This window comes from Larimichthys crocea, chromosome XV, assembly GCF_000972845.2.
Source record: "Larimichthys crocea isolate SSNF chromosome XV, L_crocea_2.0, whole genome shotgun sequence".
In the NCBI taxonomy this organism is placed as follows: domain Eukaryota; kingdom Metazoa; phylum Chordata; class Actinopteri; family Sciaenidae; genus Larimichthys; species Larimichthys crocea.
The window spans coordinates 3,256,549-3,377,286 of NC_040025.1; the positions used below are offsets into that span (position 1 = coordinate 3,256,549).

General features: G+C 40.5%; 5 protein-coding genes and 1 long non-coding RNA gene across 12 annotated transcripts in view; 2 read left to right on the forward strand and 4 right to left on the reverse strand.

Moving 5' to 3' along the window:
* The first annotated feature begins 39,579 nt into the window (after positions 1-39,579).
* On the forward strand, positions 39,580-95,359 carry hdac7a (histone deacetylase 7a). 5 transcript variants are annotated; one of them, XM_019272558.2, is made up of 26 exons: positions 39,580-39,789; positions 54,860-54,928; positions 74,097-74,287; positions 74,437-74,527; positions 75,149-75,269; positions 75,418-75,518; positions 75,884-76,006; positions 76,221-76,330; positions 77,094-77,270; positions 77,665-77,836; positions 78,442-78,647; positions 79,430-79,633; positions 80,467-80,683; positions 81,556-81,689; positions 82,076-82,196; positions 82,674-82,723; positions 83,332-83,439; positions 84,707-84,762; positions 85,235-85,322; positions 85,461-85,580; positions 85,719-85,816; positions 90,720-90,838; positions 91,223-91,356; positions 91,528-91,609; positions 91,733-91,871; positions 91,994-95,359. In XM_019272558.2, exons 1-26 carry the CDS (start codon positions 39,771-39,773, stop codon positions 92,031-92,033), a joined length of 3,090 nt encoding a protein of 1,029 aa, XP_019128103.2. In that variant the 5' UTR covers positions 39,580-39,770; the 3' UTR covers positions 92,034-95,359. The 5 variants fall into 5 exon arrangements, with proteins under 5 accessions (XP_019128103.2, XP_019128104.2, XP_019128106.1 ...); XM_019272559.2 differs by having other exon boundaries at positions 39,581-39,789; positions 77,094-77,195; XM_019272561.2 differs by lacking the exon at positions 39,580-39,789 and adding an exon at positions 45,840-45,992.
* Positions 95,360-96,568: 1,209 nt separating this feature from the next.
* LOC104929895 (twist-related protein 2) lies at positions 96,569-100,322 on the reverse strand. Of its 2 annotated transcripts, none has more exons than XR_002042787.2 (2): positions 98,078-100,322; positions 96,569-97,173 (listed from the first exon to the last, which is right to left on the reverse strand). XR_002042787.2 is itself a non-coding variant. In XM_010744534.3 (2 exons), the coding sequence occupies exon 1, from the start codon at positions 99,849-99,851 to the stop codon at positions 99,213-99,215; it is 639 nt and encodes a 212-aa protein (XP_010742836.1). In that variant the 5' UTR covers positions 99,852-100,322; the 3' UTR covers positions 96,585-97,173; positions 99,196-99,212. The 2 variants fall into 2 exon arrangements, 1 of the variants encoding a protein (XP_010742836.1); XM_010744534.3 differs by having other exon boundaries at positions 96,585-97,173; positions 99,196-100,322.
* Positions 100,323-107,819: 7,497 nt separating this feature from the next.
* LOC104929896 (uncharacterized) lies at positions 107,820-112,111 on the reverse strand. Its single transcript, XM_019272553.2, has 4 exons — positions 112,030-112,111; positions 110,810-110,864; positions 110,551-110,582; positions 107,820-109,165 (listed from the first exon to the last, which is right to left on the reverse strand). Exons 1-4 carry the CDS (start codon positions 112,046-112,048, stop codon positions 107,829-107,831), a joined length of 1,443 nt encoding a protein of 480 aa, XP_019128098.2. The 5' UTR covers positions 112,049-112,111; the 3' UTR covers positions 107,820-107,828.
* LOC113747689 (uncharacterized) lies at positions 109,128-117,970 on the forward strand. Its single transcript, XR_003463787.1, has 3 exons — positions 109,128-109,215; positions 112,183-112,273; positions 117,889-117,970. It is a non-coding gene; the product is annotated as an uncharacterized LOC113747689 (long non-coding RNA).
* On the reverse strand, positions 113,808-117,944 carry LOC109141601 (uncharacterized). 2 transcript variants are annotated; one of them, XM_027288279.1, is made up of 4 exons: positions 117,796-117,944; positions 117,342-117,391; positions 116,981-117,012; positions 113,808-115,267 (listed from the first exon to the last, which is right to left on the reverse strand). In XM_027288279.1, the coding sequence occupies exons 2-4, from the start codon at positions 117,377-117,379 to the stop codon at positions 113,883-113,885; spliced, it is 1,455 nt and encodes a 484-aa protein (XP_027144080.1). In that variant the 5' UTR covers positions 117,380-117,391; positions 117,796-117,944; the 3' UTR covers positions 113,808-113,882. The 2 variants fall into 2 exon arrangements, with proteins under 2 accessions (XP_027144080.1, XP_019128100.2); XM_019272555.2 differs by having other exon boundaries at positions 117,342-117,396.
* A 158-nt stretch (positions 117,971-118,128) lies between the features above and the next one.
* LOC113747714 (uncharacterized) overlaps positions 118,129-120,738 on the reverse strand; it is a 5,015-nt gene continuing 2,405 nt past the window's right edge. The window contains exons 4-6 of the mRNA XM_027288535.1: positions 120,085-120,558; positions 119,432-119,574; positions 118,129-118,140 (exon numbers count right to left, since the gene is read on the reverse strand). Coding sequence (XP_027144336.1) covers positions 118,129-118,140; positions 119,432-119,574; positions 120,085-120,558 — 629 coding nt within the window. The remainder of the gene's footprint in view (positions 118,141-119,431; positions 119,575-120,084; positions 120,559-120,738) is intronic.

Consider the following 120,738-nt stretch of genomic DNA (forward strand, 5'->3'; position numbering starts at 1 on the left):
CTCTCTTCTTCTCTCTCTCTCTCTCTCTCTCTCTCTTCTGTTCTTCTGCTTTACTCATTTGATCCTCTTCTCTGCCTCATTCTGTTTTCTGCCATTGCTGTCTCTACAAACAGATGACGTGCCGCTAAGCTTTGGCGCTGCGTTTAACCAAACATACTACCTCTCCCTTCCGCACACACCACACACACACACACACACACACACACACACACAATATACTAATATATATATCATATATATATATTATATATATATATATATATATTATATATATATATATATCTACACACACACAGTATATATATTTTTGTCGCAGGCAATTGATTGTGTTATGAAAGCATCCCATTCTTATTTAACACTAATTTCGAAGGTTTTGTGTATATGTACAGTATAATCCTTTTTTTTTAAAAATCTTGTTCTCTTTCAAATGCGGATGAATTTTTTTATTTTATTATTTTTTTTACCTCAAATCTCAATATAAGCCTACAATCTTTAGAAAGTCAGTACATCAGAGGCCTCTAAACATCTCATCATCACTGAAGTGTGTCAAATGCTGTTAGAAACTCTGCTGGGAGTAAGGCTACTTACATAGCAGCTGTGAAGTGCCCGATTCCTTTCACTCATTCATATGCGGACACAGATTGAATCCAATTTGTTCAATTTCCATCTGGAAAAGTCGGATCTGCGGGCCAAGACCACCTGCTGTTACTTTATCACTTAGACCCACCAGTAGCTGGGCTGAGTTCGCAGAGTGAGTTAGCTGACTTGATCAGTGTTTTGGTTGTTTTTATGGATCAAGACACATCTGTAACTAAAAAGTAGAAATAAGTGAAGGTCTTTTTTAACCTTTTTTTTTTTTTTGTCAGAATAGACAAATGCTCAAAGCCAGACTGTCTTTGAACAGGGAGGAGGAAAACAATTGGCTTAGCTTGCTAACCTGCCTCTGTCCTAAGGTTAAAAAGTTTTCACAAAAATAATAACTATTAATAGTGAAACTTTAGAGGATTGTAGGCAGATGTTTTTACTTCAGGACAAAGTCAGGCGAGCAGTTTACAGTTCCAACTATCTAGCATCTTATGCAAGTACCTTTGAATGAGTAAATATACCAAATATGCAAAAGCATTTAAAACAAAAAACAAAAAATTGACAAAGCAAAATCTGAATCATGTCACTCAGACAAGAAAAGAACTATGGAGAGTGGTCAAGCAGGCTATAATTAAAAAGTCACATAGATCCACACTTTTCATGATCACTTTCATGAGCCTGGAAGCCTGCTGTGTGATGTAGCATAAAACCATGTCTGCTCATCAGCACACACTTCAAGGCGAAGAGATTTTGCATCTGCGGAAAACAGGCAGCCTTTTACACTTTTTAAATACTTTGATGCTACTAAACTACAGGCGTCAGTAAAAAACCCCACCTGATTGGACGAAGATTTGTTGTCATGTGTTGATGGGACTCCACAGAGCTGCCAGTTATCTCTGGGCTTTCTTTTTTTCGCTCTCTTCTTTTTTTCTAGTAAAATTTGCTGGATCCAGTGCAGCACGCCGTCTCAAGCAGGCCTGTGCAAGGCATCAGCTTCACACAGCTGTTCAGAGGAGGTCTTGATTCATTATACCGACTCAGATAAGGGGAGTCGTTAAGACTTTAATAACCGTTTGCTCTTTGATAATGTCTAAATATTAAAAGTATGGCCTGAACTAAACACCCAAACACATTGGTGTCCCGCCGTCTGCACACTTTGGTATTTCAGGTCTCCCTGTGTGTTTGTCTTAGCTGTAGCTTCCTCAAATGTTGAAAAAGGGTTTGTAACATTGGGATTCTGTTTTAAGATATATAGATGCAAATAGTTCTTGTGTTTTTATTTTATATTTTTTTTTTTTTACTCAGCAGCCAGCCAAGTCTCAACACACCCGCTCCAGCCCAACCTCAACACCTTGCCTTCTTCTAACTCCCACCAACTCTGGTCTTGAATAGTAGTTTTGTTGCTGCTTTCACTCAGCTTCCAGAAAACCAGGCCTTCAAAACGTATGCTGTAAATGACACACCAAGCCTTAGTGATCACTCTTGTATTGACTAACGAGTCTCAGCTCACCGATGTGGAAGTTAACACCATTTAAGTTTGGTTTATGACCACCACTGGTGTTGATGAAAGCTTTGGCAGATAATGTGTCACAGTTTTTACCTAGGGATACAATTGTGCATCAGCATATTATCTGTTCTGGCCTTTTGGGAAAAAAAGTGACACACAATCCAACTGTATATCAAAATGAGATGAAAATCGCAGACTGAATATTGATGCTTTTTTCGACATTTATTTTGTGTAGATTCTCAGCTTGGAGCGCGGCTCAGTTAAGGTCTGTGGCTGTGCTGAGATAATGTCGCCTGTGTTTGGACCTGAGGTAGCAGGATATAGAAAGTTGTCTTTTCTACTGTCGTGACAGATGGATGGTTGTCACTGAGACGGATTGTCTCTGTTGCTCTGATCGCATTTTCCGCTACCTCTTTCAAATATGCGCTTACTCTACACACACACGCACGTAAATGACAGTGCTCACAGGCGAAAAAAAGACACTGAACGCAGCGCAAACACACACACACACACACACACACACACATCCACGACGCACACTTCATGTGCACTTCTTTCTCCCTCACCAGCCGTTTTTGCCAATGATGCACTTGTGTTTTGTCTCTCAAATGCTCTGCAAAAGTGTGTGACGTCTAAAAATGATTGTTGTTCATCATCTTTGTTTTTCTTTCTTTTAAAAAACAACTCTAATCTCTGTAGAAAGGCCTGGACTAGCCAGGTGGTTTAGAAATAATTTGAATATAATTTCATCCAGTACATACAGAAAGTTTCATCTCTTTTTAACAAAAACAAAAACAAACAACAACGAGGAAAAAAACAATGCACACATATGCTCTCTCAGTTGTACCTTGGTGTGCCTATAACCCACAGCCTTATTTTGGGACAGGACCAAGGGGAGGAAAAAACACCCACAAACCAGTCTCACCTTCAGTTTTAAGATCTCAGCTCACATTTTTGTTCTTTATAGCAATTTGTAAAACTTTTGGCATCAGCGAAAAGATCACCATGCACGCAGCAGTGTACTACGTCTCCACCACTCTGCTGTCTGTTGCAGTAGGTAAGAGAAACACCACGCATATGCTTATTGTCATTTCAACCATATACATAGTATATATATATATACACACACACACACAGTATATATATTTTTGTCGCAGGCATGATTGTGTTTATGATAAAGCATCCATTCTTATTTTAACACTAATTTCGAAGGTTATTTGTGTATATGTACAGTATAATCCTTTTTTTAAAAATCTTGTTTCTCTTTTCAAATGCTGGATGAATTTTTTTATTTTATTATTTTTTTTTACCTCAAATCTCAATATAAGCCTACAAATCTTTAGAAGTCAGTACATCAGAGGCCTCTTTAACATCTCATCATCACTGAAGTGTGTAAAAAATGCATGTTAGAAACTCTGCATGGGAGTAAGGCGAGCTTCACATAGCAGCTGAAAGTGCCCGAATTCCTTTCACTCATTCATATGCGACACAGATTTGAATCCAATTTGTTCAATTTCCATCTGGAAAAGTCGGATCTGCGGAGCCAAGACACATGCTGTTACTTTATCACTTAGACGCCACAGTAGCTTGGCTGAGTTAGCAGAGTGAGTTAGCTGACTTGATCAGTGTTTTGGGTTGGTTTTTATGATCAAGACACATCCTGTAACTAAAAAGTGGAAATAAGTGAAGTGCTTTTAACCTTCTTCTTTTTCTTTTTTTTCATGAATTAGACAAATGCTAAAGCCAGACTGTCTTTAAATATGATACAGGGAGGAAACAATTGGCTTAGCTTAGCTAACCTGCCTCTGTCCTAAGGTTAAAAAGTTTTTCACAAAATAACATATTAATTAGTGAACTTTAGAGGACTGTAGGCAGATGTTTTTACTTCAGGACAAAGTCAGGTGAGCAGTTTCACCCTGATTCCAATCTTTATGCTAAGCTGACCTCTTTGAATGAGTAAATATGCCAAAATGCAAACTATAGCAAAGCTATTAAAACAAAAACAAAAAATTGACAAAGCAAAATCTGAATCATGTCATCTCAGACAACTATTTACTAACTAATTTAGAAAGTCACATATGATCCACACTTTTTCATGATCACTTCATCATGAGCCTGGAAGCCTGCTGTGTGAATGTAGCATAAAACCATGTCTGCTCATCAGCACACACTTCAAAGCCGAAGAGAATTTTGCATCTGCGGAATAACAGGCAGCCTTTTACACATTTTTAAATACTTTGATGCTACTAAACTAACAGGCGTCAGTAAAACACCACCTGATTTGGACCGAAGATTTGTTTGTCATGATTGTCTGATGGGACTCCACAGAGCTGCCAGTTATTCTCTGGGCTTTCTTTTTTTCTCTCTTCTTTTTTTTCTAGTAAAATTTGCTGGATCAGTGCAGCACGCTGTCTCAAGCAGGCCTGTGCAAAGGCATTCAGCTTCACACAGCTGTTCAGAGGAGGTCTCTGAATTGATGCATACCGACTCAGATAAGGGGAGTAGTTAAGACTTTAATAACCGTTCTGCTCTTTGATAATGTCTAAAATATAAAAAGTAGTGGCCTGAACTAAACACCCGACACATTGGTGTCCCGCAGTCTGCAACACTTTGGTATTTCAGGTCTCCTGTGTGTTTGTCTCTAGCTGTAGCTTTCCTCAAATGTCTGAAAAGGGTTTGTAACATTGGGATCCTGTTTTAAGATAATCTAGATGCAAATAGTCTGTGTTTTTATTTTATATTTTTGTTTTTTTTTTACTCAGCAGCCAGCCAAGTCTCACACACCCGCTCCAGCCCAACCTCAACACTCTGCCTTCTTCTAACTCCCACCAACTCTGGTTCTGAATAGTTAGTTTATGTTGCTGCTTTCACTCAGCTTCCAGAAAACCAGGCCTTCAAAACGTATGCTGTAAATGACACACCAAGCCTTTAGTGATCACTCTTGTATTCGACTAACAAGTCTCAGCTCACAGCATGTGGAAGTTAACACCATTCTAAGTTTGGTTTATGACCACCATCTGGTGTTGATGGAAAGCTTTGGGCAGATAATGGGTCACAGTTTTTACATATTTAGGGATACAATTGTGCATCAGCATATTATCTGTTTCATGGCCTTTTGGGAAAAAAAAGTGACACACAACCCAACTGTATCCTGAAAAATGAGATGAAAATCAGCAGACTGAATATTGATGCTTATTTTCGACATTTATTTTGTGTAGATCTCAGCTTGGAGCGGCCTCAGTTAAGGTCTGTGGCTCGTGCTGAGATAATGTCGCCTGTGTTTTGGACCTGAGGATAGCAGGTAGATAGAAAGTTGTCTTTTCTACTGTCGTGACAGATGGATGGTTGTCACTCGAGACGGATTGTCATCTGTTGCTCTGATCGCATTTCTCCGCTACCTCTTTCAAATATGCGCTTACTCTTACACACACACACACGCACGTAAATGACAGTGCTTACAGGCAAAAAAAAAGACACTGAACGCAGCGCGAACACACACACACACACACACACACATCCACGACGCACACTTCATGTGCACTTCTTTCTCCCTCACCAGCAGTTTTTGCCAATGATGCACTTGTGTTTTTGTCTCTAAATGCTCTGCAAAATGTGTGACGTCTAAAAATGATTTGTTGTCATCATCTTTGTTTTTCTCTCTTTTAAAAAAACAACTCTAATCTCTGTAGAAAGGCCTGGACTAGCCAGGTGGTTAGAAATAAATTTGAATATTAATTCATCCAGTACATACAGAAAGTTTCATCTCTTTTTAACAAAAAACAAAAACAAAACAACAACGAGGAAAAAAACATAAATGCACATATTGCTCAGCTCAGTTGTACCTTGGTGTGCCTATAACCCACAGCCTTATTTTGGGACAGTATCAGGGGATTAAAACCAGAATACAGGACAGGATCTGTCTTTGTATTTCTGATGTTAAGACAGTTTCATTTAGTTTCAGTAGCTGTTTGTTCCTCTTCATATCCACACATTTGTTAGTTTCTGCAGGTGTATTGGTGTTATGAGTCAACAGTAGCTTGCTCGTGGGAGGTGCATGTCAGCGTTTATTCTGCTGGTTGTTCATTCAGTACTTCTATTTATTTTCCTCCGCTTTAATTTAGGAACAGTTGGTTCTTACAACGCCTACCTGGTTTGAAATAAAAAGTTGTCAAGTAAAAACTTTACATATGCAGATGTTGAGTCTAATCGGTTCTGTTTAATTTGACTTTAAATTTAAGGTTGTTGTTTTTTTTTTCAAGAATATCCAGCTGATTGTGACCTCCCCCATACTCTCAACTATTCATCATTAGCAGAACAAAAGGAAGAAGCAAGTTTAACAACTTAGCTGATCTCAGCAGAGTCCCAAGATAAGAACCTTTACCTTCACACATGCACACCACCATGCAGTGAAACTCACCAGACCTCAGTGCTACTAGCAGAAACTTGTCCTTTCAACATAAACAGTTGCCATGGCATCGCTCATGATGGCCCTATACAGTATATAAAATGAATAGTGTTATACATACAGTACCTTAACCAATGTCTCTCTTCATGGTCAAAATCACCGCCTGTTTTTTGTGTTGCTCTCTTTGTTTTTGCTCTTCTCGTCTTTGAAGTTGATCCATTGTACTTTGATTACATGCATTGTATGTAGTAAAATACTGATAATGTTTTGGGGAAATCACAAATAAAACAGCTGTATATAATCAAATCAAGTCAAGTTTATTTGTATAGCCCTTTACAATAGCCGAACGGTACCCAAAGTGCTTTACCTCAAAGCCATAAAACAATACATAACAGATATATAACGAACAAATACAATTAAAAGTGCTGTAGTGCTGCAGTGCTGCAGGGTATTAAAAGCCTTCCAGAAATGCAGAGAAAGGAGCAGACAGAATGAGTACACCTAAGAAACGGTACTGCCCTAGTCAGAATTGAACACCAATCTCAAAGTGGGTCTTATGCTTCAATTTAAAAAGGCTGAGATCAGCAGTGGTATGAATGTCAGGGGGGAAGTTTGTTCCACAGTCTGGGAGCAGCGACGGCAAAAGAACGATCGCCTCACTGTTTAAATCTCGACCTAGGGACCTCTAACAGAAGCTGACCCAAAGAGTGCAGGGCTCTGCGACAATTGTATAAAAAAGTTAAAATCTCTGACAAGTAAGAGGGGGCCAAGCCATTAATGGCGTTAAAAACAGACAACAGAAGTTTAAAATCAATTCTAAAATGGAGGTTAAAACATTCAACATAGATGGTGAACCAAACAAAATGCATTCAGCCACTGCTTTATATCTGTAATGCAGTCCAGCAGCTTAGTAAGTGCAGTGTTTTCGTTTGGTCTTATGGGCAAATATATCTGCAAATCATCGGCATAAAAGTGAAAAGACAGGTTGTTTTTTTATAATTGATCCCAGAGGTAGTATGTACAATGAAAACAGAATAGGGCCGAGAATAGATCCCTGTGGCACCCCACAGGGCAGGGATGCACTTGAGGAGCAGTGGTCACCAATCACGAAAGACAAACTCCTGTTTGCCAGGTAAACCTAAACCACTGGAGAACGGTGCCACGGATGCCAACGTGCTGCTCCAGGCAAGAGAAGGACTGCATGGTCGACTGTGTCAAAGGCCGCTGTGAGGTCCAGCAGCACCAGCACAGCAGGATTCCCAGCATCCACAGACAAGGCAATATCATTGTGCACCTTTTTTAACAGTGCTGACTCGGTGCTATGTCGGGATCTAAAACCAGACTGAAATTTATCAAGAATAGATTTGATCTCCAAAAATGTCTGTAATTGAATAAAAACTTTTTCTAAGACCTTAGAAAGAAAAGGCAAGTGGGAGACAGGTCTAAAATTGGACAGCACAGAGGGGTCAAGATGTGTTTTTATTAAAAGTAAGCAGACTTGACCCAACAGAACTCAAAACTTCCTTCAAAAACTTGGCTGGAATGATATCTAAGGGACAGTTTGTGGGTTTCATGCCACTAACCACCTTTAGTAAAAGACGACAGAGAAATGCTCTCGGTCTTGGTTTTGGTAGTTTTTTGCCGAAAAGGGGCAACAGAGTCAAGAATCGCAGAACATTGGCAGGTGGGGTGGCAGCAAAGTCGAAAACAACAGGGAGGTCATCCAAGATAGCAGTGTCGACTATTTCTCTGAGGGAAACTGAAAGCCCATGAGAAATGACCAGGTCAAGAGTGTGCCCATGCTCATGTGTTGGTGCATTGACAGATTGAGTGAGATCAAAAGAATCTAAAAAGTCTTTGAATTCGTAGGCCAGTTGTTTTGCTGCACAACAAACATGAATATTAAAGTCTCCACAAATAAACTTTGGGATAAACTCAGACAGAAACTCAGAACTCTTGAAGAGTTCTTATTATAAGTCCTTATTAAATCCGGGTGGGCGCTAAACTGTGGCACACAGCACAGGGCAGGTGAGGTCGATCACGAACAGCTGCAGTTCAAAGCTGGAGTAATTATTAGCAGTTATCTGAAGCATCTTCTTAAATATAGCAGCCAGACCGGCCCCACGACCGGCAGCTCGCAGGATGCTGAAGAAGGAACAGCCGGGAGGCAGGAGGGAGGAAAAGTCACTGTTCTCACCTGGATTCAACCAGGTCTCTGTCAACAGGAGGAAATCCAGATCATGTGTTGTAAAAAAAGTCGTTTAAAATAAATGTCTTATTTGTAAGAGATCTGGTATTTATTTCTGACTGGAATATATCTAGTGGTTTGGAATTTAAGACCGCTAGAGCAAACAAAGGGCTGGCTGTGAGCAGATGTGGGTGTAAGTGGCAGTAGAGACCTGAAGGGGGCGCCCTTCAATACAATAGTACGTTGTGGTTCAGTCTTCGAGGGAGAGGGGGGATCCAGAGTGGGGGTGGGAGATGCAGACAGTCAGTCACATGGAAAGGTGTGCAACGCATGCTGCAGGTAAGCAGACAGCATTTGGCTACCCCTCTTATTTGGATGGGTCCAAAAAATCCATTTAAAAAGAGAGTCACGATCCCAGAACAAGTTAAAATTGTCAATAAAACCAAAGTTGTAGATCCTGCTGGTGGACTGGAGCCAAGTGTGAAGGCTGAGGAGTCTACTGAAATGGCCAGCTCCACGACCCACAATCGGGATGAGGCCAGATATATAAACGGACTTTCCACAGCTCTTTAGAACGTCAAAAAGGAGTTTAAAATCATTTTTGGTGGTGTCATTCGCTCCCACATGAACAATGACCCTCTTAATCGACGTCGGGAGCGAGTGCATCATTTCCAGAAGTTTATCCAAAATGTGGGGGACTGTGGCTCCAGGAAAACAGTGTGTGGCTGCATTAATGAAACCAATGTCCCAGGTCATGGAGTCACCAATGAGCAACGTGGTGGGAGGAAAGAGGGACGAGATGTAATGTGATAATGATGCATAATATCCCTCGTGTTCCTCCTTCTGTTCTTCTTTTAAGGTTTGCTAACGTTTTATTTGTCAGTTTTCTTTCCATTGGTTTTGAGATTAAAGACATTTCTGTTGTGATGTTTTTGGAAAAATAGTCTACATTGAAAAATCAGCAAAATCGCCTTCCAGAAAGAATGTCCCGTTCTTAAGTTTGAATCCACAGAACACACTGCAAACACTTTATGGGACCCTTCTTTGGTAGCAGTTCCAATAAAAATAGTTATTCAGAATAACTGAGGACAGTTTTTCCAGGAAGGACACATTGTTGTTCAGATATTTAAATATTATTTTCAACACTGTGAACACCACAAGTGAAATTCTTTCCACCTCAATTGTGCTTTTCTATTGTTAAAATATTTAAAAACCCAAACACTCAAAACAAAAACAAAAAAAAGTTTTTAAAAAGAAAAAAAAGACACAGCACACACGCAGCAGAATCTATCTTCAGTTGAGTTCATCATGGACAGTGTTGATCACGCAGACTTTCCATTTGTTTTTCATTTTATACTTCATTATAGTGAGTATACCTTTACACGCAGCGTCATGATGCACATACAAGTGTTTGGTCAGTAGATGGCGCTAAGATGCTGTTATAGTCATGAACAGCTGATAGACTTATAGAATAGGTCAGTGTGTTTGTGTGTGCATGAACATACAAAAAATATATTTTAAGGGATTTTTTTGTTTCTTTTTTAAACTGATTTTTAAAAAAAGATTTCTAAAAAAAAAAAAAATTACATATTTGGTGTAAAGTAATAGACTTTTCTCCTCCCATTGGCATCTTTTTCTCTGAAACAGTGGATATGGTAACCACTTCAGGCCTCTGAGATGTTTATAACCCAAATCTATGTTGAAGCTGTCACATTTTTTTGAGGGGTGATGACATTCATCGAGTTCATTTTGGGAATCATCCAAGAGCTCCCCTCTCTGTGTTACCACACACTCTTTGGTGAAGCCTTCTTTCACTGTTTTCAGTTGCAAATTTGAAGGAAACCTACAGTTTGTCTATTTTTACATCAACATTTCATTACTCTACTCTGCGAAACGCATCATTGAGGAGCGTTATAGGGCAATTCTGTTCTCATCAAGCCAACTACCTCTCTCTTTAAATTAAAAAATGTCATTGGAAATACAGTTTCTCTGACCGCTAACCAAACTGACGCCGTCTTAATTATCTTGTAAAGTTCACATCCTCATTCCTCATTTCAAACTCTGCAGGGCTTCAGTTGTACTGTACAAATCACTGATGAATCTTCATCAAACAGAAAGTGACGTACACTTTCTTCCTGATGGTTTGTTGGTTTTCTTGCCCTTCTAACTTAAGACAGCAGCTGCAGTGTGATGAAAGTGAAGAGAAAAGATGTACACTGCAAGATCAACGGGTCTTAATATAGAATAATTCAACAAGGGCTGGGAAAGTCGAGACATCTGAACGTTACTAATCATTTCAGAGTTCTCTTTGATTGCAGACATTTTCCTGATTTGCACGTGTTTTTAAAAACCCCACCCGAACCAGCCCTTCAAGCTGGATGAAACAAATGCCTAAGAGTTATTTGCAGACCCTGACATGACCCAAGGGTTGGTCAGCAGGAGGATGACAGAGTACTTGGCCTTGTCTGTGATAGGAGTCATCCAAGCAACATTAAGACAATTTCCTCCATGTGACCCTGCAGGAGACGCCTCACACCCAGCAAGAGAGAGGAGGAGGGATGGTAAGAGACACAGAGGAGGAGGAGGAGGAGACCAGTGATTGATTAACAGAGTTTTTAGAAGCTTATATTTGACCTCTCATAACAAAAAACATGTCTTGACTCAGGTTAGTGAGTGTTTTCCTTTGTTTACGTTAATCACAGTTCCTCGTGGTTGGATGACTCTGTTCTCAGGCTTGAAGTAAACTACAGCGAAGCTGCCATCAACACTTCCACTATATTGCACTCATTGCGGTTACCATAATAACTCCTTCTCCCATATTAAGTTCTCCTCCGAACCGCCAAACCAGATGCTAATGGCTCACGCTGCACTCTGTTGATTGACTATTATCTCACTGGCATTCGTGGCTCGTATAAAGAGAGAGTTACAGTTACTGATGAGACAGAGGTCTCAAGTGGTTCTAGTCACATTCCTGCTTAATTACAGCACAGACAGCGGTGTCGGGAAACGGCTCTGACGATGGTGTTACAGTATGTCGTAACACTCCAACAGATCAGGACTTGATGATCATGAACTAGAAATCCAGCTTACGCAGCTGATTGTGAGAAGCATGAGAAACATGAGTTGTGTTTTATTCAAGCAATTAGTGTAGAGGTGGTTTTTCCATTTACACATGTTGATTTTTGAATGCCATGTTTTTGGAACGAGGCTATTGATATCGTATCCTGACATCCGGGATCTTTGATTTTTACCGTATTTACACCAAACCACTGTATTTCCTCTCAAATCTGTGGCCATATTAGGATTTATAAGCCCATGCAGCCCTAAAGAGACAAAAAAACATCCAACTGAGTTATTCTGTGTTTTCCTTATTGTCAGTAGTCTGTCTCAATACTTTTTGACTTCCCTATCATTTAGCCCTAAGCAATAATTCCTAAAAGTCCCAAATGTAAAGTTCCATTTTTAGAAAATGCTCAGTAATTTCCTAAAACCAGCTGTCCATTACAGTTTGAAGCCAACGTCACTCAGTCTAGAGCAAATAGTGCTTTTCTTGTGGACTATTTTCAGCAGCGTATTAAGACACATTTGTACGTTTGACCCAAGGATGGTGTATGCAGAACTGTCCAACGCCAGAAGGGAGTCGCCTCCAGTATTTCTTACTTGTCTCATTTTCACATCACCATTTCCCAGTGCTGTGCAGCTTTTCCCAGTGGAGGAGGAGTGTTTCAGTGAATAAGATTCTTGTTTCTCCGGCCAAGTGTCCGACATCCACAGCTGTGGCGGCAGACAAATGTGGAAGGGTTGAGCTTTCAATATTACACATATATATTTAAGCCTCCTGTTTCTCACAGTTAATCAGGGTCGCACTCACATCGCCTGACATCTTTATATAATAAATGTGACACGGTGCAGCATGCGGCGACCACCCTGCTCCAAACACATACACATGCTGTTTATGTTTTTCATATATATATATATATATATATTTGGATTTGGATATATATATATGGATATATATGGATATGTGTATATATATATATATGAATAACACTGGGTACTCTTTGACTTTGACTAAATTAATGCACAGGGACCATTTCTTCAGTGTAGCATGAATACTTTAATATCCATCTCAATAACTCACCTATAATACATTATATCACTCCACAAATATTAAAAATCACCCATTAAATGCATGGTGTATCCTAAATATAGTTCCTGTTCTGAATTAAGGAATAGAATTCTACTAGAATGCTAGTGACAAAAACATAACGGATCCTATTTTCAGGTGATTATATACTAGAAATAGAAATATACTGGATTAAAATTTTGCCAATTAATCCACCTAAATCTTACACACTGGACCTCTTAAAGTTTCTCCTCACAGCTGCCTTACATTTGTTTTAGGCCACGCGGAACAGCAGAACAATCTGTAAACACAAGCCTGACATTTGATCACCTTTTCCTGCTTAGTCATGAAGCAACATTAACTTTCATTTGGAGTAGTGTTTGTGGTCAAATGTAATATTAACTCAATTTTAGCTCTGTTTTTTATTTATTTATTTATTAGTTAACATTTTCTGTCTGTTGTTTGGTGCTCAGCAGGTGGCAGGGACACTAACTGTTTGTCAAGCAGAGAGCAAACATGAATGCCAACATGTACACTGTATGTCAAAGCAGCCATAGCAACTGCACATAAAATTACAAGGAGATGAATCAGGTGTGAGGCAGCACCTGGACACGCAGTGTATTTGAGGATGGATGCTTATTTAAGCTGTCACACTCTCACACAGCTGTAAAGATAGGCCGCAGTGAGGTTTATACACTTCACTGGTAAACCTGAGAATTACAGAGTTACATCAGGTGTCTCTGCATCTGTCCTCTCTCACTCTGCCAAACCTCAAAGAATTAGAGCAAGCTCTAGTTACCAGATATATATGATAATCTAGATCTCTGACCACACATCACACATCCTGTTGCACTAATACACTCATTAATAATAGGTCATTTGATTCAATGGTGAACTCCCTAATGGGGAACTCTGACCTGCCTCGTCTTAATCTGGGTTGGAAATATAAAAAGTCAAACCTCAGCTCAAAAAGTCATTATAATTTTAACTGACGATTTTAAGCACGTCTCTGTTTTTCTTGCTGCATCTGTCAGGATTGTAGAGAGTGGTGAAAAATGAGCTGAAAGACTCTAAAATGCTCTGTGCCGTCTGTCAGTGACCCATTATTAACATAAAAACATAGGACGCTGCAGCTTTAAGTAGTTATTTATTTATTATTTATTTACAATGTTATTATGACCACACCACTGCGTCAAAAAGAAAATTTCCAGCTGTCCTGGCGGTATGTATACAGTGTTTCCTCATTCAGCATGACAGCATGATAGATTTGGTACTTTTGGAAACTCAAATAAAGTTCTGTGGGTTTGGACAGTTGTTGACCGTGCAACACGTGCTTGGTTTTGATGGACGCAGTGGTGGGTTTGTGATGATTTAGCATCTTATATGTGTGATTTCTGTTCAGCGTTCACAGACAGTTTGTCATCAGAGAGACTCTTTCATTCTCTTTTTGTTTCTTTTCTTCTTTTCTACATGCCGGTTGACAGTTGTTCCTCTTCTGAGATCCTGCCTTCCTTCAAGTCTGAGTAAGAGCTTCAGCAAAATGTTCTGAATATGAAACTGAAAGTTATTCAGGGGGTGGATGACAGGCTGTGTTTTGACCCAATTGACTTTCTTTTTCTTTCTTTTTTTTCTTTCTTTTTTGGAACTGAAGAGGGGAATAAGGGATTCTTCTACACAACAGAAGCAGAGGAAGAGAAAGAAAACAAGATGGAAGGAGAGAAAAAAGTGAAAAAGGAAGTGTCCCGAGGGAGAGAGGAAGGGTCGAGGAAGCTGTCAAAAAAAAAAAAGAGGGGGATCATGGAGGGGAAAAGGAGGGGGACTGGGGAGGTGTTGGGAGAGAACAGGAGGGTGGGGTGCTTAAAATGAAGAGGATCATGGGGTTACACAGAGAGAGAGAGAGGTTGCGGTAACATTGCTGACGCACATGTGAAACATGGAGGGGAGGGAGGGAGGGATGGAAAGGAATCTCTGGCAGGGAACACCAAACCTCGAGACGAGGTCAGAAAGCCACTGGCGACATGACGAACACACACACACACACACACACATACACACACATACTAGAGTAATAATAACAGTAAATAGTATTTTAATAGGTGATAATCATCGATGGGGTTATGATCATGAAAGCCAAGAGGAGAGGGAACAGAGTCGTGAATCCAAAACCCCTCTCTCTCTCTCACACACACACACACACACACACACACACACACACACACACCTTTCCTCTTCAACAGCCATCATTTTTTATTATTAGCACATTATTCAATAAAGATAGAGTGTGACGGTTTCTTTCCCTGGGACAGCCCTCCGTCATCACTCCTCTGTGCCTGCTGCTCTCCCTGATGTGTTTGTGTGTGTTTATGTGTAAATGCATTTTGACATTAGCCAGTGTGTTGAATGGTTTATGTTTTAGCTGTTTGTGCGGCCGTGTTTGACAGTTTCGCCGAGCGTTCCTGTTGTGAGTTTCACTATAAATGTCATACATACACACACACACACACACACACACACGCACTGTTTTATGTTGTATATGTTTTCTGATTTGTCAAACAGCATGTGCACACATGTGTAACGGCATGTGAGTGTGTGTGTGTGTGTGAGTGAGTGTGCAGAGGTGGGTGTGCCTTCAAGTGTGTTTTTAATTTTGCACGAGAATGTGAATAAATGCACGTGTGTGTTTGTGCAAGAGAGACGGATAGACAGTCTGTGTCGGTATGTATACAGGGTACACATATGTGTGTGTGCGTGTGTGTGTGTGTGTGTGAGTGTGGTTGCATGCTTATGTGAACATGTGTGTGTGTGTTCTGGCCAGTCAGAGCGTGGGAATGTGGTGAAGGATTTCTGTGGTATTTTTAATGTTTGTTATTAAATATTACCACAAGGGACCATGACCAAACCCCAGACACTCCTCCTCTGTTCCTCCTCCTCCTCCCCCTTCTTCGTTTTCTCCACCTCCTCCTCAAATAACAATGAAACCAAAAAGAATCACCAGTCGGTTTAAATAAATCTGACACTTAAGGAAAAAAAAGGCCAAACAAACTTAAGTCGGTACCAAACAAGTCAGAATAACACAAGAGAAGCAAAGCAAGGCGACGGAGGACAGAGTGACACAGAGCAGCAGCAGGTGGAGACATTAGTGTGGGAGTGATGAACAACAGGTCTGTTCCATCACAGGCTATAAAGGAGAGATGGAGGGAGCCATGTCACTACAGGTGTCTTATCAGCACTCACTGAGACTGTTGGTGGAAGTGAACAAATCACGCAACGTGAAGCAGGAGGAGGTGTTTCAGGGGCCTCAATTTATTTTCCCCATAATGTTACATAACTTACAGTTAAAGTACGTGTTTGGCCTGCATGGGTTCTTTGGTTAAAAAGTCAGAGGTACAAACCTGTTGATAAGTTGTTGGTCAGCAGAGATTTGAATGCTGCTGTGTGTGCTGCGGGTGGAAGCACGCTGCTGACAACATTGATTTTATGTGCAGCAGAATAATTGTGAGTTTGCACCTCTGATTAGCCTCTTCTTTATATTTACAGTTTTTTTTCTTTTTTATCAACAATTGAGGTACAGTACAACAAAGACATGTCAGTGCAGCAATAAGTACTACTTGCATAGAGAAGAAGACAGTTGTAGCCGGGGATAGATTTAGCATGTCCAGTCGTTGGTGGTACGAGGAGAGGAGGTACTCTCTGAAGAGCTGGGTCTTTGGGAGGTTTTAAAACCTCCTGAAGACCCAGCTAAAGTCAGTGTCAGTCAGGTATTTGCGTGGTGTCGTCAAATGTAAAGCCTGTGAGACGAGCAGGAATGTGATGTGGACTGCACAACAGAAGCAAACCTGGGCACCGTCTTTCTGTTCAGTTATGTTGCATTATCCAAGAGAGTTTCCATTTCTAAGTAATGCTGAAGATATTTTTAAAAGAAATACTCATTTGTCACTGTGGGCGTGTCAGTCTATCAATATGTCATGTCAGCAAGTAGCTTGTTATATATAAATAAGCAACCAGCAATTTATGAGTTTGAGCCCAGTAGCACTTTTGAAGATGATGAGCAAACAGAAGATGGATCCCAGAAAATGCAATATGATCTCCTCGTTATTCACACCCGATAAAGACTGAACTTCCTGTCCCATCACCTGTCAGATTTCAACAAATCACAATTTAGATTGGTGAATTTCTCAACTTTCTCTTCCATTTTTCTCATCACTGATCAGTTACATTTTGCACCATGTTCACTGGACCTTCATCATAAAAATTTAGTCCCGTCAAAATTCTCTCCATGTTCATTTCAATGAGGAATGGCATACAGACAGACACTGCCTTCTTTGCCTTGCATGGCGCTCGTGACTCTGCAGGATCTGGTACCAGAACAGACTGTTTACAGAAACTGTAAATCCTTGTTTATATAAGTGCACAAACCTGCTAACACTAATCCTTACTTCAGGTTATATGAACAAACCTTTCCACGTGTTTTTCCTTTTTTGTTTTTCCACCACAGCATGGAAAGACATTTCACCTGGCCAATTCTGGTCCAGCCGCAGCTTAGTGTGCATATAATCTATATTTTTTTTTTAGAAAAGCGATGTTAGATGGAAATGTGAAAGCAATATTATGATCTGAATCTGCAGCAAGCTGTCAGGCCTAGGACTTTACTGCTTCGGTTCACTGTCACCGCTCTCATAGTGTCAGTTTTGGCAGCAAGTAGCTGGTGATTTAGTAGCTAATTAGTTACAGGTGGACACATTTTTCATTCAGGCTAGTTGCATATATACGTAAACACATTTAGTCTTGTTTTATATAGGCTATCATTTATTTTGAGCACACAGTCCATCTAAACACTATAAAAATACTAAAAAAATGATGTAATCCATGCACTTTTTTAAAAACTTCGTGCTTGCATCATATTTGTCTTGCATGTCACCACATGCCGGTGTCCCAGCTTCAGTTCCGTGAATCACAGAGGGGAGTTAAAGTCATCTGAGAAACCAGACAGTCTGATGTTGTGTGCACTTGTAGTCATAAAAACGGGAGTACTGAGAAAGTCAGAGCTGTTTTTACAGCGATAAGCAGAGTAAGCAGCATGAGTGTTTATCTGATCCTCCCCGATCTACACTGTTAATGTCTCTACAAGATACTAACCATAAAATTAGATAGTTGAGTCACTCCAGCTGAGAAGATCATCTCCACATTTTTGTCTTTGTCTATCTATCCCAAATGTGATTCCAGTGTCCCACAGGGGATCCTAATATTTTAACAAAAATATTAGACATATTGTTCGACTGAAAATGAGGAATATTCCCATTTGCATGCCGTCGATTCTTACAGTATGTCCCACCTACTCTGGAGTCGATCCTAAAAACACAAAAACCTTCTTCATGAGGGTCAACTTCTGAGCAGCTTGTCTTATTTGTGCAATTATTTGATATTTCTAAAGTTTGCATCAGTTTCAAAGTATAACACTTCTGCAGCTTGAGGCATCTGGCTTTAAGTTCGTCTTGTCAGGGAAGAGAAGTTCAAGTTTTGGGTGGAGCTGACAGATGGTGGGATTCATACCATACAGTAAACATCTTTTTTTACTTACCAAATTCAGGACTCGTTATTTTCTCTTTTCCTGCAGAGTGCTTCCATCCTGAAACTCTCACACCATCTAAATTCAGTTTCCACAGGGTTTTTTCTCCTGTTGTTGTTTCTTTCTATGGTTGTATCTACATTTTAAATCACAACCCAGCTCTTCCTCTTGTCCTGTTGTGTGTCTCTGCGGTAAAACACGAGGTTGATTTCCTGCCAAGGCAAACATATACAGCAGATCAGAGGTCATATAAACAGGAATTCAGACATACACTGCAGGATAGGAGGGACTATTTTTAGTTGAGTATGAGCACTTACATTTTTCTTCTGTTTTCCCGAAACAGGTGATGGAAATCATCCAGTGTCATGAGGTAAGCTTTCTTCTTTTGGCACTTTATGAGGCATTTTTTGGTAGCTTGGTAGGGGGCTTTCTTTGTCACTGTAGGTTCTTTTCCTTTCTACTTGTTTTTTAGACATTTGAAGATTTGATTTATTGACCCACAAATGATATGGTGCACTGATAACTTTTACATTGCAGTCTTGAATATACTTTCCCAGTGTTTATCCTGTGTGTTTGCGGCGTAGACTCGTGTCACAAACGTTTGACAGGAGTCCTCACACTCCCCCACATCCGCCCTTGTTTTCCTATTTGTCATCCAATTCCATCTGTTCCCAACTTTCTCCATTCCTGTGTTTGTTCCTCTCATCTCCGACTCGCTGCCTTTCAGCTATCTTTCTTTTTTCTTTTTTTTTTGATGAAGAAGTATGTGAGAGCACAATCACGGAGACTCCAAGCTTTTCCGCACAAGCAGCCAAATTTATCCTTGTGGTTTTCCGCATGTTTATTTTGGGTTTTCTTGAGGGACAACATATCTGCGGGAAAACCAAACGGCCCGGAGCGGGTGCTTTCCCTCTGGGGATCATCGCGGCGCAGGGTAAAAATAGGAAAGTCTTTTTTGGGAAATGGAATTGAGGATTGGTGAGTGCCTCCCGGAGGGTCGCGCTCTCTCTCAAAAGCTGGGACATTACAGGATAGATCATCACTCATCTATTCCTTTTGTTTGTTTGTTTTACTCCTTTCTTTTCATTCCGCAGAGCATGTGAAAACAACAATTTGGGTCTTGGTTCAGACACAATAGAAAAGCACCACAGGAGTCATCGGCCATTTTTAATATCACTGTAATTTCTCAGAACAATTAGCACAAAAAACACACATAATAACTTTACACAAAACAAAACTTTTTTTTAACGGATTGAACAAATCACTCCCCGTGTCTCCTCCTCCACTCATTTTATTCTTTGCTCCTTCTGCTGCTGTATGTAAATCTACTCCGGGGGGAGGATTAATCTCTGTCATCCCATTCAAAAACTCTTCTGCACATTCCCTCATGCTCTTCTTTCAGCTGAACTCGATGGCTGTCACTGTAGGATGTGTGTGTGGGTTGGGAGGAATTCTGGGATAGGAAAAAACCTCCTCCGCTCTGACTTCTTGGTTTGACCTGTGTTTAACATGCTGTCTGCTACGGCAATCTACTACTACTACTACTACTGCCGCTGCTGCTCCTGCATTCATGGAAATAGTTCCTGTGCAGGGTGGGCGACCTCCTCAGATTGCATTGAGTGGAGGGTGGGCAAGTAAATTGTTTTGTTCGCCCAGATCTTTACCGCAGCTAACCTGCGGAAGTCTTTATAATGTCTGACTTTGCTGATGTTGGCCTTCATCCAGAGCTGTCAACCATGTGATGGAGGTTCCTCCCTGCAAAACCTTTGACATTTTGATAATTCATTCTTTACCTACAGGCAGTGATGTGAGTTTTCCAAACAGTGAATGAGTATGGAAGCTTGCCTTGCCATGAAGCTGTCAGCACACCGACAAAAAGAATGTTAGTCCTCTGGCTTTCAGTGGAGACTTTTACAGGCTCAGGTTGGTTTAAATGCTTCAGCTAAACGCTGAATATTTGCAATTATTCAACATTAAAATCATCTCTAAATCTTACATTTTATTTCTAATCTTGACCTTCTGTCCTACATGTCTTTATCTCATTTTTATTTGTTTAGCAGAGACAAGCATAACTCTTTATATCCACTGGGCGTCGGCGTCTTTGCTACCAGACAGCACAAAAATAGACGAGGATTAGACTTTATGCATGTGACATTCTGGCTCATCTTTTTGCATTAGGAAAATCCAGAAATGTTGTGAATAAACGGGAAATCATGAGGAGAGGTTTCCAGTAAAAAGAAAAAAAAATCCTCTAATGATGTCATAGTGATGTCATCAGGGTAACCTCAGGTTATCTCAACAGAAAGCCTCTGTGAGAAACTGAGCATTTACTAGGCAGGAACTACAGCCTAACCAATAGCTGCCGTTAAAGTGCATTGTTGGAAATGTAGAATCCGGCATTGCTGGAGTTGAAACCAAACTGAAAGTGGAAGCATGGTCACCTCACAGCAAGAAGGTTCCTGGTTCGAATCCTCCAGCTGACTAGGGTCTTTCCTTGTGGACTTCCTTGTGGGTTCTCCCTGTGTCTGTGTGGGTTCTCTCGGAGTACTCCAGCTTCCTCCCACAGACATGCAGGTTAATTAGTGAATCTAAATTGGTGTGTGAATGGTTGTTTGTCTGTGATGAACTGGCCACTTGTTCAGGGTGTACACAACCTTTTGCCCATTGAAAGCTGGGATAGACTACAGCCTCCACCCTGATAAGTGGTTATTGAAAATGGATGGATGGGGACTAAAAGTCAGGATATCTGCTGCTTTGATTTTGACCATTATTGTCCCTGAACTTCATGGAAGGTCAAACCTAAATTGTTGGAATTCTCCTTTAAACATACGGCATATGTTTAAAGGAGAAGTGGAGATTAAAGGAGAAGTAGCATGAGGTAACATGGGATCATGGGAGTTGATGTCTTCATTGTTAAACAACCACTATTGTTGATGAAAATCTTCCTGACGTGACTCCCAGAAATCACATTCACGAGGCGATGTGTTAAAGTTTTATTCACGTTGTTCGCCAACTTCCTTCCTCACTCTTTGATGTATCCTGCACTGAATAAAATTCTGTATTTCGCTGGGTTTGAATCTCGTTAGAAACATTATGGATAATAAGTAGTATCTAAGTAGTAACTAGTATTTTTAGATATTTAGTGTGAAAAAGTTACATATTATATCTTAAAAACATGTGAAATGGGTTAACTTAAGGTCTATGTACAAAACTTACCAGGAACCAGTCAGTATTTATTGTCAGTATGTCTGTATTGCATAAGAAAAGTGGTAATAAAAGAACTTTTGTTTTTTTCATTGCAAAAGTTGAATCTAAATGGACAGCTTGTCATTGTCATCAAACAGCTAAATTCAGCAATTCAGTGACTATTGAAGTGGTCATTTCCCATTTCCCCCGCCCTGTCCTGTAATTGACGCTCCTAATTGCGTGGGCAGATATGTAACTGTAAACAGAAATTTAGCTGGAAACAAAAAGGGGATGTCTGTGGTCGGCAGCTGCTATTCTGTTGCCATCAGCAGATACTGGTATGATGCAGAGAGGACCTATGTGGTGAACTGAGGGAGAAGTGTTGATGCACTGAAGTCAAGGAGAACTGCAGTTTAAAACTGCAAAAAGTATAAACCCCACACCCTCTCTTGTGGCTTGTCTCTGGGCACGCCAGTCAGATTCAGCTCCCCTTTCTACGTACAAAATTTCTCATTAACATAATCCAGACCCACTTCCTGAACCTTTCAGCTGTGGCCAACACCCAGTCTCCACCTGCCACGCCCTACAGGTGATGAAAGCGCAGAGCTGAGGTGAAGAATGGCTTTCAGTATGACCAGGCTCAGACCTAGGCATGCTCGTTACTCTGCTGTTGGCGGCAGTGACCGCCACAAGTCGCTATACGATGGAAATGTAAGTGTGCTTTGTGTTTCTTTTGTCTGATTACCACGAGCTTGTGATACACACTAGCCAGTAGATTTTTAGTCGGACGTCTGTCTGTAAGACGAACACTTTTTGTTCCTGCTCAGTTTACAGAGATAAAGAAAGACGTGTATAACTCACCCTCTGCTCTCATTGGTCCCACATGCAGCTGTGTGTTGAACGTAGCCCTCATTAGTAATTTTTCTCTCATTCAGCTTTCTGTTAACGGCGCCCCCTCACTTTTATTGTCTGTGGCACCCACTATTACTGTGTCCCCCTCGGTTTGAGAGGAAGAGAGACCCCTTACTATTTTACAGCATAGTCTGAAGCTAGATCCGGTTTTAGGGAGCTGGGTACATAAAGTAAACAAAGCTACAGTACAATAAGGACAGTATCAGTTCAGTGCATGAGCTCCACCTGGATATTGTCCGGTTTTAGTGACATGTCTGTTCACGCAGGCTTCTGGACTGAAAGAATTAACAAGTAGTAACTTTCAGAATCACTTTATTGGCCAGGTGTGTGTACACATAAGGAATTTGACTCTGTTTACATGTTGCTCTCAATGTATATGTATATGTATGGACAGCTTGTGTGTGTGTGTAAATAAAGGTGATTCTGATACTAAGTTCACGTCAATAAGTACATAGTATCTATGCTTCAATATCTGTTAAACATACACGTTATGAGGATTCAGACAGACTGACACTGCCTGCTCTGGCAAAGCTAGCTCCAGTCACCTCATTTGTATCCAACATATTACTTATATAAATAAAATAACTTACTGCTCTATTCCCCTTAGACATGAAGGCCCATAGTCTGCTCTGCCAAATGTCTGGAATAAAGTAATGTGGCTAATAGAGTTCAGACAAAATAATGACTTACTAATAAGTGGCTGGTGAGTGTCGAAAAAAAATAAATTTCTTACCTGTACGGCTGTGGAGAAAACATGCTGGCTGAGCTCGTATGTTACTGGGGAATAGCTGAGTAATGTTGCGTACATTACTTGTAATTAATTACATTTATCTACGTAGCTTTCCGTTAGCCGGTACATAAACACACTACATGTTAGCACCATTAGCCTAGCACTAGCCAGTTAGCCAGAGTTCAAACATATAAAAAGATATAAAAACACATTACTATTAATATTATTGTAATGTGCTATGGTGACAGCCTTCGTTCATGTTTCTATAGCCTGTAAGCAGCTTTATGTCCACGTCAGCACTGACCACAGCTTTCTTCACTCAGCCAGTCACTTGGGTGTGGTTGGGACTGAGCAGGCTGCTGTCACTGTGACTAATAAGGAACGTGCTCGTACGCAAATATAAACACACGTACAGACTGTTAAATATTGCACATGGACGCTCATGCTTCCCCATACACAAGCCCTCTAAGAGGAGGCTGCTCGGTGTGTTTGCAGGAGAAATTCATATTTAAAACATAGTTTGGATTGTGTTTGATATACAAAGTGGCTGCGTGTAGGCTGCAACAGTGATTGGAACCAGAAACCAGGAGCACGTAAAATCAAAACACCTAGAATGAAGAGGCAGAGTTAACCATTAAAGACTTCAAGTGGCGCTTGTGAAGCTTCGTATGGTATAAGAGCAAAATAAGCAAATAGTTTGTTCTTTAAAATGATTCCAGTAGTTGAGTTAAAAAAAAAAAAGTCAAGAAATAGTCTGACACATAAAAATGACAAAACATAAATCAATAAGCATGAACGGTTCTGGTTCAGTAGTTCTGGACATTTTTTAACCGTTGGACCTAGCCAGACAAGCGGCTTTCTTTGTTTTGAGTCTTTATGTCTATGTCTATGATATACATTGAGTGTATATCATAGAGTGATATACGTTTTCTCATCTAAATCAGAGAGAAAGTGAAAAAGCGGATTTCCACAAAAATGTTGAACTATACCTTTAATGCAGAAGTTCAACAAACACGAACCAAAAACTGGAACCATCCAGGCTATTTTATGACATCAAGAAAGAAGTGAAATGTGACATCCAACGTATGACAAAGTTACCAAGAAGGGAGGGAAACCACATGTTAGTAATCTGAATTTTTTATTTTTACACAAGTACAGGAGAAACTAAAAGTGGTGCAGCAAATACTATAAAATGCAATCAAACCAAACAAAGTGGGACTTCCAATAATGTTGTCAGGTGTGTAGTCCAGGTGAAGTGAATCTCCCTGATGACTCTGCTCTACACCAAGAAGTAGAAAAGCGTCACTGCCAAGAGTCATTAGGAAGTGAGATTTCATTCAGAGAAGATGGGTACGGTCGTATAGTCAAAAAAATTAGCTCCTAAGTCCTTTCCTAACCACTTTTCCTTGACCTCAATAGAAAATGTCACAAGGTTACGTTGGTATGGTCGCTTATCCACCTGTCCACTCATGTATAAACATATTAACATTAAGTTATGGCAAAGATATATGATTAAACAGCAATGGTAACTTCATGATGATCTGCAGGAGGCTGGATGTCACAGTTAGAAACAGTTTTTACTCTGTGTGTGAACGCAGCTCCACAGTCAACAACAGAACACACTTCATGTTCAAAGTTTTATATCACGTCAACACGTATGTTCATATTCACACGCTCTCTCTGCTGCAGGCTGCATCACACTGTTTAAATACATAAATGTTTTCTGGTTGTGAATGACTGAATGGTGCGCCAATTTTTTGTTGTGGGGCGACATTACCTCCTTTCTTTTCGTGAAGGATGGTCTGGTGTATCCTATGCTAAAGGAGATAATAAAGGAAGCTTAAAAGTTGGGGAATTCAAACAGCTCTTATCATGGCGGCTATGTTAATACTTCTGGGTTATTTCACTCAGTTAGGAAGGATCCTAAGCAAATTTGACTATTCGACAGCAGCCGATAATTTGACGTGTCGTTGGAGTAGTGGTACAGGTGTGAATCATGATATTAACAATTCAGCTGCTTGACAAAACTTGACAAAATGCCTCAGTGGATTCAGTGCTATAATTCTTATAAATAATAATAAGTAAGTCTTATAATACTGAAATATTACAGAAGTCTATTCAACAGACTCACAAGCTTTATCATCTTGTAACCTTGATTTCTACATCAATATAACGTGTGTTCACAGAGTTCATTTGTTTAGCTGTTTCCATCATCTTTAATTGACTACACGCTTTGATGCTTGAAACAGAGTGGAGTGCATTCTTGGAGTTCCTTCGTTGCAGGTCAGGACATGGTCTCCGGCCTTTGACCAGGTCAGAGGATTAATGTGTTTTTAAAAGCTGCTTGTCACCACAGAGTTGGTAAGAACTACTGCTGGACAGATGTGAGGGGAATTTACTGATCAGCGATGATTTACCAAAAAAAGATCTCTAACTTGGGTTACAACCTTTCAGAGAAAGGGCGGAGTATCAATAAATTCTATGATCGATATGGGGTCGATTTGACCCCATAACATTAATCATCACAACACTTGATGACCAGATGTGACTGTGAGCTCCTGCGGTCTACAGTGGTCTAAAAGTATCCGGATCCCAAGAGTGAGTCCTGGTCTAGAGGTCTGTAATTCTGTGTGTATGTGTGCAGCCACAGAGTCAAGGTCCCCCATCAAAGAGGAAATGACTTCACGAGACTCTGAGGCCTCTGCAGTGCCTGGGGGGGGAGGAGGGCTGGTATGTGTGCAAACACAAACACAAACACACACACACATATGCACACACACCTGCAAACCCATGCAGCCATATACAGCAGGCTACCACACACAAATGCACAATTGCAAGCACACACAAACACAACAGGAACACAAATAAAACAACTTTAAATACACACACACACACACACACACACACACCCAGGTCGGGTGCTGAGTGTGTTATTTATTTTAGCTGGCCCATGTGAGAGTTAAAAATGGAATGTTTCAGCTACATAAAACACTTCCTGTTTTGAAGACTCCCTCACTGAACTGTTCCCTCGGCTAAATAGTCCCAGAGCGCTGCGTAATGACACAGGAAAAATGTGTGTTTGTGTCTAAATAAACTGTGTACACACACTCGAGGCTGTCCTCCCCATGTATGTGGTATCACACATATTCCCACCGGTCCGCTTGCCTGCTTGCTTGCTTGTGTGCACAGCGGTGGACGCTCTCGTTCTTCTTGTTGATGCATGGTTGCTTGCCTCCTCTTTGTGTGTGTTTACATTTGTGTCACCACGAGAACAGGAAGAAAGCACTGCGCTCCATTTGAAGCGTACCTCAGGACGGAGACTTTTATGGTGCTGGACTCTCGTTTACATTCAGCAGATGCTCTTAAGATCATTTTTTAGTACACTATAATTTCTCCAACCACAAGTCATGACACACATTTGGGCTGCAGGTCCCACTCCTGCTCAGTCTCCTGGGTCAATAAAACAACAGTAAGGGGGTGATCACACTGAAACGTACTGTAGACATTTTAGTGAAATGTATAATTGAAGGATCTAAAAATCTTAGCAAGCCCTGGAGGCCCTGTGAGGGAGAATTGAAGCTTTTCATCAGACATGTTGTGTATTTAGTTTTTTGTCTTTGATTTGAGAAAGCTTGATTCTCCTCCTGCTCCAATACAGCTGCAGAGTGGTCAGCTGTAATCGCAGCTCCCAGATGTAAATATCAGTCATGAGTGCTTGAAAGGACAACGATCAATTTTTCCAAAGAGAGTTTAAAGCATAAATTATTATTAGTTCATTCTTGTCCTCAAAAACAGGAGTTAAAAAGAATATTTTGAACAATTTTCAAGCACAAAAGCCAAATAAAAAGAATATTTTGAACAATTTTCAAGCACAAAAGCCAAATGCTTACTGGTCTTCAGCTTCTCCAGTGTGAAGATTTGACGTTTTTATTTGTCCTATATGCTTGTAAATCATGTATTTTTGGATAGTGTAAATAATCATCAGTTAGGTAATTGCACCTCTAATCTCACCACAAGATAGTAGTTGTTTTTATGTTGGCTCTAAAGCTGAGGTTCAAAGTTCAGTCTTAATCTTGGCAACATGAGTTTAAAAACATTTTTACACCGAGCTGCAATGATGAACATCGATTAATCAAAGTTTAATAGTTTTAGTCATTTTTTGCACAAATGCCAAATGTTTCAGCTCTACAGATGTGTTGATTTGCACCCCTTATCTCATATTTAGTAGCTTTTCTGGAACTTTCGATCATATTGCATGACTGCGTACTGCATGATTTCCGTGGAATTGAAGAATTCATATATTTTAAGGCTTTAAAGTTGAGGTTAAAGTTCATTCTTGATCTCGGAAACAGGAGTTGAGAAAACAATCACAGCGCAAGGTCTATTTAGCAGCTGTTCTCGAGCTGTTGAAGATCATATCAAATGATCTTCAACAGCAGGTGAAGCTCTGTTTCCAAGCTAAAATGGACAAAATGTCCTTAAACTGCATCTGCTGGTGATGAACATAAACTATGATATGTTACTATTAATATCAATTAAATCTACAAAGTCTTTACAATGTGTGTCACATTTTGTTTAATGCTACAATCAAAATAAGTTACACCACCAAGACATCATTTCTCCTTTGTAAGGATTTGTAATCAAGCTGTTATCTCCATTCGTTCCAAAGATGTGATTAAAAACAGATAATCATGCAATGGCAGAAATCCCAGATCCAGATGTGGAATCATGTGATTTCTGGTGAAATCCCTGCTGTTCTTTATCCAAACCACAACATCGCAACTTTTCTTTTAGACATTCTGCTGACAAACCAAAGAAAACAGAAACTCCTGCAGAGAGAAGTGAGCCGCTGCAGACAAGATTACATCTCTCCACATGTGACATTGTTGACTTTTGGCTCAGTGAAGTTACAGGTGTTTCCAACAACAAGGCAACACACACACACACACACACACACACACACACACCTCCCACCCACTGCACACCACTAACACGAACCAACATATACATGCACTGTATAGCTGTGGCATGTATAGAGTTTGTGGTGCTGCTGCTGACATTATCTGCATTGTGAATCTGCGCATACGCACAACAATGTGTCACAATGCACATTTTCAGTTTATTTTTTTTCTCTTTCCATCACTTAACGTGTATGTCTCTCTCGCCCACAGCTCTTTCTCTTTATCTTCACAGCCACACACAAAAAAATACAAACACACACCTCGCCTTGCAACGTTCTCTTGGCCCCTACACACCCGCCCACGAGCACAAACACACACGCACTCCCCCTTCCCTTTCCCTCCCTTCTCTCTAATCCCTGCAGCTGTTGCTCTTACTCACACCGCTGCCTCCTCCAGACAAAACCTCATCTGTGTGTACGTGTTTATGTGTGTGTGTGTGTGTGTGTGTGTGTGTGTTTGAGAGAGAGAGAGAGAGAGCTAGGTAGAGTTACAGATAGGAAAAGCTAGATTGTGAATGAAGGAGGTGGGATGTGAATGAGAGGATGGGAGATACAAAAATCCCCCTGTAGTTTCCCCCTGTGGCAGCCTCCGTCCTCCCTTTCTCCCAGACCCATTGTGTTCCCTCTTCACCTCCTTCCTCCGTCTATCCATCTCCACATCCTCGGCAAATATGGGCTCCGCATTTGGATATCACAAATCTATCAGCCCCATCTGGCTTCGTCGGGAGTCTCAAGTGGATAGTTGGCTGTGTGCAAAAAATAGCTAAATATATAACAGGGATATTATGTCCCTGAAAAGGCGGCTGCAGTTTGGACAGAGTTCGCCTCTGTCTTGTTCTAAGTGAACGGTCTGATGGAGTAGATATGTTTCCAAATTAAGATATATGGACAGAGGAAATCTCTTGTTTTTAATTCTCCTTTTCATTTCGGTTTCTTTTCTCTGCTAAATTTAGTTTTTTAGGCTTAAAAACAGGACCGAAAGTAACTGTTTTTATTCAGTTTTGGCTGGTTTGAATGTTTGGTAACACAGTCTGCTGTTCACAGCTCAGGATCTTAATGCGCCAGTATACTCAGAAGAGCTTGTTGGATGATCGAACAGTTCAAGGAAATACCCCCCACCCCCACCTTTCCAAATCCAACAAGCAGACACACACACACACACACACACGCACACACACACACACACTTCTCTCAAGCTCTCTTTTTTCATTTGTTACACAACTTATTCTGCTATTTTTTCGTGTGTGCAACAGTGTAACACTAAGAATGGCTTCCAGGAGAGAAAATGTGCACCATTATACCCATATTTAACGACTATTACGCCACAGGAATACGGACTGTACCTACTTATTTTTCTGTCAGCATTGGGTAAACCCAAATGTTGTCTAATTTTCATGAATAGATGGAGTAAGGAATAAAGAATACTTGCATGTTTTTGTCTCTCCCATCTGTGGGTTTTGGCATTTATTGCAAAATCTGCACCTCTTCTGTGCCTGAAGTCAAGCAACAGCAAAGTGGCAATGTGCAAAAACTACAGGCCCATTTTTAGGCGAGCTAAATATCTGAGAGTAATCTTACAATCTTGATACAGTTCTTCAGACACCACTGACTACACCTCCACCCTCTTTATGACGGCACACTTTTCACCTTCAGATGTACCCACCGCACACTTTTTCCCTCTGACGTGATCAGACAACAGGTCATTTGGACTAGTTCCTCTCTAAAATATCCTGAACCTCACAGTAAGACCTCCAGTACTTTGATAGATAGGATAGTGAGTGCTGCTCATTCTAAGAAACAATGTCCTCTGTCGAGAAAATAAGCAGATAATTGGCTTGCGCTACTTGAAACCACAGATAAAGTCTGCATTAGAAAATGAAGCTTGAAAGATCTGACGATAAGATGGTATTGCGTTGCATTGTGGGAATTGCAGGATCCAGTAATTTTTAGAGCTTGACTGATACTACGGACAAAGATGCCATTTACACCTGGTCTGATGAACATGATTTTTATCTGGATATCTCTGAATAACAGATTAGTCAGACCGTATCAGGAGGGAGTAGAATTCAAATAGCCGTCTCTATGAGACTCTCAAGAGCCACCAGAAGGTGCAGGCTGAGCTAGTACCAGTGCTAGTGAGCTTCTCTGTTAGCTCAGATTCCACTCTTGCTGTATAAGTAGGATAATCCTATTTAACAAGGCTAGAAAAAAAGAAGCCAAGGCTTTACATTGTATCTGATGGTCTCGTGAGAGTTCCCTGCGTCTCCTCCCTTCACATGAGTTGTATTTTGACCGGCTTTTCCTATAATTAATAACACAAAGGAAAGGCTGCACAGCTACACACCACGTGTAAACCAATCAACACCGTCCTTGGTCCTTTCTCCAGTGTTGTTCCAAGCAATGATTCCACAAATCAACATATGCACCAACTACAGTCATTATTTAGCCACCAGGTTCAAGACTCTGGACTTGATCTCCATAGTGCAGTGGTTCTTAACCTGGGTTCGATCGAACCCTAGGGGTTCAGTGAGACGGTCTCAGGGGTTCGGTGGAGCCTCCGCCCTGGAATTTTTTATACCATTTGTTACAACATATCTTTGTGAGCAATCGTTTTCGAGGATGCTGGACATAAAAACTAAGAAAAGGAACAGACTTTGCTGTGAAAATGACATGAGACTGGCACTTGCCAAGGTGAAGCCACGCATATCTGAACTGGTCTCTCAAAGGCAACAGCAGAAGTCACACTGAGGTAAGTTGTTGTGAGTTCATGCACTGTGTTGGTTTAGTTATTTGAACAAGGTGATGTTAATGCACGGTTCATTTTGTGCACCAGTAAAAAAATCATATTTAATTTTATACTAAAGAAGGGTTCGGTGAATGAGCATATGAAACTGGTGGGGTTCGGTACCTCCAACAAGGTTAAGAACCACTGCCATAGTGTCTTTACCACCTCTGTTTCCAGCTGGTTATACATGACCAAAAATCTCCTGTCTCAGTGTGTTTGTATAATTTTCTGCCTGTGTGTAAATCACCCATGGATGCTGTCAATGTATCCACAGAGCTGCTATATAACCCTGTGTCATTTCAGTGGACTATATTAAATGTGCATGTCATATCCAGATGTCTAAATTCACACGTGTTAGACCTTAAATCACACACACACACACATGAGCTGTGCACATGCAGTGACACATTTTTAACGATCATTTCTCATGAAGGGGATTTCAGCGTGTCGCTTGTATATAAATACTCAGCCACCAGTCAGCTGTTGCATGTACTAAATGGGCCATTAGTGGCCTCATTATTCAAACAGCTAACAAGTTTATCTCATCCACTCTTGCTCATTTTGTTCTTTTCTCCGCGGAGCAGTTTTTTTTTTTTTTAATGCTCATTCAGTAATTTCCGACACTGTTTTATGACTGTTATAAACAGCTGTAATGTGCTGGACAGAGTGAACTGTCTCCACTGCGTCCACGAAGCTTGTATACACTGCTGGCAGCATCGTGTACACACTGATGTTTGGATGAAACCAGGGTTTATTTACATTCAAGTTAGAGCCATAACAACAAGCTGTTAAACACGCTGAAATATGACTGTTTGTGCAGCCTGCGCGCTCCTATTGATGTGTTCTCGTTAGGGGGCTGCATCATATCTGTTTTTTATCATTGGTGCTGTTACGCAACTGCTGCACAAGTGGTGATGTTGCTTTAAATGTATGGCATCGTGGCCTTGTTGTATGGCACGTCAGAGACAGCCCTGTCTTCATGTGTGCCCTATACGGTTCACTGGCAGTGAAGAAAAAAGACATGACCCGTGTTGGAAGACTGCTGCCTGAGAGGCCAGAACCACACCACTTAACCTCTGCATCACACACACACACACACATACATATATATATATATACATACACACAGAGTCCTCACCACATCCATTCACCATAAAATCCCCCAACATATGGATGCTATAAATTCAAACAGACCTATAAATTCTCTGGATTTTGTTTTCTTCTGCAGAATTGTTCGGACTCCTTCGGGTTTGATGCTGGTTTTCATAAGAAGTTAAAACCATAATTCTTTAGCCTAAAGACAGCTGGCACGTTAAATCGACCGTGATATTGACGAGCCGTACACTCTGACACTGGGGTTTCAAACAGCGCTGTTACATTTTTGATAAGAAGTGAGAAGCGTGCGCTGAGTTATTATGCTAGCGCTTTGTGAAAGGGGAGAAAATAAGCTGGTGAAATGTTGTTTTTTTTATGGGTGATTACGTTCTCGACTTTTCATTCTTAACAGTGCAGAGGTTGAACCAAGAAGTACTTCATTAAAACTTATTAGAAGGATGAATGTGGACATAATACGAAGAAAAAAAAAAAAAAGTCTGGGAATTCAAAAACAGTTCGCCGAGCCAAACTTTGAGAGGCAAGACATTTTTAAGGCCCTGCTTCCTAAATTATGCAGTCTTTCAGCAACTGCTAATAAAACAAGATGACAAAACAATGTGTGTTGCTGCGTGTTGGGTAGGAAGTGAGTGAGTGAGCGCTGGGAGGCCGGGGAGTATTGCATGTCGTCTAACACTAACATTCTTTAAGTAGGTCAAGTAGAGAAGTGATTCCCAGCCTTTTCCATAAACCTACTGATGTAATGCTGACCTACAAAACAGCAGCAGCTGCTGGGATCAGGGGTCTGGACCCCATCTTATCCCCTCCTTCCTCCTCCTGCTCCTCCTTCTCTTTGTCCTCCTGTTTCTTTCCATCCCTTCCCTCCTGTACTTAGTTTAGATTCGCCCGCATCATTACATCATTGTTGTCAGTATTGCTGTCAGCGTAGTATTACCTTAATCCCAGCGTAAACCAAACAGTTTCCGTTGTCTTATCCACGAGCACAGATGTTGTCTAAACGTTAATTCTACCTGCGTAATTTCCCTGCAGACAAACATGGATTAGTTTCCCTTCGTTATTTCACTCATGCAGAGTGTGTTATTAGACTGGCCTGTGTGTTTTTAGGTTCACGTAACTGTTTACATCTGGGTTTCATTGCATTGGATTGTAGAGGAAGTTCCCACCCCTTTATTTGATCGATGGACTGAGTCACAGGTGACCTTGTGAGGGAGCTGGACTCGCTAGAGAATCCATCTTGCCTCGCCTCAAGCTATGCACTCGTGTCATGAGTTACAGGCATGGTTTAACCAGAGACAGTATGAAACATGGATGTTGTATCTGTGATGTCATCTGAGGTTTCTAAAGAGCCGTCGTCAAGCTCAGTGTGTGGTTGCTCTGGCCGTCGCCATCTTTGCAGACCAGCCTCTGTTAATACAAATATGGGTAAAGACATCGACATCATCGGAAGTTTGACCCCCAAATTCCACCGGGCACGAGACTATTTAACGACGCAGCACATTTACACATTTGGAAGCATATTTAGAAGCATGTAAACCAAGAAAATGACCAAATCTCAGCAAGTAAACAAAGTCTAGCAGGCTAAACGCTCCACTTCTGAAATGCTCCCAGTGGGGTTTGAAGTCGCGTGCAGGACGGACCAAAACAGTGTCGCATCCGCAACGTGACAAAGACGTGTCCGGTGGGGTTTCAGGTTGAGCCTGTCTGCTCAAACAAGCCATCTGTAAGTGGTGATACTTTATGCATAACATTTTGTGTAATTACTTTAAGCCTTAATATAATTTGAATAATGGGGATGTTATGTAAAAATCGTCCTCAGTACAGTACGAGGACATTGGGTTTAACACTGGGTGTGTGTGAGGTTAGTGTCGATGCTGCTACTGTGCCATCAGTTAAAGCACAACTAGAGAGTATTTCGTGATCGAAAGAAGAGCAAGGATACGATACTGAAGACTTTTCTTGATAGAAAAGATGTTTTTGCTCTTCTTCCGACCACATTATATAGTTTGTTGATCTGATTGGTTGAAGTTTGCCCATGACAGACAGTGATAGACAAACGGTTCATCCAATCACCTGCCCAGTATTTTTTGAAGGCAACTACCCTTTTTCCAACTTCCAAAGATGATTTCCCAGATGATTCTGTCTAACAAACCAGGTTAGGTCATATGTGTTCCAGGTGACATCACGCAGCAGGTGAGGAACTCACTGTGAAAGCTGCATTAATGTTGTTTTTTTGCCTTCATTTTGGGATTGATAAAAATACAACATGGACATCCCCTTTCTAAAGTTTGTTGTGGAGCCTGTTTATCCAACAAACACGAAGAAACATTAGCATTTGAGTTGTGTTTCTTGCTGCCGGGTGAATATTAATCCAATGTTTACTCCCTTTAAGCCTCTCTACTTTTGTGAGGGAGTGAACCGAAACAGTGAAGTAAAGCCAAAGTGATGAGCTGAAATGCTCTGTTGTGCTGAGGGAATAACTATTGCAAGTAATCATTTATTCATGCGTAATGCAGCCATTTGATCCATCCAAAATCGCTGAATAGCAGCTTAACTTTGGTGCCTCAGGCAGCAAAAGAGAGGTTAATAAAAATGTTGATGATCAGCGGAGTCACCTTCAGTTATTAACGTGTGTTCAGAGCACAAACTATTTCCTGTTTCCTCCTGCTTTTGGCCGTTTTTTTGATTTAGCTCTGACTGCAACACAACGAGCAGCTGCTAGTGGTAGAGTAAGACGGTTTTTAGCCCTGAGTTTTGCCTCACAGACTACACACAGCCTTGTTGCTGGGGCAGACTGAAGGGAAGACCTGCAGGGCACTCGTCAGGGATAAGAAAAGTACTTCACCACCTCAGGGACTTTTCAGGTGTAAAAAATGTATTTGTATGTGTGGTCACACCCTCTGATGAACTGGTGACTTGTCCAGAGTGTACCCTGCCTCTCACTCAACGTCAGCCAAGGTCGGCTGCAGCCCCCTACGAGAATAATAAGTTATTTAAAAGTAAAGTTAATAAAGCATGAGGCCCTTCGTCATAAAGATTCAAATATCAGCCTCTATAAAGGAAACGTAACATGATTTAACATCTTGTTTAAACCAAACCTGCGCTACAGTCTTTTATTCACAAATTTCCTCCAGCTTCGCTCTTAAAATCAGTCGTGTCGTCTGCCAACACTATCATCAGCTGAGAGGAACCTAAACCGCCTAAAACCCTGATCTATTACACACCTGCGTGCCCCTGGCTAGCATACCCTCACACATGTGCTTTTATATCACATGATTAGTGTTTGGATGCTGCAGCAGACCCTTTTAAGACTTGAGACTTCACATGTTTAATTTGATGAAATCTGACATTTCTGTCAAGAATTAAGGCCCGACCTTGGCTGAATTTTTTGGTTTTCACCACTGAGCCAAATTAGATTTGATCTTTTTCCCAGAACATTTTCAAACACATCAACATGTGCAAAGCCACAGTTTTTCCCAGCAGTCGCGACTTTACATGACCGACCGGCGAAAGGCAGTCATATGTGGGCTTCTTAAAAATGTCTTTACTTGCTAAGAATACAAATATCTGTAAATATCTCATCGTCAACCTGTAGCAGCAGCTCATCTGTGATTGGACATTCGAGTTACGAGTCATGAAAAAGGTGTTTACTTGTAGTAAATTACTGCATGAAGGTTATTAATGTTGTGTGATTGACAAGATGGTCCATTGTATGTGAATAGTTGTGAACGTCCAGGCTTCGGTATCTTGTGTTTCTTTTCCTGACAGCGCTGATTAGTGAGGCTTAGCAGACAAGGTTGGTAACCAAAACAGAGGAGGAGAGGTGGAAACACACAACACAGAGCACTCACTCACTAATCATTGTGTACAAGCATCACACCCACATCTGGAGTCATCTTTCCATGAGTGTGTGTGAGTGTGAACAGGGGTTCAGTCGAGAGAGAACGGCAGAAAAAAAAGGTGTGTGTGACGGTTTGTGTATGGTTAGGACAAAGATGTATGTGTCTGTGGTTTGTTGCGATCACACAGAAGTCAGAGGGGTTGCTGGTTTGATTCCTGCAAGTGACGTTGCCAGGGGAGACATCTAGCCTCTTTCAAGAAGAGGAACTGCAAAGTAACATTAGCTAAATGAGTGTGTGTGTATAGATATGTAACTACCCACCCCTCCGAAGAGACCTCGCCCTTCTATTCAGTCATTTTAATGACAAACACATTCTCTGCTTTTAGACACACACACACACACACATTCACACACATGCACATGGACACACTCCTTATGTTTGCCATGCATTTGACAGTGATGCACGGCATTGTTTTATTTGGCCAAAATGAGACTCAGATGTGTTGAACGGGTCTGATAAACAACCTGCAGCGAGCCAGCCGCTTCATCAGGCTGCATTACACAGAATCAGTGGAAAAGCTTGCAGATCTGACCCTCTTGCTTCAAATTAAAGCACAGGTTTTTATTAAAATATTTCATCCCCAGGATCCAAGTTAGACTTTAGTGTCTTACTGTAGGACACAGGATTACACATTGCTAGCTTGTGTTCTGGTGAGACCTGCCAGAAGCAGGTCTGCAACCTATTTTGGGTCCGTACCCTTAGTTTAAGAAACCTGGGAGTGGAACAAAGTCAGACCAACAACTGATTCTCATCATAAACTGATCTAGCTCTGCACTCTGCACGTCTCCACCCCGATTTTAGTAATTTTTGACTCATCACACATCATTTTCTTTGGAAACTTCCACCAAGAGACCACCAGACCTCAAAAAGAGAAAAAAAAAGGTTCCGTTTTAATTAGTGTTTAGTGCATTTACAACAAGACTGCAGAGCTATAAATTAAAAGTGTTGATGTAATTAAAAAAATACATGATGTTGGATTGTTTTCATTCCCGGATCTCTTATGGCTATTGAGTACACTCCATACTTAACTCGTCACGGGAGGGCTTGTATAAATATAACAGTGAAAGCTCATTCAGCTTAACACAAAGTGATCTGTCATAATGTCAAACACCAAACCCGACCACGCTCGCTCTTTTTCTATTGGACCAAAGAAAAAAGGAACAGCTTTTCACTGCAGTGCAGTTAAATCTGTACTGTGTCATAGCGCTGGTATAGTAATATGTATTGACTTTAAACTCTTTTGGCAACAACACCGACCTCTGGACTGCATTGTAACTTACAGTATGTGCAAGACATTTGCAGCTGAACGAATTTGCATCAGATCATTTGGTCACAGTCTCAAGACTAGACAGAAGAAAATTTGTAGGCTATGATGCATTTCCTTTTTTGTTTAACATCCATATTATTCAGCTATCGGTTTCCCCATTTGTCCGTGCCTTTACAGGGAGCATTGTTACATTTCCTAGCACGTCATCGACACAGACTATCAATAAAACAGCGTACAAGCAAATAACCTCAAGATATCTGCAAAACCTGGCAGACAGGCAGTTGCGGCGCATGCATTACTGATTTGTTTGTCTTGTACCAAGAGTAGAAATATGTCTCGAAAAGTAACCATGACCAGACTGACATGTCTCAACAACTATTGGTTGGATTGCCATTGGGTTTTTTTAAGGACATTCCATCAGATCAAACTTTGAATTTGTCCAGGGCTTTGGTTAATGCCTTCTAAACTGATTTAGGCATTCCCATCAGTCTCAGTTGTACTACACTGATGCTAATTAGAAACGGTGAGTGTGCGAACAAGCTAAGAATGTGAGCATGGTAAACGTCAGCGTGTTAATATTTAAAACTACAGCCTCATAGAGCCGCTGGCGTGGGTGTATTCTCCTAGTCTTAATCTAATCATGTCGCTTTTGTGCATTAACATAATGAGACCATAACTATAGCAAAGGAAAATCATTACCACTTTCTGCTCTATAATATTACTAGTGTTCAAAAAACTTGTTTTAAAGGTTCGGAAAGGTTAAGCATGTCAAATATTCAGGGCAGGATATGGCAGCAATGGAAATATACTGGCAAACTAAACATTGGTTTTAGATCATGTTTTTTTGCGCTATAGGGTGACAGGCTTGTAATCAGCAATCCTAGATGCCACTAAATCCTACACACTGGTCCTTTAAATCATATTTTCCCAGTAGAGAGGAGGACGAGAGCTATTTGAATCCTACAGAAGCATTAAGTTAACAACCGATATGGCACAATTTGATGCTTCTGTACTGTTCTGTCAGAAAGAACAGATACAACCTCAAGGCCAGCCATTATAGCTGAGTTGCTGTAGCAGTTCATTGCTCACAGTACCACTAAGCAGCAGGAATTTTTTATTTCTCTTTTTTTTTCCAGAAGAGAACAACCATAATTCTCAATATCGGGACCAACAACGACGGTATTGATCGACAACCCCATCAACCCCCCACAGATTATTGCAGTCAGTTTTTTTTGTGCAAGCAGCTTGTTCTCTTTAACAACTGCTTAATCAGTTCCTCCTTATGCACTCTTGCACACATAGACGCACACGCGCACACACAGGTTGACCCAGGGGGTGGTGGTGGGGGGGAGGAAATTGAATTAGCAGGGTGTAATGCAGCTCCTTGTGTGTGTAATCAGAGCAGGCTCCGAATACAGCCCCATTGTAAGTCACTGTGGTCAGAGTCAGGGAGAGCCAGCGACCGCTGGGGGAAGCTGCCCTTATCACTAGATATGATTACAGCTGGGGGAATGTGTATTTGTGTGTGTGTGTGTGTGTGTGTGTGTGTGTGTGCGGTGGTGAGATTTGTGTGGGAGTCATGGCTGACTGATTTCATGGGGAATGTGCGTCTACAAGCCTGTGATCGTGTACAAGTGAGTATGAGGGTAATTTCTAAAACGAATGCACAAAACTCAATGCTTTTTGCATGTATAAAAATAACACCAACATTTCTGGCATTCATCGCCACTAACCCCTCAGATCTTTCTGGATTGGGGGGGGGGGGATTTATATCCTGTGGTAACAACAACAACAACAACAAACAAAAAAAAGCCTTTTCTGCTCGTTGTTTCCACTATCATTGTTCGGCGCAGCCTTTTCTGCTCGTTGTTTCCACTATCATTGTTCGGCGCGGGCTGCAGACTGTGTTTTCCACGGTGGATGTCATTGTTTTTCACTGTCTGTTAATTATTTTTGTGCTGGTATTTTGCCTCCTCCTGATATAGTGTTTCCTGCTATTGTCTTTTTCTACCAGGCTGGCTGACTCTGGACTTGAGCCAGCTGGTCCCTCCTACCTTTAAATACACACACACACGCACACACACACACACACACACACACACACACACACACACACACACACACTACAATACATCCATGACCATGAATACACACTCTGCTCTCCCTTCCTCCTCTTGGCACTTGAGAGAAAACACAAGAAGTCAGTGATACGGCAAACCAACTGTGTGTATGTGTGTGTGAGGGAGGGAGAGATTCCACCAGTCAGTTCAGAGGGGTTAATCTCTCTCTCTCTCTCTCTCTCTCTCTCTCTCTCTCTCTCTACCTCCCTCCCTCCCTCCCTCTCTTGCCTTTTGTTGCGGCCCCTCACTTTCTCAACACTTGGACAGAGGGAACTGATACTGTGCCTGTGTGTGTGTGCATGTGTTTCTGTGTGCATGTGTGTGAATCATTCGGGTGTCCTCCTCGCCATTCTCGATCTCACTGGACTGAACTGTACGTGAACATGACTGACGGGACTTTCTAACGCACTCCTCATGCTGAATGTTCACACCACAGACTGGTAAGGCAGCGCTCTGGTCAGGAAAGTTGTCTAATGCAGTGCGGAGTATGTTTGGGGTTGCACGGGGATGAGTGTGTGTGTGAAAATGCCACTTTGTGTGCATGTGTGGATGTGGGAAATGCTTGTCTGGAATGCAACAGGTTATTTGTGTCATTTGTAGATGTGTTTTTGTGTTTATGTGAGCTCATATGTCACATTTCTAAGATATAGAGATATGTAGAGACGTGAACCGCTTCTCTGTCCCTTGTTGTCTTTCTCTTTTCCTCCGCTCCCCAATCCAACTTCTTCCCCTTATCCCCCTCTCTGCCCGGCCCAAGTTACTCAAGTTACCGGCTTCCTCCTGTTGTTATGAGCCCCGTGGTTTCTATGCAGCACTCTGAGGGCGCTCCCACGCTCTCCCAAAGAAAAAGAAAGGAAGGAAAACAGCGATAACCATTTCAGAGCCACAAAAGAAGTGGGAGAAGCATGCTTGGTTTTGCCCCATGTCTCCTTTCGGCATTTACATGCACATTTTTGTCCCTTTAACATTAAGCAAAAGAAGAAAAATGGTTCTATCTTTTGCATGTCTGGTTGGCAACTTATTGTTTTGTTTTCTGGACAAAAGTTTTCTCTTTTTCTTCAGAGGTGGTGGGGTGGCTGAGGTGGTGAGAAAATTGGAAACAGAACCACCCACAGTGGAAGTGAGTCAGCCCGGCATTTAGTGGTGTGTTGACTTTGGAAATGGCAGGGATTGGGGGTGGCGGTGCTGGTGTTGGTACTGGTGCTGGTGCTGGTGCTGGTGCTGGGGGGACAGATGAAATTGTCAGAGGAGAATAGGAACAAACAGAAAGTGTCAATTTGTTCACATTTTCATCCCTGCAGAGTGCGAGCTGAGTTGTGTACAGCAGGCATTAAAGGGAAGAAATTATAGAGAATTGGAAAGAGGAGAGGAGAGGAGAGGAGGCCAGAGGCTGTTTATAAAGGGAGGGAGCGGCTTGTGTCCATCTGGGACAATCCCAAGTGCTGAAAGCTTCCCCACCCTGATCCCAAACATCTCTTTCCCCCCTTCTCTCCCTTTCTCTCTCTGTCTTTCTCGTTGCCTCTCTGTTGCTCCTTCACAATAAGGTGCAAAGTGGGTACATTTTGGTTGCAACCTGCAAAAAGCGCGCAGTGTGTCGCATCGTTTTCTTTCGGCAGACACGCGTTGCATACTTTCATTTCATTTCTTGTCTCTTTATTTTTCTATTCCCGTAAAATCTTTGTCACCCTCTGACTCTATCCTCTCCCCTCCTTGCCTGGAGTTCATTTGCCAGAATGCAACATGCAGTTGCTCCTGACAACATGAAAAACTTTGCAAGGAGTACAGGGACGCTCCTCTTTTCCATGTTCGTGTTCCACTATGTTTTATTTTTAACTTTGACATGTCCTGTAGCGCAACGTGCAAGTGAAATCTGTATTTTCTGCGTAACATGCAACTAAGCGTTAATGATGTGACGCATGAGAAGAGTAAATTTCTTTGTGGTTTGCGTGCATATGTTGGAATATTCAGTGTTTTTAAATATTAACTAGCAAGCAGTAGCCAACTGTTATTGTATTCTCTCAGAGGAAAGATGAAGGCAGCTGGTTAACAAAGCAGCCAAAGGAAAAAAATCATTAAATATATACATCATCACCGTAATCATCATTGCAAATGTGCTACAAGCCTGCATGAGACATTTTGCACATCGTCCTCCTTCTATCATTATTTACTGATTTATTAGAATTTTCTGCCAAACACCAACCAACCAGACTAAAAAAAAGAAAGAAAGAAAGAAACTGGTGGACTGAGCCATATCGGCCTCTCTCGTCCTCTCCCTTTGTCTCGCCTGCTCCCTCCGTCTCCTTCTCCTCTTCCCCTGCCTTCCTCCCTCCGCGCCGCCTGTGTATCCAGCGATAAGGGGACAGCGACGGTAGCACTTCCTCTCGCCACAGGAAGCAGGAAGTGTTGATTTCCAGCACAGCTCTCTCTGGGCAAACTCTGCGCTCGGTCCGCTGGGATCCTCATTACTTACACGCATGCACACAAATGCAAGCTGCACACACACACACACACACACACACACACTCAGACGTGCACGCATGCTGGGAAGTTGGGATACCGATATAGAAATGCATGTGTTCATGTGTGCGTGTTCATGTGTGTGTGTGTGTCACCTGTCTGCAGACAATGACTCCACTATATCTTCGCCGCCTGATGGTTTTCATGGGAAACCACCTGGGAAGCAGCCCACTCTGTGTCCCTTTTGACCTCCGGGGTTGGCCTCGTAGGTCAGAGGATGATTGGTTAATTATTCCACTAATCACAGCCAATGTTTTGTTATCACACTGTTTGGCCGCGCGGGCCGGGGGTGGCGCTGTTGAGCTTAAAAAAACACAAACAACCATTCATCAGTTAATGGATTCCAGTTATACTGCAGGGTGGGAGGGCTGGGTGTGAGTAAGTGAGTGAGAGAGAAAGAGAGAGAGAGAGGGAGGCTGACATAAAGGGAAAGTGGAGGGAGACGAAGAATAGGGCGTCTGAGGGCACGAAACAGTACCTGATAGACTTTGCCAAACGAGAGCCTTACTCCTGTTTGTAGTCAAATTATGTTTGTTATAATTGTGGCGGTGGTTTCCTTGTGTGTGGTTTTCAAGTTCATACTGCCAAAGCAGTGACATCATGACTTCTTTGAGAGGTTTACTGTTAACAACATGTTCGGTATCCTGAAACAAGGCAGAATATGGCAGAACACGCCAGAAGTGGAGAGAAAATTGCACTTTATTCAGGAAAATGTTGCAAGAAAATCACTTCAGGCTCATTGACAGATTTCTTTTTTCACTTGTTCCAAAGTAGCATTAGGAGCCTATTCATTTTCAGCACATGACTCACACGGAGTGCACAATGTTCAGAAAAAACAAGCGGAATTGTGGTGGATTATTGTTTAAATTAGAGGTTTTTAGAAAAAAAAGAAGCCTGAAAGAGAACAAGGAGGAACTGGTTTTCGAGAGAGTAAGAAAGAGGATGTCCAACGGACTTCTAAATGCACTACTTTTCCAGTCTTTGTCACACTTCATGATTCATAGCATATAGATAATACAGCTTATTCATATCAGAGTGTGATGCAATCATCTATACTTCCCAATTCCTAATGTAGCTGCATGTTAATACAATGCAATAAATCAACTCAAACACCATTACACACTACTAGAGTGATCATTGATTTAGTAAAGTATGATTGCTGTGACTTTACAGGCTATTTCTAGGGCAAGTGATTTATGAAAGAGAAAATAACAGAGGATATGATGAGGCAAAAGGAAGCTGGCAGTAGATTGAGTGAGAGCGAACAAAGGAACAAAGAGGAAAAGGAAAGAGGCAAAATTAAAGTGACACCTGTGAGTGTGACAGAGGAGTTTGGAAGGGGAGAAGGCAAAGAGCTAAATTGAAAGAATACGAAGAGATTTGGGGCGATTAGGAAACGTTGGAGATGTGAGCTTTAAACTATGAGCGGGTCAGGGGTCAAGAGGGGTGAGGGGGTCAGAGTGGGCCCAGCAGCTCTACTTAGAACAGGATATCCTGCGAGGAAAACCCATCTGTCTCTCTCTCTCTCTCTCGTTCTGTGTCTTAAATTCCCACCGAGGGCACAGCGGAGAGGAGAGGTGTAACCTTTCACTGAAAACACCAGAGAAAACACAAGTTCCCGACAGAGAAGCTTCACTTTCATCAATCATCCATGACAGAGACAGATAGCAGACATTCACGCCTGACGTGTCTTGACCTGAGAGCGCATGAAGTGTTTTATAGTGCGTGATGATAACTGTACGATGTTTCCATCCTGTGCTGATGTTTGTTGCTGTTTTCATCCACTCGCCACAGGAGCTACAACAGCCAAGATAAATTTCCCTGCAGGGACAATATAGTTTATCTTACTCTATCTTATCTTAGCCAGACAGACAATGTGTGAAAATTATGAAACATCCCCTTTCTTTGGTAAATATACTCAGGCTCACTGTTAATATCAACATGCTGCACTCTGGAAAAATACTGCCATCAAGTTGTAGTATTAAAAATTGGATTCCTTATGTGAGATATTAAGTGCTTGGATTAGCATTATGATATGTGGTTCAGGTTTGGGTTAGAAGGTTGTCTAAAGGTTTCAGAGCTTCTGGTGTAAGCCCCTCTACTTTATTACCTGTTCCAGGCTGCTGCATTGGCTAAGCCCCAAGCCTACCTGTGGAGGAAATAGATTAGTTTTATATTAGCTAGGTTCGTGTGCTGTAAAGTAAAGAGCGTACTTTCTGACATGGTATCTAAGGCCACTAGAATTTCCTTTAGTTTTCCTCCTTCATTTGGCCCTGTGAGAACATTAACCTTCAAACTCAAGTGTCACCAAATGACGGCAGAGATTTTAAGGCTCTTCTTAGAAAACCTGTGCTGTGGTCTGTCAAGACCGAGAACAATCGTATCTAATAACAGGAAACAACCCGAAAAGCAAGATTTTGGTTTTGTTGTTTCAAAGCTGCAGACATCCGACAGCTTCTTTGTCACGTGTCAGCATGAACAGCATGCAGTGAAGAGGGCCGGTACAGGCCTTTTTAGGGGCCCCAAAGCTGAACACCTCCACCCAAATACACATGTCCCGGTGTGCACACTGTACTTTAGATGAACCTGTTCATTAAATATAGATATTACACCAAAAACAACATAATATCCTTAAATGTATATTAAAATATGACAGAAAGTAAACAGATGAGCCAAAAGAGACTTCAGATTTTTGATTGGTTCCTGTTGAGCTTTTTTCTTGCCTTCATTCCTGTTAGTCAAGATCTGGTAAAATGGTACAGCGTCTTTACAAAATATTAGGTTTTGCAAACTTGGTGAAACTTGGTGAAAATAAAGTTCTTCGAGCTAACAACCCCATTTACCCAGTGACTGAGAATCCATTAATAGAATTGATTCTGTTGGGATAATTAATTTAATTGCAAGATTTTGCTGTTTTATATGCCGGCGTGGCCAAGCCTTAATAAGAATTTGTAGTTACCAAGTTCTTGAGATATGGGAATGTGAAAAGAAGTCAGGAGACAGGACACGAAGCATAAGCAGTCATAAAACTCCAGGTTAGTTAAACTTATTTAGACTACAAGACAAATATTAACAATCTAATTATTATTAACAGCATCACAGTTTACAGACTGAGTTCCTGCTACCTCGAAGTGAAGTGCTTTCGGTCATATGGCTAAACTGACTTGTTTCTGGTTGTTTCTTGCCCCATTGGAGTTTGCTATAGGTTAATGATATTATAACTGATGATGGCCAAAACCAAAAGAGATTAGGACCACATTTATAATACATCCGAGTTATCCGCGCACTCAGTTGACCTTAATATAGGTCAGGTTGACATAGCTGGAAAAACAAGTCCACAGCAACATGCTTTGCTTATTTAACAGACTGCAATTACATTTGTTTAAAAGTCGCTATACTTGCAGGATGACGGGTTACTAAAAGCGTCCAGTAAACATGCTACTTGTGAGTCCATGTGACTTTTGTTTACAAGCTCTGCTTCACTTGTAATTGGGTTTTCCTGAAGCTAAACAAACTGACAAAGTTGCCACCATGGTTTGGAGCAGAGCAAAAAAATCTGTGGGTGTGACAGCATCCTGAAAATGTGAAAAATAGATTCAGGAGAATATAAGCCGATGGGGATCTATGAGGTCAAAGCATGCCAGCGGTTATTTATTTCATCCAGAAATACTTGTACTTACTTTGATAATTTTCTATGATATTCTCAAGGAATGTCTGACTTCCCTCATCGGACAAATTTCAACCTACTCATGCTTTCCTCTTGTGAGGAGCTTTATGTTTCCCCTGGTGTGACAGTTTCGCCAAAATAGTCATTACTCTCTCCATACACTCAATCACATACTGAGTCTGATATTCTCACATTCAAGTGTGCTCTTAAGTGGGTGATATTTTCCGTATGGGAACATTAACTTATTTTTTTCCTACCAATGGTTTATAGCAACACAAGCGAGAGACAGACAGAGAGAGAGAGAGAGAGAGAGAAAGAGAAAGAGCGTGAGCGAGGGATTGAAAGCGAGAGATGGGGATCGAGAGTGTAGAGCTATTTTTGGCCTGTCTGGGTGTTTTCCTACACACACGCTCACGCTTCTCAGGGTTGTTGTTGTTCAGATTGGTGGGTGTAAAAAGGGTGAGTTTTGATTTGATCTGACTCTGTGTTTTGATATGCGTATACGTGTGCATTTGTGTGTGTGTGTGTGTGTGTGTGTGTGTGTGTGTGCGTGCGTACTGTTGATATTCCTGGGATTTTTCTGTGGTTGCTATGGTTTCTTGCTGTGTTTTGAACAACTTGCCCTAACTCCAAACATCCTTATGGTGTAAAGGATCCTCAGTCCTTCATTACACACTCTGCTTGCGCTGCCGCTGGGGTTGACCTCAGTTCACTTTCAATTTAACCAGATCAAACGTCCAAACAACCATCTTTACATTTTTGTCTTTATCTCCATCTTTGCCGTGGTGTTTCCACACCGCGTTTCCCAGAGACCTCCTGTCAGTCAAACAGTTTCTGGTGGCACCGGTTGACTTTTCTTTGTCTGCTGAGGAAGTTTCTCTCCGGACAGCTCAGATTCAGTTTGAATATTTACAGCTCCTCTACGTCTACCCTGGAAAAAAAAGTCACATTTCTTCTTAATTTTACCTCTCAACAGCAGTTAGTGATGACTGCACACGACACTCTTTTGTGGAAAATGTCTGTCAGCGATGCATTGTGTTCCTGTGGACTGCACATGTCACCAAGGCTTTCGATGTGCCTAGACACACACATACTGTGGAAACATTTATCTGTGTATCTTCAAAGAGTCAACAGCTTGTAAGGGAATCTATGATTGTGACTTGTTTGGGTTTCCATGTATGTTTGCACTGCATATCAACATGATGTAATTATGTGGGACATATGTATGTATTTATGTATTTATTTAAACTTTTTTGAGAGATGCTGGGTCAAAGCTTCATTTATTAAGATTATAGAACATTACTAAAACCTTACCTTTAAAAAAATTATACTGGAAAAATATTCTTTTAACAAATATTTTTGGGATACATGTAATTTATGTATGGTGTACTAAAATACAGATGCTTTTCTTCTTCATTCGTTTCAACAAAATCCTCTTTTTCATCCAACAAAAGAAGCTAGAAGAACTTCTCAGATATTAAATGCAAGCACTTGAAGGTAAACCAAAACAAAACAGGTTAAAACTAAAAATTTTGATTTCATACAAATAGAATAAAGACGTATAGATATATAGAGAATAAAGGAAAGTTCAAATCTCTTCTGCCTTTGCATTCTGTGAGCCATCATATATTCTTCTGATTGACATTATGTGAGGACTTCAGTTTAATCCTTCTAATACCAATACCTAATACAATCAATTCATTTGGCAAAATACATTATACACAGTTTGTTTGTGATTTCTAACAAACCACTCCAAATTTACAAGCACAGCAAAAGTAACCATGTTGTGCTATTTAAATACTGTGACTACAAGCTAACACTGGGGTTAAGTCTTATGGAATATGCGAGTCAGATTTCCCTGTTCTTCCCATTAAGAAGACACTACGTGACTGCAGCTTTAATCATCATTTTTCCTACTTCTATTAGCCTATAATTATATTGAAGGAGATGCAATGAATTAATCTACAGTTAAATGCAGTTAATATGTCATTGAAATGTTACCAATTCCAATAAAGTTACAGTAAAAGCAGTTACTGCTATACTGCTAAGCAAGGCCACTTAGCTTTTCTTCCATCATGACACAATTTAGCCAGTCTTATTTTATTCCAAACATTATAATGTGATTCTAAAATTGTTATTTTTCAATCACAGATTATAGATACAGTACTACAGATGGAGAGATGGGTATGGTTTAGTTTAGGCTTGATACAGTTTTCTTGACTTAGCTGTTGTTGGTTTAGTGCAGTAAAAGTGATGGGTAGAGTGCAGTTCCTGCAAATTTGACTGTTTTCACAGAAATTACACAGTCCTATGACATAATAATGTTTTATATGGTAAAACCCAATTGGTAGTTAGTGCGTTTTGGCGTTTTAGGGCAGTATGTCTTCAGTGAGCTGGAGGTCTCTGGAGACGAGATGTGTAATTTTCTTCAATTCTGCGCATTCTGCTGCTTTAAATAACCCTCCGTGTTATCTTCCATGAAGCGCGATTTCAGCGTGTATGTGCTGATGTGCAAAGTCTCTGTTTGTGTGTATCTCATGATTGTCAACTGACCGCCACGAGACTGCAGGAGACTTTTACTGGACGAGCATGCATGGAAGGAGAATATTTTCTGCAGTACACTGCAGGTGTGAAATTTCTGGCACTGACATTACTGGCGAAGACAAATTTCGAAAGGAAACCCAGCTGTATTTAGCAAACTTTGGAGTGTAGTCTGTAGCTGACCACACCCTGATACACTCTTGCACACACACACACACACACAAGAAGTATGTTAACACACACAAACATGCATACATAAATATCTGCATGCACGAAAATAAAAAAAAGCACACAAAGAGAGCAAGTTTTTCCTCCAAAATATTTTCCAACCTTATTATTTTCAACTTCTTTGTTCTTGTGTTTACTCAGCCCACTAAAGATAATAGGTCTCTTCCTCCATGTCGACCCCCCCGACTCATATTTCTAACTCTGCCTTCATCTTCCTGTCTCCCTCTTTCTGTCTTCATCTCGCTCTGGATTCCCCCCGCTCGCCTGCCTCCCCTCCTTCTCCTTCTTGGCTTTTCCTTTCTTTCACATCATCATCTCTGTTTCTCCCCCTCTCCTCCGCTCCTTCCTTCTTTTTCTTTTCATGCAGCATTCCTCACATTCCTGTTGGCTTCTTAGGGGGAAGGACCCCGCTGGCAGACCAAGGCCAAACATTATTACAGTGCTCTTAGCCTCTCTCTCTCTGTCTCTCTCTCTCTTTCTCTCATCCTCTCCCTCTCTTACCAATTCTTCCTCTCTTCTTTTCATTCTTCCTTCTCTCCTCCTCCTCAGTCACTTTATCCTTCTTATTCCTTCCGCTGTTCTTTCACTCCCTCACTCCTTCCCTCTGAAACCTCCATCCCCACCAATTTCATTTCACAGATAGTGTTTGTGTGCTCGTACTTTAACTGTGTTAAAACAGCTTACTGAGACCACTGTGTTTCATAATTAGCGGAAATGAGGGTCATACCCTCCTCTGTTATGTAAAAACAGGCTCATTCATGTTTTTACAACGACACACTGTCCGCACATGGGATATAAAGTATCAAATGCACAAATGGAACACACTCAGGCGCTCTGAATTTAGTGGGCGATGCATTTTGAGTATGCTTAAATGCATCTTTCCTTGTGCCTGCATGTATCTAAATGCATCATAAATTAGCTAAAATGTTCAAATTGAAGTTTCATTTGACAGCAAATTCCCTCCCGATGAGTCCAAAGTGTGTTCGGATTACAATTTTTATGACCTCATTATGTTACACGCAGAGATACTGCATCACTGCGGAGAATTGAAACAACAGACACAGATTGTAAATGAAAGCCATAAGCCAGCTGCTTTAGTTTTATGTGCAGTGTAGCCGAAATAGAGACATTTTGAAGGGAACGGAAAGAAGAGTAATGGTTGGATAAATGATTTGATGGTCTCCAGTTGATATCAGGAATGAACATGTGTGTGTGTGTCTGTATGTGTAGGCCCAAGTATCTGTTGAAAATGTGCTAAGTGTTGAAATGCTGGTTTTGGTAGAGATACCAATATGACACTTTTTTTAAAAATAGCTTACTTAGGCAGATAGAGTTCTTCTAAAGGTTAAACATGACCTTTGCCTAGTAACAGTTTTCTGTGTTATATAGACACATTTTTGGTTCCAGTAATTAGATTCAATACTAGTCAGTCGATGCGTTTTTCCTCATCCATGCTTCTCACCATCATTCTGTCAATTTTTAACATTTTGTGAACAATCTCTCTCTCTTCTTGTGCTCAATGTTGCACAAGCACATCTCTGCAGGTGGGAGGCAACTATGTAGCACACAGTTGACCACATCCTGCCCCATGTAGTACTGACAAATAAGCTACATACGTCAGAGTGTTTTGAACCGTGTCACTTCGGTATAATTTGCACTAAAGTTTGACTCATCATGTTTGTTAAAAAAGATATTGATTCTAAGATTTGTGCACTGGAATGTACACTGTGAATTTTCCATACTGACCACACTTGTAACAGCTGATTAGCAGAGATTTTCTTCTGTGTTTGCAGGCCGATAACTGATTTTTTTCTAAACTAACTAATATATTTTAAGATAATATAATCTTGCAGTCGTTTCATACAGTTGCAAACAGCATGTGGATGCTTTTACATGAATTTCAAAAGCATGACTTTAGTTGAAAATCTCAGTAATCAGAGGATAAAACAAGCACAGGCTCTGTAAAGGAAAGCTTTTTTTAGATAAAATAGATGTTTGTGGAAAGTACTAACTGACCAGTGCTAGACTACGTGAGTGCGTGCGCAGATAGGTGTGTGTGTGTGTGTGTTTGTGCGTGCATGTATGTATTCCTCACTCCCTGTGGGCGGTTGCCTGCTGCGCTGCTTTTCTGTCACCCTGTGGTTTTGTTATTTTCAGCCTGAAACCGGATGTGATTCAGACTGCTTGGTAGATTGTGTAATTGAATGGACTAACCACATACACACATGTGCACATAGACACACACAATTTATATCAATGCACATAGACACATGCAAACACAAACACACACACACACACACTTATATAGCGCTTGTACACCCACACACTGAGGGTTTCTGGGAACGGTGCTGGGTTCCCCCTGCTCACCGAGGCACCCGAGGGTGAGCGAGCGGACGATTGAGCACCACCAGCAGTAGTCGCACGCTTATTGGTTTCAATATTGGTCTGAAGCATCGCCTGTTGACCTGGCTGATGCTGAGATCGGAAAAAAGGATAAAACGCACACACAACACACACACATACACACACACACACACACACACACACACATACACACACACAGAGGGTTGTGTTCTGTGGAAACAAAGGGACGGTTGAAAGTGGGGAAAAACACTGAGAAGTGCTAGTGAAACTCATAATAAATGTCAGTTTCTGGCTCAGAAAAAACAGTTGTACTACAGTATGCAGATAGAGTTGGTTTTAGAAAAAGCAAGAAAAACAGGGAAGAGATAAAGGTGGACAAAAAAAAGTACCTAAGCACCTCTTCTTTCATATGTACAAAAATAAATATTCCATAGGGACTTTTTAAGACAGTAGTTCTGACTCATTTTTTCCGCTGTTTATTTGTTTATTTGTTTATTTCTTTTAATTCTCATTAGGACATTTTTTAAATTGTGGGATTAAGAATCAGCAAGGTTGGGTATTTGGTTTTGTGCTAGGATGTACACTGACTTGTGATGTTTCAGAATTTCTGATGAAACAGAGAAAGGACTTCTGTCACACTGACCACACTTCAGTGTACGTGACATGCTGTTTGAAGGATTTACGTCACACAGTGTCTGTGGCTGCTAACAGCAAACAGCCTCTTGGTTCTGGGAAAACTCTGGACAAGAAAGACTGACAAGACAATGGTCATGCGTCATGTGAGCTGTCACAATAACTTGTGTACTGTGTGTGTGTGTGTGTGTGTGTGTGTGTGTGTGTGTGTGTGCACATGTGCATTTGAACATCATGGCATAAATACACAGGATCCTCTACTTCCTCCTTACATGGGCTTGTGGTCTCCTGTCCTATGTCCTGTCCTGTCTAATAACAGCAAGTAAAGATTTGGTTCTGCAATTAAATTGGAGAGAACAAACTGCCTTTTATTGCCTGTAAAAAAAAAAATCATCAAACTTATATGACCTCCAGAGGAGAAAAATATCAATAAAAATAAAATTCTAATTAATCATAATTCAACTATACGTTTTTCTTCTCAGGATTCTACCTCTACAGGATTCTACCTTATGTCAGCATACAAAGGTGGTGAAGGTTCTTGTATCTTCTACCACATCCCTGGTTTTTACTGTAACTGTTGGCAGATCTTGTCAACCATATTACCTCAATGCTTCCTCTTTGTGTAGTGTCTGCAGGTTCTTAGACGGCTTTCTCCAGAACTCCAGATCTAACAGATCATGTCCTTTTTAGGGCCATGCATTAGGTCTGTGATTAACTAGCAGCAATTGATTAATTTACTGTTAAAACATTAAAGTTTCAATAAGTTATCACAGAAAGCCAAGTGCTCTGAGATTGTGCCGTGATTATCGAATAGCCTTTTTCCATATGAGAGGAAAAAGCCACTCTGTGCCATGATTAGATCTGATTTTCCAGATCTCATCGGCTGTATTTCTACATGACAAAACAGCACAACAAAAGGCAGTGCTTACCTCAAATAATATGGTCCTTTACCACTCCTCCTTTGTAATATTTAAAACTAATCTGCTGACCAATATAACAGTACAGGGCCGTGTTTCATTTCATAATAGACTTAAATGATCTTGGATTCTATACTAATATAATCTTTAATCCTACAACATAGGAGCAAATTAATTACAGTTTTAATCTCATAGATTACAGTATGTTGTGACATGGTTCAGGCTTTTCTGTGAATGAAAATGTACAGTAGGGAGTAAAGCTGTTTGTACAATAAGCTCAACAATATGTGACATTGTTATGAGGCCCATAGAAACCATGAGTTATGCCATGAGTCAACAGGGTGTGTTAAAAGCATACATTTTCCAGTTCATTTGCTGTTTTTGTTTAGTAAAAGCCTTCAAATCTGTTCTGTGAAACATTTGCATATTAAGAAGAATGTTTGTTTTTGGACTGTTGTTTGAGATAACTACAGTCATATGAGCACCAATACATGTTCACTGGCAGGAAATCAAAACGAAAAAGGAAACTAAACCAGATTCAAGATTGACTTATTTATTTATTGTTTCCTGAGAATGTTTGTAGCCTTCACAGACATGGCTTTGTGCAAAAACTTTTATTATATACAGGTACAAGGTGCACCCAAACCAAAATGATCATTTACTTAATACTATTATGGTTTCCTTAGACATTAGCTCAAGTGGTACATGTCTGTAATCAGCGATTTTCCTTCCTGGCCTGCATTATGAACAGACAACAAGAGTTAGAGGGAGAAAAACCTGAATAGACATTCAAGGGGACTATTCACTGCTTGTACTTGCATTATGTCATGTACAAAAGGGTTTAGGGACCAACACAGTTTATTAAAACCAGACCATGCATTGCAAGGCAGTACAGCATGTGTTAGAGCTTCCTTTGCGTTTGAGCAGCAGACTCACCGGCATGTGCTTTATCTCATCACACACTGAGTAAAACACTGAGCAGGCTGTTTGTCATTTTTAGAAACGTGCACTCATGAAAATGTTTTAAATGTAGAACATCAGCAGAAACATTCGTAGAGTCTGGTACATCATTGAGTGAATCCTCCTTGCAATCTTAAAATTGCTCACATTTTTTCTGGGGGGACCTCCAAATTTGACAGGAGGCCCCCCCCAAAAAAACCACACCACTATGCTTGACGCTGGTTTGGAGATTTTTGACAGCAGATGGAGCCACAGTGTAGGGCCCATTATTTTAATTGTCCCCACACACATACACACATTGTAGCAACAAAGTTAGGACTGTTGACCAAGTTATAAGCAGCCAATCGCGGATTGGCTGCAGTGTGCACCCAATGGGAGTCAGTCATTGCAGGAAAACAATAGTCCTGAAGGTCTGTATGAAGTCGAGGCTATTTTTGGTGGGACCCGCCTTGCTTGCTATTTCTGTCAGCAGGAGAGCGGAGCGGAGGGGGCAGGACTCAAGGGGCCGGACTTTCTTTTCTGCAACTTGCCTCCGATAAGTCTCTTTTCTTTTTCCTCCTCCTCCTCCTCTGTACAGTCTACTGACAACCCCAGCGGTTCTCACCATCACCTCCCCCCGTCTGCTTTTCGCTCTCTCGGATGCACACGGATTCGTTTAGCTTGACTTATTAACTTTATATTTCTAAACTCTATCTTTAAATTATATATTTGGACTCGGAGCGTTTCAAGAAGCTGTTCACGGGTTCTGTCTTTCAAGGTAGGCTACGGCAGGGGTGCTGACAAGGTCTGACGTGGGAACAGCTGGACGCTCGGTGTGTGTGTGTGTGTGTGTGTGCTTTCACTTGTTAAACGCGCCGTTGTTTATGTCGGGAGTTTGCCGTTGCTAACGGAAGGGTTAGCTACCTGCGCAGGTGTTTTTGCCGCCGTGTTAATTGCTCGCGAGCGCTCCGAAGTGAAGCGCGTGAGGTGCGGCGGAGGATGAGAGCTCGTGACCGCGCATTAAAACTGAACAACTATCTATAGAGTAACTTCACACATACGCGACTAACTTAAAGTCACTTTTTTTATTCTGTGTTTAGCAACGTGGTGTATTCTAGAAATAAGCCTAATAAAAAAAAAGATGTTTGAGCTAAACAGTTTGAGTTATATACTTGTTAGTCGTTATATTATTCACATATTATTCAGACTACTATAGGCTCCTGTGTTTGACCCCAATTAGTTTGTTTTTTTTTGCTGCACAACAGATGTTAACCAGCATCATAGGTCAGCAGCAACAGGTCTACCACACATGCACACACACACACAGAAAAATAAAAAAAACATGCACTACTAGCCTATTTTTTTTTTACTTGATTAGTCTCATTTGAGTGTGTGTGTGTGTGTTACCAGCACATCACCGCCTTACCCATACTGTGATCTTTCTATCCAGATCTGGGTCAAATATTAGACATGACCGGGTCAGCGCTTACACCACAAGAGCTTGTGCCCAGCCGCACCCATCAGGTGGCCAGGTCTGCTAATGCAAACCTTTAATGAGCACTAAGTCATCTGTGACTTTTTATCTGCCTCTGTTGGCTGCATACTGAAATTGCACCAACTTCTCTCTGGAGCTCTTGAGCTTTTAAAAAAAAAAAAACATTTCTTGTGTGCTGCTTTTAACTGATTCTCTGTTTGTCTCCACAGATGGAATCAGCACCTCTGGTTACATCATAAAGACCGACAGACAGGACAACATATATCATACAGTGGCAGGTAAAACTTTTTCTTTTTTCTTTTTTTTTTTTTAAAGAGACTTAACTAAATAGAAGCTGTAACTTGATAAGTAGTTGTGTTGTGGGTCTGCAAGATTTCAACTTGTTAAAGTGAGGCCACAACCGTCAGCGCTGAAACATTCATGTGGAAAAATGCTGCCAGTCTACTCAGGACTACATCTTGTCCTCTTTACAGCATTTTTTTTTTTTTTTACAGCGTTACACACACATTACACAGCTTGGGTGACAACGAATTTTCCAGTGCAGAATGATCTAAGCTGTTTGATTCTCAAAGAAGTGCAGTAAAGTACAGAACAGGTGTTGGCCTAGTTGGAAACACATACTCGTCCCGCTGTGTTTTTCATATGTGGGTTTGCTGCAGGTCATGCAGAAATGTCGTTTATTGTGTGTCAAAAATTCCCACAAACGTGTGAAAGTTACATTTAACGTAACTAAGCTGAGAAAAATATACAGTCTTATTCAATCCTATATCATCAGTCTTACAGGGAATGTAAAAGTCACCAAAGTGCCAGTATGCAGTTGTAGGATTTACTTCAGTTTTTCAATTTCACTTCCATAATTGTGTAATTTCTTCTAAGCTGTGAAGTAATTTGACACTTTGTGACGCAACTGAAACAAACATCTGGAATTATACAGATTTATTTCCTAAATATTTTCCTGCAAACCGTCGGTTGCGACTGTTTTTTATTTGTCCCATAATTGCTGCATTTTCACTGCGAATGCGGTCATGTCTTAGACAATGAAAATGTCAACACCGACTGCTACAGCATGATACAGGATGTGAACCTGAGCTAACCCTCATGCACATGTCACTCTGCTTTAAGAAAAATCAATGACTATGATGTGAATGTTTGGGTTGCCTTTCCTCATGATAACCATCAGTTCCCATCAGAGCAGCACTTATGTATTTTTATAGCAGATTTCTCTCCATTCCGCTTCCCCTCCCTATCTAAGGTACTTTAGAAACAGCACCGCAACTCAGCCTGGGTTGGTGCTGACTCATGTGGGAAACACTCAAAGGTTTCTTCTTCAACCTGAGATCAAAATGCATTCGATCCACCGCTCCGCCCGTCAGAAACGAGTCACCCGGCTGTTTCTTTGTGTCCTGCCTTTTGGTTTAGATTAGCATTCTCCACTGTGAAGCATGCCTGTGTGATCACACTGTGTAGGATTACAATGCATGACTCTCTGAATGGAAGCTGGCTCTCGCTGTGCCAGGCTCCGCTGACTGTATGCTAACCAAGCTACATGTACTGTGTGTGTGTGTGTGTGTGTGTACTTGTGGAAAAACCCGGTGAGGTCATGGCCATGGCTGTAGAGTCCGGTTACATGTGTGTTGTCCACGCAGGGCAACTGACACTGGCTGTCTTTCCTTTTGTTTTCCTCTTTAATCTCCATCTCCTTACACAGACACACACACACACATATAACCTAACATTAAACCATTTTCACTGTCGAGCGCCCTGATGCCAGGCGTCTCTGGAGTTGGAGACTAGTTAACAGTCTAAGGTGGCAGCAGACTGTGCCAGATGTGTAGAACACATGAAACCACCATTTTAAAAGCCTCTGGAACTCAAGCAGCCCTTTAAACTACACATGCTGCTGTAATAGACCTGCAGGCTACCAGGATTATTTCCCACTTATACTGTAGTATGTTCTTCTATAGTAACACACACACACACACAAAGAAACAGGTAGAAACACTGTTTACCAGAAGATGAGCTTATCTTCAGTAGCAATTACCTGAAGAGGGCCTGCAGACAGGGATACTGCACAATTAAGATAAGTTATGCAATCCGTTATAAAACCACAATAATACATTTTTATTATACTTTCATACCCTAGTCACATTTAGGGCTGCAACTGAAAATTATTTTCATATTTAATTAATCTGTCAATCATTTTATCCATTAGATGTTTGGTCATAAAATGTCACAAACTGGTGATAAATGTTGATCACCCTTTCCTAAAGCCTAAGGTTATATTCTCAAATGTCCTGTTTTGTCCACAACCCCAATAGTTGACCATTCTTAAGGAATTAATTCTCATATATCCGTATATCTGAATGGCTCATGCTTGTTATCTTTGTACTCTATCCACTTTCTATGTCACAGCATGTTTAATTTAAGTTTGATAAGTTAGGTAAAGCAAGTCATGAAATACAATGTTTTAAATCTTGTTTTTTTATAACAAGTGAATATGATCTCCTAACACAGTTGAGAGAGTAGCTGTTGTTCATTTTTATTTGAATAATAATAAAAAATAATAATATACCCAAATTCTTTGACCAAATTGCTTCACTGAGCAGGCTGATTTTCTCCTGCACAGAAAAAAAGACACTTTTTCATGCAGTGTGCACACATACAGTACACTCGCTTTCTTCTTTCTATTTTTCCTCTCTAAATGTTTCTTTCATTTTGTCCTCTCTGGGTCACTACACAGAGCAGGGAGACACTCCAGAGACCGATAACAACAGGCACGATTGTAATAGCTACAGTGGAGATCACATATCCTCTTGGTCTTGGTCAGCTGATCCGGGCACTTTGCTTCTTTTTGTAACTGGTTTGCTTCTGCTGAATGGGAGAGCTGATGGTGAAAGAAAGTTGGTTACAGTGGATACTGTAAGATGATTATATTCACAATTAACTGTTTAATCATTTGGCCCCTAAAAATAGTTTTAAAATAGTAACAAATGCCCATTACTTTTTTTTTTTTTTTTTGCCGAAGCCCAGTTCACATATTTGAGTAACTTGTTTTGTCCAAGCAACATTCCAAAAGTGTAATATCACAGAAGAAAACCGTTTAAAAGCTCGAACCAGAAAACTTCTGCTGAACAACAACCCAACAATGAATACATAAATCAAAACAATTAATCAAATAGTTGATAATTTTATTCATTGAATCAATTATTGGAGTAAATGTTTAGAATTCAATTTCATATAGCTGCATCATCACGTGTTTTTGTGAAGGCATCAAAAGGTGAATGAGCTTCTGTTGAACTTTACCTGTGTAACATATAGAATTTTTTGGCCACTAATCTTCCTCACTTCTTTATACGTCTGAGTAACCTGACCTCACTTTAACATTTAATCGACAGGTTTAGAGTTCTTTGAGCACAGAGGTAATATATCACCAAGTGGTAGCACTGCTGCAGCTACTACACTATTCCTTCAACACTAAATTGTTCTGCGTGTTGAATTTCCAGTGTGTGTGTAGCGTTTTGTTCAAAACAGTATGACTTCATTAAATCCCTGCAGCTGCCCCGTCCCCACCAAAATCTAAAAGAAAAATGATTGGCTTATTTGTAGTGATCAACAGGCATATTAACCTCTGCAGATATATTATGGTCATTTTGAACTCTGGGGGCCCTTAAAACCAGACTGCAGAGCAGACACAGTAGTTGTGGTAGTAATGGTAGTAATAGTAGACGGCGATGAAGGAGGCGGCTATTTTTGACCTGCTGAACAAATGGCTCGATTGTCCTGCCTCTAGGTGCGTGAAATCACTTGATATGTCAGGGGTAATGTTATATAATACCCTCCAAGGGGCCCCGTAGCACTGTGTATGTGAGTGTGTGCAGTGTTCTCCTTTTCGTGTCTGTTTTAATAGTGTGAGTGTGTTTTCTGTTTCTCTGCATCAGCCTTGAACATATTTGGTGTAAATGGGACAGGGAGGCTGTGTGGAAGTGGAAGTGCTGTGGCCTGAGGGTAACATTGTCCTCAACGTTTTATTAGTGTGTCAAATCAATTCATGTTGTATTAACCTTTGAGCTAACGGCTCCTTGCTGTGGTCAGCTGGGTAATTGGTCTGTTATTGGCCTCCAGCCGCAGTCTGTATCCCCCTCGGGATGCCTCTCCCTCTCTCTTACATATATACACATACACGTTAACATGCCTAATCCCATTGAAATATACTGAAGTCAATGAAATTATTGTATTGTAATTTGCAGGGTAAAACACTTTTTTTAGCTCACTTCCATCTACTTCTCCAGACCACGCGCCTTGGATCTAAATAAGCAGTTTTGAGTCTCCAGTGATTTGTGTATCAGCATTTCCTGCATGTGCTTTTTTAAAATCTTTATTTTCACACCATGAGACATTTTAAATCACATTAACTTCAACTGCACAATAGATGATGAGACAGCCTGATATCTGATATTTGATAAAAAGCAAGTACCGACCCCATACATCAGTCCAGACTTCATCACGAGTTTTCCAAACCACGCTGTATTTCGATATGGTCTGACCTAAAGCACAGCGGAGAGTAATGGACGGCTCACATTCACTCCAGATCACTGAGGTGACTGACACTGACCTCGTATCAGATAGCCCGTTGTTAGCGAACATGTAATAAGATCTCCTCCCATCTGGATGGACTCCTGACTTTACATCTGACTGTGTGTGTGTGTGTGTGTGTGTGTGTGTGTGTGTGATGAATAGTCCACAGTTTACATATATAGGCTAATTTCAACAACTTGGTGGAGGAAAAGAGAGACACAATACATTTATTTGATGTGCATCTATGTTTGTCTGTCTGTGGGTGTGTGCATGTCAGGGTGTTTTTTGTGTGTGTGTGTGTGTGTGTGTGTGTATGTGTGTGTGTTTGTGTGTGCATGTGTGCGCAGATAGATTTCTCAGTGACGCCCTTTTAAGATGTGAATGTAGACTGTGCAGAAAACAGACAAAAATGTGCACGGAGCAAAGGTGAGAACAGTTTGGGAGTAGTTGTAGATACTGTGCAAATCACAGATGTGCTCGGTGGAATACGTCCAATAGCACAAGGGGGAAGTACACAATATGCACTGATGAATCATGATATGCATGCAGTGATTTAACAACAGGCTCTCTTTTGTACACAATCTCAGTATGTTTCTAATATTTCCCCCTTGCTAATGCATAATTTTACATCTTAAAAGGCAGTCAGAATTGGCTAGAATACATTGAAGGTATCTTTCATTCAACATCTGGCATATGTCTAACTAATGTCTCCCATATTTTCCTGGCAAACGGAAGGAAATTCAAATACTGCCAGTAGTGCTGAATAATTTGTGCTGTCTGTGGTCTGAGACACTTTATAAACCAGGTCAGTTCTCACCACTTGCAGAATTAGTTTTTTGTGTATCCCTTGTGTCAAGTTAAGTGTGAGTCATAGCTATTGCCATTATCAATGAATATGTTCATTATTTTATTGGTTAATAATTTATTCTATAACCAACGTTCTCTGAACCAACAATCAACATCTCAAAGATATTTAGTTCATGATCATGAACAAAGACAACCAGCAAATAGAAACGGAAAGAAACTGGCACCAGAGAATTTTTCTCAAGAAACACGATGAATCCATTATCAAATACTTGATAATTAAACATGAGCTGTCAGCTGATTAGCAACCTCTGGCTGAAAAAAGTGGAACGTTTGTCAGTGTCTGAATGAATTAATGTGTAACAAGTATTAATTATTGTTTTTCCCACAACTAGCACCCTTTCTAAATGCTGAGAATCATGACATGTCGTTTCTGCTCCGTGGCTGTGCAAATCTTCAAGTATTTGTAAGAAGGACACCCGACTCCATATGCATGTTTCAGTCAGTAGTATCAGAGTGTATCTATATTTGTCCATGACTCTGACTGTTTATAGATGGATTCTTTTGTCTGTGCCTAAGTATACATATGCTTGTGTGTGTGTGTGTGTGTTCATCCCTGACCAGAGTGTAGAGCATGTGCAAGAATGTTAATGTCTTCTTCCTTTGTTGTCCGTGCAGACAGCCGAGTGTGACTGTGCATATTCATGAAGCTGCCTTCCTGGAACACGTTAACTTTTACCCAGAAAAGAAGGTTGACAAAAAAAATAAGATGTAGAAATTGAAAGGAAGCAGAAAGTTGGGAGACAGATTAAAAATTCAAACACTTTATCAATATTTGCAAGATTCTTGTCTTTATTGACTGTATTAAATGCTCCTTTTTTAATATATATATATTATATATATATTGGCCTTTTCAAGCTTTATTTGATAGAGACAGCTGAAGAGTGACAGTAAATGCAGGAGAGAGAGATGGGGAATGACATGCAGGAAAGAGCCACAGGTCGTATTCGAACCCTGGGCTTCGGCAGCAAGAAGCGAGCCTTCGCACATGGAGCGGCTGCTCTATCAACCGAGCTAAACACCACCCTTTAATATTTGTTTTTGAACTGAAAGTGGGTGAACCTGTCTTGAATATTCCTTACTTCATCAAGCAGAACACCAGATCAAATGAACAATGTTTAAACATGACTTTGTGTCTTATTTTTCTGAGTGAAATCAAATCGGCTCATGCCTGCAGGGTCGAGCCACCTACTCTTGTGCTCATCAGCAGAAAAGCCTTTGCAGCAGATTGTAGTTCTTTTGTAGCTATCAGTCTCTACTGCACTACCAGAGGCTATCAGTGTATCAGTCACCACTGTTTTCATGACTCACTGTTTTCACCACTGATAACCAACGAAACTTGAAGCATTTGTGAGACGAGATTAAACAACGAACACTGGAGAAAGAGTTGTATGGCATTAATATTTGTTCGCCTGATCCGGCATTGTGTTTCTAATTAATTAAGTACAAGTGCACTGTGTGAGTGTATTGTGGTTTGTAATGATAAAGGTAGACTGGTATCTGTGTGACTGCATGTGATGTGTGTGTGTGTGTGTGTTATAAGATAAAGGGGGAGATCCCTTTGACTGAGCTGCTGTGTTGAGTGGCCTTATCTGTGTTGGGAAATGTGGAGAATGTGTTTGATGTCAAATAGAGCAGGAGTTTGTGTGTGAGTGTGTGTCAGAGAGAGAGCTTGGACAGATTTGTAGAAATATCAAAGTTATTTTGGAGATGCACTCAATCTTTTACGTCTTCTGTCACTACTCTAAAATAATTAGTTTGACGTCTGTGATAATAAAAAACAGTGTTACAGCTGAAAAATCTTATGTATAAGATCTATTATCTGCATTACATGTTACACTGGGAGTTGCCCAGTATGACCAGTGCTGCTGTTGGCTGTTGAACAGTTATATTGCAGCAGCTGGAGGAAACATTGCTTTGCCAAAGTGCATTACCACAGAACAAGTTTTTCCATAAGACTCCACATCCCTGATGGTTTAAACATGCACCAAAGTGACAGGATACTAAAGCAGCCTCCTCACTGACAACATGTTCTTACTACTGAAGTGTCCACGGGCAAAGCAGTGAAGGCCGTCCAGCCTTAGGACATCTGTTTGCGCAATAAAGATGTTTGCTCTGCAGCATGTTCAAAATGAAGCTCCTATGCAACATAAAAAAACACTTCAAGCTCACCTGTGTCATGATGCAAAGCAAGTTCAGATCCAATCGATCACTCATCAGTCACTTATTTCCTTGTTCATTCAATCATTGTGGCTATCACTCATGCTACCCACTTCTTTCTATTCCAAACAAAAGAAATAAAATGTATCACTTTTCTGTACGCCAGAGGATTGTTCCAAAGGAAAACCAGCCCAGCAGTGTTGAGAACAGAAGAATCATTCATGAACTGGAAAGGCTGAATTACACCTGACTCCAATCAGATTTATCTGTGAACGCTGACCAAAGTTACTGAGTGTATTGTATTTGGCAGCAGACAGCAGATGGTGTTAAAGACAGGAAACAGAGATGAGAGTGTGGGTCAGTGCCTGAGTGGGACTCTTAGCGCTGCCTTTGTTGTCAGTGCAGCAGAAAGAGGATTCACTGTCATTTGTCAAACCGGACAGCACACCTGGTGTCTCCACTCTGACAGACAGAGGCTCGTTTGTGTGTGTGTGTGTGTGTGTGTGTGTGTGTGTGTAGTGAATGAATTGTTCCTGAGTTTCAACCTTCAGGCAAATTGCAACACAGAGTCAAGAGAAAGATGACAGGGACTCATGGAATGTATGCGTGTTATGTAAAAAGTGTGTGTATTATTGGCATGCAGACGTGGTGGAATCCTCAAGCACCTGTTTAGTTGAAGCAGAGCAGGATGTAATTGCTTACTTATTTTCCTCTTTTACGGGCTTGTACGGCGGCCATAAATCCTTCTTGAGAAGAAGAAAATTCAGCCAAATTTAGAAGGCCTGTAATTTTGTTGTTGTGATCGACTGTCATACCTGAATTTTGTCCAGATGTTCACCTTGAACTTCATCACGGTATAGAGTGTGTGTAGTGTGACAGTTCTCGGTGAAAAGAAAATACATGCTTGTATTTTGAATTTCTGAGTCTATTTTATTTGAAGTCGATTTTTCATAATCCTAACATAGATGTTAACCCACCAAATGTCAATGTCAAAGTCCAGAATCTGAAATTAATCAGACTTTTAGATAATTAAAAGAGACCCCTACACTCAGAATACGGTAAACATGATACCTGCGGAACAGCAGCATGTAAAGCACCGCTTTGTCCAAGGACGTCCTCTCAAAGCGACTAACATGGCTGTTCTTTTCACTGGCAGCTGCCATCACAGTATATCAGTGCTGATGTTGCATGTTGATTATACAAAAGGTTATACTTAAAGTAACCAATACATTTGTTTAAACAGACATGATTTAAGCACATTATCAACACCCATTGTCCCACTTTTGCCTGATGGGGCACTGTGAAGCCACTCTGAGAAATGTAACTAAATCAAAGTATAGAGTGTGGAGAACCGCTCATGAATAAAGCACTTAAATATACATAGAGCGTGATAGATGAGTCTGAGGAGTGTGGATTTTTTCCTGTACACGATGAGAACATAAAATCATCCCTCCTTTTTAAAGAAGGCACACATGAAGACCTGGAGCCAGAGGTCTACCAGAGACACGTGGATGATTTAGGTGCCTCTGGTGTCCTCACTTAACCCTCTAAAGATGTGAGCACCAGCAAAATGTTCTCACTTAAGAGGGTCTTCCTGATCTTGCTATTCCCGTAACGCACCCACACAAACACACACTCAGAAGGTAGTTCTTAAATGTGTCGACAGCCGCACACACTAGCATTTACACTTAAACACTCAAGTATGCACCAACAGAGCAACACCATAAATATAGAAATAGTTTGGCGACAGTTGTAGGCAGGCAGGTCTACAGACACACACACACACACGCGCGCACACACACACAAACCACAGTCTGGCCAGCTGCTTTGGGAAGACGAGAGTGTTTGAATGGGAGTGACAGCTGTGGATTCCTCAGGATGAAGGAGGGAGAAAGAGAGATAGGAGATGGAGAGAGTGAGCGACAGAGGGAGATAAGTTGGAGGAGGAATGAGTGTGTGTGTCAGTGAAAGCAAGAGGTGGAGAGAGAGCGAGAGCCAGAATGGCAAAAAAAAAAAGAGCGAGAGGAGGAATGAAAAGAGGTAAAATGCATCAGAAGCACTTCTTATTATTTGATAATTATATGATAGAATAAGATAATGATATAGTTTCTCCTCAACCAGATTTAGATACTTTAGCTTGACTTTTTTCATGTAGAACCTAAACCAAAGTTTTGCTTAGACGGTATTTATCTACAAAAAATTATGCATAAAATGATTTGAGGTCTGATGAGTGCGAGACAGAGAGCGCTCCCAGAGTAAAGAGCATGTGATCCTAACTGTCAGTACCAGACTATTCATAGAGATCCTGTGTTGCACAAGGCTGATTTAGCAACTCTGTAGACTTTTTTTTTTTTTTTTTTTTTTTTTTGTGAATACACCCTCACCTCCTGTACTTTTTTACTCTATTTGAGCAATGATCACTTCTACACTAAACACAAATTGTTAAATAACAGTGAATGAAACGCCAATTAAATAATTCAACACTGCTCTGAACTATAGATGTCTTGTTGGTGTTTCCTGGGAAATGCTTTGGTTCACAGGAGGTTTTATAATACCAGAAGAACAGATCATTGTTTTGAACAAATAGAGGAAGAACTGGGTATTATTATAATGAGCTGCAACACCCACTATGGTTTAACAGACAAAGAAAACAAACAGCACCACCTACAGAAACTCAAATGTCATCAAACAGAAAATCCCGGGAGAAAGATGTCACATTGCTGCAGCCGGTTTGATCGACAGATGATCTCTGCAGAAACACCACTACCCTTCCCCAAAAGTAAAGTAATGTAGCATTGCACAAGCAGCAACAGCCATGCTGGGAAATGGTTTCTCTTCTGTAGGATGTAACCAACCATGAACAGACTGTGGGTCTGGAACCTGCTCCTGTTAGCTTAGCACAAAGAGTTGAAGCAGGAACAGTCAGCTAGTCTGGCCAAATTAAAAAACAAAGTGTTAACTTAGAAACAAGTTTTGGGTTTAAGGGTTGGACAATTTTTTTGGCTGGGGTCTCCTGGGTGCTTGTCAACCTCATGGTGACAACAAGACTCCAAGAAGTATTCCAAATTGTCCTTACGCTTTGGATGAGATAAAACTTTATTTCACAATTAGTAAGCTTTAAATGTGCAAGTATGTAAATCTTCTTCATCCAGGCTAGCTGTTTCCAAGACACAAGACTGGTAATGTTCCTTTTATCCAACACTCCAAGCAATGTTCTTGGCTTCTCTGTGTTGTTTTACTCACAAAAAGGTGCCTCTAGGTTCACAATATTATACTTAATTCTTCAATGTAACTTATTTTTAACTTTCAGATGATTCAGACCCAAGTCAATAGTTTACTTAGTAGTTTTCCATGCTCCTGTAATGGGTGTGTTTGTGTTCAGTACATTACTGTGTTGACTTCGGGGCCACTGTTAGTCATTAATCTGAGTCGTTAATGGATGTCAAGCCCTCAGCTTTTCATTAAAGCTATACATTGAGAGCAAGGGAGCAGTGATTTGGGAGTGGGTGTGAGAGAAGGACGGAGGGTGTCCGAGAAGCCATGGTTGTTTTGGTTTTACTGTCTCAGCATGTATTTCAGGGGGATACTTTAAAGCTACAGGGCTCAAGGGCACTGTGGCAGCAGCGTCACAACAACAGCAGGGGGAGGATTGGGGAGGAAATGGGAGTCTAAACTCAGCTCTTAAACAGGAAGCCACCCTGGTTCTCTCATTGTTGTGTTTTTATAGACTCAACTTCCTGCCGGCCTGACTGCCCCCGTTACCACGGTTACAATCCCTGTTGTTTATGGGATGGACTGTAAAGATCCTGCAGTGGCAAGAGCTGATGGTCAACACTGGCCAAAGTGTGAAAACTAGAAAACTCACAGTGTAAGAGAAGCTGAACTGTTCAACAGGATCCTCTTCTGAAAGTCTTAAAATGCCTCCCATAGTGTTATTACAGGTCTTTTGTTTCACCACTTCACTCATTTCTTGGTATGCTTTTTCCTAGTCAGCACATTTATAGTTTCAGGCTGATTTTGACTATGATGTCTCTTAATTCTGCTTTCAGACTGTCTTAATTTAAATTCCAGGCAGCACTTAAAAGCAGTTAACACTCTTTAAAAACCTTCTCTGTCTGGAGTCTGCAGATACCCTGACAAATGCCCATTTGCTCCCAGGCAAGGTGCCTCTGCAGTGTGAATGAAATGATGAAATCAACAGTTTGTTGCCGAACAGGGTCAACAAATAGAGACAGAGAGACAGAGAGAGTGGGAGGGAGGAGAAGAAAGAGAAGGAGTTAAAGAAAAGAGGATGTGGCCGACAGTAAAAGATGACTGGAGGGGAGTGGAGCTCTCTGTCTAATTATAGATCCTGCTGTGAGCTGGCTGAGGCAGAAGTGCTACTGGGGTTTTTCACATAGCCGGATATTTACAAGACAAACACGGGTACGTGCCTTTTGACTTTTTTTTTTCTAATCATTCGCTCCATGTGTCTGCACGTACATGTGCAGTTTATCTGGGGAATGGGAGGTAAAAGCTGTTGTATCAAACTTCTACTTCTTGGATCTTAGTGAGGAGAGAGAGAGAGAGAGAGAGAGAGAGAGAGAGAGAGAGAGAGAGAGAGATTGTCCTGTTTCACTTGTTCTCTGATACTCTTCTTGTGCTGCTATTGCTGTTACATTTGTTTTAACAGCAATAGCACATACAAGAGATGTTCTGTGTGTGTGAGCTGTGACCTAACAGACAGCAGTCCTGGATGTTTATGGAAACTCAGTGAGGACTTAGGAAACTGGACCCATGCTGCATTATACATCAACCTTCCTCTGTTACTGTCACCCCCCCACACACACACACAAACACAAAATCACACACACTCACACTCCTTTCTGTTTCTTGTGTCCACACACGCACACACACTCAGACATACACATACACAATGTACAAATCCATGCTTCCATCTCTTATACTGGCTTTAATGTGAGGAAGAACATCCACTGTGGGATCGGCTGCAGAAGGCCATTGACATTGGCCTGTGTGTTATTAGACAGTAACTGTGTCTGTTTTTGGACCGCTGCTATTTTGGGTTTGTTTAGTGTCCTATGGGAAAGCTGCTGTACATCTAACATGGTCATATGGTGTGTATAACTCCTTGACAAAAGTTTTTAGGACTCACACCGCAAAAACTCTTGGTAAATTAGAAAAGTTGACTTAAAGTGCTTAAAGAAAATGTGTTTCAGGGATCTGGGGCAGTATTTAAGTAACAGTCTACAGGAAGGTTAAAAATGCACTTTCAGCATAAAGCCTTTGCTTTTCTAAATCAGGAAGTGAGGAATAGTAAGATGTGACAATACACAATTGTACAATTTTTGAGTTTGGCAGTTAATTCTCTACATTTCTACTAGTAGTACATTGGCTCTTAATTTTCAGCCTGCCTTAAATGTTTTACTGAATTTGTCAACAATCTTGATAATCAAGCAGACATTATAAACATTTGCTGGTTTGTTGGTGGAATATCTTTTGATCTTGGTAGCTTCTGAAATTGTCTAGACTGAATGATTAATCTGAAAATAATCAATTTGATCACCAATGAAAAAATCTTTAGTTGCAGCTGCAGCAATAAGATTTAGTTTTGAGATGTATATAAAATCTCAGTATCAGTGTCTGGTTTGCCAGATAAAGATGAACTTACTTACTAAAACTATTGTCTGCACATGTTAAAAAGTGACTCTAAGAGCCGACAATTTCAAATCCTTCACTCCTGCTGCAGTGTGGTAATTGAGTGTTGTGGATTATCAGTCATCTTCGCTTGCTTAAGAAAAGCCAGACATGAACCTGCGGCTTTGACCCTGCGTTTGTTTGCTTTAGATGAAATGGGAACTGTTGTCCTTGGCAGAGAGCTGGAAAGACATGCTTGGATCAGTAATTCTTTGGAATGAATACTCCTGCACGGACCTTTTCAGCACACACACACACGCACACACACATACACGTTATAATAACACGGATGCATGCCACTCAAAGCTTGAGGAAAAAGGGATCAAGGGAGTGATGGAGATGGAGAACACTTGACTTTGTCAGCAGTGTCAGGCTGTCCTTATCAGTCCTTCTGCTCTGAGCTGATCCTTCTGTCTCCTGCTGCATATGCCCTCCCTCTTTATTTCCTTTCAGCCTCTTTTTCTTCACCTGTCCTTCCTCTTGGACTCTTCTGTTTTTTTTCTGTAGCATCTTAATTTCCCCGGGTCTGAGTTTCCCCCACCTTTTTAAGGGTCTGTTGCATCAAAGTCATTTTTGTGTGTGCTAACAGCCTCTCAGATACCCTGAGGTAATAATTGTCAACAGAAAGAAGCTGCTGCCTCGAGAAGCTGTAGTGTGATTTCGACTCACGCACACAGTACAGTCAAAACAGAAGGCGCTGCAGCTATATTTGGACGTGTGACAAGACACAAAGTGGTGGCGTCTGCTCAGTTGGTTGTTGACTTTGTACAGCCTGAGTATTACAAGTGGCACTATGCCGGCTGTCAACTCTCCTTCAGTGTGCAGAGTGACTAGACGTATCCGCAGCTCGTGAAAAATTGTTGACCAGCTGGCCTTTCTTGTCTTTTTACTTCCCCCCTCGATCCTTTAGTATGGTCTGTCCAATTTTTTCCTTTTGGTTGTCTTTTATCTTTTTCTGTTTTTCTGCCATGTGGCTTTCGTCTCTTCATCTTTCACTCTGCCAACATCTGTGAAGGCAGTGAGGGTATGTATGAAAATAGAACAAGAGAGGCAGAGCAAAAGAGAGACTGTCATATCCCTGTCTTACCTGTAGAACCAGTCCTGACTAAGCAGAACACAAGTTCAAAATAAAAGAATAGAAATGGGTGGAATCAATAGGAAGGGATTACCTAAATGCCAGGCGGTGGCATTAGACAGTAATACACAGATACACGCACACACATACACGATGCACACGGTATTTCTTTTTGTCTGTATGGAGCACATGTGCCTTATTTACCTAATCTTAAACTAAATCAGCACATTCCCAACGGCCTCCGTAACCAGACAGGCCGTATCATACTGCGTCGTTGGTGATTTCCATAATGACACGCACACACATGCATGCACACACACACAAAATAAAGGTATCAGTTGAGTTTACGTTTCAAGTTGAGCATTGTTTCAAGAGGAGCACATTGTACTGAACACAACTGATTCTATGTCCTCATTAAATCCAACTAAGATGACATTTTGGTGCCAGATACTTTAGTAATCCTTAAGGCTTCAGTGTTGGTTGATTTGGCAACACATCAGTTCAATTTCTGTATTGAAATACAACAGAAGAAGATTGACTCTCATACAGGTTCTCTCAGGTTAAACTGTGCTGAGTTGTCAGGATCATAATAGTAAAGAAGACAGCCAGCCTGACAACGCCTGATACTGTAATACTAAACTCGCAGTTATGTTGTCTTCTGTAATATGCATCACGCCCTGTACATGCCATCATATTAATCCCTTGGTCATGGGTATGTAATTTGATGGACTCTGCCAATAACAATGAGAACTCTGTATAGAGAAGCAGTTACACAATGGAAAAACAGTGATTGGCTCTTCCCTGAATAGTATCTGAAGTGGGTTTGATATAATGCAAATCATTAAAATGGTAAAAGGAAAATAACTTTAGAAGCTTTGAAACTGAAACAAACATATGAATTAACGTCCACAAATCCTGCAGCATCCTGACACATACACAAACCTGTTGAAGCTTTAAAATGCAGTTGATGAAAATCTGAATAAATAATAAAACAACTTAAATGTGATGGATATTGTTTGAAATACTGACAGAGTTGAAGCAGAAGAGTTGTATTTAATTATTATTTGACTTTCCTGACAAATAAGCTTTTTCAAGGTAAGCGTATCATATTTCCTCATGCTCCTGCATGAACCTGCTTAAATGTATATGTTCATGCTTTGTGTGTTATTCCAGTGCATGCCTTTCCAGCTTTATTTGCAAAGAAACTCTGCTATTTATATGAAATCAGCACAGAATCACCTCCACAGGGTCAAACTTTGTTATTATTCTTTGAGTACAACACACAGATGTAATGAACTGTAACATTCTTCAAAAGAACTAAAAACAGTGGAACCTCATATTACTTGGAAAGAAAGATTACATGGGATTAAATGTGGTTGCAGAGGTCCAGAGACTCAACCACTACATGGTTTTTAGACTTAAAATCATGTTGGTTACTGTGTCATTATCAGTTATTTTACGATTCCAGAAGACGACATGCTTCGACTCACTGGGCAGCAGTGGTCAAAGAGATTATAACTCCGCTGAAGGACCCAGCGTTGTTTACTGCTAAAGTGTCACTGCACACTGAGTTAATGCACCAAAGCTGCAATCTACTCACTGCCGTTCATCTAAACCTTTTGAAGGAGCCTGTTTTGACAGTGCAGTGGCTTCACAGTTAACTGAAAAAGCAAAATCAAATATCGCAACAACAAGCTGAAGTCGATTCAACCACAATGAGCGCTATACACTGATGGTAAATAAGGGCTTCAAACTGCTTTAATAATAGATTTCTAAAAATAGAAGGAAATATTCATTACAGCGTGGACGCTTTCCATCACGCCTTGTCTTTTCTGGTGCTGAGTCAATGACCCTCTCACCCCCGTTTGCATGCTTTACATACTTAGTAACACACACTGCACTCTCACACTCTTCAGAGATGTGGGCTGTGAGCTAAAAGGGAAATGTCTTGAAAGAGTGGTCACTACTGAGTGTACAGACAGAAAGTTTGGTCATTAAAAACCATTTCACTGTTACCCAGTTTTGAAACTTTTTGCAATCTAGAGTTTTTTTTTTTAACCTGTCATATGCAAAGTGACGAAGAAGGGGTTTTTTTTTTAACCTGTCATATGCAAAGTGACGAAGAAGGGGTTAAGTTGCGTTAACTATAAATTACCTCCAAAGTACAAAATCATCAAGAAACATTCTGCATCCTCCCTCTCATTATCTGTTTCTGTCTTTTTTCTTAATCCCTGTACTTTTACCAGCACTTTCATTTACATTGACTTTTTCTTCTTTTAACCAGCAACTGGAAGCTGGAGGTGACATCACTGTGTGTGTGTGTGTGTGTGTGTGTGTGTGTGTGTGTGTGTGTGTGTGTGTGTGTGTGTGTGTGTGTGTGTTGGTGTGTGTAGGTGTGTGTAGGTGTGTGTAGGTGTGTGTGTGGTTTCCCCGTAAAAACAAAAAGCCCTGTGTAGGTAAATGTTGGACCACTGTGTATTTTTGCTATTTATAACCCATGGGAGGCAGGGAAAGAGAGAGACACTGGTGTTCCCGACTCTGTGTGTGTGTGTGTGTGTGTGTGTGTGTGTGTGTAGTGTAGCAGCCTTTGTTTCCTTGTATAAGCATGTTCTCCTCTCCTTTCCTCCAGAATAATAGGCTTGTTATTCCTTGCTGTCATTACAGAGAATATGTGTTCATAGCTTTGTGTGTGTGTGTGTGTGTGTGTGTGTGTGTGTGTGTGTGTGTGTGTGTGTGTGTGTATGTGCTTGCCAAGGGATTTCTGTTATTCCAGCCACGGTCAGCATTCAGACTGTCTCTCTGCATTTGTACCTCCTAATATGGAGGAGTACTGACACTGCGCACACAAACACACACTGCAATATCACATTAACCCAAACTGTGATGCTAATGAGACCACAGTAACTCAAGCTGTGTGTCTGTGTGTGTGTGTGTCTGTGTGTGTGTGTGTGTGTGTGTGTGTGTGTGTGTGTGTGTGTCAGGAGGAGGAGGGTGTCCACTTGTAGAAACAACACCAATAACATATCCGTCTGTTCTGTTCGTCTCTTTTCTTTTCTATTCACCAACTTCCAGTGCTGCTGCTGGCACCAGGCCAAACCTCACTCTGAGCGACATTTACTTCACACACTGCAGTCTGACATCTGAGCACCAGGCGCAGCAGCTGATGATGTCACGCCAAGTTATTTCAAGGCTTGCTCTGTGTGTGTTTAAAGTTTTGGTTAAGCATCAAGGCAGGTTTGTGCAATAGGTGTTTGCTCAAGCCTGTCTTGTGTATGCAGCTGTGTATGAGTGTGCCACATTCAAATGTGTGTATGTGGTTTTTTTTTTCTCCCCCCCAAAGGTTTGTGTGTGTGGGGTTTATTTAACCTTATGAATTAATATATATGCGTCTGCAGGTGTGTGAGGATTGCTACAGCATTATCCACGTGTGTGTTCATGCGAGTTTGTGGCGGGACACATTTAAATGTCTGCATGTGTTTACATCTGTGTTAGTGAGTGAGTCAGTGTGCATATTTTTGCACATATGCAAGTGCATCAACAGGCGAGTGTGCGTGTGTGCAAATATGTGCGTGTATGTGTCTCATAGGCAGAAACCACCCCCCAGCCTTTTCCCAAGCTGTTCCCTTCCTGGATCCTGTTTTTAGCGCCGGATGAGGCAATCTTTCCCATTGACTCAGCCATGCAATGCAAATAACCCCAACAGCATGCAAAGAGCATGGAAATTCATGTGTTAGTGTGTGTGTGTGTGTGTGTGTGTGTGTGTGTGTGTGTGTGTGCGCGCGCGCGCGCGCATGTGTGCACAAGTGTAAGAGACAGACACACACACACAGACTGAGAGAGTGAGTGATAGTGTAAGTTTATGTGTAACACAAAGAAAACAGAATTACCGAAGACTTGTTCTTTTGTCACACTAGTTTAGATATTAGGTAAAAGAGACATGATTAATATGCAGTAAGAGTTGTACTACTTCTACCCTGTATGTGTGTGTCTGTGTATATTAAAGTCGCTTACTTACATTTTTGATCTCTTTCTGTACAATAGAACCTGTGTTTGCCTCTTCATCAACAGCTGATTTTATTGCTGTTGGTCTGTTTCATTGCCACTTTTTAATACTTAATGTCCATAATGTCCATGAGACACCTGTTGGTGGTTGCTGCATTTTCACCTAACCAAGCTTTCCCAGTTAGGATACACAACTTCTTGTCACACACGCTTTTCACCTGTAAGATACACCACTTACTAACAGGAAACTGTTAATGTTTTTTTTTGTCATGCTTTTAAGGTTGTGATGCAGCGAGGGCTTGGGATAATGCACGCAACATATGTTTTGTAGGTCCACATAAAAATAAAAATAACAGGAATGAATCAAATGATTCATTTCTGCTTTTTTTTTAACATCACAGTGGAAATGTTTGAATGACCTCTCATCATTCTGTCTGAAAGCCCCAAAATGATACGTTGCATTTCAGTCCATGTTCTAAGCCAGATTAGTATCTACAATTTTAATTAAACTTTAAACATTTAATAACGTAAAGTCTTTTCCAACTACAGTTGCTAGCTATAAAAAAAACTAAAGTAAGAGTTTGTTCACCTCAGATGACTCTAAAGCGTCAATTTAACATAATATAGATTAGTTTACAGAGTATACAGTCTTGTCTTAAGTAAAGTTTACACAGTGTCAGAGTATCTTAAGTTTAACATAATGTCAGACAGTTCACTTTATCTGGCATTGAACATTTCTGAATAAATCTACAGCAGTAACACAACAATCTTTTTAGCTGGCTTTGTTTGTCCAGTCTGCTTATATATAGTCAGTTCTCCCAGAATGTTTGAAGTGGTGCCAACTTTTTGCTATGAGTTTTGAAACTGCAAAGTATCAGTTATGTCTGTAAACCATAATTCTGGTTACTTGTTTTCTCCAAACACCGGTTCATTTTTGCCTCTGTTTACATGTGCTCATTGTTTTTTCCGGTAGGGTTTCCCCGCAGAGTATTGTATAAATCAAGTGTTCTTAGTGAGGATGAAGCAAATTAACGTCTCTCTCCTCTCCCTTCCCCCTCATCCCTCTCTTTTCCCAGATTCCTCTGTGGCAGTGCCGGTGTCGTTCACGGCTTTGTTTCCCATGGACCTCAGGGTGGGAGAGCGGGGCATGCGCCCCGGTTCGGACACGGCACTCCTCACCCCGCTGCACCCGCCTTTACTCCTCGGCCCATTACCCCCTCATTCCCGCCCCTCCTTCTCCCAGCAACAACTGCACCAACACATCCGGGTAAAAAATTTAAAACCGAGAGTTAGTGTTATTTTTGCAAGATTAAATAATTAGTTAACTGTCTGAATAGAGGCGGGCTCTGGCAAAATCTTGTGCATTATAATTTTTCCTACATGTTGCTATAATATAAATGTGTGTTTGGGCTTCAGTTTAACATGGAGCAGAGGAGGCGAGAGCAGGAGCAGCACGAGAAACAACAGGAGTTGCAGCAGCTAAAACACAAAGACAAGAGTCAACAGAGTGAGTACATTCACACTTCAACTAGACTAACATGTTCCTACAAGTTTCAGTTTTTTTAGCTTTATATCAAGCCATTTCTACATCTTAAAATATAATTATAAGCTAATCATGGCCAGTGAGGAAAGTCCCTGCAAGAAATCTTCTTCATCTTTATTGAACAATGTCAGTCCACTTTGAAGGCTGTTTGCTTTGAAATGAGAGCTAAATATAATCTAACAAGTGGAGCTACAACAGTGGAGTTAAATATAGCTTTAGGTCCCGGCACATAAAGTCATTGGGTCAATATTGACTTGATCACTCACCTCCTGTCACTTGTGTGCACACATATGCTTGCGCAAACACACAGACATAGCAGTGAACATACTTCAGACCTGCATTACACAAATACATCCACACTCAACTATGTGTGCCCGTTTGGCATATCTTTATTTGCCAAAACCCCCCACAGTATTGTTCCAGTTGTCTTTGTCATATATTTTATTATTAGTCACTGATTATGTCCTGCACAGATAAACCACAAGGGTTGTTTGTGTACACTGTACTTCTGGCTTTCCTCACTCCTTCTTTTATGATTAAGCAGTTTATGTTTTTGATTGGTTTGTTTTTGTTATTGATTGACAGGTGCGGTGGCCAGTTCTGTGGTGAAACAGAAACTCCAGCAGGTGATTCTCAATAAGCAGAAACAGGCGGCGCTGGAAAGAACAAACTCCAACACTCTGAGTGCACCTCCTGTACCATACAGGTGACACAAAAAAGCACAAGAACATACACAAACAAAGCACACGAGAACGTGTACACACTGGGAATTCTTCTTTATCAACTCTAAAATCTGAATTGAATATAAACTTCTACTAGATGTGGTGTGACTCTTTGTGTGTTGTGTTCTCCAGAAAGCTGGGTCCAGACCCCAGTTTATCGTCCCAGCCTCTGGTCTCGTCTCCCTCACAGCCATCCTCTGAGAGTTCAGAGGGGACGCCGCTACGCAGAGCAGGTAGAACATCTGACATCTACCGACACACTTTGCCTTCATCCAGAGGCAGGGCCTGAAGCAGCAAATTTAAACTTTCAGGATGCCACAATGTCACAATTAAGGAGAGAACAGTTGTTTGACTGTTTGTCCCACTCACTACTTCAAGCAGCAGAGTTGTGGCTTTTAAAAACTAATAAGACTGAATAAGTTGATATAATTTTCTTTCATTATTGCAGCCAGTCATGCATTTTGTCCCTGTTAACTGTATGAGCTTGCAAGATTTCATTTACTGGAAATAGGCTGAATCATTGTTGAGGTATTACAGAGTAAACCATTTGCACATAATCACATTAAGTAACATTCCTCATGTTGTTTGAATTTGTTAGCGTCTGAGCCCAATCTGAAGGTGAAACACAAGCTGAAGAAACATCTAAACACCCGCAAAAGCCCGCTCACCCGCAAAGAGAGTGCCCCGCCTAGTGTCAAACACAGAGTACCTGACACACTGGGTAATTACACACACACACACACACACAAATTAATAACATTGGTATTGCAGTACTGTTTTTAAATCTGATAATGTCACAGAGTCAAACTTTTTTTTTAAAATATTCATTCTTACTCTGATTTTAATTTGATTCTGCTCAAGTGTTCAAATGCAATATCACTGGAATATGATCAAGATGTATAATCAGGATGTAAACTCTCACACCACGTCAACAGACTCGTCCCCCAGCAGCAGCAGTACTCCGGTCTCTGGCTGTAGTTCTCCTAATGACAGTCTACCCAATGAGAATGGGCTACTGCCATCTGCAGGCGGCCTCTCACATGAGGTTAGGACACACACACACACACACACACACACACACACACATACACACACATTATGTTGTTGAGTCCTTTCACAATGTTAATAAAGTCAAATGGACTAAAATGTCAATTTGCAAAACAAGATTAAATTAATATATAATCATTAAAAACCAAATCACTAAACCATGTTTTTAAAACACATCTGTGATCATGATGGAGTTTAAAGAGGAAAATACAAAAAGATTAAAGAAATAGTTCCTTGTTTCAGGCAGGCTCTTTTGTCTTAGAAATGGGGAAGAACATGATCATATTTAAACAAGTTAAGCATGAGTTGTTTCATGTACATGAGCTGTCCTCAGACGTCGAGTAATGAAATGTTTAAAGCAAAGCGTATGGGAGCACTAAGTGTTTGTCAGCTGTTTATACATATTACATTTAATCACACGAAGTCAACCTCTGTCACACCTGCTGTGGATGTCTGACTCACTGTTCCCCAGTGTCAGGACAGCACAGTGTAGTTAGGTTTAATTAGACTCACACTGGTTTAGGTAACCGTAGATTTACATTTTGCAAACGCTGACATTTGGTCTCTGCGACAGCAAATATTTAGAGAACATAACAAATACAAACTGTATGTCTATAGCAAGGCGGAAATGTGTTATGGGATACATAACCAACTCTACTCATGTGTTAAATGGGATTTATTTTGTTGTTATGAACCATTTCAAAGCAGGTTTGAATATAAATATTTTACTATTGAATAGTAATCAGGTTTGGTTTTTCCAGGCCCAGAAGCTGCTGCTCAGAGATGGAACTCTAGCTAACTTCACCATCCAGAGTCCCTCCACTCTGCCCACCATCACGCTGGGACTACCAGCCAACGCCAGGGTAAACACTGAACTGCAGCAGATGTCTGTCGTAACAACTCATTTATTCTTGAATGATATCTTTTCCCTCAAACAAGTGAGAAAAGCTTTCAGCACTTTCAAAAATGTTTAATGGTTAAATGAAGAGATGTGTTTTAAGATGCAGTGGCTGTACGGTGTAAAAGCTCACATCAAATAACATCAGATGATTTGAAAGTCTCAATGAAAAGAACAGAGAATGGATGAATGAAATCTACCCAAACCAACATCCCGTTTAAACAGAAAGCACATCAAATTAAGGAAGCATGGTGCTCTAAATATGCCTTCACCATGACAGTGATATTTATGGGAACTGCATATTTAAATTTAAGTGGTTTGACTGTTTTTTCTTTTTCATGCCACCTCGAGAAAACTGATCAGATACTGTTGTGTGTAGCTGTTTCTGATTCTGATTTCTGATTCTATAAAGCTGTTTAACTGTGTGTGCTCAGGTTGAAGGAGAGCTGTCCTCAATGAAACTCAGCCGGGTGCCAGTGGTCACAGCAGGGGGCTCACAGGTCTTCCTCCCCCTGAGCAGAGAGGATCAGGCCGGGCAGCTGAACCCTCACCTGCCTGTCATCATCCTGGAGCCCTCTGGATTGGTACACACTCCTCTACTCACTGGTGAGACACACAAACACACACTGACGCACATACTATAAACATGTAGATGCATGCACACACTCTTTGTTAAAACGCTGATAGCAACAGTGAATCATTTTACTTTTATGTCCTGTAACTGATTTGCATCTCAGATTAGGTTTGTGTGCACAAAAAATACAGTGTACAAAATGCACACAAAACAAGATGTTACCAAATATCAGATATAAACATAAGAATTCATTAACTTTAAGCAAGCGGTGGTTTCACAATGGTCTTAATTTTTTTGGTCTAAAGAGTTAGAGCACCACCCAGTGGTTACTTTTAGAATAATTAAATATTTTATAATAATATTGTCATTGATGAACTGGAGGTAAACTAAGTTGGCATTGTTATATTCCAACTCCTTTAATACAAATCTCTTCTTTTTTCAGTTCTGTGCCTTTATTACTTAAGCAACATATAAAAACATCTTACATGTGGTATATAATTGGAACTAAATAATATTGTATGGTATCAGGAGCAAGGTTGACATTATATTAGCTAATGTGCGTTTGAGAGATTGTGTTTGAATAAGTTTGTGCTTGTGCAGACATAAAACTAATTAACTGTTCTTTATCTCTGGTCAGTTCCAGGTCTAGACACCGTCCCACTACAGTTCGCACCTCAGTTAGACCACCTTTCTCCTGTAGGTGCCCAGCCCCACAAGCCCCTGAGCAGAACACGCTCAGAGCCCCTCCCCCAGAGCCCGCGGACCCTTCACACACATCTTCTCCAACAACAGCACAACACACAACTACTGGAGAGGCTCAAACAGCAAACTCACCTGGGCAAGGTACGGAGTAGTGAAGTCACTCATTCATCTGTATTCATAAAAGAAGAAATAGATAGAAGGCGGTATGTGTGGTGCTGGTAAGTTTGGGCTAACATGGTGAAGCAGCAGGGGCAACAGTACAGACAGTGCTTTAAGTTTGCCTATGACGTCTTTGTTAGGATAGTTCATGGATAGCAAAAGCATTAACATTTCACGTTGAACTTGTGATGTCTTGATCAAATCTCAGTTTGTCTGTAATGAGTCCAAGATGTCTGTTTTTCGTTGCCATGGGTGTAGCCAGGGAACAGTCCAGTGTGGGGTGTGTTTGATGTGCAAATTCTTTTGTTTTGTCCATGTTCAGCTGGAGGTAGTTGTCACTACACCATTATTTGAAGTGAGAAATGGAGTGTTATGCAACAGAGTAATGGACTAGTTTGGGCATTTGTGTAGAGCTGACAATGATCTGAGGGGTCCTGGTGTTGGTGTTGAGGTGCCTGTTCTGACAGCCTGTGGTCTGTTGCTGAGGATTGTGAAGGCAGTGGATAATGTGAAAAAAACAAACAGGCAAACTGATGAGTAGTGTTCTGGTTGAAGTTGGAGTCATCAGCTCCCCATATTTACACTCCTATTCCTCTCTCTTGTTGAATCCACTTCAGCATGGTTAGATGAGGTTTGTGATGTGTTAAATGAGACAGACATTTTACAGTAAAAGAAGTATAGGGGGACTGTGAACAGCATCATTTCTGTATGTGCTCATGATTTTTTTAACTCATGTTATTATGTGTGTGTATGTGCACGTGCAGCTGATGTCTAAACCGAGCGAGAAGCCCAGACTGCATCAGATCCCCTCTGAGGATATGGACTCAGAGGACGGTGGTGGGACGTCACCCACAGAGCCAACCTATCAGAGCAGAGTGAGGGCAGAGTCACTGAGGGAGGCGGAGCCAACAGCATCCAAGAGCCAGGAAGAGCAAATAAACCTGCAACATGCACTCATACTCAACCAGGTTGGAAAACATAACATGATTTCCCTCATTAGATACACACATACACACAAACATACAGAAAGCAGGTAACTAGATAGAATAAAACCACTCACTGTTTCTCACCCAACAGTCCTGTAGATGGCGTCCTAACACTTGTGCTTGATTCTATTTGCCCTTAGATGGTTTTGTGGTTTGACAACCACTCATTAGATCAAAGTGGTTATTTCAGCATATGATGTCAGAGTGCATGTACTGTAAGCTGAGCTACTACTCTTTGTCAGCCGCTGATCAGACAAAGCACTCAGTCAGAGGTCAGGCTTTGTTAGGAGGTATGACAAAAAGAAGGCTTTACCACAAAGGAAATAATTCAATATTGAAGAAACGATATTGAAAATGATATTTTCAGTGTTAGCTGCAGGAGATGGTATTAAATGGTTTTAGTAACTTGATTTTTACGGAATAGATCAGAGACCAATATTACTTCCAGATTCAGAGCATTATATTGAATATTGACAGACCCACACTCCATTGATGCTACACGTCAGATCAGAGAGGCCAAATAAAACAATCTCTGATTTTATTGACATTAAGCTGGAGGAAGTTCTGTGACTTCCTGCACTTAATATCAGCACAGAATACAAATCAAACAAACTTTTAGAGGGATGTACATCTGTATACCATATGCGTAGCAATGGAGTGTTATAAGAACAGACATTCTCCATTGTTTGAAAAAGACCCTGTGCTTTCTACACTTTCTTCTGCTAACTTTGTCTTTCATGTTTTATGATATTTACTTTGAATTACATCTATCACTTGACTGTGTTTTATCTTGACCACCTCCACTCTTTCTGTAGTCGTTACTGTGGGAACAGCAGAAACAGCTACAGCAGCTGCATCGACAGATGGAGACCCTGGCAGTACCCATGTTACGCGGCACCGGTGGGGTTGGTAGTGGGCTGGGGGTCCATCGACCCCTGTCACGAACACAGTCTTCCCCAGCCTCCACCTCTCTCACTCTGCCTGAGAAACCCCTGAGTCTGGATACCAGCAGCAAACCACGCTTTACTACTGGTGAGTCAGACATGCTTATATACCATTTCTCCAGGATGTTTCAAAAACAGGGTGTCCTCATGACTTAGAGGTTAACACACGACCAACCAGAACTGCAATATCAGGCATAGAGTGCCCCAGTAAGTAATAATAAATTAGAAAAATATAATAAATAAAAAAAAACTTGTACACTGTAGTTTAGAAACAGTAAAGTTTGAAATGTTTTGAAGGAACAACTGATTGGGCAGCTGGTTACAAGGCCTTTTTTGACTCAATCAGAAAGAATTAAAGAACTCTCCAAACCATGTTCAAACTTGTTCTTGTGTCTCTGAGTGTTCAAACCTTACAAGTGCAAACACTGGCTGACTTGTGCCCCATGTCTAATGGGAAAACTAACTTTTGCAATATCACATTTTTACTATTCAATTACTGTTGAAAAAGAATTTAGTTTGTATTTAGGATAACGATATTACAATCTTCTCAAAAGATTCAAAAAAAAAAAACAGAAGCAGAAAAACAAAATAATGATATCAGTCAGATTCATTTTTAACTTTTAGTGTGTGTTTTGTCTAATGTGAAAGAAATGGAATTCATAAGAGGCGGATTATTGTAATATTACCATATTAGCATATGTGTATTGTTAACACAATATCAATATTTCATTTTTTTAATATCATTATTCCCATATAGATGAAAGCGGCAATAAAACCTGTCAAAAGGAAGTGAAGCTTTTGCCAGATGTCACAACTATGTGAAATTATATAAGAAATGAGTGGCAGTGTTAACAGTACCTTTTTGGCTTCTAGTGTGAGTATATGATATAATGTATGTGCAAAATGTTGAGATTAATTCTGTTTTTTCCTTTGTTGTTTGTTTTTTGTATGTGTGTGTAGGCCTGGTATATGATTCTCAGATGCTGAAGCACCAGTGTACATGTGGAGACAACAGCAGTCACCCAGAGCATGCTGGGAGAATACAGAGCATCTGGTCCCGACTACAAGAGAGAGGCCTGAGGGGACAGTGTGAGGTATGACACAATAGACCCACACACACACTGATTAGACTAGTCTGGTATCAGTAAAGTTGAGGACGTGCTAACTTGCCTAGACACTGCCATTATCTTCTTATTGGTCTTATATGGTCATACTGAGTTGAATTTTAAAACATGCTATTTGAATTACATTTCATCCTGATCCAACCCACAAAAACCTGATTTTCTTTTTCTTTCTGAAAATAGAAATATTGAGTTTCCAGGTACACGAGATTCAGTTAGGGCAGAATCTGGCTGTCTATCTGTCTAACACTTTCTGTGTCATATTCTTGGTCCTTTGCGATACCAAACGGATCATCTCTTTCTACAGCATCAAGGTATCAGAGATGAGAAAGTCAAATGAAAATGTTGTGTTCATACAGAGTATTCGAGGCCGTAAAGCCACTCTGGAGGAGCTGCAGTCAGTCCACACAGAGCGCCATGTGTTGCTGTACGGCACCAACCCACTCAACAGACTCAAACTGGATAACCGCAAACTGGCCGGTATGCTACGCTTCAGACTGATAGATTTATAAATTTGTATATTCTTAATTCTGATCCAAACCAGTTTCAAGTGACTTAATAGTGAACATGAAAAACTTTCTTTGTAGAGTAAGAATGATCCGGAACATCAAAACTAAACAGTGTTCCAGATGTCCACTTCTTCAATAACAGAGCTAGAGCTCTATCGTAACGTTTTGTTTTACAATTACAATAAATTGTGTTTATATTTCTATCTTTGAACTATGTTAATTAAGTTATAAAGAAATTACAAACATGTGATGGTGGTGCAACGCATTGTTTTCTCATGTCATGAATACCCTTAATTTACTGGATTTTGTCAGGTCAGAATACAGAATATGGCTTTAATGTTCCTTAGCCGCTTAGTGTGAACTACTTTGATTGAGAAGAATAGGATATTGAAATGTTACTGAAATAATGTATAAATATATGGTCATTTATATGTTTCTGTTTCCTCAGGAATCCTCTCTCAAAGGATGTTTGTGATGTTACCGTGTGGGGGTGTAGGGGTAAGAGACTACACACACACACAGACACACACAACTGATCATTCTGTAATTTTCTAAAGCTTTTAATGAAAGCGATACAATACAACCCAATCATTACACAGATGAAAGACGATATTGTTTAAAAGAAAACCAACAAAGTCAAGCGAGAGAAAATTACAAGAAAGACAGGATATTAAAGAGGAAAAGAAAGTTGGCCTGGCCCAACGCGAACGTTTGCCTGACAGTCCGTGTCGGACCATGACAAGTCAGACTAATGAGAACAACATGTCCATGACCAGGGATAAAAGAAATGCCTCGAATTTCATTGTCCGAGCCAGATGGACAGTAATGCCAGTTTGTGAACAAACACAGGGAAGAAAAAACAGAATGGAAAGGAAAATTACCAGCAATATGGATCTGTCCTGGAAATCTGAGAGTAAAACTGACATTTTTACTCAGCTGAACGTTCGCTCATCCATGCCCTAGTGAAGGTCTTCAGTTTCCTTTTTATTGTCCCAGAGAGATTTCAGACACAGCCAGGCTTCATGCAACAAATATTTTAAATATTTCCACACCATTTCATATTTTGTTGTTCTGTCATTCAATAGCCTTCCATCATTTTTCTGTAGGTTGATAATGACACCACCTGGAATGAGTCGCACACCTCTACAGCATCACGTATGGCAGCAGGCAGCGTTGTGGAACTAGCCTTCAGAGTGGCCAAAGGAGAACTAAAGGTGAGAAACTAAACCCAAGCACCTCGAGATTAGACATCCTAGTTGGATTGTCTGTGGATACATTTTGTTGTGTTCTCTGTCTTGTTTGAACTGCTCACCTTGTTTTGAGCATTGTCTATACAAGGCATTGGAGTGATGTAGAAACTTCCAACAATTATACACAAAGAAGCGTACCACAATGCAATAAAAATGTACACAGCTATGATATAATTGTATTGTAGTTATTTATTACCATTATGAAGTAACAAACATAAGTAGGGACCCCACCTACACCAACCCTGCGTTGACTAAATGTAGGTTTAACATGTCAGATGGTGGGAAAAGCAATGTTTGTTTGTTTTCTTGGGCTGAGACATAAAAATAACAGTTATCATTATACCCATGCTCACAGAGTCACTGATTTTCAGGAACTGGGTCATGAGCCAAAACCAACTTTGGGAACTCAACACTTCCTGTTAAGTTTCTATCAACTGTCGGCGTTTTGTTTCTGAGTTTTAACTGCAAGGGCCAGAGAAACACATCAACTTGCATTCGGCAAAGAATCATGCCTCACCCTGCCTTAAGGAGCTACTAACCCACTTCAAAGATGAATGGGTTTCAGAAAATAGGTTCCCTGTCACATCATGCTCAAATTGTCTTCCTTTTGATTGAAAGTGTGGCATAGACATGAAGTTCTTGTTTTTTTATTCTAAATGCTTGTGTATATATATATGTGTGTATATGTATGTATATATAAAAGATTTATAGTTAGCAGCCAGTTTTAGCACAAGACAAAACAAACAAACAAACAAAAGAAGATTGTGTAAAACAAGGCAGGCAGGCGGAGAATGAAAAACAGTAAACACCACCACACTGCTCTGTATGTACTGAGCAGCGATTATACACCACCATGGCACTACAGTGCAACCACAGCGCAAACCACTGCACTATTTTTGAGCTCTACATATCATAGGGAATGTATACATATATATATACTATACATACTAATTTACAAAACAATATAATGAGCGTCTTGAATGGCCTCCATTGTCTTTACATTACAAAGAAAGGACTAATTCACTTCACTGCCTTTTTAAATTGAACGGAAACATTCTTTAATCCACATTTTAAATTTATATGATAGTTTGAAGCTTTCATACTGTGAACAAAGAAGTGGCTTGAAGATTTATACTGTATTAAGTCAACAGATTTATACACTCTATAAATTTAGTTAATTTAGTCAGTTAATTCCTGTCACTAAATTAATAGCATCATCTTTTCTGTACAGAACGGCTTTGCTGTGGTCAGACCACCAGGGCATCACGCAGACCCCTCCAATCCAATGTAAGTATGTGTGTGTGTGTGTGGGTGTAGCACAGTCTAACCACACTGAGTTTTCCTGTTCTTGCTGCACTGTCAGCAGCTCCTCTGTGGAAGATATTTATGAAGTGAAACTGTGAAGACAAAGGGACAGAATAAGGAAGATTAATACTTTTTGTATTTATTCATTTTTCTTTTTACTGATGCTTGGATTACTCATCCTTCTCTCATTTATCCTGAGCGCTGTCCTGTACAGCTTCTGCTCTGTTGACCATTTTACATTTTGTGACATGTACAGTAGTGGATGATGGTCTCATTAAGAGCACAGACATGAATACCCGACAGACACTAGGCACAGCCAAAACTCCCACTATTTCCATGACTGTACATGACTCACTCTAAACTCAAGCAAAAAAAGAAGAGACATCCAGTATTTTTACTGCCTTCAGATCTGTCTTTTAACTCTGGTTTCATCATCTCTATCTGTGTCAAACAGGGGATTCTGTTACTTCAATTCTGTGGCCATAGCCGCCAAGCAGCTCCAACACAAGCTCAGCGTCAGCAAGATCCTCATTGTTGACTGGGTAAGATGGCTCGTTGACTCTGGCTTCATCTGGTGTTTTCACTATTGTTGGTTATGTTGATGAATACCCCCTGTGAATTTATCTCCAGTGGTAATGTTGCGTATAATACTAATATGTCTTACTTCATACTGTTGCTAGGATGTTCACCATGGCAACGGCACCCAGGAAGTGTTCTACAGCGACCCCAGCGTTCTCTACATCTCGCTGCACCGCTATGACGACGGAAACTTCTTCCCTGGCAGTGGGTCACCAGCTGAGGTGGGTGACGTCCCTGTCAAATTGAAACCCAATGTGGAAACATGATATCAGAGCTTGGCATGTGACAAATACACTGCACGTCCTTAACTGAATGGTGTTGACACATGAATGAAATGTAAACCATGTATTTTTGTTTAGGTCGGTTCGGGAGCAGGCGAAGGCTTCAATGTGAATGTGGCATGGACAGGAGGACTGGACCCACCCATGGGAGATGCGGAGTACCTCGCTGCATTCAGGTAGAACCAATCACTGCTCTGTTTAAACATTGCAAAATAAGATAGTGTCTGACTTGTTCTAGCCAACAGAACAGCTTCAATAATCTTCTCTTTAATTTGTCAAATCTTTTGTTTGACTGAATTTTAGAGAGTTTGTACAGACAATTGGACATACAAAGAAGTCTGAATCTAAGTTTGAGTGAGGTTGGTGGGGGACCTTAATGGAAACACAGATATCCTCTGGGTTGTGCCTGACACACAACAAAAAATGTTTTGTTCTTTTCTCTTTTTTTTTTTTTTTGGTAACCTGCAGATTTTCTTATGTTGCTGCAGCTCGTTTTCATTAAGGATGGAGCACAGAATATTCAAAGTATAGAGAAAGTGAGCAAAAATAGATTTTTTTTTTTTTTTCAGCATGCTCTAAAAATTATCCCAGTACATATTGGAAGCAGACACTATATGTGTCTTTAATTTGTGTCTTGGATGTGAAGTCTAGTTGATTAGGCAACAGACAAGAGAGTTAGTTCACTGTCCCAATAGTTTTGCCACTCCCTGTTTTCCCGTTTTTATTGATGAGGATAAAGTATATTCAGTGGAGCTGTAATTAAACAATCTCTCTCATTTCCTTTACACTGAGCCACAACAAACACACTAAGGCTGAGCCTCTGATCATCTTTACATGGCCTCTGACGTATATCTTGCGTAATTAATAATCCTCGTCATTTGGAGAGCATGTGTCTGGCACGCCCTGTGTCAAATAACTTCAGATGCTTTACAGTAAATGGTCTCCAGGTCTTGTGTTTGACAGACGTTACTTCCTGCTTGTGGGCTGGATAATTGTGATCGGTGGGTGTTTGGCACCAATAAAGTTTCAGTAGTGTGGGCTTTTCGGTTGTGTGGCGCATCTAACCCTAAGGAAACTGTGGCGACCGCATGGTTACTGGAAAAGGGGCACAGCGCTACAGTCGCAGACATGAGGGGAGGTGGGTGGGGGGATTCATGCATATGTTTATATATGGTACTCCAACATGCACTCACACACAGGTTTTACATATCAAAAGGCAGAGAGTCTGATGCTAAAGGAGGCTATCCTGCTGTCTGAGTGTTTTTGAGCAAAAGACTGATTCCCTGCCAGCTCCAGGACCGCCTCTGTAGCATGACCCTGACCTCTGACCTTTCTGTGAAGCACAGCAAGAGAAAGACAGATTTTCCTAGAATAATGCAAAGCAGGGGGGTTGTGCGCCCAGTGTTTCTGAGGGGGAACAGTTCACCTTCATTGGAGTGACATGTCCAATTTTTCAAACACTGAAAACTTACTTGCAAGCAGAGCATGAGCGGTTAGATTAAATTACATCTATGTAGGGTTTAGTAAATAGAAGACAAAAGACAAAAGAAAGAGCGAAATATTCATCTGAAAAAGCCCAAAAGGTTCGATATATGTACGATATATTGGTAAGTGTGCTTATCGGATGGGAGAAAAACAGTTTTAGGACCAGATACTGGATTTAGTCTGACATCCAGTTGTAGCCAGTATCTTTGAATTGTGTAACATTTGATGTTCACAGATCCATCTGCTCATAATTTAGATTCAAATGCGTCCCTCCCTGTTTGTTCCTTAACATCAGAACTGGACAGACGAAGTTGTGAGCGCAGTGGACGAGGTAATGCTGGCTTCAGCGGTTTGTTTTCATGGTGAGAGACCTCCCTAAAGTCTTGGACATTGTGGAGTTTGCGTCTTCTCCATGTAGAGCACTCAAAGAGTGAGGCTCCAGAGCTTGAAATCATGATAAAATACGGAAAAATATTTAAAACAGAAAACAGAAAATGTTTTGAAATGTATTTAATCAGAAAATTGAGTTGAAGCAGTCTCTAAAGTCATCAGATCCAGTGCAAATTCAGAGGGATGGGCCTGCTCAAGTTCAATGGGAACGACAAAATGGATTCAAAGCATCATTTTTATTATATAATGCCAATCGTATGGCCCAGTATTCAGATCTGGACCTAATAGATGTTCTAAGTAATTCTCTGTTTGTTTCAATCTGCCTGGAGCCCCAGATGGTGAGAGTTTACCACATCAAAACTTTTCTGATCATTGTCTGCTCAGTTATTGGAAAGAAAGAATGCCATTTTGAAGATGTGATGTGAGTTGGGATCACAGATACCAGGTGAAACTTGAACTTTATATTTAATTTTATATTTTTATGGAAACTCACATTTCTACCAATGCAGTAAAAATAGAAAAGCAAAAACTTTTATACGTCTGTTATACTGTACAGAGAGAGAGAGAGAGGGAGAGAAAGAACTAGAGATAAATCCTTAACCAGTATTTCTAAGTCACTTTTTGCAATTATTATGTAGTATGGAGTAAGATATGACAGGAAATGTGGGTAGAGAGAGGTCAAACAACACATGATATCCCAATGAGCTTCACAGACCCAAAACATCAACGCCTGTCAACCCAGACCAAGCTCTAAGAAAACCGGGAAAAAAAGTCAAGTTGAATGTTGTTGTTCAGAGCTGAGCTGTCAGTTATTTTCCTGTTAAGAGTAAATAACTGCAGCGCATTTACTGAGAATAGATGGTAATAACTTAACAGTAAAATTTCAGGAATTACTAATAATTAGCCTGTAGGTCCACTAATCTTAGGCCCTAATGAGGAGGCGATTTGCCATAACAACTCAGAAAGAGCATTTTTCCTTTCGTGGAGTCCCCCCCCCCCCCATCCGCACCATGAATCCAGTCATTAATAAAGTTTGCAAATGCAGCACCGTCTGTTGGGGGGAAAAAAAAAATTAAATGAAGTGTAGAAGCCATTTAATGGAATACATTTTATGGGTTACATTTTGTGAGTGTTTTAACTTCAGAGGGGAGCTTTTGTTGCATTTGCACCTTATCCTTCACCCCCCCTGTTTTCCGTCACCCCTCCCTATACACACACGCGATCTCCCTCTTCCTCTCCTTTCCTGATTGATCTTTAATAAGCGTCCCCCTCCTCTCCTCTGCCCTCCCTCCATCTTTCCATTAGTTTGTCTGTAGTTACGCTCTCTGGGGGGAGCGCGGCTGCTTTAATGGGTCTACAGGGGAGGTGGGGTTGGGTTTTTGCGGTTATGTGTGGGGATGAGTGAAGAGAGTGTGCATGCTCTGCTGCATATCCACGTTATTATGATAACGTTTTGTTTTATGGACTGAAATAATGTAATGAATCAAAACTAACCACCAGCAGGATGACACAGATCATTTATTCATGTGTTTGTGTCTGCATGCGTGTGAATATTCACCTGTGTGTCTGTTGACTTTGTGTTGTGTATTTGCGTGTATACGCTGATGCTGGAATGTGTTTTGTGTGTTTTATCTCTGCGTGTCCTCATTTTTGTCTATGAGCTCATGTTGTCCATCTGTATGCAGTCATGACAGCAGTATGTGTTAGGATATGTGCGTGCATGCTGGAATATGTATGTGTGTGTGTGTATGTGTGTGTATGAGGGGAGGGAGGTCTCCAAAGTCCCCAGGCAGAATAATGAAGGTAAATGGATCCCAGATGGACTGTTTTTCCTCTTTTCTCTGTGTTGTCAATGACGTGAGGAGAGTGACAAGCCTCTAATGGGAAACAGACTCACACACTCCGGCTTTGAACTCCGCCGACATCATCGAGCCGCAAAGTTAAGGCTCTCTCCGCCTTGGGACACTGCTCTCTTCCCAACAACAATAGCATTAAGGAACTCTTCATCTGTTTGAAGTCCACACACAACACGAAGCAGCTCTAAGAGCTGACAAAACAATATGACTTTGTCAAGCAGACATGTCTTACTGGAGGCTGTGCAGAGAAACAATAGTTCTTTGTCAGCTCAGTTTGAGCTGCTGAGTCTGGGAATCCTTGGTTTCACTTGTCATGTTAATGACTGTTTTTTGTTGTTGTCCTTTTTTAATTTGATCATAAATATGTGTCATCACCGGGACAGTGCCCAGTTTGGAAATGCCCAGTTTGATTTGTAAATGGCTACATTTCACTGACGGTCTTCAAACTTAGTTAAAGTTAGTCTATGCGTTAGTGACTTATTAACATTTGAATCAACGGAGATGCCAGCTGCAACTGGTTGCAAATCTACAATATATTTGGACAGTGTGCTTCTCTCAGGTCCAGATGTGGGTCTTTTAGTGTGTGCCTCTTTCTTCTTGTTATTTTCTCCCCTATTCAACACAAATGTGTTTTTAACTCATCAACTCATCATTCAGCTTTACTGTTTTAACACCTGATGAGATATTAAATGTCAAACAGAAACTCTTCTCCATGACATCTCAGTAGTGTTGCATACAGCAATGTTAGTATTTTATTAGTGCCACAGTAGTAAGTGTTGTGTTTTGACAGTTGTTGGAAGTTGGCGAGTGTTGCGGGTTTTTTTGCACTTTTCCAGCTTTTAAAACGGTGGGTCAGGCGGACGGGTAGAATCGCTGGTGTAGTGTTGATTTTTAGAAGTCCAGATTTCATAAGTTCATTGAGACTTGTGCAGGAACTCTCCCTTACTGTGACTAAATGTTTCCTCTCTCTTCTATTCTCTGAGTTGAACTATATAATTAAGGCTCAAATGTGCACATATCAGGAGAAAAGAAACTACAACACACATGTAATTTGAATTGTTGGATTTAGTTTGTGTATGCAGCAGAGTGTTTCCGATCTCTTAAATGTGTTATTATAAAACAATGGGTGCGTGTTGTAGCCAGGAGATCACACAAACCAGAAGTGGAACAGACACTCAAAACACAGCAGACTTGTTGGAATTAGTAAATAAAATGACACGCTGTTGTTACCTCTTTAATTGTGTTATATATGACTTGTATCAACCTCTATTGGCAACCAGTAGGAACTGCAATAACAGACATCTCTCCCCTATCCCTTGAAGTTAAAGTGTCCCTTGCGTCCCTACAGGTCTGTGGTGATGCCCATCGCCCAGGAGTTCTCTCCGGATGTTGTTCTGGTTTCGGCTGGGTTTGATGCCGCTGAAGGAAATCCAGCTCCTCTAGGAGGGTACAAGGTCTCCGCCAAATGTAAGCACAGTCCTCCACCGCAGACTGCACAGTCTGTCCTGCAGCCTTTACCTCAAGGTCTCGTTTTTAGCAAAGGATGCCAGTAAGAACTTTACTTTATGGTCCTGTGGGTATTTCGAGTTATTAATAGATTATTACAGCTCCAAATAGCAAAGAGCAGGAGTTGTGCCTTCCACTGTACATCACTGATGTAACCATAATTATAGTAATTAACAGTTGGTATGTTGCTGTGGGAGGACCCACAAGGTAAAAGTATGAAATATATAAATAAAATATTAGAAATTATAGTAAAACTCTTTTACTTACTTGTCACGATTGCAGCTTTATTGTTATTGTTCACCCGACATGTTAACATTTCCGTGTGTTTGTGTTTGTTGAATACAGGTTTCAGCTTCCTGACCCGTCAGCTGATGTCTCTAGCAGGAGGTCGTCTGGTTTTGGCCCTTGAGGGAGGTCACGACCTAACTGCTATCTGTGACGCATCTGAAGCCTGTGTCAGTGCACTCCTGGGCATACAGGTAAGGCATGCTGGGTAATGGAGTTTATTTGTTGTGTATTGTTTTATTCCAGGTCTGAAGTTCAAAACATTTTACCGTATCTGTTCAGTCACTTGTTAACCAAGTATTTTGCTAATGAAAAGACGTCTGAATAAAAGTAATTTGATTTATGGATACCTATTTGTCCTGTAGGACCCACTGGCAGAAGAAGTCCTACTCCAGAAGCCCAACGCTAATGCAGTCCGCTCTCTGCAGACTGTCATACAGATACAGAGTGAGCAACATCAGCACTTTAATTCATTCATTTATTCTGCATGTCTGCTGAAATCTGAACAGGATATACATCTGTGTAATGTTTGCATGATTACAATAACAGTAACCTGTGTGTGTGTTGCAGGCCAGTATTGGCAGAGTGTGAAGCCTTACAGTGGATCAGTGGGTCTGTCCTATCTGTCTGCTCAGAGAAGAGACTGTGAGGAAACGGATGCTGTCAATGCGTTGGCCTCACTCTCTGTGGGAGTCCTTTCCAACAAGAGGTACAGAACACAAACACACACATGCAAACACACCCAGTCATGCTACCAAGACCAAAGGCAAAAAATACACACTTTCACGCACAGCTCTCCACTTACGTCTGATTTTTTACCCTGTCCTCCAGCCTCCCTGACGAGCCAATGGACGACAGTGACTCCATGTAGAAAAATCCGACCAATCACCTCACAGAACTCACCTTCAGGATTTGGGCCCCACCTGTAGCCTCAGATCTCCCGCGCTGTCACATGACCATGAAGGGGACGTGTTTTTTTTGTTAATGCCACTGAGCCCCACCCATCTGCCTTATTCACACACACGCACGTCCACCAACACACAATGCTGAACCTCTACAGACCTGCCGTATGAGCACCTCAATGCTGGTTACCACGCAGCTGAAGCCAGCAGCACTACCTGCAACTGGGAAACCTCACCAAAGAGCAATACCAGATGATTTTTAATAGACTTTTCATGTCTCCTGACTGACATTGGATTTTTTTTTTGTGTGTGTATGTCCAGAGGTCCAGACCCACAGCTCTGTGACCACAAACCTTAGAAGAACAGACAGAATTCAGTTGCAGAGTCCAGCTCTGTTCTTTTCGAAGCACTATGTACCAGCGGCTGTTTAGTTGCCTTAACTTTGCCTTAACTTAAGGACCAACATCAGGTTTCAGAACGAGGAGATTTTGGATTATAAATCCCTTCCTTCTCTGCCACTTTGCCTCCCACATCAGAGCTGAAGCAAATGCAAACCAAACGGGATGCAAAATGGCTGACAAATGGCAGAATGAACCTATGACATCAGGTGAAAGTATAAAACGCGTCCACCTGATGGATAAGATGCAAAAAAAAAAAATCAACAAGAAGAAGTGGCTACATCGCAAAGAAAGAGTGGAGAAAAAAAAAGACACAGAGATTGTCTGTTTTAATGATGTCATTACATGCAGTTAACCACTAAAAAAGACAACAAAGAACTTGAGGGGAAGAGAGAAAATGAAGACACAAAATGGACAACTGTGGTTTTGTAGAAACAAAGAAGGGGCAAATGTCCTTGTTGTTTTATTGCACTGTTCATTCCATAATGTGAACCATAAGAAATTCCAAAGCTCTGGGAAAAGAAACAACAACTCCTCTCTGTAGGTTATTTAATAGTTTTTGAAGATTTGGATGAAATTATGTTTGCTATACTTTTCCCACTTTTGATCTGAGATGTCTTATGAAGTCTCTGACTCACTCTAAGGACACGCATTGGCCGAAATACTGTAGAGTTGTATTTCCTCTGAAGTTAATCTGAAAAGTAGGCAAGATCTTAAGAGCAGGATAATTTTTCACTGCTGTTCAGTGTCTTAGATGCACACACATACACATACACATACACATACACACACCTACACACATGTACAAAGCAGTGATGAACTATTGATGTACCACTAGTATTGAATACTGTATATTATTGTTTATATTTGAGACTAAAGGAGCACTCATTCCACCGTGGCACCACTGAGGACCATTGTATTGTTCTATAGTAGCAATAATGTTAATGCACTTAATGGACATCACCCAAAGAAAACTGCCTTAAAATAGCCTGCACTTGGCAATGGGACTGTATGGAAGCAACACAAGGGACCAGTATGGATACTGCTCTTACAGAGACTTTAAAAGACAACGTTTGAACCTGTGGATTTGGGTGAACATCATATTATGCAGACTTTTGGTATACTGTTTGTTTGGACTATGAGAACAGTGACCTGGCCTGGTTTCAATGCTGTCTTCATTCTGTAAAAAAAACTAAAAAACAAATCTAAAGTTTTCCAGGCCTTATCACAGTCTAATTAAGGAAACTAAGGTGTTGCGTTTTGTGAACTTGAGTGTTTTTCCATATGAGAGACCCTTCTCTCTCTCTCTCTCTCTTTCTCTACAGTTGTGCTTAGTAGCAGCTCTTCTTGTCATGTTACAATCAGCCTAGACAATGCCATGCTAAACACATCTGTCCGTCATCTAAGTTGATATTTGAAGTAGAGGTAGTGTTGCTCATTTATTTAAACAATTTTGGGCTCTGCATTCCATAAGTAAAAGTACAAGATCATGTTTTTAGGGTTGTTGTGTAGCAAAATAAAGCTTGTTGATGTGCATTTTTCATGCACACTAGGTTTCTGTTTAGACTTTTGGTAGCCAATATTAATGTTTTTAGGTTAGAGCTGCAGATAGCCGAATCATGATAATAAAAATTGACTAAATTTGTGGCCAAAATAAAGATACAAAAAATAAAGTACAGCTCTTTTTCCAAACTTCTGTTGTTTTAGTGTGTTAAAGCTTCTAAAAAAAACTTCTCAACACTAAAACCGAGAGTAATAAAATTCATATTTGACTAGTTTGCAGCTCCTTACATATGTCTGCAAAATGTTGCTTCAGAGCTTTCCTTTGAGTTTTACGTGCATGGTTAGATTTAAAGCAGCATAACCTGATTTCCAGCTCTTGTTTGCAGACAGAGGTTTGATTTGGTGCATGTGTGTAAATGCAGCTTTTGTAAAAAAACAAACAAAAATCTAGATTAAGTTAGTCCAACCTGCACAGCAAATTAATCTGACTGGCCGAAGGAAGTTGTATCAGTTAAGCATTCAGGTAGGAAACTGTATGTTCAGTTTGCTTTAGTGAGACCCTGGGCATCGTCTGCCCTACAGAAGGCCTTAGAACTTTTTATATTAAACAAGAGGACGGTGGAAACCAAAAGTGAAGTCGCAGAAGTCCCACTGCTCATGCACCACAGCTCCATCCAAGCAGGATTTTTTTTTATTAAGAAAAAAGTTGCGTGGAGGATTGGTGTTCTGTAAAGGGTGCAACTGAAAAGCGTGTCATTAATTTAGTGTTGTTCATAGTATTCTTAACAGCAAGTGACGGCATTTAAACAATATGCTGTGTCTCTCTTACAGTGTGCCCAGCAGGTGCATGTGGTGTCTATGAAGTAAATGTTGTCTGAGTGTATATGTGTGTGAGTGTTGTCGGTGACTGCATGTGTACTAGTACATATGTAGACTTCTGCCATGTGTTTTGTGCATACATGTGAAAGTGTCAGTATGTTTGTGTGTGTTACTGTAAATGACCTCTCCTGTATTATATTCCCAGTGGCTGTTTTCTTTTGTTTTATGTAGAGGCCAGTACTGCCTCAACTCTTAATTCCCTTTATTACTGACGTCATTTGTACCTTCTTCTTAAAGAAAGACACTGTAAATAGAATCTCCAAGACCAAATACACATGACACACACGTGCCTTAATGCATTCAGTAGTATGTGTATTGGTAACTCTTAACTAACTGGACTTACAGTAACTCTGTATCTATAAACATGACATTGAAATCTTTGTTTCATGCTATTCTTTATTATTTACCTATGTGTTATTTTTCCTTCACATTTCCTACCATGTGTATGTATAGAAAGATTGTCTATTTTGTACTGTTATTTTTGTCTTTTCCTCTTGATTAAAAAAATATTTCCAGTATAAGCCAATTTTTGTCTCGTCAAACATCATAACATAAAAGCTAGTGTTTGCATACAACTTATCTGTAAACGAAAGAAGAATAAAGAAAGAAGTATTATTAGTTATGTTCAGTGCTGTCGTGCTCCGATCAAGTACAGACAAGATTGGAATCAGTGTTGGTCTCGTCTCAGAAGCAACCACATTTTTACTCAGTCTTGTCTCAGACAAAGAGGATTTGGGATTTTATTTCAAGACTGGTCAAGACCACAACTGCATGGATATCACTAAATTACCCGCACATTCTGTCTGTTGAATTTAGTCTGTGATTGTTTGATTGAAACATTCTGCTTCAAACGCGCTCCCCTTCACATTCATTCCAAGAAAGCTACTGCAGAAGACAGGACATGAGGCCGTGGCTGTCTCGGAGGATATGTCAAATAAATCTTCTGTAATAAAATTTGGTTACCAAAGCCACAAAAATAGTTCATCTACAAAACAGCATGGAAAAGAAAACGCAACAGAAATATATAAATCCTGAAATGTGACGTTTAGTGAGACGGCTGGGACCACGTCAAAGTTTTATCGGCACTTAGAAAGAAAGCATGAGCTAAGTGTAGGTGACGCTTCAGAAATCTCTTTACCTAGAAGAACTGTCTGGTCCTGGCTTTGTCTTGGTCTTGTGTCTTGACTACAACACTGAGTATGATTATTATTATCAAACTGAGTTCAAGTGTGATAGAATGACTGGATTTTAGAGAAATATGCGAATGCTGTATGCAAAGTTAGTTGTGAAAACAACAAAGGTGCCTGCCCTTCCAAGATTTTTTTGACTTCACAAAATATAGCCACGGTTTATACCACAACTGATCAATATCATTATGTCATACTGTATACTGTGTAGTTCGGTTTGAATTTACCTGGCGTGAAAAGTTTAATGATTTAACTTTAAGTTGCTAAAGCTTTAGGAAAGGCAACAGTAAACCTACAGGCATAAAAATAAACCAAAACAGGCTATAAATATCCTCAGAGCCCTTAATTGAACATTAACGTGTTCTTTCTGGAGGAATTAACTGTTCCTGACTGACCAAGCAAAAGCACACAGACCTCATAAAAAAAAAAAAAAGCGGGGGATGAAGGAAGTAAGGAAAACGAGAGACAGTTTAACAAGAGAGACAGGAGACAAAGAGGGTGTGGTGCCCGTATAAATCTTTGCATCGTTCATCCTCCAGTTTTACCCAAACCAACAAGAATCTCGTGAATAGTTTGAGGACAGTTTTTATTTTTCAGACAAATAATGATACATGTGCTATATGTATCGCTACATGTAAATGTCCTGGGATCTCTCCACTTGTCATTTTTATATCACAAGACAGATATTGATGCCAGTTATATTGTATCAGTGTCAATCATTTCTTTTGTAAAGGACCACACTGTATATACTTCAAGTAAATGCTCCTACAAAACCAAAGCGTCTGTCGGTAAACTGTGTACAGACACATGAATCGCTGTGTGAGATGGAAGTGTAGCTTTAACTGCAGGTAAAATAAGATGAAACAGAAAATATGAACACAGACACGGGTCCATGCTGACCTGTATTGTCAGGTTCTCCTTGGTAAACGACAGCTCTTTGTTGGTTTAGTCGTTTTAGTGAAAAGTCCTCTTTCCCCATGTCACTCTGCATCCTTATCAAAATGTCTTCTGAAAGTTCTTTTCTCCAAAAGTGAGGTACCTAATAAATTCCATTTGTATCAAAGTCCACGTGATCAGAGTGGTAGAAATAGTAGTTTGGAGCAGAGGTGTGCAGGGAAGATCACAGTCACTTTATTCAGCAGCTGGAAAGACAAAAAAAGCAGACATGTTACTGTGGACTGATATTCATTAAGACTTTGTACGCTGGACACATTTAAATGTATTCATCATTGGCACTGACCATCAACATAATGTAATTTCATATTTCCAAGCTTCCACAGATGAAGATAACACTAATGTCCTGAATTAATTTAATCAAATAACAGAAACAATGTCACATTCTGGATCCCAGCATCGGTATACTAAGAATAAAACTGAGATAATAAAGGGGGTATTCAGTATTGTTGCTGTTCCCAAATGATCTTATTTCCATGTATCAACACTGTTTTATACCAATATTTACCTGTCACACAGTCCTAGTAATTAAACAAATGCTTTGTGAAATTAATGCACTCGCAAAAATCATCGACTCTTAAGACCAGACACTCTAATTTTCTATACAGAATGCACAGGGGCTGCTTTTTTCTTTTGGCCCCAAAACTGGATTCTTTTTAAATGTCAAGTGTCGTCTAACATGTCAGGGAAGGTTAGCCTTCTGAGACCACAGTGTGCTGACTGTGGGGCTCAGTAAAAGACATCATAAGTCTTCATCGGAGCTGGAAACATTAGCTACCTCCCCGGGACGTTCTAATGACAGACTACTGGGCTTCATGCATATTGGCAATGAAGGTTTGATTGTTTGTATGAAATCAAAGCTTTTAGGTGATGTTCATTTGCTTGGTATAATAATATAAAACTGTTTTTTTTAATTGTTTTATTGCATGCCTAAAATTTCTTAATTATGAATGTTGGCCCTCAGGTTATTTTTCAAACAAGACGTGGGGGTGGCTTTACTGTGCATGGATGCGTGTGCACAGCTACACCTATGCTTGTGTGTGTGTGTGTGTGTGTGTGTGTGTGTGTGTGTGTGTATAAATCAGCTCTCACCTCCTCCATCACTTCCAGTGGTTTATAGGAGCCCAGCAGGGAGCCACATCAGCCTCCCCTTTGATGGTGACACACATGATTCATGGCTTTTAGAAACCGTTTGTTTTCATTATGCCTCCTCGTCAGCTCGCTCTAGCTGCATCACGGTTTCGTGCAACGCAAGCAAATTTGGGCCAGAATGAGAGGAAAGAATTCCAAGAGCAGAGTTTTTTTTTTTGGCACTAGAAGAAACAAAGGGGCTTGGTTTGGGTATAGAGAGGAGAAACTTAAGTCAGGATGACGGCTGCCCGCGGCTACTTTTTCCACCGTTGCTTGGGTTCAGAGGTGGTCAGGGATTCATAATATGTCTTGAGTTTTGGAAAAGTAGGAATTAAAAAGGGTACGGAAAAGTCAAAGGTCCAAATCTCTCTTAAGACATCAGTTTTTGTCTTTCCAGTTCTGATTTTCTTCTAATCCCACCTCTGCATTCTCTAGTTGTCTAGCTCTTTAAATAAAACTAGATCAAAATATGTAACAAGGCTTAAACGTGGCTCAAAGTGTGCATACCTATGATGATGATGGTAGTAATGACGGTCATGATACTGATGGCAGTTGTGGTGATAAAACCAAGGATGATGAGGATAAAATCATAGGTCAAGCTTCAGGACATAAGAAGCCGATGTGTCAGACATTTAGAGCAGGGTCTCCTTCACCACCAGGTTGTTGAATTAAATGAATATTGAGTAATGTCCTGCACTGTGATCCACATGGACAGAGTGCAAATGTCTAGGAATCATACACTAAGCATAATGTCTCTGTCATGATACATTTCTTGAATGCTATCATTGGCATACATGAACAGTAACATCTACATTTAGCAAGCAAATCAATAGAATCACAAGAGTCCATAGTAACATCTGAAATGTTGCATGACAGCAACAGAAAATCAGCTCCGTCCACATGCTCATAAAACTATAGTCTTTCCATCATCATCATCAGCAAACAGAAGATCTAAGTTGAGGTGTTAAATAGTGTAGAGTCCACTGGTGACCTGTCCTCAGCCCTCCATGTCAAGTAAAAATATTTCCCTGTCATGTGGAATTCATCATACATTTTAGGGCGACAGTCAAAAGACAAACCTTGCTTTTAGGTTGGGTTAGTGTCCAGCTGACATGGTTGACCAGGCCCCCTCCATCCTCCAGACAGAGAAGGCATAGCTCAGTCTCTCGTGAGCCAGGTAGTTACATCCAGCGAGCTTAGTGTCCATGTCATCGCTCTGCAGAACCTGGTACAGAAAGTCAATGTAGCGTGACGCCAACTTAAGGGTCTGGATCTTGCTCAGTTTGTCAGAGGGGAGCGTTGGGATTATTTTACGCAATGAGGCGAAGGCTTCGTTCAGAGATTGTGTCCGTTGGCGCTCTCGGATGTTGGCGATCACCCGCTGGCCATGTGGGTCCTCAAGGGCTGAGAGATCTCCAGGACTAGGACCGGGGACAGGAGAAAGGGATGGGCCTGAGGAAGGCGGCCGATGTTGAGGACTCCTCTTGAGTCTTTTCGGTCCTGCCGGGGTGTAGATCTGGATCTCGTCCCCTGGCTTGACCTTGCCATCATCTGCTGATGTTGTAGGAGTAACTGTGGTAATTTGATCCACAGTATGTGAGCCTGTCTGCCGTTTATGCCCGGTGACCCCCGGTGTTGCTACAACGACGGGACAGGCATTAGAAGGTGGCCGTCCTTCTCTTGAAAGCACCCCTCCCTCATGGTGGTCATCATTAGACTGCTCCTCCTCTCTCATTCTTGGCCACGTTTTTCTTCTGTCTTCTCTCTCCTTAACGTGACTCTCTATCCTTCAGTCTTCTGAATATTTCCAGTGTTTCCTCTGTTTCCTTGAATATGTCTCTCTCCACTCCCCCTCTGCTTCTTAAAACAGTTTTCCACTCTTCTGTTCGTCTTCAGGAACTCCCTCTGTTATGCTGTGTTTCTCCAGCCTTTCGCTGTGTTGTTCTTCTTCTTCAACAGTTATCAGCTTCACACTTTGTCACATCCAATCATGCCACGCCAAAATGGGTGAGTAATCAGCGCAGTTTTTGATTGCCGCAGTGCTTCTTCATCCACATATGTGGAAACCTTCCAATGATCTCTTCCTAGTCTATGTGAGTGTACACTGCATCAGCAAAGCAGACTGTCCTCATGTCCCGCTCCTGTAGCTGCATGTGAAACAACAGCAACCTGAATCTGACTTTTTAAAGGGAGGCAACCATGAAACTTCCAGCTGCCCACCCATCTAACTCACTTATTGGTCCGCAAGACTTTTTTTGGACAGCTGAGCTTAAAACAACAGGAAGAATGAATCTGAAGCCATTGGTCCGATCAAAGGCACGAGGCGGAGACAAAGGTGTGTCGTACAGCCAACCAAATCGAACCGTTGTGACGTTTGCTTCTTGTCATAGAAGTTGCCCAAGTTTATAGGTTCCAGATTTTCTCCAAAGCAAGTCGCTACCATCCCCCCCTCTCGCCGCCTGGTTCTCTGCCTCCACAACTCAGCCCCATCATCGGTTGCTTGCAATATAGTTCAGAGAGGGGGGGGGGGCCTGTAAAAGAAGCTCCACAAATGTTTTTGTTTCTGCTTTGAAAGTTGGACAAAGTTCATCTACGGTTTCCTGCCACATGGTAGCTCTGTCTACTTTATAAATAGTGAAATGTGCTGATTTTTTAACACATAACATTCCAGGCAGATGGAGTAATGGTTAGAGACTTAGGTAATCATTCTGTCATTGTACATTTTCTGTTGGGTGACTTGTTACAATTGTGGCAGGTTTGCCATCATTAAAGATTGAAGATGAATAGAAATCCTGTATATAATGCTTCAGAAAAAGTTAAATAAAAAGAAATATGGAAGAATAATGGAATATCATTTTACTATAACTTAAACTATGGCTTCAATCAGACATGGTAATTTGACAAATAACCAAAACAAAAATCATTTTTGGTGTTCTAAAACCTCTTGAATGAATAATTGGAAATTGTTTTTACAAATATTAAAAGAATGAGAATCAACAGTGGGGTTCTTCTTGTTTGTGAAACAACAAAGACAGTGTGTTTTATTTTACTGCCAGTGACTTGGCTGTAGTTTCAGACCTGGAGGGAGGAAAGAACTGGCATTCAATCAGCACTGCAGCACTAATCTCTAATCACAGCATTAAGGAGAGAATAAGTTCTGTGGATCAGGGGGAGGCCCGTGGGACACTTTGTTGCTTTTTAACCACTGAGCTACATCTAGAAAAAGCCTCGGTCCAGTTCCAACATCAACTCTTTGCTCTCTCAAACTTCTGGGTGAGCCTCCAGCATGGCCCATAGCCACACCCCCACTAGAGAAGAGTCTATTGTTAGCGTTTAGTGTTTCTGAGACAAGGTGCTTCCCGCTGATGAAAACACTTGAGTGAAAATTGTTTTGTACAGGCACGGTTAGGACACAGAACTGGAAAATCTCGAAGTCTCTCCACTGACTCAACTCCAAGATGGCTCAAGTCCACAACGAGAAGAGAAACCTCTATTGTCTGACCAACAATGATACCATTTCCCTTTTGCACACACCGCTGCTCACCATGACGGTGTATGGTTTTGTTGCCACAACAACATTTGCACTAGTATGTGTAATAAGCCCTATGTCTAAAAAAAAGTTAAAGGAGCTATTTGAGGCTCTTTTTAGTTTTCTTCTTCAGCCTGTACAAATCCAATGGGACAATCCTCCACATAGTAACCATATGTGTCTGTTTTCATTCGTGGATAATCAATGAAAATAAGAATAAAGCAAACACAAACCAGAGAACTCAATTGGGTTTAAAACAGTTTATTGAGATCACAAAGGGAATAGATAGAGATTCAGTGAAGAGGATTGTGGTGTAGGGCTGGTGGCAGCAATCCAAGGTGCAGGGGTGGAGATGTGACAGGTGGGTGGCAGAAAGTTTTCCTGGAGCACAAGGAGATTATGGTTTGACAAGGGTTCAGCGAGAATACTAAACAAACCAGGCAGTTAGAATGAGCCTTTTATATCTTGTCGCTTGTCGAGGTCTTCTCGAGCGGGCTAAAGAACTGTGGCTGGATGTGATTGGCGTCAACTTCCACGCTGGCAGTGGCTGCAATGATCCCGAAACCTACAACCAGACTATGGTTGACTCACGCTGTGTCTTTGATAAGATGTTGAAAAATAGTTGTTGAAAATATGTGAAAAGACTTTGAATGATATATTACTGAAATCTGGAGTTAGAGGTTAAAACAGTTCTTCACCAGTTTTCAGTCCAGGATTTTGTGGGCGGTCCTAAAGGGTGGCTCGATGACACACTGAGGTCACCCTCAGCATACCCCTGCACCTGCAGAGAGATTAATTCATCTCACTCAGAGTGTTTCAAAGTTAGTCATATCATTTTATGAACTCACCTAACACGTTTCAGTCGCTTCAAATGGCTGCTTGATTGCTCCCACGAGTGGCTGTGGCTTCATCACATTTAGTGGACACGCCCCCACAGTCCTGGAGCTGAGAATACTGCTCATTTTTACCTAATTTCAACAATGTGCTCTTCATCACTGCCTGTGTTCATCGAGATATCAGCTGCTCCTAAGAATGTTGTCATTGTTGTTGTTCTTGGCACCGTGGCTCAGTGATTGCTGGATGTATATAATGTTAGGGAGGGCAGTGAACATAACTATAGCTTGCACAGCAAAAAGGAGAATAGCTCATTGCAGTTCATTACTCAAAAACTGAACATTTTTTTATTTAAAGGGCAGACATACATGAAATCACAAGCACAGATCTGAAAACGCTAGAACATTTACACTGGCTGAGACAGTGCTATGTGGCTAATTATTGTTATGATGAATTAGGGTTAGTTCTCCCCATGGTTACATAGGTTTCCTCTAATCCTATACTAGGCATTAGAAATACAGTCCTCCTCACCAGGGCAGGGCACTGGGTTAACTGCAGCTTGTGCATGTGTGCCTGCTGAATTGCTTCCAAATAATTAAGATGTGTAAAATGTACAGCATAAATTTTGCCACAGGGATTCACAATACAATATCTTAAAAGCACCCTGTGGAGGTTTTAATTACTATGGACCAATGTTTTTAAAAGCAGAGCCTTGTTTTGTTTGCATGTGACGTATGTATACCCACACAATGACACTTTACACATTCCTGCAGGTTTCATGCTATTTCCCTGATCGCTTCCCAGCTGTCATGCCAAGAAACATAGCAATGCACTCGCAAAGGCCAGAAGGAAGACTTGCCAATGTAAATATGGATGTTTTATTAGGACGGAAATGCATTCAGCATGGACGATGCGTTGGATGCAAACACAACAAGAACAGCATGCCTTTAATAACTTAATAACCACTGTCTTCTCACCAGTTACTTTAGAATCCCCACAAGCCATAGAGTTAATCACCGGTACCACGACCAGTGGATGCTGCATTCTAAGTAGAGTTTGCCCTTCAAATTGAGATCTGACTCTGATTCTGTGTTTTTCAAGTCTTTTTAAGTTTATTGGATAGTGACAGGAATGTGCGGAGAGAGAGATGGGGAATGACATGTAGTAGAGGGCCGCAGGTCGGATTCGAACCCTGGGCCGCTATGGCAAGGACTGAGCCTTCGTACATAGGGCGGATGCTCTATCAACTGAGCTAAATGACACCCCACTATTTAGTTATTTTTAGGAAGGTCGAGCAACATCTTTCACGTTTCTCATGTGAGCCTTTATTAATATAAAACATATTATTAATGCAGCTGAAGGTTTGAAGAGAGTAAAACTCAGCATGGTAACATTAGTATTAACACAATCAGTCTGGTGTTGAATGACTAGAAATATTTACATTTAATATTTACATTTAAAGTAACTATACTGCTCTCATATGATCCTTCAAGTTGTTATGGAAATTAGTTTCCATAAATACTCCTGTGTACTGACCGCTGCCAGACTGGCTGATTCCTTTTCATCTTCTTCTCTTTAAACATCATCAGACCGTGAGTCCTCTCCGTGGGCGATGGGACACCTGTGATGGATCACAACTATTTACACATCACAGCTCCCTTGAAACTTTGCCTTGCCTGCTAAAAATAAATACCTCCAAGCTACAAGAGTGAGTGACGGAAAATGGATATCAGCTCTTGATATAAACAGACATATACTGGGGCAGGAGAGAGAGGAGGGGCAGGCCTCACTCACAATGCTTCGTCTTGTATGGGAAGGCCCCCCGGAGGCTGACTGCGTCTGGAAAAAGGGGAAAGAACACCGGACCCTGTCTGTTTGAACTGCATGCTCAAATGAGGACTTTGCATAAATATTTCCACCAAGAGAAATGGGAGAATGTTATCACATGTGGACCTTATATATACACACATATGGCACACACACACGTTTGAAAATTCATGGGTTTACAATGTGGCACGCATTTACACAGACACACAAATAAAGAGGATCCACTGTATAAACAAGTTGACTGAAGGTTGTTAGGTACAGTATTTTGTTTGTCATTTTATATGAGTGAAACTCATTTTCAGCTCTCACTGTCCTCCATTTGAACCATTTGAGTCAGTTGTTTATCTAAAATCCATAATCTATACACATTTCACAAAGTTTGAATTTTATATTGAGCCCTGTTTCTAATTGAAAAAAAAAAATCTTGTTTGTTTTCCAACTTGTTCAATCCTCCTTTTAGCTTTTTAGCTCCTTTCAGCTCATTGTTTTGTTTTTACTTCACTTTTTTGGTTTTCTTTCACTGCTCTCATTAACTTCTGTTCCAGCTGCAGCAGGATGCTATTTTCAAAGAAAAATCTCTGATAAACCAACAGAAAATAAAGTTAGCAGAGACATAGAGGCAAATATGTCGCTCAAGAGTTGGTGGAGACCAAATCAGATATAAAAGGGGAGTGATTCTTGCACTATATTATTATTATCCATCATCAGATGGACAGTGTCTGCTAAAGCAAGTCTGAGCCATTATTGCTGTGTTTGATAATCCCTTTCCAACACACAAATTTACTCATAATTTCATACTTTCATACAGAGGAACCCACAAAGAATTATCACCCAAACTCTGCAGTCACCTCTGGTGTTTGTGAGCCATAATGTCTGTTCCAGATTACTACTTTTGTTTACTTTCATGGACAAGCATTTGAAATTATTCTTGTCAAAAACATATCTATTTGGAAAGCTGTAAGAGGCTTGGGCAGCTTGTCTCAATATACTTTGCATGTCATGAGTCCTCTGTTCCTTAAATCTCTACAATGGAGGAGCAAATGCAAAATTACTAACAGAGGCCACATTTATGGGAAATGTGCTACATATTTAATAAATCTGAATCTTGAAGGCAGATACTCAAAACTCAGCAGGTGTGTTCAGATGTAAAGGAAGTTCACCAGTGTCAGGTTCATTCTTTATTTGTGAAGCAGCTCACAGATGACAGTAAAAATTAGTCTTTAACTGACATTTAACACTTTTTCTTTCCACTTTTCATTTAAATTCTGTGATATCATTCAAATATGGTCAAAAACAATGAAAATATTTCACATGATACAGTTTTTAACTCCACAGATACAACATAAAACAAGCTTGATACTGTGGAATGGTTTTGTATACGAGCCAAACACAAAACTAGAACTTCATCCTGTAACAGTAACGTTGAACTTGCACAGTTTCTTAGGTTTCAGTTGTGCACAAATAATATTTAAGCGTGCAACAGGCTTATTAAAATAAACAAAACAAAACAAAAAAGCTGACTGCTCACTGTTTGGTGAGTTTTTCTAAATATGTGACACTTTCAATTCTGCAATCAAAATAATTTGTGTTGACTGTATCAGTAAAACCATCACTTCCAGAATTGAAATCCAGAATTCAAATGTGTAGTATTTAAACTTCAGTCTTTTTGTACTTCACAACACAAACATGCACCACGAGCTGAAAATCACATCTAAAGCTATGCTCGATTTTCCATTTGATAAATAATTATCTTTAATGCTCTTATGTTTACAGTGGACTAATATTGCTTTAAAGCCTCTAGAAATGTGGCTTGAAATAGTAATGATGAGTGTCTCATTTAGCATCCACAAAAATATGAGTGAAAATAAATGTTCATTATTATAAAACCTGGTTCATGAACATCTCATTGCTGTTCAGACCATTGCTCAACACTGTGTGGGCGTGGCAGCACACGTTATGATTGACAGCTCCCTCTGGAGTACAGACATGGAGCAAGCAGTATCAGTTTAAGTGTTCAGTATAATTATTATATTTTGTAATATGTTTTTCACAATGGGGAACTACAGTCATTATCTATGTTCTCTTAAAGCCACCAGACCAGACTCATTTTACCAGAATATTGTCACATTTTTGAATTGTGGATTTAATTAGACCAAACCAGAGTTGGTGATTGTTGGAAAAGTGGAAAGACAAACCAAGAGGTTTTGGTGAGTGTTATTTTGTTCCTGTGCACGTTTGAAAGGAGTGCGTTCAACACTGACAATGAAACGAGTTTGACTGAAGACAGAAACATGGACTTGGACGGTGTACGTTTGTATTTTTCAGTTTAATAAGACTAACAGGTGTACCAATATTTAATTTCTTCATAGTTAACGAGTTTATTTATTACACTAAACTCCCTTTTTTTAATGATTGGTTCGCTGAATAGACCTTTTTTTCACAGCAGCCATTTTGACAATAGTAGGGTCAACGCAGGTGTTACTAATGATACTAATTAAGGTTCCATTCCATTTATTGAACCTTAATTAGTATCATTGGTAACACCTGCGTTGACCCTACTATTTAATGTCAAGGTAAAAGTCTGTTAAAAAAACTAATGCGTTTTACATGTTTATATTATGTACATAAGACACTAAATTATATAGTTAGAAGGCTGTTGTGGGTATGTGTTTCCAGTCATGTTAAAGGCAAACTCTAATCAAAAATCTATTTGACAAGTCTTAGTTTGCTGAGGTCTACAAAAAGGACAATATCTGGTTCTGCTGCATTGAATTTGTCCTGACATGGCACTTCTGCAGTGCTCAGTCTCTGTTCAACTTTAATGTAACAGAGCTTTGAACTGTTCTTGTTACAGATGTGAATGTTGACGCTGGTAAAACTGGAACAGGACACAAATATCATGTGGGTTCTTTGTTCTGAACGAGAACATTTTGTGTACAGTAAAAGCTTTACAATTAAACAGTGCTCCAAGCACATGTGGTACATATAGACGATTGGATTGCAGAGCTTCAAGGTCTAGGACGGGTTTCAGTCTGCGTTGTCATGAACAAAATCATATGGTCTCTTAAAGGTCATTGCTGTGTCACCAAAAGGTTTAAACTGCACCTGCGGTTTATTCTAAACCCAGTTGCTATGGCTTGCAAGAATTACTTAAGCGCCACTAGAGGTCATCATAGCCGAGGTTTGACTGAAGCTGACTGCCGCCCTGGTTTCAGGAAAGGTCTGTGTTCCTATCTTTACCTGAACCTTTGCCTGTTTTAGCACAGCTGTAAGGTCTGCAAGTTCAGATTTAGGTAAACTGCTCAAGAACCTTAAACAGAATTCTATACATCTATAATGTTTTATGACTGTTGATATAGTGCATAGGAAAACATATGTATTTATGAGCCTAGTCATGAATATTTAACTGAATGTCGCCATGATGCACTATAGGTGTGTGGTCTTCATAGAAGGTGTCACTGTATGTTTGTTGATGTTTTGTTTGTTTTCTAATGTATTATATTCCGGTATATAAAATGTTCCTTATAACAAAAACAACATATATATATACACACAACCTAGACTAAACACACATAGTACACTATTGTACCAAAAGGTGTGGGTAAGTGATATGAAGACTGTATATAAGCACATCCAGAAACACACAAACAATATCCATAATTTGGAACGTAAAAACAGTATAGTAAAAGCTCCGGCAGGAATTGTAGCTGCACACAGAGCCATGAACATCCCTGACAGCCCGCTGTGAGTGCTTGAGGATAGAAAAGCTCCTACAGGGGCCCCCACTGTCAGCCCCAACCTTCCTACAATCCCATAGCAGCCTAGTCCATACTGGTCTGCTGCTGCCACTCCTGCAGAAAGAGAAACCCCTACTGCTCCTGCAACCCCTATCAGAGCTCCTATAGTGGGACCTGGACCCAGCACAGGTAGAGTCATCTTTATAGCACCTAAAACTGCTGTACTAAAACCTGCAGCAGTAGCACAGATTTTAAATGTTCCGCCCTTTTGCCAAGACATAAATAATAACATTCCTACAGTAACAGACCACATCTGAGAAGCTAAAACTCCAACAAAAATGGCCTCTACTACAGCACTGCTAATGTTTGTGAATGTTGGTGACAGGGAAACAATCTGCTGCCCTACAGTGTTATATACATCAGATGTTATCAACATCAATGGCACAGGTGCAGTGGTAAGTGTGAGGAACTGTGATTGTTTAAGTACCTTTGCAACTATAATAGCTGTAGAAGCTATAATAGGGGTAAAAACAGCTAGAAGGTTTGACCGCATATAAAAACTTACAGATGCACACCATGCAGCACCTTGTATAAAACCCCAGAAAATGTTCCTATCAGATTTAAACCAAAACTCATCTATGATCTGAATCATAGGTGCTACTACTACTGGAATAGCAAACCACAGCAAAATAGCACTATAAAAACTAATGGAGAGAAAACTTTCTAAAGTGAGGCCCACAATGTATCCAGTTGCAGTGACACCCATGAGACATATTGGGCCAGCCCACATCAGGGCCTTCCCCATCGCTGCTTCACCTTTTTTTTTAATCACCAGTGAATATGTTGATGATCCGATATAGATACCTGCAGCTAATGACAAGGTTGAGGAAAAAACACCAAATATCACTGCAAGTACGGATATGTGAATGTCAGTATGTTCAATAGAATAATAATCATTATACGTAAGCCTAATTTGAGATTTTAACTGGTTCATGAGCAGCCTGTTGTCAGCCAGAAGCTCCAGGGACTGAAGTGTAATGACTGCTGTCCCTCCCAGCAGAAGACCTCCTGCAGCTCCTGACACCAGTCCAATGCAAAAGACGGAAACAACTGCTGCCAACCCTAAAGACAAATGGATTCTCATTATTAGTACGGAGGACTGAAAGATCACGGTGTGTACAATCCATCCTGTACAGTGCCTTCAGAGGTGTGGACTTTAAACTTGACTAACTCAAAAACCACTGACTTTAATATCAGTGATTCATGACTTCACTTTGACCTTTTGACTCGATAAACTAATTTTCCTGACAAAGAAATTCAATGAATCTGACAGCAGACATGTACACATCACTGTACGCAAGCAGAAGAGAAAGAAAAAGTCTTTGATAGTGCAGAAAGACAAGAGATGACATCTCAGATTACATCATTAAGATATAACAACCCTGTCTCCCAGAAACCAGATAGTTTCTACTACAAACCTTCCTTCATGGTCTCTTTTTTGAAACAGTTTCAGAAGCATTGATTCAACTTCATCACTTTGGATAATGTAGTTTCTGTTGCTGTTGAATTATCACAGTTTATTTATTTATTTTTAACCACTTTCTTGCAGGTTTTTTCTAATCCTAAAAACTGTTACATTTTGCCCATGTGTTTTCTACTCCCCTGCTGTGTGCACATCCTGGATAGGACACATGTCAGTACAGACAGGTGTGCCTGGTATTTCGCCTACACCAAATGAAACACTAATGCCAGACAGTTCATCAACTGCAGCATCTCCTCTCTAAAACAGTTTCAAATAAAATTACGTTGATAAGCCAGGCAGCATTACATTTACTTGAAAACTTTTTTGCTGTTACCAATTAGTACATAAATGTTTATAGGATTAGTTATAAAGACAACCGTATTTAACAAAAGCTCAGGTTGTACAAATGATTGTAATTATATCACAGAATTTGCCAATAGGTTCAGTGTGTAAGATCTAAGGGGTATAATCACCGGAAAATAAGAATCATTATGTTTTTGTTATCGTAGAATTATATCTATAGATGCCAATATTCTCTTTCATGGAGTATGTTATGTTGAGTGGTGAACTACATCAAGGAGGACTTTTGCATTTTTCATGCATTTCCCACTCACTGTAGTTTATGCTTTCTAGTGTGAAGGAGAGGGTGAAGTGAGGGGGTTCCAATCAGCAACTACATAGCTAGATGCCACTAAATTCTAAACACGTGTCCTGTTTATTGTCATAAAGCTTGTTTGAAAGTACTGTAATGAATACAAATTTTAATTCATTTTAATTAATTCATTAATTAATTTCTTCAGTATTACCATACTGTTAAAAATAAATGCATATAAACTTGTTTAGGACTTCTTTTTTTTAGGACTATGACTTGAATTGTGACTAGCTGTTCTTTACTTGGGACCTGATTTGAGACTTCATTATGACTTCCAAAATAACAAACTTTGAGTACCATTATTTTATGCCAGAATATACACACAAAACTTACCAGAAGAAACACGGGCAGGTAGTGTGATAGTACTGTAATAAAAAATAAAATAACAATGTCAAGGTTGTGAGCAATGAGTAAATGAGTTGATGTGAATTTATTACAGGTAAATAAAACACTACCTTTACGAATTGAATGGATAGCTTATCTACTATCTGAGATACAGACAGGCACTGGAGGACTGACTGTTTTATTGTGTTGTGTTGACCTGAGCATCAGGTGGTTACTGAAATAAAATTAAAAAAAGGATTTAGTTCACCTGTTGACCCTCCTGTTGTCTGCTGTAACTGGATGAATCAGAATGTTCAGCTGATCTGAGGGAAAAAAAATTTATAAAAAAGAGATTGATACAGATGAAAGAGAAATTTACATTTATCATCATCTTTTGCCAAAATACAGTTAATCTTCAGAAAACCCAGTTAAGATATTAATGAGATGATTTCTATTTCACAAATGATTGCTGAGAACCAGGGGCGGACTGGCCAGGTGTGTGATCTGGAGAATCACAGAACGGCTGGTACTCCAGGGTGGCCGGCGGCCCACCACCAGGGGCGGACTGGCCTAGGGGATTAACGGGAGTTTCACCGGTGGGTCAGTGGGCCAGCCCTGTATGGTGCTTAAGTGACGCGCTGATGTTAGTGTGTTTACATTTTTCTACCGTCTATGAGGGAGAGGAGTGACTAATTAATGCTAGTGATGAACATTAATCAGGCCCAGGCAGTCCAGTCCAGAGAACAGAGGGACAGAGACAGCACAGCAACAGGTGTGTGTGTGTAGGCTACCTGCTGTAAAGGGTAGGCTAATATATTCCATGATCATAGTTGGCTGAAAATCTCAGGACATGTGTAAAGCTCAAGCATGTGGGAGTCTCTTTTCATATTTAATATCTGACAGTACAGCTATCAAAACACAGATGAGAATAGGGCAGAAATGGTGGAAGAAGAAAGTGTGCCCTAAGAGCCCCATGGTGAGGCGGAAACGGCCCTTAAAAGGCTGGTCCAGACCAAAAGATTTTAAAAAACGAGTTTCATTTTTGCTCTCCAGCCACAGCTCCCCACTAGACCAGTTTCATACACTCCAGCCATTCTTGCCATTACAATAATAGTAACCTCAGTCAGAACTAAATCTGCTTTTTTTTTTTATTCTGAAGCAATGATTTGCACAATGCATTTCGGCTAGTTTGGCTCACTATTGTATATGGACTAGGGTCAGACAGTGCTCAGTGGCATTAGCCAACATTGACAGCACCTGCCGCCCTAGCCTGAGTGGGCAAGTCAGGTACTAAATTCCTGGGCCATTTTTTTGCCCCAGTCCGCCCCTGCAGAGAACATGAAACTACACAAGTATAAACAGGATAGAATGGTTACATCAAGCAACAGCTGCATCTGACTGTCTGTTTTAAGACTTGAAAAACTGTGAATTTATCCTTTAAGGTAGAGACCCAAACTCTCAGCAGTGTGTAGTATAAAGGAAGCTCACCAGCGTCAGATCGGTCCATTGTCCGTGAATCAGCTCACAGATGGCAGCAAATATTAGTCTTAAACTCTGTTTCTTCACAGTCCTCCTGTGATGTTATTCAAATGGTGAAATCCAATGAAAACTGCTCACTCTAAACTGTTTTTGACTCCTCAGGTACAGAGTGAAGGAAGCTCGACGCTGTAGAGTGATTTTGATCAGTCCAACACAAAACTGGAAATGCAAGGTTCTCAGGAACATTCCTCAGGTAAGATCAACAAAGGTAGCTGTCAGTCTAAATCTTTTCAGGAATCAACCAACTTTACTGAACCAAAACGGCCCACTGAGAAAGGTTGGTAAAGTACTACTAAATATGTTACTTTAAATATTAAAAAAGACTGCCTTTAAAATTCTCAATGTGGAAAACAAATAGAAAGTTTAGTCTATGTCAGTCTGGCTCCTGACCGCTCAACTGTCATGACACTCAGCACTATGACACTATGAGTCATACACTGAGGTTGCGGTTGGTGTTGACTGTAGGCAGCTCCACACTTGTGGTATTTACCGTAAATTATTATCCAATTGTTAGCCCAGTGAAGAATGTTGATGATCAGGTTCTGAGCTAGTTGATCAGGTTGACTTGGCTGTCATGTAAGATCTCCCAGTAAGCAGCACCCACTGACTGTTGTTTGCAGTTAAAACAAGAGAGAGCTACTGAGGAGGCCAGTTTAAAAAGATTTGATTCATTTAGGATCACTATAGAAACAAAAACAAACAATACTTTTAATGATATGATGATCACACAACGCCATGAATTATGGAGAGCATGGCTTCACCAACTGTACTCTAGAATATGAGTAGCTTTTAGCAACAGCTCTCTTAATAGTTTAAGATTTAGGACAGGTTTTAATCTGCATTGGCATGAGCAAAATCACGTGATCTCTTAAACCCTATCGCTGTGTCCTGCTGAGGCTGAGGTTGAGACTGCACGTGCACTTGTTTGTTTCAAACCCAGTTATGTCTTGTAAAAGTCAGTCAAGTGCCACTAGAGGTCATCATACATAAGGTTTAACAGTAAGATAAGATAAGATAGACTTTATTGATCGTACACCAGGGAAACTTCTTACAGTGGCTCACAATATACATGGTGCATAAAAGAGATACTCATAAAAATAATAATCATATACAGCAGACATAAACAATCAGACACAAGAACAGTTTCTTCCACAGGTTATCGCTCATCACTGCCCCTGCCACCCGGAACCAGCACAGCTAAAAGCAGATTCAACACCTAAAACTGCTGCACCAGAACCCACAGTAATAACACAGACTACCTGCTCCACTTGTGCACTCAAGTCAACCTTTAAAATTGACTTGACTAAATCAAACACCACTTTGACTTACAGTATCAATGACTTCACTTAAAGTTTATATCCTCACCAAGACCAAAAATGAAACAAAAATATATAAAAAAAACACATTTTCCTGACAAACATACAATGAAACAATCTAACAATCTGTGATTGTAAGCGGAATTCATCAGTGAGATATAATAACCCTGTCAGAATGACATTGAGACATAACATTGATTGAGGATGCATGCATGCTATTGACTCATAACCTCACTAGAATGCTTATTTCAACATGTGTGGTTAATGTGCATCCACCTTCCATCTTGATAGCATTTTCTCAATTAAAGTTAACTTCTGCTTTTGAAACCCTTCTAATAATTTATTTTACTGTGAATGGTATTGAGTATCTTGTTCTTATAGTATAGTATAGTATAGTATAGCATAGTATAGTATAGTCATTTGTTTTGTTTTTGTTAATTTGTTTTGTATTGTGTTGTGACACATAAAATGGTAAATGTCTGTTCTTCACAACAGCAAACTAAAAAAAGATGCAATTATACTACATAGTAAAAACTTGCATTCTACAATCTCGAAAGAAATGATGCGGTTAAATGCTATGAGGCCATATATATAACAGATCAATGTTGATAACAATAAAAACACAATCATTTCTCCTAATGTGGAATCTGAATGTACAGGTATGGACTCAAAAAACTGTTTAATAAACACTCCGGCAGGAATTGTAGCTGCGCACAGAGCCATGAACATCCCTGACAGCCCGCTGTGAGCGCATGAGGATAGAAAAGCTCCTACAGCGGCCCCCACTGTCAGCCCCAACCTTCCTACAAACCCATAGCGGCGTAGTGCTTGTCCAAACTGGTCTGCTACAGCCCCTGCTGCAGAAAGAGAAACCCCTACTGCCCCTGCCACCCCTATCAGAGCTCCTATAGTAGGACCTGGACCCAGCACAGGAAGAGCCATCTTTATAGCACCTAAAACTGCTGAACCAGAAGCTGCAGCAGTAGCACCGATTTTAAATGCTCCACCCTTTTGCCAGGACACAAATAATGACATTCCTACAGTAACAGACCACAGCAGAGAAGCTAAAACTCCAACAATAATGGCCTCTACTACAGCACTGCTAATGTTTGTGAATGTTGGTGACTGTAAGGAAACAATCTGCCAGCCTGCAATGTAATATACATCAGAAATGATCAACATCAATGGCACAGTTACATTACTTAGTTCGAAGTAATTTCCAAGTTCCCTTGCAGCCATAATTGTAGGAATCAAAACAGCTACAAGATATATCCTGATTTTACACAAGGAACTTATTGCTAATGTAATCACTGCAGCAAGTGGCGTGAAAAACCACCAGATAATTGGATCGCAGTTACGTGATTTACAACAGATCTCACTGATCATTGGAACCACCAGCCATGTTACTGGTACTGAAATTAAAAAACATAGAGACATAGTCCAATTAAAAATAATGGAGAGAAAACTTTCTAAAGTGAGGCCCACAATGTATCCAGTTGCAGTGACACCCATGAGACATACTTGGCCAGCCCACATCAGGGCCTTCCCCATCGCTGCTTCACCTTTTATTTTGATCACCAGTGAATATGTTTTGAATCCAATAGAGATACCTGCAGCTAATGACAAGGTTGAGGAAAAAACACCAAACATCACTGCAAGTACGGATATGTAGATGTCATACACAATGTTATTATATTTAATGTAATAAACATTATCCATGATGTGTTTTTCTAATTGCTCCATGAGCAGCCTGTTGTCAGCCAGAAGCTCCAGGGACTGAAGCGTAACGACTGCTGTCCCTCCCAGCAGAAGACCTCCTGCAGCTCCTGACAACAGTCCAATGCAAAAGACGACAAGAACTTCAGCCAACCCTGCAGACAGAAATTCTCATTATTAGCATGGAGGACTGAACCTGTATCATCAGAGTTGTGGATTTTAGATTGAGCTTGACTTCATGAGAAAACACTCAACTATAATATGAATGACACATGACTTCAACCTTTTCGTTCAGATGAACCTTATAGCCTCTCAAAGTTCAAGACCAAAAAATAACAAATCTTCCTGACAGTGGATAAAAATAGATTACTAAGATATATCAACCCTGTCGACTATCAACGACTAAACTCAGTCACCAGTTTATTAGGTGCACTCAGCTGAAACTACTCCTGCAACAAATCCTACCTTCATAAAGGTAGGATTACAAACTCATAATGATGAGTTTTGTTGAAGCTTTGTAGTTTCAGAAAGGGGTTGGTTCAACTTTATCATTTCAAAGAATGTAGTTTGGTCATTTGTAGTTGGCTCTATAGAATTTTATAGTGGTGTTGTCACATTGTTAGTGAGATGCAGGTGCACACAGGAGCCAGTGTGTACCATCCATCCTGTCCAGTACCATCAGAGGTGTACTCAAGTCAAATAACTTTAGGTTTAACTGGACAACATGAAAAAACACTTGCAACTCCACTTTGACTTCAAGCTCACTCGTGACAAAATACATACAAAAAATTGCAAATGTACATTTACCAAACATAACTACAGTTGTCCCTCACTATAATGCGGTTCACCTTTCGCGGTCTCGCTGTTTCGCAGATTTTTTTAGTGTAATTTTGCATGCTTTTTTTTTTTTTACAGTGTACTGTACAGTATGAAAGTGCATTGTATTCGCCGTCCTGATTGGCTAAGGGAGTACTGTACAAAATGAAACGAGGCACCACTGTATTGCAAATTTCACTCAGCTGTAGTTTGGACTTTGAGATGCAGTGTTGCTATCAGCAGTCACAATCTGTTCTTTATGAATTTCCTCCTTAGTGTGCAACTGTATGACAGCTGACACATTAAATGAGATGATTGTTTTTGGATGGAAAGTGTATTATTACACGTAAAGAAAATGAAACAACAGTGGAGAATCCTGTGTGGCTGATCTTGAAATCCTGTAATAATAGTTATGAGTGAATGTTGTTGAAACTGACAAGTCTTGTTGTTTTTGGAAAATCACCCGCCCAAAAGACTGGAAAAGATGTGAAATGCTAAAAGAAAACAGCTGGTGAAACATCTTACAATAAATGAGGTTAACTAGCAACAGGTTAGTAGATTCCCAGAGAGGTTGAGTTTGTAAAGTAAAGATGAGGAGGGGTTCACAACTGCCAAAGACTGTGTTGACGAATAGAGGAATACGGTTTCTCAATGTAAAATTGCAAAGAATCTGTGGATTTCATTGTCTACAGTTCATAATATCATTAAAAGATTCAGATTCAGTCAAAATAATGTCTGCACACAATATTGGAGAAAACCAATATTGGATGTTATGATCACTGCATGAGGCTGAGGAACACAAAGGAAAGAGGAAACCACTACATCCAGAGATGCCACATCCTTCTGTTAGCCAGAGTTTAAAAAACTGTCATGTGGTTTGACAAATCATGGAAATCATGGAAATGAGCTCATATCAAATTTGTTTGGACTTGGAATTGAATTGTAACATCCTGCTTTCGACTTTGGACCTGAATTAGAATTTCATAGCCAAAGAGACTTGCAAAACAACTTGTACACAACTTGCCAACTTTAAGAATATCCACAAAACTTACCAGAGGAAACACAGGCAGGCAGTGGGAAAGGTCTGTAATAAAGAATAAAATAATAACATCAAGGTTGAAGCAATGTGTAGATTAAAAGTAAATGTGAGACTGCCGTCACATGTATATCATTCAGATTCATTCATCAGTATCATAAAAGAATCCATTCATTTACCTGCTGCTAAAAACTAAAATAGTTTCAGTTTATTTGACTTTGTTAGAGTAAAACATAAAACTACTTTTAAGAACTGGATGGATAGCATATCTGATATGTGAGAGAAAGACAGGTGCTCGATTATAGACTGTTATTGTTTTTGACTTAAATGAGCATCAGGTGGTTACTGAAATGATAAAAGATCTGTCTTTAGTTCACCTGTTGTCCCTGCTGTTGTCCTCTGGAACCCGAGACATCAGAGGGTTCAACTGATCTGACAAAATATCAGATGAAAGAGAGAAATTTACATTTATAATCCTCTTCTGCCATAATGCAGACTGTTAATCTACACAAAACCCTGTTAAGATATTAATAAGATGATTTCAATTTTTACAAATGATCACAGTTAACAACATGAAACTACACAGTGTTATATCGAACTCAGACTGCTAAAGCCTTATATTAACTTCAAATAAACAGTGGAATATCTTTGCACAGAACGAGGACTGTGTATTTTGACCCCCATCACTGACATTGGAAGCACATTAGGAGGAATGGTTACAGCAAACAAAATATGCACCTGACTGTCTGTTTGAAGATAGAAAAACTGAATTTATCCTTCAAGGCAGAGACCAAAATCTCAGCAGTGAGTTGAGACATAAAGAAATCTCACCAGCGTCAGATCGGTCCATTGTTTGTGAAGCAGCTCACAGATGACGGCAATGCACGGGAAAGCCCGCACTCTAAACTGTTTTTGACTCCTCAGATGCAGAATAAAAGAAGCTCAACACTGTAGAATGGTTTTGATGACAAAACTGGAACTTCAAGCTTCTCTAACAAGAACATTCCTCAGATATGATCAACAAAGGTAACTGTCAGTCTAACTCTTTTCACACGTCATGCTGAACTTTAAATTCACACATAGACGAAAATGAACTGTAACTTGTTGAACTACAACAGTCCACTGATAAAAGTTAGAATATTACTTTAAATATTTCAAAAGGATCTAATAGAACTCCTGACATAGACATGTGAAAACACAGGCATGTAAAACACATTGGGCTTGACTATGCCAGGCAGCTTTCTGATTGTTTAGATTTTGTCTGTTGGCTCAGTGAAGAATGTTGATGATCAGGTTGGGAGCTGAGATCTAAGTTCCAGTAAGCAGCACCCAATGGCTGTACATTATGGTAAAACAAAGGAGAAACTGAAGAGAGCATATGAAAAGTGTTTTATTTTATAATTTTATATAAAAAAATACTTTGTACATGATCCCATTATAGAGAACAAGAGCTTCATACTTCACTAAATCAGTGATCAAAGTGTAGCAGAGCTTTGTGTAGCTGTTCAAATGTTTATGTAGCCTGGAGAAATTAAATTGCCACAAAAATATTTTTAGATTCTTTATTCAGAACAAGAACATTGTGTCTTCAGTTCAAATATAAAAGTAAAATGTTTAAAATCAAAAGTTGTACAAAGCTGTCTGCAGTTCTGGTAGATTAACAGCAGCAGAGGACACTCCTTGCTATGCAAGTGTGTCACCATTGACTCTAAGCTACAGGTGCAACAATAAGCCTTGTTCAGAGTACAAAATAGACTTAATGTAAAATAAGAGTGCAAGAATAACTGCAGTTTTCTTCGTTATCAAAACAAAGAGCCAGACATTTTTAATTAGCAACACTAAATAGTAGCAGAAACCACAGTTTGTCCCCGGATTTGCAAAGAGCAGGACTGGCGATGAGCCGATTGCACACAGGTGTACAGAGAAGCAGACAGGAAAACAGGAGACACATGAGTAAGAACTGAAGACACGGCAGTGGCCATGACACAGGTCTAGCTCCTCTCAAACGGGTTAAAACTACGACATGTTACAACAAAACCTTCTGCAGACTGTGATCTTTAAAACTCTTTCAACCTGTGCTTGTTTGACAGAGCAATTAGATCCTGGACTTGTATGTTTCTGTTTTCTGTTATTCTATGTAACTGTGACACATGAAATGTTTCCACATCTACAACTCTAACCATTCAATATAACAATGGTCCCATATCAACATGTGTGGTCCTAGTACAATACATAACAAAAACATGGCCACATAAAATTTTGTATGATTTATACAAAATAAGCCAGTATAGGTACATAATACGAGAACTACACGTATACGGTTTACATATACAAACTTCTCAGACTCCCATGATGTGCGGTGTAAAAACAGTATAGTAAAAGCTCCAGCAGTAATTGTAGCTGCACACAGAGCCATGAACATCCCTGACAGCCCGCTGTGAGCACATGAGGATAGAAAAGCTCCTACAGCGGCCCCCACTGTCAGCCCCAACCTTCCTACAACCCCATAGCGGTCTAGTGCTTGTCCAAACTGGTCTGCTACTGCCACTGCTGCAGAAAGAGAAACCCCTACTGCCCCTGCAACCCCTATCAGAGCTCCTATAGTGGGACCTGGACCCAGCACAGGAAGAGTCATCTTTATAGCACCTAAAACTGTTGTACCAAAACCTGCAGCAGTAGCACAGATTTTAAATGCTCCATCTTTTTGCCAGGACACAAATAATGACATTCCTACAGTAACAGACCACAGCAGAGAAGCTAAAACTCCAACAAAAATGGCCTCTACTACAGCACTGCTAATGTTTGTGGATGTTGGTGACTGTAAGGAAACAATCTGCCAGCCTGCAATGTAATATACATCAGAAATGATCAACATCCATCGCACAGGTGCAGTGGTAAGTTTAAGGGACTGTGATTTTCCAAGTGCTTTCACAGTCATAGTGATAGGAATCAAAACAAATACAAGATTAAACCTAATTGCCAATGAAAAACCTATTAAAATTGTAAACGATGTAGAAATTGATGTACGAACCACGCCAGTTAGCAGTATATGCATATAAGAACTTGATAGCATCTTGTTTTGATATAACATAACATAAAATAATGCTGCTGAAATAAAACTCCACAAGTAAATATCAACATGTAAACTAATGGATATAAACTTTTCTAAAGTAAAGCCCACAATGTATCCAGTTGCAGTGACACCTGTGACACACACAAGGCCAGCCAAAGCCAGGGCCTTCCCCATCGCTCCTTCACCTTTTATTTTAATCACCAGTGAATATGTTGATAATCCAATATAGATACCTGCAGCTAATGACAAGGTTGAGGAAAAAACACCAAACATCACTACAAATATGGATATCTTGATGTCGTGCACTAGTTCATCTCTTTCCCAGTGAAAATATCTTGGTAAATTCCATCCCAAAAAATAATCGCGGAGAATGTATTTTTCTAACTGCTCCATGAACAGCCTGTTGTCAGCCAGAAGCTCCAGGGACTGAAGCATAACGACTGCTGTCGCTCCCAGCAGAAGACCTCCTGCAGCTCCTGACACCAGTCCAATGCAAAAGACGGAAATAACTGCTGCCAACCCTGAAGACAAATGGATTCTCATTATTAGTATGGAGGACTGAACCTGTATCATCAGAGGTGTGGACCAGAATGACCAAAGATCATTCTTTTGTGTTTTAATTGTACAAATCCTAAAAGCAATAATTGGAAAATGTTCATTCACTTTATTATTATTATTATTATTATTATTATTATTATTAT

What these genes read in the sequence shown, in the direction of transcription:
- hdac7a (XM_019272558.2), top strand. An exon ending in GACGCCGCTACGCAGAGCAG is followed by an intron (nt 75,519 to 75,883) that starts GTAGAACATCTG and finishes TGAATTTGTTAG; the next exon opens with CGTCTGAGCCCAATCTGAAG. An exon ending in GACTGTCATACAGATACAGA is followed by an intron (nt 91,610 to 91,732) that starts GTGAGCAACATC and finishes TGTGTGTTGCAG; the next exon opens with GCCAGTATTGGCAGAGTGTG.
- LOC104929895 (XM_010744534.3), bottom strand. Translation starts at nt 99,851, where the DNA reads ATGAGAGAGGAGGAGCAGTCTAATGATGACCACCATGAGGGAGGGGTG.
- LOC104929896 (XM_019272553.2), bottom strand. An exon ending in GACAACAGGAGGGTCAACAG is followed by an intron (nt 110,583 to 110,809) that starts GTGAACTAAATC and finishes TTTTTATTACAG; the next exon opens with TACTATCACACTACCTGCCC. An exon ending in ACCTGCCCGTGTTTCTTCTG is followed by an intron (nt 109,166 to 110,550) that starts GTAAGTTTTGTG and finishes ATTTGTCTTTAG; the next exon opens with GGTTGGCAGCAGTTGTTTCC.
- LOC109141601 (XM_019272555.2), bottom strand. An exon ending in GACAACAGCAGGGACAACAG is followed by an intron (nt 117,013 to 117,341) that starts GTGAACTAAAGA and finishes TCTTTATTACAG; the next exon opens with ACCTTTCCCACTGCCTGCCT. An exon ending in GCCTGCCTGTGTTTCCTCTG is followed by an intron (nt 115,268 to 116,980) that starts GTAAGTTTTGTG and finishes TTCTGTCTGCAG; the next exon opens with GGTTGGCTGAAGTTCTTGTC.